The following is a 141,880-nucleotide window of genomic DNA, read 5'->3' as shown; positions in this document are numbered from 1 at the left end:
GGACCACGGGTCACGGCCTTCACAGACTTGTTTCGGTGAACTCCCACTGCCCTCGGGTAATTCCTTTATAACAGTGAGGCTGGTATTTACCCACAGTGAATCACACTGGATGGCAGATGTCATGTCTGATAAACCAGCTGCAGAGTATGTTAAGTGAGGCTGACACTTAGTGTGCTTTCCCTTTCCTCACAGAGCTGGGCACGATATATACATGATGCTTCAGACTACCTCCCAGACACTTGTCAGTCAGCTGGGTGAAGCTCACTGAGCTGCTCTCCAAAACCCTCCTTTATCCACAGAGGTGGTCTCCTTCAGGTTCATGAAGAACACTTTCTCCTCCAGACCTCTCATATACAGTGGAGGTGATAACAGACAGACAAACAGCTGGAGGAGAGGCCGTAAAGAAGCGTTTAGAACTCCAGATATTGGCATCTGAATCTGTCTTTCCAGTGTTGTGACTGAAGAGAAGTCCTCCTCGGAACCGGCAGCTGCCAGAGCTAACATGGCAAAGAGTCATGTTTTACGACATGTTGTTCCATACTGTATTATTTAGGGGTTTCTTTTGACCAGGCAGCTCTTATTTAAGTTTGTTTTGTTTCCGCGAGGAATTCCTTGTGACAGCACTTTGCAGACAAGCATTTCTTTCACGCCCGCACAGAGATAAATTGCCACCGAGAAAAACACCGCCACCATACAAAGCCTGAACTCTTGACAGCATAAACACGAGGGCAAATCTTTTTTATACACGCTCTAATTGTATGTTAGCTGCATAGCATGATAGTGGGGTATACTATCCATTTTTCAGAGGCGTGCAGCAGAAAAATAACCCAACGACAGTAAAGCCATGAACCACAAATCTAGTTCTTATCGGGACATTCCTTATAGTCTCCGATTTACTCACTTGCCTTATAATTTTTACTTTCTACTTCTAGAATCCAATATTACTTCAATAACTATTCATCTTTCCTCTCTTCTATTACAAATATGCATCAACCCAACAGTGTTTTCAGAAACAAGTGCTTCAACAGAATTACAAGTAATTTGTGCTGAGTGGGAAGGGCTTTTGGGATGTGCTGCAAAAGTCCTGGGTATCTGAATTGTTCTTTTGTCCTCAAGCCAGACTGGGCAGGGTCAGAGGTCACCTACCAGCCTGCTCCCACAGTACCCCTGCTGTCTGCCTGGATATGTGCCATCTAAATGCTGTCATGCTTGGACAATGGTCCAACTTTCTGCTGATTGACTCACGACAGCTTCATCATGTTGACCAATGATGCAATGGTCTTGATCTTTGGGCATTAACGCTGTTACTATTTGGTCTTTTAATAATGCCAGAATAAATTTGTTAAAAACTCAGCTTTGCCCTGAGAACAGACACCTTCATTTTTGGGAAATATGAAATCCAAAGTAAAGAAAAGGGCCTAGATGAAAACCCTGCTTTCAGTAACACGTCATTTCTCAGCTCTGTTTTTAGGCTACAGTGAGTCCAGGTGTATAAACTGTAAAAGGGAGAACAGAGACTGACAGAGAATACTCCTGGGGAAAAAAAGAAAACTGAAATGGAAGGGCATTGCTCTTTTCCCAAACGCTCCCATTCAAAAGCGAGGTCTATATATTCCAGTTGATATTACACTGACGACATGGGGACTGCTCTCCACAGAGTGCAACTTCAGCTGTACAGCTGACGGTAAGATTTATCACCACTTCTATCCTGCCATTCAAAAGAAACTGCTCAAAAGCACCTGGACTGACTTTTCACAGCGAGATCCGTCTTTGGCGAACACAGACTCAACCGCAGGCCGAGTTCTCCAGCTGAGCTTTTTCCAGGTGTAAGAATGTACCTTCTTAAAGTCCATTCATAACAATGTAAATCAAACGTTTACGTCCCTCGGAGCATTGCACATGCCCATGTATGGTGGAGTGTGTCAGGGAAGTGTGATTGAAAGGTTAAGTCCCATTCTAAACAGTGCAGTTGCAGGGGGTACAACTTGTATCGTCACACCACACACACAAACACATGGTCATGGCGGTCTTGGTGTCTCTATGAAAACATCTGGGAGTAATCTGTCGTGCTAAAGGAGGCCCCCCTTTGAACAGGTGCGTGTCTGCATCCATGGCCCTATGGCCCTTTGACGTGACCCTTGAACTCTTGCTATGGTTGGGGAACTCTTTGAACCCAGTGGCTCCATTGGACACAGACGGTTCTGTCTGAACAACCAAGGTCATGTAACCTTAGACTGGTGGTGGCGGTCATCTGGGGGTGTATTCGCTGCTCCCTAATTACAGCCTCAAACAAACATGTGCTCTGATTTTTGATCAGGTAATGATAGGCCGTGGCCATGGAGCTACGAGGATTAGCTGATGTCCTGACGTGCAGAAACAAACAAAACAGAGTTGTAATTATGCATTTATCAGGCAGTGCCAGCAAAAGGCAAGCTAACCTTTGAAACCAGGATAACAAAAAAAACAATTCTGTCCTCTTTCAAAAGATTTTTATCACAAACCAGATGAAGTGGATTCTCTAAAAATAGACCACCAATTTTGCTCACAGATGCTGTGCTCCAGCTCGACCATAATGGGTGCAACCGCCCCAGCTAAAGCCACACTTTACTCCGAGCTCCGCTGCTGAAAATATATATATCAAACTTAATCCCTCTGTTTCTCTTTCTTGGTACATGAAATGCTTGGAATGATGACCTCGCTGGGTGTTGAACTGAACTGCACCGAAACTGTCTTATGAGCTCTCCAGAGATGACAGAATAATAACAAACGCTTCCTGTTTATCTCAACAGTGGGTCAGAACAGTCTGTCCAGAGCCGCTGCTCATTCCAAAGCAAAAAAATCCAGTAGTTATCAAGATCTTAACGTTGTAAGGAGCATGCTCCAATTCTGACAGCAACAGGGACATACTGCTAATTTAAGCAACACCGAGGTAACAGTCGACCTTTGACCCGACAGCCTCGCTAAGCACACATGCCTCGTGTCCCGTCCAACCACACAGCGAGTTTGTTTGTGTGTCCAGCTGCCTCTTATTTGGTGGGAAGATACAGACATGCTGCTACACTGATTTACCATCACTCCAAGTTAAGTAGCTCTTTGCCACATCCTGTTCCCCAGCTGAGAGGGGGGGCTCCCTAAAAGTTATACTACAGTAGACAGTTCCATGGACCATGTCGCTGTCCGCTGGGTCAACATGCTCCCTCAGTGGCTTGAGAGGAACTGAAGGGTCCTTGAGATGCTGATAAGCAACACTCCGCTCTGTCTGAAGGAAGCTGTAAGAACATATGTAGACACACTTTGTGAGGGGAGATTACGCCCAATAATTGATAGGAACCCGATCTTATTTTTTACATTCATTCTTTCTCATCTATCTCAGAGTGCACAAAGAGATATCACATCTGTAGAACAACCTGTCCTTCACATCTGCTCCTGCTCTGCACTGTTTAACTGTCTAAACCGTATGTAGATAAAACATTAGAAGAACAACTAGTACTATTAGATACTTGGATACTGGATACTACTATTAGATGGACGACATGACTGCTCCACAAAAGTGAAGCCAAGGCGTATAGGTTATAAACCCTGCCTCCTCCATGTTAGTGGATGAGATATGGCCCAAACCAAAAAGTCAAAGAACACACAAAATAGTTTTCTCTCAAATATAGTTTCGGTCAATTTAGGTAGTTCTAATCATCTGTGCAAAAATGATTACTCCTTACTTAAATACACCTTTACTTTTACCTCCAAATGAATAAGCTAATATTTTTGCAAGGATATTGTCATTATGACCGATAGTTAATAGGCAAACTATGAAAATTAACATGAGCTGTAATAAACTTTTTATTAACATGTAATTTGCAGTGGGACTTCAACATGCTGTGAGGTTTGTGTTTATGCGTCAGTGAGTGAGTGAGTGAACGATGTGACTGTGGGAGCACACATGTATCATCATCACCCGTGTCTGCTCTAAGTGACAGTGTGAATACATATAGCTCCATGCTGCGTGGAGGCGTGCGGGGCCGGCAGAGGTGGAGGGGAGCACTGTTGAGGGCGGCCATTGTGCGCTGATTACCCACAAGAGGGGTAAATGATGGTGTTGATTAAATCCAGCTGAGCCCAGGGCAGGCTCCTGGAGCGGCAGGCACACGTGCCGCTGAAATGCATCTGGCCTCTCAATGTCACACGCTGACAGGCCGCTCCTGCATACTTCATTCTCTCAGCATTTTCTGCTGATAAACACACACCTATAAAGCTTGTGGAGCCAGGCTCACAAACACGTCTCTCCTCAGTGAGGTTATGCTAATGCTCATTCACTAAAAATCTTACCTCTCCTAACACATACTCGCTACACTACATACTTTCCACTGACTAATATTATTCCTGTAAACCAGAGGCCGATCCTTTTGTCTCTTGACAAAGTAAAGCTGCTTTCAGACAGACCAGTAGCTCAGCGTGTGATTAAAATCCTTTCAGTGAGAGATGCAATACCTTGCCCAGTGTTGTGGCATCTGATAATCCTTTCATCAAATTAATCTTGGACTGGACTTTATGGATCATGAATCAACACTTTCATGCGTGTCGCACCAGTACGTTACACAAGGCATCCACCTTTGCTGTGTTACTGTTCTTCTGTGGTTGTATGGGAACAAAAGCAGTCTGGTCGAGGTCATGTAAGGATTGTGAATAAACTTGAGCATGAAGACATTAAGAACTTTTTCTGTATCAAACCAGACCACAGCCTTTCCCAAACATTAACCACGTGCTGTGAGAGCCTAAACATGAACATTAAAAACTTAAATACTGCGGCAGCAACTACATGTGGATAATGTATTGGAAGATTGGATATTTTGGCAGAAAGTAAGTACTCTGTGAACGTTTCACTGATGCAGTTGGCATCAACAAATTTGCGACTTGCCAAATGCATAAATATGTGCTGTTGGGAATTAGGACGGGACGCCTCCTTACACTTTTCCTTCAGACGTGGTCAGATCACACTTTACGCAACATACCCTAGTCTAAAAGGCCCTTAAGGAGTAACAACACGTCTTCGGTTTTAGCTCTCCGTTAATCTGGTCCTCACAACTACAACACAAACACACACATATTTGTATTGGATCAGGAGTACTCGTAGTACAACCTCTGCTGACCTCCGTGAGCACTGTATCCTCAGGGACGTTTTAACTGCATTCATGTGTAGCATCCAGCATCGTCCAAGCCAATCCTATAGACATCATGTAGTCACTATATACTGTTTTCATTTAAATGCAGTGCAGATGTTTCCTTACCCTTGCTTAAAAAATGCAGAGTGGTGCAGAAAGACGAGTGCAGGTTAAGGGCGAAGAAACGCTGTCACACTATGAGCAGCTGTCGTGTTTGTAAATCCTAAACAGGATGAAAACCTGCCCGGAAAAAAAAAGAAGATTGAAAGCCTTGACCTCCGTAGTACAAATCTGGCTTAATCACATCTGCTCTGGCGACGCACATCAACACACATTGTTTCGATTACATGCTATTTAAGTTAAATGGTCAGGTTGGGCCTCTAAATTGTTGTCCCATTGCACGCTGCAACAAAAATGTGGGTCAGCAAATTTGTTTCCCCTCTGTTGCTTTTCCTCTCCCTGCATCTTAATTTCCTTCGTAGAACAATGAGTCTGACATTTTTTCTTTTTACCTCCCGAGACCGAAAGAGCTGTAGTGAGAGCTGGCATTATTATGACCACAATGGTCACTGTGGTGCACGCAGTCAGTTAACGCACCCGCCCTCCAAGATGTATGGTGTTGATATGAAGTCTGGAACTCACTGACCTCGCTTCGTAACCCCCATGTCTTTGCCTTTTATACATCGCTCAAAGCAGCCGTTTCAATAGCCATAAGCATTGATTGGAAGGAAGGAGGGAGCGGATCGATGAAGAACAGGAAAAAGGGCTCAAAAGCAACTCAATGGTCTTCTGCCGTCAGCAGCCTCTCCTTTGAGTGGCACTGTTCTTCAGGGGAGACAAACCGGCTTACTCAGCCTCGGCCTGGCATTCTACTTTCATCTGAGGCAACTGTGAAGAAAAGGGAAGCAAAGCTGGAGAGGTGTCTGCAACTGTTCATCCAAACACCGCAGCTAAAAATACACTACAGTAGGAGCTCTGACAGTTGATACGCCATTACTTTTGAAGATTTTAAGTAGAAGTGAAATCTAATGAGAAAAAGGAGGGCGAAGATAAGTCTGGGAAATGTACCGCACATTGCTGACCAGTGGCCAAAAGCACGAGACAGATTTATGACCGGCATCTGTTTTAATACTTTTTCAACTGTGCTCCAAGTGAGTTTGCGATGTACGTGTGACTTCAAATCTATGCAAGACACAAATGAATCACAGCGGGGGTTCCTTTGCTTCCTCCGTTGTTTCCCGGGCCGGGCCTCTGATCAGAACAGCGATTTTCCTCTTCCTCAGGATCCTGGATGGAATGTCAGGAAGGCAAGGTAATGACGGGTAGGGTGTGTGTGTGTGTTCATTTTCATTCATGTGTTCTATACACGAGTGTATCCATTCATACTGAGGTTCAAAAGTCTGACACCAGCGTGAAACCACTGTCAGACTTGAGGAGGTGGAGGACGTGTGTTCATGTAACAATTAATTATTGTCATGGAACAATGTAAGATGTCTGATTCCTGCAGATGATTCAGCCAATGTTGAGAAAATTCCTTGAAATTCATTGGATCTCAGTGTTTCCGTAGCATTACTGCTCCATATTTCTGATTTTACTTCTTTCCTCTTTCCATTTTTCGAATCAACACTTGTGTGGGCTGATCACAGACCTCAACGGTTGTGTTTATCCCTGGTGGAAAAGGTGGAAAAATGGACCGGTAGAAAAATACGGGTCCCTCTTGCTTATGTGGTTCCTGCGCCCTACTGAGGAACTGCGCTCCCGCAGTTCCTCAGTGCTAGTCCTAGTGCATTCTTTATCTCTCAGTAGTAGTAGGGTGAGGGATAAAGAATGCACTAGATTTTCTTGCCTCGCGGCACAGCTCTCCCCGATCATCGCCCGGTTTATGTACTGCAGCCTTTCGCCAAGGTAACCTGGCAGCGAAACGGGCGCAGTGCAAGAGTAGTGGAGATCCAAGAGAGAGAGAGAGAGAGAGAGAGAGGGAGAGACAGAGAGAGGAGCTGAAGCAGTTTTAGGAACACACCTGGTGTAGTTTTTGAAAAAGCGATTTTTAAATGGAAAATGATTCATTCAAGACACTCTGAAATATATTAACCTCATGTTTTCATCTTTGTATTTGGAGCTGCATCATTATTTCCCTGTGTTTGCTCTCAATCATGGTGATACTGTGTTGCTTAAGTCCAAGCCTTGTCCTTTAATTGACCTAACAGGAGTCTTATGGAAAATCTCATTTAATTCTCATTGACTAATTGGATTTGAGTCATTATTCCCCCAATATTTCACCGAAGCCTTCAAGTTGATATAAACAAATTAACTTCTGTCACTTCCTCTGCCTCCTGAAATTCCAGAACCAATATAAAAAAAACAAATAATTAAATCACATCCACACTGTCCATAATAAAGCTGATCTCATGCGAGTGTAATAGCCCGGATCACTCAAGCAGTTAATTGTGCATTTCAGGGATTTTGTGTGTGGGGGTGGGTGGATGGTGAAGTGTGCATCAGTTGATATAGCAGCATTAATGTCTGCACCGAGGATCCAGTCTCTGTCTAATACCTCTAATCCACCCCCTGCTGCTTGTGTAGATTTGGTCAAGAGCATGGTTACACTCTGCCACTGTGTTGTTGTTCCCCTTCCCCTGATGATCGGTCTCCTGCATGGCACAGCTAATTCCTCTGGCTGCTGGACAATGGGACAGTAGGGGGTAGAGAAAGAGGGGGTTGAACTGTGATGATGGAGGTAGACGGGACATTAAGAAGCCATTTCTGAGATGGATCACTGCCTGAGGGCTCCGATACGGCATGAAAAGGGGCTTTTGAAGACAATGAGGATGTAGTTCCCTGCATTCAGCGTGTGCCTGAAAGAGTCAGATGATTTGGTGCACAGGTCAATGGCCTTTAGTTTCTCTCTCCATCACTCCATTGCTGACAGGCTGAGGACCCACCAGCACACGTGCAAACGGATATTGTGCAGAGATTCTTGTTTCTGTATTCCTGGCATTTCCTCTTGAGAACTGTCTTAAAAAGGAAAATACACCCTTAACTTTTTACTGATCAACAATAATGTAAATTCAGGTCACAGAAACCGGTGCAACAAGCACATTAGTTTATCTCTCAATTATCTAAACCGTTTATCCTTAGAGGGTAGCTGGAGTATATTCCAGCTGACATCAGGCAAGAGGCGGGATACACCTGGTCGGGGCCAAAATACAGAAACAAAACCATTCACGCTCACACTTATGGTCAATTAACCTAACCCCAAGGAAGCTGGAGTTCCCAGAGAAAATTCTATTGGGAGAACATGCAAACAGGGAAAGACCCCTGCCAAACTGGGATTTGAACCAGAAACCTTAATTTGAGGAGACATTGCTGACCACTTCAGCACCAAACAAACCCCAGCACATTGGTGCTACATCTATCTCAATGAGTAATTAGTCAAAAGCACAATTGGAGTCGAGTTAGTGATTATATGGTGTTTAAAATCAACAGAAAGATGAGGCCTTGCTTGATTTTTCCAAACAATGCAATCTCACATTTTGCACAAGCAAGTCTTCTCTAACACACAAACATAAGTAATCCTCATAAACACAATGCAGACTTACACAGACACTATCTAAAAATAACCTGCTCTCCATGGTTGCTAGGAAATGCTTAGGTCATCTGAGTTTCTCCTGCTGGCTTCTGTGATTTTTTTTACCCCCACACTTCCTGAATGCTGATGGCAGATAGTCTTCTGGTTTATACAAGCTGAAGGAGAAGGAAAACAGCACAGTGCTCCAAGAGGCTACCGTACGATGCGAAGGAGGATGAAAGGAGGAGGAGGATCAGAAGCCGGGCTGTATTTTGGTAACCAGGGGAACAGCACAAAGGGAGTCACCTGATGTCCACATGTGATATACGCCACGAGGGAGTTATGGAGCGCATGTCGGAGGAGGATGACGACTATTTTAGCAGGCTTCCTCCCCACCCCCTCTCCAAAGGAAAGCTTGACTGTACACGAGTACCTGTGTTTCACATCAGTATTGATCGTGGCGTGCACACAGGAAAACACCAAAGAGCAGGTCAAGAGGGAAAGTTGGGGCTACCGTTGAAGTTGAATGTAAGAATAACAGACGTAGAGAGGAGAAGGGGGGGGGGGGGGGTTCGGGCTTGCTTATGATGGAGAGCATTAACAGAGGCTAAATCTGGAAAAGAGGACACAGTTTATAATGTAGCACAAATAAACGCCTCGCCTTTCAACAGTCCATTTGAAGTTCACTGCCAGTGCAAACCTGCGCAAGATCAATCTGCCTCTCCGGTGGGATAAAAGCAAAAGGCCCCATTTCAACAACCCTCTCCAGGGACAGACCCCTATTCATGGGACCACTGAATGCTTTGGTTGTTGCCAACATGCGGTCTTTCACTCTGTTTAAAAGGGAGTTTTTGAAAAGAAGTTGCAAGGGATGAAGGAATTATGGCTCGACTCTACTGTACGGATGGCGTTCGTCTGTTTAGCACCTTGATAGCAAAGAGACAAAACTGTTCGTCATCATTCCTGGATCCTAAACTGCAGCTCACTCATCCATCTCAGAGCTCTAACAGAATGAGATGGCCGTTAGCTCAGAAGATGTATTAGAGCCCTGCAGAGTACAGTTAAAGTGCCTGTCACAGCTTTCTGATCTACTTATGAGCTCCATAAAGTCATGACATGATTGCAAAGAAATGCAAGAGAAGCTACAGATGCCAAACTTTGTAATCCCAATGTCTGGTCAAGAGTTATGATGGTGTTTATCTTACAGAATGTTTTACTGTTTAGTAAGGGCCATTGGTTTTAAACAAAGCACGATCACTAGGGAGGTTTTGTACGACCCTGTGTGTTTTAAAACATTTTTTATTCTTCAGGCCAAACAATTTATGGTCGAATGTTTTCCAAACTCTGCAGGTGAGGATAGAATAACTTTATGATGGATTACTGGTGAAAAAAAGGTGAATCATATTTAAGAATATTCAGGTAAATAGACAAATTGCCATTTTGACTATCAATTTACACTAAATGGTAAATACCGACAAGTGAAAATGTATTTTCTGAAATGTTTGCAAATTTATTGAAAGTCAAACACGGAAGTTTATAGAATAGAATAGATATACTTTGGCACACCTGCGATTCCTCTCTGGTAAAGTCTCTGCAAGCTTTGCACACCTGGAGTCTAGCACTTTATTCCATTTCTTCCTGGCAGATCGACTTAAATGCGATCAGATTGGATGGGAAGAGTTTGTGAACTGCTCTGACCTTTGAGTCACTGTCATACTGTCTCAGGTTGCATGCAAGCTGGAACAGGTTTTATTCAAGGACCTCACTGTATTTGAGTACACTCATCCTTCCCTCAATTTTGATCAGACTCTGATGAGAAGCTTCCTAAAAATAGTTCAGTTTTTGTCATCCGACCAGAAGATCCTTCTTCTCTTCATGATCTCAAGATTCCTTTAAATGCCATTTGGAAACCACCAAGCAACCCGTCATATGCCTTTCACTCAAAGTGGCAATCTACCATAAAGGCCTGATTGATGCAGTGCTGCTCAGATTGTCGTCCTTTTGGCAAGTTCTCCCATTTCTGCAGAGGACTGTTGGAACAGACAGTGAGACAGAAGGACCTGGTTGTTCCAAACTTCTCCCATGACAAAATGATTGAGGCCACTGTGCTCTAGAGAAAATTTAAAGATTTAGAAATGGTTTTATACCTTTACCCTGATCTTTGCCTCGCAAATATGTTTCTCACAGAGGTTCACCTTTTCAAAGGACATCCATTAAATTAAATTTTTTACACATGGACTGCAATGACAAGAGCTAAGAGGAACGCAACAGCAAATCAGAGATTATCAATTTTTATTTCAATTAAGTTTACAGCATAATACTGTGCGCCAAAATAGTAAACCACACACATTTGTCTTACCACTCAAATGAATTACAGTTGCTTGGTGCTGGGAGGCTTAGTTATCGGAAAGCCTGTCATACTGTATATTTAGTACAGGATTACAAAAAGAACAGTCATAAAACAAAGTGGATCACATACTGAACTGTTGACTGTGCTGTGGGAATGACACAAAACCTGTATTTCAGGGGAATCCCATGAAACAAATGTGAAACAGTATCTGCTGGTATCCAAACCTGGAAATGGTGACAAGTCAATGCAGTAGCAACTAAATGCATTAAAAGGGAAAACTGGAAACCACCCCCTAATATACAAAGCCACAAGCTTATTTTAATGAAGTAATTTCCTCTGCCGAATGACACAGTACTGAACCAGAACAAGTCTCATTAGCAGAACAATAAACTTTACGTATGTATGTTCAATATCCAGCTTTGGCATTGAACATTTTTCTGCAGTAGCTAAAGTAAACACACACCCCATTTCAAAATACTGTGTCGCATCAAGATCTCAATCTCATCCCGTCTGAGGTGACTTCATCGGTGTACAGAAAACCCTGAGGATCTCCCTCCTCTGAAAAGATCAACTGCATTATTGAGACTATTAAAGAAGGGACACAAATGGCGTAGACAAGTGGTTTTGGGAGTCAAAGACACGGCAGAGAAATCCTGCTACCACTAGGGGTTGCTGGCATGAGAGGTGGGCCCAGTGCAGTGGTGGGGATCAGCCTCCATGAGCCTGGAGGACCCCCAGGGAAAAGCCATTCCAGAGAGCGGGGGACTCTCACGGACAGTCGAGAAACTTTCCCACAATTAAAACACACAAACAGAGTCACACAGGGCAGCGAAAGGGACCCCTGTCCACCACGGAGAGAGAGGGAGGGAGGGAAAGAGGAGGAAGATCTGATAGTTACAATAACACAGCCAAAGAAGTAAATGTTGCCATATCTCTAGTGAGGAGGCCCCTTATGGTGAATGCACTCTATTGACAAACACTGCTCCTTAAAGTGGTGCTGGTTGGGGCTCAACATTCTTCCATATTTACCCTGTAAATAACCCATAGCAAATTGTTAAGAACCCAGGAGGCTGTTGTAGAGCTCCACCAAATCATTTGACCAGACCAACATAGTTCAATGGTAAATTACCACATTAAGGTAATCTATTTTCAGCACAATCCACCACTACAAATACCATCTGCTAGGCGTTAAACAGGGTGTCAGGCAGCTGAGGACATCTGGACTGTTAGCGTAGAAGAGGTTAGCATAATTTACTGAGGACTTGATCCTTTTGGAGACAAAAAATTCAAGATAAAGACTTAAAAGTAAAAAAAACAAGATATTTGTCGTCACTTTGGCAATGGGGACAAATTCGACTCAGTTTGCAATCAAGAGAGGTTTTCTGGTTAAAGAGAAGATGGGGGAAATTTGTCAAAACAAAGCCCCATGACTCCAGACATAGCTATAGAAAACCACTAGCTGCCCAACCCAACATGTCAAGATAATTCAATCTAAAGCATAATGACGAGCTCTCTGTAAACAAAATCTATTTCCTGGAGGGTCAGTGGGGCAGTTGATTATGGTCGCAGGTCAAAGGTCACCGTTCACCACAGTTAACGATATGTGGAGTCTAATCTTAACAAAAACATAGGTCTGATACAGAGCTACAACTATAAGGCTGCTCTCAGTGAGCCGACGTGAGAATACAGCAGGAAAATAAACATTGCTTTCCGCAGCATCATTTCTAAATAAATCTCTGCCCCACCATAAGTGAAAGGCAAATTCTGGACCAGATTTTCCACACAGTTTCATGTTTGAAAATGGCTTTGCATTTTACACAGCTACTTTTCACAATTCATTGTTGGAGTTTTGGCAATTCAGAGCACAGAATAACCCAAAATGTAATATACTTGGACCCTCAAATCTTTAACACACCCGGTTGATCCAAAAGCAGAATCCCGCACAGGGATCTGATGGCTTCCCGTTTGGATTGTGCCGTGTCTGCAGTCAAGTGTTCAGTCACATATTTTGCTGTCTTAAACCCGAGCCAAAATTGCTCAGTATTTTGCTGTGTGATTGATGTCCCTCCACTGGAAATCTAAAGGTTACATCTTGAGAAAATGTGGCATGCGAGCCTCATTTTGAGTGGGTCGGCAAAAGTCTTCAAACTTCCTTTTATAGAAGTAACCCCCTCTAAGCTGGATATCATAGCCATTATAAATAAGAAGCTGGAATGCAGAAGGGGAAAAAAATAAACATCCGAGCTGCTCCTTTATCTGCACCCAGCTGTGCAGTTCAGGGGCCAATCCTTGGAGATGATGTCATGCTGGCATTGCTTTACTGTTAAAATAGTTTTCCTATAATTTCTGTAATTCATTCAGTGAATGACAAGCAGACTCTAGTAAATACAGCTTTTGAATAAAGGTCACATAACCTTCAAAGCATTAAATGCAATGAATGCCAACTGTCCCGTGGTGAGAGTGTCAGTGAATCCATAGCAAACTCAACTGGCCCACTGTGACTACAGGCATATCCAGGGAATGATCTACCTACATAGACGTGTCTAGCTGGTAATTTGAGGTTCAGTCACAGTGGTCAGTCATGTCCCCTGGAATGGTGTAGACAGGCCACAAGGTCCAAACAGAACATCTAAGAAATTGACAGACATTTTCAAGGGTGCTTAAATGACTAGACCTCAAGGTTTATTTATGGTTTGAGCGAGGACTGATGGAGGAACATCTCCAGGTTCAGCTTTCCAACATTAAGTCAGACGCAAAGTGAATCTGAGATGCGGAGGTGAGGGGGAAACCTGCAGCCGAGAGAACACAGGGGACTGACGCACTGGAGATTTGATAAACGATTCCATATGCGCTCTACATCCCAAGTAAAAGAGCCGCTTTGTGCTCAGCGAGGTAGCACACTCCCAAATCCGAAGTGCACCCCCTCTTTCCCTTTCCCTTCCATCTATTAACAAAAACCTATTTGGCCTTTTCTCGGTAGCTCAGGGTAATACTGGCCAAGTGTAGGGGGCAAGAGTAAGGGGTTTGGATGCCAGAGTCCCAACCCTCCATCCTGCAGCCTATTTTGACAGGAGCTAATTGCCTGTGACTTCATGGAAACGTGGGCCTGAAACAACCATTGCATTGAGTTAGATGTCTGGAGGTTAGAGGAGGGATGAGGGTAAAAGGGACAAGATTGGGGGAAAAGCAGGGTGATGTAGGGGGGAGCGAGCTCTCAGGAGGTGAAGACACATTGTGATACTCTCTACCTCCATTAACCCCACCTGTGCAACAATCTCTTGCAGTGATGGGGAAATAATTCCTCAAGACATTAAAGAGGTTATCATGCATCTGCTCCCGGCGTGTTTCTCCCTGATATGACTGAAGAACCTGTCAACCAGTCATCATACACACACTCAATGCAAACACCACCAGCTTCCCTAATACAGTAGAATGAGGACAACTCATGGTGAAATTACTTCCTAATTCATACCAGTGGTGGAAACACGCAAGCCTAATCAGGAAGACACTGAGCTACTGTTTCCAAAAACACTACAATGGCATGGAGCCATTGTCAAAGCCCACTAGACAATGATATATTGTACAGAACTAAACTTGAGGTGTCTTTTCTGTGATTAAGTATCTGAGGTCGATGAGATGTTAATTTACCGAATGACTGTGTGTTTTTTTTAAACAGTGCGTGTGTGTTGAGAGGAAATTCGATAACAGGGACATATTGAAAAGGAAAAAGAAGGAGGGATGGTGGATGAATGCAAAGTGTACTGTACAATCGCAACACTAACATAGCGTGCTACCACTAGGGGTCGTTCGTCCCATGAAATGTTATGCTTCTATCCATCTGTCCAGAGGTCGACCCAGGCCAAGCAACAGTTGATATTTTACTCAAAGTATACATCCGTAATTGCTTCCGCAGCAGTCGACTTACAAATCAATGCTGAGTCTGAACGTGTCCTGTGTAAACACAAATGGAACTCCAACGCTGCTGCTCTGCGAACGTGTTGCCCACACCACACATCCTATGGCCCCAGCGTACGATGCTAGAGCTATGTGAAGCGGCAGAAAAAAAATCTAAACCTTGCAGATATTCAGATTACTAGGATGAGGTGCCAGCACATCTACACTCAGATGATATCACTGACTTCTTCACACCTGGGTAAAGCCCATGCTGATCTGATGCAAATAGATTCCAGCAAACCTGGGCATTCCTGCAATGCTGCACTTCCTCTCCAACTCAGGTTCTTCACAGCAGACAACAACCTCGCGTCTATATCGAAGAAACCAAGCAGAACCTTCTGCAACCACTCATCGGCAAGTCCTGCTCAATGAACACCGGTAGACAGGACGTGTTCTACAGAAGTTGACTTCAGGCCACTGTATGTAGTTAGAAACATGTCATTATAAATATTTTTTTACATTCGGACAAAATAGAATAAATGTTGGAGGTATTTTGACTAAACGTGAAATAAGCATGGCTAAATCTGTTTTTAACCACATTCCCATAAATCAACCATATCATACTCTCCAGGAATGTTACAGAGGAGAAAATGCGGTGCAGTATTAAGATCTTTGTGTTTTTTCCCAACTTTAGCGTCCAAACTTTAAAACCTTTCCATTCTTCTAGAAAAAGCCAGTTATTCAAATATATAAATCAAGTTTAAGTTGTTTCACAGTGACTCTTTTCGGGCATTGGATGACCCCCTAACTATCCTTGCAGTTTTAAGGGTGCTTCTGTGCACATGTACAGTTTATGGTTCCAGAGAACGACAGGCAGCAGTAAACACACTGTTTATGTTCCATTTTAAACCTTTCTTTTCTGAGATATGGCTCTGCATATGCACGCGGCATAAGTGGAATTCATGGCTCAAAAATACAGTTGCCTCCTTCTGCAAAAACAAATATGCACTACACACTGGTTTCACTTCTTTTGACATACTGTACTCATAAATGAAAGTGCTATTAAAGTGCTGCGTGACCACTTGTGACTGAGGACGGGGATGCAAGGAGGAGGAGGGGGACTTTTAACAGATGCAACACTGCGTCTGGTATAGGATTATACCCTCACACAGCTAATTACTCCCAGACGCCTTCGCTCTGTGCCAGAAGCCCTGCACAGATACAGTAAGTCAGCACGCTGCCTGCCTATCCACCGCACGAAGGGAAGAGTGGGCTGCAGCGGAGACAGGCAGGAGGCGGTGTGCCTGTGCTGTGGCCACTGTGCGTGTCAGTGATGACTTTAGAGAAGAAGGAAGAAGAAACAGAAGAGCCAGCGGCTGGCAAACTAAGCACATATATTAGGTGAGACTGGGACAAAGCCATTGACTTGGAACGTTATTAGGTGAACTGCAAGGGTGCAAGTGCTGCACACTGTGGCATCAAGACGATGTGATGATTACTTGGCTATGGTTTTAAAAGTCACATTTGGACCACATACGATGTAAATCTGAGTCCAAAGAGCCTCTGGCAAATCATGCACAGAATCTGTGTCTTGGTTGCAGATATGCATTAACATTAAAGGCTGTAAAAAAGAAAAAACTGAGCAACACGTCGTCCCTGCAGCATAAACATGCCTCCGGCCTGCCTCAGTTCCTGCACAGTACTGCCCACAGCATTCTCACCTTGTGGCCCCAGCAGACAGAGGCCTCCGCCAACCAAAACATCTGAACTTGCTGGAAGTCAGTAAACCTCTACCTCGGTGACTGGTCAAGAACAATGGCTCCCGTCTTTCCCCCTGCTGGCAACTGCTCTTAAACCTTTGACTGGGCACAGACCAAAACCATATGGCCACTCAGCTACCTGGTCTCACACACGCAGCCACCCTGAGCTGAGCAGGGTTTCCAGTCATCCTTCCGCCCATGGGCACACAACCAGCGGTTCTTCACCTTCCGCCAAGTCAGCAGGGCCACGGCCAGGAGCCGAACACCTCAACCCAGTGGTCTTGTTGCTCTTGGATACCAGACTTATTTTTTTTATCCCCCCTCCCCTCTGAAAACACACAGGTAGCTGGACAAGGATTATGCACTATAGTCAAAACAGGGGGCCTAAAAATACTCCAGCCAAATTGCTGGAGCAGCTGCTCTGGTCAGACTTGAGAGTCAACAGACAAATAACACTGTTTTATATTTATGATTTTACTTGCTAGAAGCTGAGTCTGTGAAAGAGCTTAAAGCGTATTAAAAGCTCAGTGGAATGCAGCTCTGCTTAGAGACATACAGCTGACTCTAGTGGGGGGGGGCAGCATGTAAAGTATGTGCATTACACATTGTTAAAAATTCCCCCAGCGGCCTTACATGGACAAATCCTGCAAGCCACTTACTCCCAATGGATTAGCATGATTAAAGTGTAATTTCTATTCCATTCCAATCCTTTCACCCATAATCGTCGCTTTTATTTTTTCTTATTTCTCTGAACCGCGGCCAAATAGCCCGGGATCACTGTGGCACTACTTGATGCTCCAAAGCAGCACAGTCTTGATCCAGTAGGAGGAATGTAGCAGATGCAGAGTCCTCCTTTGGGCAAAGCTGTGTGGGTGAGGAGGAGGGGATGATTTTGTGCTTAGCATGGTGCTGTGCTTGTAAAGCCTCAACAACTGGCCAAGAGGACCCAATACCGCATCCCTGCCAGATGTTGAGCTAAATAGCTCTTGATGCCTTCCCAGCAGCCTGGGTTTTAAGAGCCATGGATGCCCTGAAGACTACAAGCATTTACCTCAATTCTCCTGATTAGAAATGCGGAATATCGTGTTTTATGTGGAACAGAACAATCTGGGAAACTGAAGTGAGAGCTCAGCCTTCACCAGGCAGCACTGTCCACATTTTTCTCTGGTGTTTAGACAGCCGAGTTGTGAAGAGACGTGCTCTCCTGTTACACAGAGAAAAGACTTTGACACGTTGATGACTGGATGTAAAGCACAACATAAAAATTTGTTTCCAGCTAGATTTAGCACAAGAGAATAGGAATATCTGCCCACTGCAAGAAGTATCAACCATCATGAGTAGTTTATTATCATATTGTGCTAATACGGTAAAAGTCTGTATTTGTAAAGCGCTTTTCTAGTCTTCATGACCATTTCAAGCACTTAACAGCACAGCTTTTGCCATTCAATCAATCACACAGGGCATCAATGTGCAGCACTTTCTCTATCACACACAGCCGTCAGGGGCACTTTGGGGTTTTGCCAAGGGACATTTCAGCAAGTGAAATTGGACTGAGAACACACCAACTTAATGGATTCTGGACGACCCAATCTAACTCCTGAGCCACAGCTGCCCAAGCCTTATAAACTAAACACATGTATCTTTTATTTTATTTTCAATATTGTGTAAACATGAACATATACACAAAGGGATCATACAATTTCACATATCCAATTCCTCCTGATTCTGCAATAAATCTATTGTTTTAACTTCAACTAAAAAAACATGGAAACAGGATAAACTACTTAAACAGCACTGAAAAAAACTTGGACTTGATTTGAAAAATACTTAAATTGTGAGACTACAGAGCTTTTTTTTCCTTCTCTCGTTTTTTGCAGCGTGCGTGAAGCAGCCACTGAAGACAGGGATGCGGAGGTTACGCAGCGCCCTCTTTGGACAACTGCAGGAACTACTGTCTTTTCCTTCAGCCCGACACCGAGGTCAAATGCATTGCGCACCATGTGAAGGCTGAACACGGTCCGTCAACATCCGATAAATACTCAAGGAAATTACCAAAACCTAGAGTTCTCTTCAAGCGTCGAATCCACAGAACAGATGGAGGCACACAGACATGCGCAAAGCCACGTTTAAATCACGTCATATGGATCAAATGACTGTGAATAAAAACGTCATATTAGATCATAATGAGTCCCTGGTCATTTCCTCCTTTGATGTGAACACGTTCGGAGCATAGTCAGGCTTCATCTCAGGTGCTCGCTGTTAATTGGCTGGTTGAGAGTTAAAAAAAACCAAAGCAACCACACTCATTAAAGGTTCGTCCTAAGATGTGTTATTTTTAAAGTGACCATCATCAAAGGCAGCCGACACCAACCGCCCTTAAATTAATTTCGGTGACAGTTGTATTTTGTCTGTTCAGTGATATAACATCCAGTCGGTGTCTCCCTCCGCATCCACGGCTGCCGACGGAGAAACCAGGTAAGCACCATCACACGCCACCGCTCGCTCCTGATCGGATCTGCTGCGGACACACACACAGTGCACTCACCTCCCGGCTTCGTCACAGAGAAACAGCTCGGCGCGCTGGGGGGGACGGCGGCGGTGATAACAGTAATAATCCCTTGTCGCTGTCACCGGGCGAGCGTTGACGGAGTCGCTGGATAAACAGAGCCGATGGCCCTCGGTGGCTGCGCGAGGCTGTTCATTCAGCTGAGTGATGGTGGAGAGAGGAGGAACTGAAAAGTCGGTCACAACAGCAGCACCACGCCTCCCCTCTTAAAGCTGCCGCACTCGCTCACTGTGAGTGTGTCTGCGAGTGAGTAGGCGTGTGTCAGTGTTAGTGTGTGTGTCTGTGCGTGTGTGTGTGTGCGTGCGTGTTTGTGTTTGTGTGTGTGTGTGTCTGCCTTGTGAAGACTATTTATCTATCTATCTATCCATCCAGCTATCTATCTATCTATCTATCTATCTGTCCATCCATCTATTTGTCCATCCATCCAACATCCATCTATCTATCTATCTATCTATCTATCTATCTATCTATCTATCTATCTATCTATCTATCTATCAATCTCTCGATCTATCTGTCCATCCATCCAACTATCTATATATCTATCTATCTATCTATTAGTTGGATAGTTGGAAAGATAGATAGTTGGAGAGATGGAAAGATAGATAGATGGAAAGATGGAAAGATAGAAACATAGATAGATAGTTGGAAAGATAGATAGTTGGAAAGATAGATGAAAAGATAGTTGGAAAGATGGAAAGAGAGATAGATAGAAAGATAGTTGGAAAGATAGATATCTATCTATCGATCGATCGATCGATCTATCGATCGATCTATCTGTCCATCCGTCTATCTATCTATCTATATATCTATATATCTGTCAATCCATCTATCTGTCAATCTATCTATCTATCTATCTATCTATCTATCTATCTATCTATCTATCTATCTATCTGTCCATCCATCTATCTGTCCATCCACCCAACTATCTGTCTATGTATCTATCTCTCAATCTATCTATCTATCTCTCAATCAATCAATCTATCTATCTATCTATCTATCTATCTATCTATCTATCTATCTATCTTTCCATCTTTCCAACTATCTATCTTTCCATCTTTCCATCTATCTATCTTTCCAACTATCTATCTTTCTATCTATCTATCTTTCCATCTTTCCAACTATCTATCTTTCCATCTTTCCAACTATCTTTCCATCTATCTATCTTTCCATCTTTCCAACTATCTTTCCATTTATCTTTCTTTCCATCTATCTATCTTTCCAACTATCTTTCCATCTATCTTTCCAACTATCTTTCCAACTATCTTTCCAACTGTCTATCTTTCCAACTATCTTTCTATCTATCTATCTTTCCAACTATCTATCTTTCCAACTGTCTTTCTATCTATCTATCTTTCTATCTATCTATCTTTCCATCTTTACAACTATCTATCTTTCCATCTTTACAACTCTCTTTCCATCAATCTATCTTTCCATCTTTCCATCTATCTATCTTTCCATCTATCTATCTTTCCATCTATCTATCTTTCCAACTATCTTTCCAACTATCTTTGCAACTATCTTTCCAACTCTCTTTCCAACTGTCTATCTTTCCAACTATCTTTCTATCTATCTATCTTTCCAACTATCTATCTTTCCAACTGTCTTTCTATCTATCTTTCTATCTATCCATCTTTACAACTATCTATCTTTCCATCTTTACAACTCTCTTTCCATCAATCTATCTTTCCATCTTTCCAACTATCTTTCCAGCTATCTATCTTTCCAGCTATCTATCTTTCCAACTATCTTTGCATCTATCTTTCCAACTATCTTTCCAACTATCTCTCTTTCCAACTATCTATCTTTCCAACTATCTTTCTATCTATCTATCTTTCCATCTATCTATCTTTCCATCTTTCCAACTATCTTTCCAACTATCTTTCCAACTATCTTTCCAACTATCTATCTTTCCAACTAACTATCTTTACAACTTTCTTTCCAACTATCTTTCTATCTATCTATCTTTCCAACTATCTTTCTATCTTTCTATCTTTCCAACTATCTTTCTATCTTTCTATCTTTTTATCTATCTATCTTTTTATCTATCTATCTTTCCATCTTTTCAACTATCTATCTTTCTATCTATCTCTCTTTCCAACTATCTATCTTTCCAACTATCTTTCTATCTTTCTATCTTTCCATCTTTTCAACTATCTATCTTTCCATCTATCTATCTTTCCATTTTTCCAACTATCTTTCCATCTATCTATCTTTCTATCTTTCCAACTATCTTTCCAACTATCTTACCAACTATCTATCATTCCAACTATCTTTGCATCTATCTTTCCAACTATCTTTCCAACTATCTCTCTTTCCAACTATCTATCTTTCCAACTATCTTTCTATCTATCTATCTTTCCATCTATCTATCTTTCCATCTTTCCAACTATCTTTCCAACTATCTTTCCAACTATCTATCTTTCCAACTAACTATCTTTACAACTATCTTTCCAACTCTCTTTCTATCTATCTATCTTTCCAACTATCTTTCTATCTTTCTATCTTTCCAACTCTCTTTCTATCTTTGTATCTCTTTATCTATCTATCTTTCCATCTTTTCAACTATCTATCTTTCCAACCATCTATCTTTACTTTTTTCCAATTATCTTTCCATATATCTATCTTTCTATCTTTCCAACTATCTTTCCAACTATCTTACCAACTATCTTTCCAACTATCTTTCTAACTATCTATCTTTCCAACTATCTATCATTCCAACTATCTTTGCATCTATCTTTCCAACTATCTTTCCAACTTTCTCTCTTTCCAACTATCTATCTTTCCAACTATCTTTCTATCTTTCTATCTTTCCATCTTTTCAACTATCTATCTTTCCATCTATCTATCTTTCCATTTTTCCAACTATCTTTCCATCTATCTATCTTTCTATCTTTCCAACTATCTTTCCAACTATCTTACCAACTATCTATCATTCCAACTATCTTTGCATCTATCTTTCCAACTATCTTTCCAACTATCTCTCTTTCCAACTATCTATCTTTCCAACTATCTTTCTATCTATCTATCTTTCCATCTATCTATCTTTCCATCTTTCCAACTATCTTTCCAACTATCTTTCCAACTATCTATCTTTCCAACTAACTATCTTTACAACTATCTTTCCAACTCTCTTTCTATCTATCTATCTTTCCAACTATCTTTCTATCTTTCTATCTTTCCAACTCTCTTTCTATCTTTGTATCTCTTTATCTATCTATCTTTCCATCTTTTCAACTATCTATCTTTCCAACCATCTATCTTTACTTTTTTCCAATTATCTTTCCATATATCTATCTTTCTATCTTTCCAACTATCTTTCCAACTATCTTACCAACTATCTTTCCAACTATCTTTCTAACTATCTATCTTTCCAACTATCTATCATTCCAACTATCTTTGCATCTATCTTTCCAACTATCTTTCCAACTTTCTCTCTTTCCAACTATCTATCTTTCCAACTATCTTTCTATCTTTCTATCTTTCCATCTATCTATCTTTCCATCTTTCCAACTATCTTTCCAACTATCTTTCCAACTATCTTTCCAACTATCTTTCCAACTATCTATCTTTCCAACTAACTATCTTTACAACTATCTTTACAACTATCTTTCTATCTATCTATCTTTCCAACTATCTTTCTATCTTTCTATCTTTCCAACTATCTTTCTATCTTTCTATCTCTTTATCTATCTATCTTTCCATCTTTTCAACTATCTATCTTTCCATCCATCTATCTTTCCATTTTTCCAATTATCTTTCCATATATCTATCTTTCCATCTTTCCAACTATCTTTCCAACTATCTTTCCAACTATCTTACCAACTATCTTTCCAACTATCTTTCCAACTATCTATCTTTCCATCTTTCCAACTATCTTTCCAACTATCTTTCCAACTATCTTTCCAACTTTCTATCTTTCCAACTATCTTTCCTAGTATCTATCTTTCCATCTATCTATCTTTCCATCTTTCAAACTATCTTTCCAACTGTCTTTCCAACTATCTTTCTATCTATTTTTCTTTCCAACTATCGATCTTTCCAACTATCTTTCTATCTTTCTATCTTTCCATCTTTCCAGCTATCTATCTTTCCAACTATTTTTCCAACTATCTTTCCAACTATCTTTCCAACTATCTATCTTTCCAACTATCTTTCTATCTATCTATCTTTACAACTATCTATCTTTACAACTATCGTTCTATCTTTCTATCATTTTATCTATCTATCTTTCCATCTTTTCAACTATCTATCTTTCCATCTATCTATCTTTCCATTTTTCCAACTATCTTTCCATCTATCTATCTTTCCAACTATCTTTCCAACTATCTTACCAACTATCTTTCCAACTATCTTTCTAACTATGTATCACTCCATGTTTCCAAATATCTTTCCAACTATCTTTCCAACTATTTTTCCAACTATCTTTCCAACTATCTTTCTAACTATCTATCACTCCATGTTTCCAACTATCTTTCCAACTATCTTTCCAACTATTTTTCCAACTATCTTCTCAACTATCTTTCCAACTATCTTTCCAACTATCTTTCTAGCTATCTTACCAACTATCTTTCCAACTATCTATCTTTCCAACTATCTTTGCAACTATCTTTCCAACTATCTATCTTTCCAACTATCTTTCTATCTATCTATCTTTCTATCTATCTATCTTTCCAACTATCTTTCCAACTATTTTTCCAACTATCTTTCCAACTATCTTTCCAACTGTCTTTCCAACTATCTTTCTATCTATCTATCTTTCCAACTATCTTTCTTTCCAACTATCTTTCCATCTTTCTATCTTTTTATCTATATATCTTTTCATTTTTTCAACTATTTATCTTTCCATCTTTCCAACTATCTTTCCATCAATCTATCATTCCATTTTTCCAACTATCTTTCCAACTATTTTTCCAACTATCTTTCCAACTATCTTTCCAACTATCTTTCCAACTATCTTTCCAACTATCTATCTTTCCAACTATCTTTGCAACTGTCTTTCCAACTATCTATCTTTCCAACTATCTATCTTTCCAACTATCTTTGCAACTATCTTTCCAACTATTTATCTTTCCAACTATCTTTCCAACTATCTTTGCAACTATCTTTACAACTATCTTTCCAACTATCTCTCTTTACAACTATCTCTCTTTCCAACTATCTATCTTTACAACTATCTTTCTCTCTATCTATCTTTCCAACTATCTATCTTTCCAACTATCTTTCTATCAATCTATCTTTCCAACTTTCTTTCCAACTATTTTTCCAACTATCTTTCCAACTGTCTATCTTTCCAACTATCTTTCTATCTATCTATCTTTCCAACTATCTATCTTTCCAACTATCTTTCTATCTCTCTATCTTTCCAACTATCTTTCCAACTATATTTCCAACTATCTTTCCAACTATTTTTCCAACTATCTTTCCAACTATCTATCTTTCCAACTATCTTTCTCTCTATCTATCTTTCCAACTATCTATCTTTCCAACTATCTTTCTATCTTTCTATCTTTCCATCTTTCCAGCTATCTATCTTTCCAACTATCTTTCCAACTATCTCTCTTTCCAACTATCTATCTTTCCAACTATCTTTCTATCTATCTATCTTTCCAACTATCTTTCTATCTATCTATCTTTCCAACTGTCTTTCCAACTATCTTTCCAACTATCTCTCTTTCCAACTATCTCTCTTTCCAACTTTCTATCTTTCCAACTATCTTTCTCTCTATCTATCTTTCCAACTATCTATCTTTCCAACTATCTTTCTATCTATCTATCTTTCCAACTGTCTTTCCAACTATCTATCTTTCCAACTATCTTTCCAGTCATCTATCTTTCCAACTATCTTTCTATCTATCTTTCTTTCCAACTATCTATCTTTCCAACTCTCTTTCTATCTATCTTTGTTTCCAACTATCTTTCCAACTATCTTTCCAACTGTCTTTCCAACTATCTTTCCAACTATCTTTCCAACTATCTTTTCAACTATCTTTCTATCTATCTATCTTTCCAAGTATCTTTTTAACTATCTATCTTTCCAATTATCTTTCTATCTATCTTTCTATCTATCTTTCCAACTATCTATCTATCTATCTCTCTTTCCAACTATCTTTCTAACTGTCTTTCCAACTATCTTTTTATCTATGTTTCTTTCCAACTATCTATCTTTCCAACTATCTTTCTATCTTTCTATCTTTCTATCTTCCTATCTTCCTATCTTTCTATCTTTCTATCTTTCTATCTTTCCATCTTTCCAGCTATCTATCTTTCCAACTATCTTTCCAACTATCTCTCTTTCCAACTATCTATCTTTCCAACTATCTTTCTATCTATCTCTCTTTCCATCTATCTATCTTTCCATCTTTCCAACTATCTTTCCAACTATCTTTCCAACTAAATATCTTTCCAACTGTCTTTACATCTCTCTTTCTCTCTATCTATCTTTCCAACTATCTATCTTTCCAACTATCTTTCTATCCATCTATCTTTCCATCTATCTATCTTTCCATGTTTCCAACTATCTTTCCAACTATCTTTCCAACTATCTTTCCAACTATCTATCTTTACAACTATCTATCTTTACAACTTTCTATCTTTACAACTATTTTTACAACTATCTCTCTTTCCAACTATCTCTCTTTCCAACTATCTATCTTTCCAACTATCTTTCTCTCTATCTATCTTTCCAACTATCTATCTTTCCAACTCTCTTTCTATCTATCTATCTTTCCAACTTTGTTTCCAGCTATTTTTCCAACTATCTTTCCAACTGTCTATCTTTCCAACTATCTTTCTATCTATCTATCTTTCCAACTATCTATCTTTCCAACTATCTTTCCAACTATTTTTCCAACTATCTTTCCAACTATCTTTCCAACTGTCTTTCCAACTATCTTTCTATCTATCTATCTTTCCAACTATCTTTCTTTCCAACTATCTTTCCATCTTTCTATCTTTTTATCTATATATCTTTTCATTTTTTCAACTATTTATCTTTCCATCTTTCCAACTATCTTTCCATCAATCTATCATTCCATGTTTCCAACTATCTTTCCAACTATCTTTCCAACTATCTTTCCAACTATCTTTCCAACTATCTTTCCAACTATCTTTCCAACTATCTTTCCAACTATCTTTCCAACTATCTATCTTTCCAACTATCTATCTTTCCAACTATCTATCTTTCCAACTATCTTTGCAACTATCTTTCCAACTATCTATCTTTCCAACTATCTTTGCAACTATCTTTCCAACTATTTATCTTTCCAACTATCTTTCCAACTATCTTTGCAACTATCTTTCCAACTATCTTTCCAACTATCTCTCTTTACAACTATCTCTCTTTCCAACTATCTATCTTTACAACTATCTTTCTCTCTATCTATCTTTCCAACTATCTATCTTTCCAACTATCTTTCTATCAATCTATCTTTCCAACTTTCTTTCCAACTATTTTTCCAACTATCTTTCCAACTGTCTATCTTTCCAACTATCTTTCTATCTATCTATCTTTCCAACTATCTATCTTTCCAACTATCTTTCTATCTCTCTATCTTTCCAACTATCTTTCCAACTATATTTCCAACTATCTTTCCAACTATTTTTCCAACTATCTTTCCAACTATCTATCTTTCCAACTATCTTTCTCTCTATCTATCTTTCCAACTATCTATCTTTCCAACTATCTTTCTATCTTTCCATCTTTCCAGCTATCTATCTTTCCAACTATCTTTCCAACTATCTCTCTTTCCAACTATCTCTCTTTCCAACTATCTATCTTTCCAACTATCTTTCTATCTATCTATCTTTCCAACTATCTTTCTATCTATCTATCTTTCCAACTGTCTTTCCAACTATCTTTCCAACTATCTCTCTTTCCAACTATCTCTCTTTCCAACTTTCTATCTTTCCAACTATCTTTCTCTCTATCTATCTTTCCAACTATCTATCTTTCCAACTATCTTTCTATCTATCTATCTTTCCAACTGTCTTTCCAACTATCTATCTTTCCAACTATCTTTCCAGTCATCTATCTTTCCAACTATCTTTCTATCTATCTTTCTTTCCAACTATCTATCTTTCCAACTCTCTTTCTATCTATCTTTGTTTCCAACTATCTTTCCAACTATCTTTCCAACTGTCTTTCCAACTATCTTTCCAACTATCTTTCCAACTATCTTTTCAACTATCTTTCTATCTATCTGTCTTTCCAAGTATCTTTTTAACTATCTATCTTTCCAATTATCTTTCTATCTATCTTTCTATCTATCTTTCCAACTATCTATCTATCTATCTCTCTTTCCAACTATCTTTCTAACTGTCTTTCCAACTATCTTTTTATCTATGTTTCTTTCCAACTATCTATCTTTCCAACTATCTTTCTATCTTTCTATCTTCCTATCTTTCTATCTTTCTATCTTTCTATCTTTCCATCTTTCCAGCTATCTATCTTTCCAACTATCTTTCCAACTATCTCTCTTTCCAACTATCTATCTTTCCAACTATCTTTCTATCTATCTCTCTTTCCATCTATCTATCTTTCCATCTTTCCAACTATCTTTCCAACTATCTTTCCAACTAAATATCTTTCCAACTGTCTTTACATCTCTCTTTCTCTCTATCTATCTTTCCAACTATCTATCTTTCCAACTATCTTTCTATCCATCTATCTTTCCAACTATCTATCTTTCCATGTTTCCAACTATCTTTCCAACTATCTTTCCAACTATCTATCTTTACAACTATCTATCTTTACAACTTTCTATCTTTACAACTATCTTTACAACTATCTCTCTTTCCAACTATCTATCTTTCCAACTATCTTTCTCTCTATCTATCTTTCCAACTATCTATCTTTCCAACTCTCTTTCTATCTATCTATCTTTCCAACTTTGTTTCCAGCTATTTTTCCAACTATCTTTCCAACTGTCTATCTTTCCAACTATCTTTCTATCTATCTATCTTTCCAACTATCTATCTTTCCAACTATCTTTCCAACTATCTATCTTTCCAACTATCTATCTTTACAACTTTCTATCTTTACAACTATCTTTACAACTATCTCTCTTTCCAACTATCTCTCTTTCCAACTATCTTTCTCTCTATCTATCTTTCCAACTATCTATCTTTCCAACTATCTTTCTATCTATCTATCTTTCCAACTTTGTTTCCAGCTATTTTTCCAACTATCTTTCCAACTGTCTATCTTTCCAACTATCTTTCTATCTATCTATCTTTCCAACTATCTATCTTTCCAACTATCTATCTTTCCAACTATCTTTGCAACTATCTTTCCAACTATCTTTGCAACTATCTTTCCAACTATCTCTCTTTCCAACTATCTATCTTTCCAACTATCTTTCTATCCATCTATCTTTCCATCCATCTATCTTTCCATCTTTCAAACTATCTTTCCAACTGTCTTTCCAACTATCTTTCTATCTATTTTAATTTCCAACTATCTATCTTTCCAACTATCTTTCTATCTTTCCATCTTTCCAGCTATCTTTCTTTCCAACTATTTTTCCAACTATCTTTCCAACTATCTTTCCAACTATCTATCTTTCCAACTATCTTTCTATCTATCTATTTTTCCAACTGTCTTTCCAACTGTCTATCTTTCCAACTATCTTTCTATCTATCTATCTTTCCAACTATCTATCTTTCCAACTATCTTTCTATCTCTCTATCTTTCCAACTATCTTTCCAACTATCTTTCCAACTATCTTTCCAACTATTTTTCCAACTATCTTTCCAACTATCTATCTTTCCAACTATCTTTCTCTCTATCTATCTTTCCAACTATCTATCTTTCCATCTATCTATCTTTCCATCTATCTATCTTTCCATCTTTCCAACTATCTTTCCAACTATCTATCTTTACAACGTTCTATCTTTCCAACTATCTTTCCAACTATCTCTCTTTCCAACTATCTCTCTTTCCAACTTTCTATCTTTCAAACTATTTTTCTCTCTATCTATCTTTCCAACTATCTTTCTATCTTTCTATCTTTCCATCTTTCCAGCTATCTATCTTTCCAACTATCTTTCCAACTATCTCTCTTTCCAACTATCTCTCTTTCCAACTATCTATCTTTCCAACTATCTTTCTATCTATCTATCTTTCCAACTGTCTTTCCAACTATCTATCTTTCCAACTATCTTTCCAACCGTCTATCTTTCCAACTATCTTTCTATCTATCTATCTTTCCAACTATCTTTCTATCTATCTATCTTTCCAACTATCTTTCCAACTATTTTTCCAACTATCTTTCTTTCCAACTATCTATCTTTACAACTTTCTATCTTTACAACTATCTTTCCAACTATCTCTCTTTCCAACTATCTCTCTTTCCAACTATCTATCTTTACAACTTTCTATCTTTACAACTATCTTTCCAACTATCTCTCTTTCCAACTATCTCTCTTTCCAACTATCTATCTATCTATCTATCTTTCCAACTATCTTTCTATCTCTCTATCTTTCCAACTATCTTTCCAACTATATATATATATATATATATAGATAGTTGGAGAGATGGAAAGATCTATCTATCTTTCTATCTATCTTTCCAACTATCTATCTATCTATCTCTCTTTCCAACTATCTTTCTAACTGTCTTTCCAACTATCTTTTTATCTATGTTTCTTTCCAACTATCTATCTTTCCAACTATCTTTCTATCTTTCTATCTTTCTATCTTCCTATCTTCCTATCTTTCTATCTTTCTATCTTTCTATCTTTCCATCTTTCCAGCTATCTATCTTTCCAACTATCTTTCCAACTATCTCTCTTTCCAACTATCTATCTTTCCAACTATCTTTCTATCTATCTCTCTTTCCATCTATCTATCTTTCCATCTTTCCAACTATCTTTCCAACTATCTTTCCAACTAAATATCTTTCCAACTGTCTTTACATCTCTCTTTCTCTCTATCTATCTTTCCAACTATCTATCTTTCCAACTATCTTTCTATCCATCTATCTTTCCATCTATCTATCTTTCCATGTTTCCAACTATCTTTCCAACTATCTTTCCAACTATCTTTCCAACTATCTATCTTTACAACTATCTATCTTTACAACTTTCTATCTTTACAACTATCTTTACAACTATCTCTCTTTCCAACTATCTCTCTTTCCAACTATCTATCTTTCCAACTATCTTTCTCTCTATCTATCTTTCCAACTATCTATCTTTCCAACTCTCTTTCTATCTATCTATCTTTCCAACTTTGTTTCCAGCTATTTTTCCAACTATCTTTCCAACTGTCTATCTTTCCAACTATCTTTCTATCTATCTATCTTTCCAACTATCTATCTTTCCAACTATCTTTCCAACTATTTTTCCAACTATCTTTCCAACTATCTTTCCAACTGTCTTTCCAACTATCTTTCTATCTATCTATCTTTCCAACTATCTTTCTTTCCAACTATCTTTCCATCTTTCTATCTTTTTATCTATATATCTTTTCATTTTTTCAACTATTTATCTTTCCATCTTTCCAACTATCTTTCCATCAATCTATCATTCCATGTTTCCAACTATCTTTCCAACTATCTTTCCAACTATCTTTCCAACTATCTTTCCAACTATCTTTCCAACTATCTTTCCAACTATCTTTCCAACTATCTTTCCAACTATCTATCTTTCCAACTATCTATCTTTCCAACTATCTATCTTTCCAACTATCTTTGCAACTATCTTTCCAACTATCTATCTTTCCAACTATCTTTGCAACTATCTTTCCAACTATTTATCTTTCCAACTATCTTTCCAACTATCTTTGCAACTATCTTTCCAACTATCTTTCCAACTATCTCTCTTTACAACTATCTCTCTTTCCAACTATCTATCTTTACAACTATCTTTCTCTCTATCTATCTTTCCAACTATCTATCTTTCCAACTATCTTTCTATCAATCTATCTTTCCAACTTTCTTTCCAACTATTTTTCCAACTATCTTTCCAACTGTCTATCTTTCCAACTATCTTTCTATCTATCTATCTTTCCAACTATCTATCTTTCCAACTATCTTTCTATCTCTCTATCTTTCCAACTATCTTTCCAACTATATTTCCAACTATCTTTCCAACTATTTTTCCAACTATCTTTCCAACTATCTATCTTTCCAACTATCTTTCTCTCTATCTATCTTTCCAACTATCTATCTTTCCAACTATCTTTCTATCTTTCCATCTTTCCAGCTATCTATCTTTCCAACTATCTTTCCAACTATCTCTCTTTCCAACTATCTCTCTTTCCAACTATCTATCTTTCCAACTATCTTTCTATCTATCTATCTTTCCAACTATCTTTCTATCTATCTATCTTTCCAACTGTCTTTCCAACTATCTTTCCAACTATCTCTCTTTCCAACTATCTCTCTTTCCAACTTTCTATCTTTCCAACTATCTTTCTCTCTATCTATCTTTCCAACTATCTATCTTTCCAACTATCTTTCTATCTATCTATCTTTCCAACTGTCTTTCCAACTATCTATCTTTCCAACTATCTTTCCAGTCATCTATCTTTCCAACTATCTTTCTATCTATCTTTCTTTCCAACTATCTATCTTTCCAACTCTCTTTCTATCTATCTTTGTTTCCAACTATCTTTCCAACTATCTTTCCAACTGTCTTTCCAACTATCTTTCCAACTATCTTTCCAACTATCTTTTCAACTATCTTTCTATCTATCTGTCTTTCCAAGTATCTTTTTAACTATCTATCTTTCCAATTATCTTTCTATCTATCTTTCTATCTATCTTTCCAACTATCTATCTATCTATCTCTCTTTCCAACTATCTTTCTAACTGTCTTTCCAACTATCTTTTTATCTATGTTTCTTTCCAACTATCTATCTTTCCAACTATCTTTCTATCTTTCTATCTTCCTATCTTTCTATCTTTCTATCTTTCTATCTTTCCATCTTTCCAGCTATCTATCTTTCCAACTATCTTTCCAACTATCTCTCTTTCCAACTATCTATCTTTCCAACTATCTTTCTATCTATCTCTCTTTCCATCTATCTATCTTTCCATCTTTCCAACTATCTTTCCAACTATCTTTCCAACTAAATATCTTTCCAACTGTCTTTACATCTCTCTTTCTCTCTATCTATCTTTCCAACTATCTATCTTTCCAACTATCTTTCTATCCATCTATCTTTCCAACTATCTATCTTTCCATGTTTCCAACTATCTTTCCAACTATCTTTCCAACTATCTATCTTTACAACTATCTATCTTTACAACTTTCTATCTTTACAACTATCTTTACAACTATCTCTCTTTCCAACTATCTATCTTTCCAACTATCTTTCTCTCTATCTATCTTTCCAACTATCTATCTTTCCAACTCTCTTTCTATCTATCTATCTTTCCAACTTTGTTTCCAGCTATTTTTCCAACTATCTTTCCAACTGTCTATCTTTCCAACTATCTTTCTATCTATCTATCTTTCCAACTATCTATCTTTCCAACTATCTTTCCAACTATCTTTCCAACTATCTATCTTTCCAACTATCTATCTTTACAACTTTCTATCTTTACAACTATCTTTACAACTATCTCTCTTTCCAACTATCTCTCTTTCCAACTATCTTTCTCTCTATCTATCTTTCCAACTATCTATCTTTCCAACTATCTTTCTATCTATCTATCTTTCCAACTTTGTTTCCAGCTATTTTTCCAACTATCTTTCCAACTGTCTATCTTTCCAACTATCTTTCTATCTATCTATCTTTCCAACTATCTATCTTTCCAACTATCTATCTTTCCAACTATCTTTGCAACTATCTTTCCAACTATCTTTGCAACTATCTTTCCAACTATCTCTCTTTCCAACTATCTATCTTTCCAACTATCTTTCTATCCATCTATCTTTCCATCCATCTATCTTTCCATCTTTCAAACTATCTTTCCAACTGTCTTTCCAACTATCTTTCTATCTATTTTAATTTCCAACTATCTATCTTTCCAACTATCTTTCTATCTTTCCATCTTTCCAGCTATCTTTCTTTCCAACTATTTTTCCAACTATCTTTCCAACTATCTTTCCAACTATCTATCTTTCCAACTATCTTTCTATCTATCTATTTTTCCAACTGTCTTTCCAACTGTCTATCTTTCCAACTATCTTTCTATCTATCTATCTTTCCAACTATCTATCTTTCCAACTATCTTTCTATCTCTCTATCTTTCCAACTATCTTTCCAACTATCTTTCCAACTATCTTTCCAACTATTTTTCCAACTATCTTTCCAACTATCTATCTTTCCAACTATCTTTCTCTCTATCTATCTTTCCAACTATCTATCTTTCCATCTATCTATCTTTCCATCTATCTATCTTTCCATCTTTCCAACTATCTTTCCAACTATCTATCTTTACAACGTTCTATCTTTCCAACTATCTTTCCAACTATCTCTCTTTCCAACTATCTCTCTTTCCAACTTTCTATCTTTCAAACTATTTTTCTCTCTATCTATCTTTCCAACTATCTTTCTATCTTTCTATCTTTCCATCTTTCCAGCTATCTATCTTTCCAACTATCTTTCCAACTATCTCTCTTTCCAACTATCTCTCTTTCCAACTATCTATCTTTCCAACTATCTTTCTATCTATCTATCTTTCCAACTGTCTTTCCAACTATCTATCTTTCCAACTATCTTTCCAACCGTCTATCTTTCCAACTATCTTTCTATCTATCTATCTTTCCAACTATCTTTCTATCTATCTATCTTTCCAACTATCTTTCCAACTATTTTTCCAACTATCTTTCTTTCCAACTATCTATCTTTACAACTTTCTATCTTTACAACTATCTTTCCAACTATCTCTCTTTCCAACTATCTCTCTTTCCAACTATCTATCTTTACAACTTTCTATCTTTACAACTATCTTTCCAACTATCTCTCTTTCCAACTATCTCTCTTTCCAACTATCTATCTATCTATCTATCTTTCCAACTATCTTTCTTTCCAACTATCTATCTTTCCAACTATCTTTCTATCAATCTATCTTTCCAACTTTCTTTCCAACTATTTTTCCAACTATCTTTCCAACTGTCTATCTTTCCAACTATCTTTCTATCTATCTATCTTTCCAACTATCTATCTTTCCAACTATCTTTCTATCTCTCTATCTTTCCAACTATCTTTCCAACTATATTTCCAACTATCTTTCCAACTATTTTTCCAGCTATCTTTCCAACTATCTATCTTTCCAACTATCTTTCTCTCTATCTATCTTTCCAACTATCTATCTTTCCAACTATCTTTCTATCTTTCCATCTTTCCAGCTATCTATCTTTCCAACTATCTTTCCAACTATCTCTCTTTCCAACTATCTCTCTTTCCAACTATCTATCTTTCCAACTATCTTTCTATCTATGTTTCTTTCCAACTATCTATCTTTCCAACTATCTTTCTATCTTTCTATCTTTCTATCTTCCTATCTTTCTATCTTTCTATCTTTCTATCTTTCCATCTTTCCAGCTATCTATCTTTCCAACTATCTTTCCAACTATCTCTCTTTCCAACTATCTTTCTATCTATCTCTCTTTCCATCTATCTATCTTTCCATCTTTCCAACTATCTTTCCAACTATCTTTCCAACTAAATATCTTTCCAACTGTCTTTACATCTCTCTTTCTCTCTATCTATCTTTCCAACTATCTATCTTTCCAACTATCTTTCTATCCATCTATCTTTCCATCTATCTATCTTTCCATGTTTCCAACTATCTTTCCAACTATCTTTCCAACTATCTTTCCAACTATCTATCTTTACAACTATCTATCTTTACAACTTTCTATCTTTACAACTATCTTTACAACTATCTCTCTTTCCAACTATCTCTCTTTCCAACTATCTATCTTTCCAACTATCTTTCTCTCTATCTATCTTTCCAACTATCTATCTTTCCAACTCTCTTTCTATCTATCTATCTTTCCAACTTTGTTTCCAGCTATTTGTCCAACTATCTTTCCAACTGTCTATCTTTCCAACTATCTTTCTATCTATCTATCTTTCCAACTATCTATCTTTCCAACTATCTTTCCAACTATTTTTCCAACTATCTTTCCAACTATCTTTCCAACTGTCTTTCCAACTATCTTTCTATCTATCTATCTTTCCAACTATCTTTCTTTCCAACTCTTTCTATCTTTTTATCTATATATCTTTTCATTTTTTCAACTATTTATCTTTCCATCTTTCCAACTATCTTTCCATCAATCTATCATTCCATGTTTCCAACTATCTTTCCAACTATCTTTCCAACTATCTTTCCAACTAACTTTCCAACTATCTTTCCAACTATCTATCTTTCCAACTATCTATCTTTCCAACTATCTTTGCAACTATCTTTCCAACTATCTATCTTTCCAACTATCTTTGCAACTATCTTTCCAACTATTTATCTTTCCAACTATCTTTCCAACTATCTTTGCAACTATCTTTACAACTATCTTTCCAACTATCTCTCTTTCCAACTATCTCTCTTTCCAACTATCTATCTTTACAACTATCTTTCTCTCTATCTATCTTTCCAACTATCTATCTTTCCAACTATCTTTCTATCAATCTATCTTTCCAACTTTCTTTCCAACTATTTTTCCAACTATCTTTCCAACTGTCTATCTTTCCAACTATCTTTCTATCTCTCTATCTTTCCAACTATCTTTCTATCTCTCTATCTTTCCAACTATCTTTCCAACTATATTTCCAACTATCTTTCCAACTATTTTTCCAACTATCTTTCCAACTATCTATCTTTCCAACTATCTTTCTCTCTATCTATCTTTCCAACTATCTATCTTTCCAACTATCTTTCTATCTTTCTATCTTTCCATCTTTCCAGCTATCTATCTTTCCAACTATCTTTCCAACTATCTCTCTTTCCAACTATCTCTCTTTCCAACTATCTATCTTTCCAACTATCTTTCTATCTATCTATCTTTCCAACTATCTTTCTATCTATCTATCTTTCCAACTGTCTTTCCAACTATCTTTCCAACTATCTCTCTTTCCAACTATCTCTCTTTCCAACTTTCTATCTTTCCAACTATCTTTCTCTCTATCTATCTTTCCAACTATCTATCTTTCCAACTATCTTTCTATCTATCTATCTTTCCAACTGTCTTTCCAACTATCTATCTTTCCAACTATCTTTCCAGTCATCTATCTTTCCAACTATCTTTCTATCTATCTTTCTTTCCAACTATCTATCTTTCCAACTCTCTTTCTATCTATCTTTGTTTCCAACTATCTTTCCAACTATCTTTCCAACTGTCTTTCCAACTATCTTTCCAACTATCTTTCCAACTATCTTTTCAACTATCTTTCTATCTATCTATCTTTCCAAGTATCTTTTTAACTATCTATCTTTCCAATTATCTTTCTATCTATCTTTCCAACTATCTATCTATCTATCTCTCTTTCCAACTATCTTTCTAACTGTCTTTCCAACTATCTTTTTATCTATGTTTCTTTCCAACTATCTATCTTTCCAACTATCTTTCTATCTTTCTATCTTCCTATCTTTCTATCTTTCTATCTTTCTATCTTTCCATCTTTCCAGCTATCTATCTTTCCAACTATCTTTCCAACTATCTCTCTTTCCAACTATCTATCTTTCCAACTATCTTTCTATCTATCTCTCTTTCCATCTATCTATCTTTCCATCTTTCCAACTATCTTTCCAACTATCTTTCCAACTAAATATCTTTCCAACTGTCTTTACATCTCTCTTTCTCTCTATCTATCTTTCCAACTATCTATCTTTCCAACTATCTTTCTATCCATCTATCTTTCCATCTATCTATCTTTCCATGTTTCCAACTATCTTTCCAACTATCTTTCCAACTATCTTTCCAACTATCTATCTTTACAACTATCTATCTTTACAACTTTCTATCTTTACAACTATCTTTACAACTATCTCTCTTTCCAACTATCTCTCTTTCCAACTATCTATCTTTCCAACTATCTTTCTCTCTATCTATCTTTCCAACTATCTATCTTTCCAACTCTCTTTCTATCTATCTATCTTTCCAACTTTGTTTCCAGCTATTTTTCCAACTATCTTTCCAACTGTCTATCTTTCCAACTATCTTTCTATCTATCTATCTTTCCAACTATCTATCTTTCCAACTATCTTTCCACCTATCTTTCCAACTATCTATCTTTCCAACTATCTATCTTTACAACTTTCTATCTTTACAACTATCTTTCCAACTATCTCTCTTTACAACTATCTCTCTTTCCAACTATCTTTCTCTCTATCTATCTTTCCAACTATCTATCTTTCCAACTATCTTTCTATCTATCTATCTTTCCAACTTTGTTTCCAGCTATTTTTCCAACTATCTTTCCAACTGTCTATCTTTCCAACTATCTTTCTATCTATCTATCTTTCCAACTATCTATCTTTCCAACTATCTATCTTTCCAACTATCTTTGCAACTATCTTTCCAACTATCTTTGCAACTATCTTTCCAACTATCTCTCTTTCCAACTATCTATCTTTCCAACTATCTTTCTATCCATCTATCTTTCCATCCATCTATCTTTCCATCTTTCAAACTATCTTTCCAACTGTCTTTCCAACTATCTTTCTATCTATTTTAATTTCCAACTATCTATCTTTCCAACTATCTTTCTATCTTTCCATCTTTCCAGCTATCTATCTTTCCAACTATTTTTCCAACTATCTTTCCAACTATCTTTCCAACTATCTATCTTTCCAACTATCTATCTTTCCAACTATCTTTCTATCTATCTATCTTTCCAACTTTGTTTCCAGCTATTTTTCCAACTATCTTTCCAACTGTCTATCTTTCCAACTATCTTTCTATCTATCTATCTTTCCAACTATCTATCTTTCCAACTATCTATCTTTCCAACTATCTTTGCAACTATCTTTCCAACTATCTTTGCAACTATCTTTCCAACTATCTCTCTTTCCAACTATCTATCTTTCCAACTATCTTTCTATCCATCTATCTTTCCATCCATCTATCTTTCCATCTTTCAAACTATCTTTCCAACTGTCTTTCCAACTATCTTTCTATCTATTTTAATTTCCAACTATCTATCTTTCCAACTATCTTTCTATCTTTCCATCTTTCCAGCTATCTATCTTTCCAACTATTTTTCCAACTATCTTTCCAACTATCTTTCCAACTATCTATCTTTCCAACTATCTTTCTATCTATCTATTTTTCCAACTGTCTTTCCAACTGTCTATCTTTCCAACTATCTTTCTATCTATCTATCTTTCCAACTATCTATCTTTACAACTATCTATCTTTACAACTTTCTATCTTTACAACTATCTTTACAACTATCTCTCTTTCCAACTATCTCTCTTTCCAACTATCTATCTTTCCAACTATCTTTCTCTCTATCTATCTTTCCAACTATCTATCTTTCCAACTCTCTTTCTATCTATCTATCTTTCCAACTTTGTTTCCAGCTATTTTTCCAACTATCTTTCCAACTGTCTATCTTTCCAACTATCTTTCTATCTATCTATCTTTCCAACTATCTATCTTTCCAACTATCTTTCCACCTATCTTTCCAACTATCTATCTTTCCAACTATCTATCTTTACAACTTTCTATCTTTACAACTATCTTTCCAACTATCTCTCTTTACAACTATCTCTCTTTCCAACTATCTTTCTCTCTATCTATCTTTCCAACTATCTATCTTTCCAACTATCTTTCTATCTATCTATCTTTCCAACTTTGTTTCCAGCTATTTTTCCAACTATCTTTCCAACTGTCTATCTTTCCAACTATCTTTCTATCTATCTATCTTTCCAACTATCTATCTTTCCAACTATCTATCTTTCCAACTATCTTTGCAACTATCTTTCCAACTATCTTTGCAACTATCTTTCCAACTATCTCTCTTTCCAACTATCTATCTTTCCAACTATCTTTCTATCCATCTATCTTTCCATCCATCTATCTTTCCATCTTTCAAACTATCTTTCCAACTGTCTTTCCAACTATCTTTCTATCTATTTTAATTTCCAACTATCTATCTTTCCAACTATCTTTCTATCTTTCCATCTTTCCAGCTATCTATCTTTCCAACTATTTTTCCAACTATCTTTCCAACTATCTTTCCAACTATCTATCTTTCCAACTATCTATCTTTCCAACTATCTTTCTATCTATCTATCTTTCCAACTTTGTTTCCAGCTATTTTTCCAACTATCTTTCCAACTGTCTATCTTTCCAACTATCTTTCTATCTATCTATCTTTCCAACTATCTATCTTTCCAACTATCTATCTTTCCAACTATCTTTGCAACTATCTTTCCAACTATCTTTGCAACTATCTTTCCAACTATCTCTCTTTCCAACTATCTATCTTTCCAACTATCTTTCTATCCATCTATCTTTCCATCCATCTATCTTTCCATCTTTCAAACTATCTTTCCAACTGTCTTTCCAACTATCTTTCTATCTATTTTAATTTCCAACTATCTATCTTTCCAACTATCTTTCTATCTTTCCATCTTTCCAGCTATCTATCTTTCCAACTATTTTTCCAACTATCTTTCCAACTATCTTTCCAACTATCTATCTTTCCAACTATCTTTCTATCTATCTATTTTTCCAACTGTCTTTCCAACTGTCTATCTTTCCAACTATCTTTCTATCTATCTATCTTTCCAACTATCTATCTTTCCAACTATCTTTCTATCTCTCTATCTTTCCAACTATCTTTCCAACTATCTTTCCAACTATCTTTCCAACTATTTTTCCAACTATCTTTCCAACTATCTCTCTTTCCAACTGTCTCTCTTTCCAACTATCTTTCCAACTATCTATCTTTCCAACTATCTTTCCAGTCATCTATCTTTCCAACTATCTTTCTATCTATCTTTCTTTCCAACTATCTATCTTTCCAACTCTCTTTCCAACTCTCTTTCTATCTATCTTTGTTTCCAACTATCTTTCCAACTGTCTTTCCAACTATCTTTCCAACTATCTTTTCAACTATCTTTCTATCTATCTATCTTTCCAACTATCTTTCCATCTATCTCTCTTTCCAACTGTCTCTCTTTCCAACTATCTTTCCAACTATCTATCTTTCCAACTATCTTTCCAGTCATCTATCTTTCCAACTATCTTTCTATCTATCTTTCTTTCCAACTATCTATCTTTCCAACTCTCTTTCCAACTCTCTTTCTATCTATCTTTGTTTCCAACTATCTTTCCAACTGTCTTTCCAACTATCTTTCCAACTATCTTTTCAACTATCTTTCTATCTATCTATCTTTCCAACTATCTTTCTATCTATCTATCTTTCCAAGTATCTTTTTAACTATCTATCTTTCCAAATATCTATCTTTCCAACTATCTTTCCAACTATCTATCTTTACAACGTTCTATCTTTCCAACTATCTTTCCAACTATCTCTCTTTCCAACTATCTCTCTTTCCAACTTTCTATCTTTCCAACTATCTTTCTCTCTATCTATCTTTCCAACTATCTATCTTTCCAACTATCTTTCTATCTTTCTGTCTTTCTATCTTTCCATCTTTCCAGCTATCTATCTTTCCAACTATCTTTCCAACTATCTCTCTTTCCAACTATCTCTCTTTCCAACTATCTATCTTTCCAACTATCTTTCTATCTATGTATCTTTCCAACTGTCTTTCCAACTATCTATCTTTCGAACTATCTTTCCAACTGTCTATCTTTCCAACTATCTTTCTATCTATCTATCTTTCCAACTATCGATCTTTCCAACTATCTTTCTATCTATCTATCTTTCTAACTTTCTTTCCAACTATCTTTCTATCTTTCTATCTTTCTATCTTTCCATCTTTCCAGCTATCTATCTTTCCAACTATCTTTCCATCTATCTCTCTTTCCAACTATCTCTCTTTCCAACTATCTTTCCAACTATCTATCTTTCCAACTATCTTTCCAGTCATCTATCTTTCCAACTATCTTTCTATCTATCTTTCTTTCCAACTATCTATCTTTCCAACTCTCTTTCTATCTATCTTTGTTTCCAACTATCTTTCCAACTATCTTTCCAACTGTCTTTCCAACTATCTTTCCAACTATCTTTTCAACTATCTTTCTATCTATCTATCTTTCCAACTATCTTTCTATCTATCTATCTTTCCAAGTATCTTTTTAACTATCTATCTTTCCAAATATCTATCTTTCCAATTATCTTTCTATCTATCTTTCTATCTATCTTTCCAACTATCTATCTATCTATCTCTCTTTCCAACTATCTATCTATCTATCTATCTATCTATCTCTCTTTCCAACTATCTATCTATCTATCTATCTATCTATCTTTCCAACTATCTACATGTGGCATCTATTGCACTTCTGTCCGTCCTGGGAGAGGGATCCCTCACATGTGGCTCTCTCTGAGGTTTCTACGTATTTTTACCCTGTTAAAAGGGTTTTTAGTAGTTTTTCCTTACTCTTGCTGAGGGGTAAGGACAGAGGATGTCACACTCTGTTAAAGCCTATGAGAAGAATTGTTATTTGTGAATATGGGCTATACAAATTTGATTGATTGATTGATTATCTGTCTATCTATCTATCTATCTATCTATCTATCTATCTATCTATCTATAAAAGCTCAAATAATGGCCACAAATCCTTCTACTGAGGCGTGCACTCAGGGGTGTGTCCTCTCACCCAGTGGGTTGATGGGTAATGTTAGAGGCTTTAGCTATATATACTTCCCGTATGGGGAACATGTGCTGTTCTGAATAAACCACAGTAAACAGTACCTGCGTCTCTGCCTTTCCTTGTCTTGCCACATTGGTGACCCTGTTTTTTGGACATGTTCGAGGTAGAGGAGGATAGTGTCCCTTCCTCATCGGGGGAAGACGTATTTTCTTCCCCGGCGCCCGTGGACCGTGTCTCCACAACGACCATGGCGCCGCAGCTTCCGCGACCGACCAGCTCCGCGGAGCACGTTAAACTGCCGGAGTTTTGGCAGAACGACCCCGCGCCGTGGTTTCTGCACGTCGAGGCTCTTTTCCATCTGCGAGGAGTAACAGCAGACGACTCCAGGTATTTTTTGGTGGTCGCGGCTTTGGACCAGCAATCCACCCGGCGCGTGATGCAGCTCCTGCGAGCCCCGCCGCTGCGCGGAAAGTACGCCGCCCTCAAGCACGCCGCCCTCAAGCAGCTTCTCCTCCGGCGCTACAGCTTGTCAGCCGCGGAGAGAGCGGACAAGCTACTGTCGTTTCCCGGTTTGGGCGATGGTTCGGCAGTGGACCTGATGGACGAGATGCTGTCGTTGCTGGGCTCCGAGGAGGATGGTTTCCTTTTCCCGCACATCTTTCTGCGCCAGCTCCCGCGGCAGGTGCGCGCAGCCCTCGCCAACTCTTCTTGTTTGGCGGCCGGTGACTTCCGTGGATTGGCTGAGTAGGCGGACCGGATCCTGCTGACTTCGAGGAACGTCTCCGTGCAGAGTGTGGCCGTGGAGTCCTTGCAGCCGACGTTGGAGGACGAGGTTCCGGCATTGACGGCTGCAGTTTCCACCCGCAGACAGCGCGGCCAGCTGTGTTTCTTCCATCAGCGCTTCGGCAGCAAGGCGCGCCGCTGCGTTCCTCCGTGCGCGTTCGAGGCACCGGGAAACGGAAGAGCCGGCGCTCGGTAGCAGCCGTGGGCGCTGGCGAGCAAGAGGAGCTGCTGTTCGTTCATGACTCCATATCAGGTAATCAGTTCCTGGTGGACTCCGGCTCGCAGAAGAGCCTTCTCCCTCCTGCAGCTACGGACCTCTCGGCCTGTGGCAGTGGTCCGCGTCTGACAGCGGCTAACGGTTCGGCTATAGAGACGTTTGGTACAAAGTCTGTGACTGTGTGTTTCAATGGACGCAAATTTCTGTGTGACTTTGTTGTAGCTTCCATTACGGTTCCTATTATCGGAGCAGATTTTCTGTGCACTAATGGGTTGTTAGTGGATGGAGCTAATCGCAGGCTCATTGATGCTGTGTCTTTTTCGTCTTTTCCGTGTCAGACAGGGGGACCCGGGCCGTTAACACACGCTAATTTCGCGGCGTCAAAGGATGTCTTCCAGCGCTTACTGGCGGAATTTCCTTCGCTGACAACGCCTGCATTTTCTGCCGCGGTTACTAAACACGGCGTGGAACATTTCATTCCCACTGCGGGTACGCCCGTTTTCGCACGTTCGCGTCGACTCGACACCGTGAAGTTAGCCACCGCGAAGGAGGAGTTTGCTACCATGGAGCGTTTGGGGATCGTTAGGCGGTCCAACAGCCCGTGGGCTTCGCCGCTCCACATGGTGCCCAAGGCGGACGGGTCTTGGCGGCCGTGCGGTGACTTCCGCCGTTTAAATAACATCACGGCCCATGACCGTTATCCCATTCCGCATGTTCAGGATTTTTCGATTCGTTTGGCGGGCATGACAATTTTTTCTAAAATCGATTTGGTGCGAGGTTATCATCAGGTGCCTGTGCGGGCAGAGGACGTGCCCAAGACTGCAGTCATTACACCGTTTGGGCTTTTCGAGTTCCTGCGAATGCCGTTCGGCCTTAAAGGCGCAGCGCAGACGTTTCAGCGCTTGATGGACTCGGTGTTACGTGACCTCGCGTTTGTTTTCGTCTATTTGGACGACATCTTGGTGGCCAGCCCGTCGGTTGATGAGCATTTGTCGCACCTTAGGCAGGTTTTCCAGCGCCTTGATGGACATGGTCTCATTGTCAACACAGCCAAGTGCCAGTTTGGGCTGTCTGTCATAGACTTTTTGGGCCATCGCATTTCGTCGCAGGGTGCGGTTCCTTTGCCCTCGAAGGTGCATGCAGTTGCGGATTTTCCCCGTCCAGTCTCGGTCAGGTCGCTACAGGAGTTTTTGGGCATGGTAAACTTTTACAATCGTTTCTTGCCTCGTGCGGCCCAACTCCTGCAACCATTGTATGGTGCTTTGAAGCTTAAGAAAGCCAAGGACCAGGTTGACTGGACCCCTGTGAGGATCCAGGCTTTTGAGGGGGCTAAGGCTGCCCTGGCTAACGCGGCGCTTCTGGCGCACCCCGCGTCTCGGGCGCCCATCGCCCTCACGACCGATGCTTCGGATGTGGCTGTCGGTGCAGTTCTTGAACAGCGTGTTGCGGGTGCGTGGCAGCCCCTTGCATTTTTTAGCCGCGGTTTGCGAGACAGTGAGCGAAAATACAGCGTGTTTGACCGGGAACTGTTAGCGTTGTACCTGGCTACGCGTCATTTCCGTTTCCTGCTGGAAGGCCGCCCTTTTACAGCCTATGTTGACCACAAACCATTGACGTTTGCTATGGCGAAGGTGACAGAGCCATGGTCTGCTCGCCAGCAGCGCCATCTAGCGGCGATTTCCGAATTCACAACGGACATCCAACATGTGGCGGGTAAAGCGAACCCGGTGGCAGACTGCCTGTCGCAGGTGCTGGTGTGCCCTGTGCATCTTGGGGTTGATTTTTCAGCAATGGCTGCCGATCAACCTGGGGACCCGGGTATCGTTGCACTGAGAGCTGCGAGTACCGGTCTGGAGCTGGAGGAGGCAGTGGTGCAAAATGGTGGGCCTGCCCTCCTTTGCGACGTCTCCACGGGCCGCCCTCGCCCGATGGTGCCGGTTGCTTGGCGCCGTCGGGTCTTTGATATGGTGCACTCTCTTTCTCATCCGGGTGTCCGGGCGTCGGTGAAGTTGGTGTCTTCGAAGTTTGTGTGGCCTGGCCTTCGCAAAGAGGTCAAAGAGTGGGCGGCCACATGTGTGGCGTGTCAGCGCGCAAAAGTTCACCAGCACACTAGGGCGCCCCTCGAGCCGTTTTTGATTCCGGCCAAGCGTTTTGATCATGTGCATATCGACCTGGTGGGGCCTCTTCCCCCTTCCCAGGGTTTTACACATCTCCTTACCATGGTAGATCGGACCACTAGGTGGCCAGAGGCGGTTCCTCTGTCTTCCACGACATCTGCGGACGTGGCACGCGCTTTTCTTTCAGCTTGGGTCTCACGTTTTGGTGCACTGTCTGATATCACCTCTGACAGAGGCCCGCAGTTCATTTCGGATCTCTGGTCGGCGCTAGCAAAGTCTCTGGGCACACAGGTTCACCGTACCACTGCCTACCACCCCCAGGCTAACGGCTTGTGTGAACGTTTTCACCGGTCGCTTAAGGCGTCATTGCGGGCTGCGCTCTCAGACGCGAACTGGTTGGATCGGTTGCCGTGGGTGATGCTCGGGTTGCGCTCGGCTCCTAAGGCTGACCTGGATGCCTCGCCTGCAGAGTTGGTGCTCGGTCAGCCGCTCCGCGTCCCAGGGGAGTTTCTGCCTCAGAGCTCGGCCCCCTTTCCGTTTCCTGTTGCGCGTCCTGCGTCACAGGCCGCTTGTGCACCGGTGCCCGTGCATCATTTTTCTCCTCGGTCTTTCGTGCCAACGGATCTCGCGACCACTCGGTTTGTTTTCGTGCGTCACGATGCTCACCGGTTTCCCCTCCGGCCCCCGTATGACGGCCCGTTTAGAGTGTTAGAGGCGGGTTCTAAAAGTTTCATTCTGGACATGGGCGGGCGAAGGGAGCGCGTTTCGTTAGACAGGCTTAAGCCAGCTCATCTGTTGGCTGGCGAAGAGGTGCTACCGGCCCGGGTTCCCCGTCGTGGTCGCCCCCCTTCTAAGACCCCTGTGTTGTTTTCTGCAGTTGTGCCTCCTGATCCTGTGCCTGTTGTAAATGATGTCCCTTCTGCCTGTTCCACCCCTGCGTTTGTGGACGGGGGTCGGCGTAGCCGTTATGGTCGCCTCGTTAAACCCCCTGAGAGGTACTGACTTTTGTCCCATTTTTTTTTTCTCCCTCTGGGTGTTCGGGGGGGGGCTGTGTGGCGTGCACTCAGGGGTGTGTCCTCTCACCCAGTGGGTTGATGGGTAATGTTAGAGGCTTTAGCTATATATACTTCCCGTATGGGGAACATGTGCTGTTCTGAATAAACCACAGTAAACAGTACCTGCGTCTCTGCCTTTCCTTGTCTTGCCACACTACAGCCATAAATATATTTAGTGTATTTAGTGTTTACTTTTAGTTTTAGTTTAATTTAGTTTTTAAAAGGTTAAATGAACTGCCAGTTTCATGTTTGTCTCTGAAATAGGGTCCAATAAAGTTTTCTCAAACATAAAGTGAAGGTCTGGAAGGCCCAGCTGCTTAGCATTTAATCCTCTGAAATATGAAGAAACAGTATTACTGGCTGTGTTTTGATTTCTCCGCAGCCCATAATCCTTCATTAATTGCGAATTCTGGGCATCCACTTTGACCTGGGCTCAAACATGGACATCAATACTAATCACATGTGTTTGAGAGTTAAACAAGCCCTCCTGTGATGTGTAGGGCATGAGTGTGCGAGATAATTCCTCAGCTAGAAATTGCTTTGCCGAAGGTCAGTAAACAGGACGTTGAGTGTTGAAGGAGAGAATTTGATGGCCTGAACTGAACCCGTCCCAATCCGTTACTCGAACCGAGAAGGTGCAGAATCATTCTCACCTAGGAAACTTCTGCTGTCAATGGAATGGGGCCACAGATTGTAAGACAGATGTCTGCCCGTTAAACGTGTTAAAGTCACAAAATAATAATGTTTAGAGCATGGCACGCCACCAAGGCATAAACGCAGCAATGTTTCCTGTCAACAGAAGAAAATTATGACTTCATAATTTACTTTAACAACAAGCAACAACAACCTAAACTGGCAACAGAAGCCATTCAAGCACACTTCCCTTCACTACACAGCCTGTGAAAACAGTTTATAACATCTGTGGCTCTGGAGGGTCCAGAATTCTTGGAGCTTGTTTCATAAATAATGGTAGAAAACGGCCTGAGAGGTCATCACTCTTTTTTTACATCTTTTATTATGAAACATCATAGACTTTTTGTTAATATAGTCATTAAAGTTTTAATTGAATAAAAATGTGTGAGCACTGATTTTAGATGTTAATAAGAGCCTGTAGCGATGTTTCATTTATGGGGTGACAAAATAAAAGCAGACACATTGCTGCTGTACCAGCATGGTTTGACATTCCTTAAATTCCTTTAACCTGTTGGTCCGACAGCATTTCCACAGTTTTTAAACTGACACGTTTAACACTGTCATACAGAACAGTGTGGTGAGGATTCCATTGACCTGCAAGTCATCATGGATAATCTGAAACCGATTGTATTGTGACTGAATTGTCATTTCAGGATTCTTCATTGAGTAGATTGTGTGTGTGTGTTTGTGTGTGTGTGTGTGCGCGCGTCTAGCAATACCTAAAGACACTTTGCATAGTGTAAAAAACAGGAAGCAAATAAAAGTTAATAGCTAAAATATAAAATACAAAGCATGGTCACACATTAAGATATAAGCTACACATCATAAGCACACATTAAAAGCAATTCAGACAGAGTTGAGATGTTGGGAGTGATGGCGGCTCGCCCTGTCAAAGCCGGGATGATATTATCCAGTGGAAGCCAGTGATTCAGCCCATGGGAGAAAACCAAGATGCAGGCCTCTATTAATCTTCACAATTTGGCAAAACTGACGGGAGGTCAAATCTATAATCCACAGCAGATACTATATCATAGGGGAGGTAGATATATGTCAGATAATGATCCTCAGTCAGTAACTTTAACCTGAGACTTTTAGCCTGACCACCAAAACACACGGTCAGCTTACAGACAAACGCACACAAACACACACACACACGCACACAAAGTTGGATCTCTATGACTCCAATTTACAACAATTTCTTGGACATTTGCTCTAGCCTTAACAATAGTTACTACTTAATTAATCTAAAACTAACCTACACCTCAACCTAATCTAACCCTAACCCTAACCCAAATAAAGTGACTGTGTAAACAGATTTCAGTCCTCACAACATGAGTATTACCTGGATCACTTATCTTAACCCTTCTGTTGTTGGGGGACAAATAGACATATTGGCTGGGGTCCAAAATCCTACAGTAACATCACATATCTAGCACACCATGTCATAGTGAACAGTGTTTGATGCTACCACAAAGCATTTTTCCAGTGAAACCAGTGAGTGCGGATGTCTATCCATGGCTCAGAGTTAGTTGCTCCGGTTCTTCAGAGACTATTTGGAATTTATTTTAATTCTTGGATTTTGAGATCTTGTAAAGGGAAAGGCTTCTGGGACATGCTGCTCTCGTGTCCAGGCAGACAAATCAAGCACACCTTAAACCATTTAAATAAATTGACACCATATAGCTGCCTTTATATCCAGGCTCAAGTCCGGGCCAACAGTAACAGATCCGGTTACAGGAGGGCTCTCGCAGCCTCACACAGGAGCCGGGTTGTTGGTAGACAGGCTTGATTTGACGGAGCTGTGGATGTGAAAAGGTCCAGTCAACACCTCAGGATCTCAGGGGTGTCTGGGAGAAAAGAAGTGGTGCTAACTGAATTCACACATGTCCACTTAGTGTGCACATACACACGGAGCAGATGCACATGGAACAGTGAAGTGTAGGGATTTGGGATCAGAATATCTCAGGCTGGTTTCAATCCAAACTGTTCTTTTTTCTTTTTTTACATTAACTGTCGAGTCCCTAAACCTAATTAAAGTGCAATATTCGAAAGGTGGAGTAGACTTTTCTAAACATGGGACCACTTATTTTGTAAACTACAGGGTCACGATCTAAGATTTCACATAAAAGCTTATCTCCGCCAAAAGATTTATGTTTTTATGAATGCAGTAGGTGTCAGATTATAATCCATAAAATGTTGGTGCAGATCCAGGACTTCTTTTTACGTCCTTTAATATTGCGAGATAAGGCATGTTGCTATAGTTTGGATTTTTCTGAGAATTATTCATTGATTGTGACCCAAAAAATAGGCATAGGACTGATATTTATGAAAACTTTGTGCACATCCAGATAAATTAGGTCATAAGGTGACTCTTAAGCCTTGGCAGAGGAATGTACTTCCCTGAGTGCCATTTTACTTTAATATCAAAGTTGCAACATAGTACAGATAGTATCTGTACTATCAGTAGCTCTGATGAAACCTTATCTGATTCACACTATGGGTTGCAGCTACAGGACTCCTTGTCAGATCTACCTCCTGGGATGACAAATATGTCAGTGCCCTTGACCGAGGAACGAAGCCACTTACCTCAAATAGCCTGAATAACGAGCCGGCTGAATAAATGACTGAAACGTTTAATGCAAATGGTGAAAATTACTCCTGTAAGTGTGTCCAGTCAGCCATGTGAGTGATGATGGAAAACACAAGGGAGCTGCAGCGAGGGGGGGGGGATGACTTCATGCAATCCAAATGACAAATATGTGTCTGGAGCAGGATTCCGTCGAATGTGTTTATCACAGTTGTTTGACAAAGAGGTCTGCGTAGGATTTAACACAAAGACTAATAGCATGAAGATATGCAGTAGATCACTTCAGAACAAAGGATGAATTGTGTTATGATGTTGGCCAACAGATATAAGAGCCAGTCACAACCTTCATTTACTGTAATTATTGGACTGTGTCCTTCCTGAATGCTCATCAGTTCAGATTAGTTTGTGTTGTTTTCAAAAACAAAAAGCAATTCAAGTCGCTCCGGCCGAAAAAGTTTTTTACATGTTGCATCTTAAACTGCAACAAACATCAAAGTGTATATAACATTGAGAAAAAAACACATTATTTAAAGAATGTCTACTAATTTCTTAAAAATCCTAAAACAAACAGACAATCAACAAAGAACCAATAACAAAACCTGTAGTTCACTTTTACCCTTGAATTTTTGAGTTTTCACGTTTACAGATGCTTGTCTGTTTAGTTCTTGTGGCTCCCATGTGGTATTGCTGTGGCTGAGACTACATGTGTAGATGCAACCCCTCGAATCCAAAGTAGTTTGTCCACATCCACATTAAAGATCACCACTTATTGGTGGCTTTTTAATGACACCAATTTAGGCAGGGGAAAGTGAAAGAGTCCCAGCCCCTCCCTTATAATTACCAATGCAGATGCAAGTAAATGTACGCAACCCTAACTGAGTAGCTGCTCAGTGGCCCACCGATCAGACTGGGGTTGTACCAGGCACCAGGCAGGAGTGAATGGCTGCAGCTGTTTCAATTGAGCAAGGTGTCCCAGCAGATTATTGATTGGTTCTAGCTGTAACTTCCCTGGATGAATAAGGGACTCAATATATTCTACATAATGTAGAAAAATACTGAAAGAGAATTTAAAGGGGACATATTATGCCCATTTTACCACAGTTGATATGGTTCCTTGGGGTCTTAATGAAATGTCTGTAACATATTTTGGTCAAAATACCACAAGGATCATTTAAAACAGCACCTTTTTACCCTGTCTAAAACAGCCCTCCTCAGATTGACCTGTTTTGAGTGCCCAGCCCCCCCTCACCCCCTTTATGCGGCCACTTAAATGTCTGACGGGTAGCAGCAGCTACCAAGGCCATGTAGCGAGACTCCTTACATGGGCATGGTGTGACTATGACGTTTATTTCGGTCGTAATCCCATTGGACGCACTCTAGCATAACGTTTCTGACATAGAAGAACCACAACAAATCGCGGGAGTTGTTTTTTCCAGAGTTTTTGGGACGGTAGACATGCCAGATACCCAGATTAATGTGTAGAAGCACTACAAAAGTGGAATTTTCCTAATATGTCCCCTTTAACACACAAGTTAAGTGTTGATGTGTTACCTGAACTGCTCCCCCATAAAGTTTCTGATGTCTAATGTGGAAGAGCAGGGGTAGGTTGTTTGATTTCTTATCAGATGATCCAATGTTCATTTGCATTTTCTTCCTTTAATGCATTGAAATTCACATTCCCTCCTTTCAAGCTGAAATGTATGATAGTGGCTGTGGTTTTACATGATTCAGAAGTTTATATATGACTGATATTGATTTTGTAATAATGGCAGCATCCCTATCCACTGTGGTCTTATATGGAGTTGGTTTAAATAAACACACAATCAACAGATGAATCATATAATCAATTATAGTACACTATAACTTATCCGGAAAGAGTTGTATTACATAGAATATATATAGAAAATATGCAGAAGAACAACCTCAAACACTGAATATTCGGGAATTCACTGTGATACCAACGTGGAGCTAGCTTCCTGTTCCTCCTAACCTGACCTGTTCTGAGCAGTTGACCTGGTTGTACTGTTGAACACAACACAAACACCCTCTGTTGTCCACTAAACTGCATGCTCTGCTTCTTTTTGTGTGCTTTCCACTGACACACACACACACACCCATACACATAGTGAAGTGTCTGTCTGTAACTCAGATGGAGGCTGAAACACTGAAGGAGAAAGCGCAGCTCAGTTATACCCATTAAAAAAGAAAAACTTGCACGTTAGCGTTCACATTGAAAGGATGCAAAGTCATTTGAATGTGGTCGTCCTCGCCCTCTGGCCCCTTCCTCACTGCCCTCTATGCATTCTGATGACTATGGTACAAAATCTGACGATCAATGAGACAACACTCTGTTCTATTCTGTTCTATTTCTGTCACACGTGGTGTTACGTTCCCTTTCATTTCCTGCTCCCATCTCTTTACATTTGTCTTTGTGGCACAGCAGTGGATCTATTTACGGTCCAATAGACTGTGTGTGTGTGTGTGTGGGTGTGTGTGCATAAGCTTGTGTGTGTGCACTTGTCTGTGTGTATGAGCAAAGCCATTATGTGTTGGCAGACATATTGATTCCTAACAGCTAGCGTAAAGAAATGGGATTTGAATAGGCCCTCTGGGTGACTGAAAATATACAACATAACAAACACAGATTTGCATAGCTATCCTTATTAGGACTTAACATTGACCTCCACTCATTGTGGACAGCTTAACCAAAACCTTATCCCTAACCTTAACCATGACCAATTAATGACTAACACAAACCTCAACCAACCACTATTTACATCTTACCCCTAACCTTAACCAGCCGCTCAGAAATGACCTTTTGCTTCCTTAGGACCAGGCTTTGGTGGCTGGAGGTGAACTGCTCCTCACGAGGTCAGTGTAGATGCTGGAAAAGGTCCTGAAGAAATAAAACAATGGGTACACTGATCTCACTGGCATGGCCTACTAGACTGTGACACATTGCAAGTAATCAATACACAAACCCATTGTTGCCACAGGAATATCTGTCGCTGTTCCTATTTGCCCAACTGACTCTAAATGACACAGTGAGACATGATGTCTGCTGGAGTCACAAACCATTGTGTAACCAAGTGGTCAATAATGCATTGCAATAATATTTCCACCAAAACACATTATCTGCATGGTAAAGCATTCATGACCACTTTGTGGGTTTTCGCCGCATGCATCCAATCTGACTTTCCAGCACTTTCCTTTTTTTCTAAACTGGATTGGCCTTGTCTGGTGTGACACATCATGGGGTTGGCCAGGGGTAACAGTGACATAACACGGCTTATTGTGTGAGGAATGGCATGCGATGGCGGTAGGGCCGATGCGCGGCCGTGAATAGGACTTCAAAGAGAGTCGAGTTCAGCACCGCAAGGTATTTCATTGTAACTCTACCACACTGAGGAGGGGAGGAATTTGGATGCTAGAATCCTCTGTAGCAGCAGGAATCCGGCGGACCTGCAGGGACTCTCTCGCCGAATTCCCCCTCAGCTCATTACAGTTGGCCGGAAAGCGTCCCCGCAATTCTTACATAACACTGTATGTGTGCTGAACCATCACCTGCACTTGGCCGGTGTTTGGAAGTGGGGAATTGGACAGAAAGTTTCTGGCTGTGGCTGGTCCTTGCTTGGATTTACTGTCGAAATTCAGCCAATAGTTCCAATGCATTACAGTTCTGTTAGCGGATACATTTGTCATTCCAGCTACAGATATTCCTCTCGTGATCTTTTAACCCTGTCTCTCGTTTCATATCCTTTAATTTTTCTCCATTTCTGCACTCTCCATCTTTTTTTTCCTGCTACTTACAGAAGTTGACGAGGAAATTCCACTCCTCTGTAACTTTACATCTTTGTTAAACACACACACACTGTCCCTGTTTCTTCCCTGTCCTCTCCATGCTCTTGCCTTCTCCTATCAGCTCGACAGTTGAGAAGTGAATCTGTGGGCGCTCTGGAAACCCAAGTTTTTTCTATTTATACAGTGCAGTTACGGGCGGTTAGCTCTGCCTTGGAGGGAGGGAGGGCCTAATCCACCTTCTTTTCCCACCGTCGAGCACCACCAGGCCAGCACCGACCGACCAACCGACCGCCCTGCCCACTGTCCAAACTCCCGACCACATGCAGCTGGGCTGGAGTGATGGAGCGGATGGAATGAATGGGCAAGGAGGGAGGAGAGGGCAGGGAGAGTCACCGGACAAGCATGCACTGTTTGAAATGATGAAAAGCTGTAGGACAAACAACAAAACCTGGCGTGTACCTGGGGGTGAATCACAGCCTTTTCCATGAAATTAAGTTGAGAAACATCCTGTCAGAGAGATATTTCTAGAAATATGTACACAAATGTTGGACCAGTTGAGAAAATAACGAGTGTTCAGTCGCTATTTACACAGATGGCTCCAGAAGGATTCCAAGGCTCTAGGGTAAGAGACGAGAGAGATGTTTTTGGGCCCCAATCAATGAAAGCTCTTGACACAAAGTCCGTTATTACAAACAAGGGCTAGAAATAAAGGGAATGCATCAGAAATGCCAGGAAATACAATTTATTATACATGCCAGGATTAGTTTAAAAACTGCTGCAATGAGTATTTATCAAGCTTTTATCAGGAGGCCATCAATAATGCTGCATTCACACCAAGGTCTGGCCACAGGATTTCGAGAACTTTGACCCCCAAAAACCTTGCCAAGCCATGTCAGAGATTAGCTTTGCCACAGGAAACAATTGTATGAATGTGCCTTCATTCGCCTTTAACGTGAGTCAACATGACTTCGCGTCTTCTACTCCATCATGATGCATCATTAGCATTACCCGGTCCGAGTGACACAAATTTTGCGTCTATTCATGTCTTTGCATTGAACAAAATCTCGTTTACTCACTTTAAAGGCACAGTGACACATCAGTGGTGAATCTTTGCCTCAAATCCACTTCCAATCGAGCAATTGAGACATTTTCTTCCTGTTGTGAAGTTAATCTGCAGCGTGGCTTTGTTTGGAGTTCAACTCTGACCCACGGCATTCTCCTGCTTTCAAATATGCGTGACAGTGCCCTGTGTGTGATAACAAAATATTATGAATGGGAGCAAATGCTTGTGAGGGAAGAACAGACTGGCTCATCTATTGCAAGCCAAAAATACTGAACAGAATACAATGTTAAAACCTCCTCTAATTGAATTTTGGTCATATTGAGACATTTAAATATTCATATTCCAATAATATATTTCTTCAAGAGTTGGTTTTTGCACTTTATACTTTGAATAACCAAAGTAGGACGGATAAATTGTTTGGCAGATGCATTTTCATGATATGCGATGTTCTCAAATATTAAATAAACCTGTCTCTCCCTACTCTGGATTGCATTTATACATACAGATTGCCTCATGGAAAAAGTACACAATATTCTGCCTGCAGAGAAACTGAATTCAGCAAAACATTCCTAAACAAATCAATCAGAAGCACATACTCCTCTGTGTTATATTTGCTCGGCTGTTCCTCATTCTGACAGAGAAACAAACATGCTGGAGGAACTATAAAAAAACGAAATGTCATCCTGTCCGTGACTTGTTGCTCATCCCCAAATTCACCCCAACACTATTGCTGGTCTTTGAGTCTTAGAGATCTGTATACAGTATTTCAGGAATGCAGACTGAAGCCTGATATGCTTGGGCCTAGCAAGCATAACAGAGGGCAAAAGCCTCAGAGAATAACACATAACCAAAGTCCTAAAGAATTCCCTTGGACAAAGCTACTGACCAGAAAACTGTGCAGCGGAGGGGAAGACAGGGGAGCTGCTGGAAGCCCAGACTGAAATAGCATGGACTCTGCTGCTGGTGACACAATTAGTTTGACACTCAGCACTCTCCTTTGTGCTACTCCTGACCATAGACTGAAATATACATATAGAAAACATCCTCATAATGAAAGAGATGTGAAAGATTCTGGACTGTGTATTATTATTTTTAGCATAACTCACTCACACAGTCTCTTTATGGGATGTCTCTATGTAGTAGGATGATTTAAAAGTAGACTTGCCTATAATTTTGTAGATTAAAGCTGCACTGGTCAATATTTTTGTATAGACAATGAATGAAATGACCATGTACCATGTGAAGAGGACACATACAGTGACAGTGTGATCACCTGACATTGCTGTACGTTGTGTATTGTTTTGGTTTGGTGGCTTTCCTGCTTTGGTCCTCTCCCACCACACTCATTTACGTCATTACTCCACAAAAGGTAACACAACCTCGGCTTCTATTACAATTTGTCTCTATTAGCAGGATCATACAAAAATAAAAGCAGATTCAAAAGATTCAGGATTTCTTCTTTTTTTCACCACTTTCTGCAACATTGTGTGTTTGGATATTATTTGTGAAATTCTCTAGAGATACTGCGTAGATCTTAAAAATAAAGAATCAGGCATATTTAAGGGACGGATTTCTATGAGTTTGGACAATTTGGGTGCAGCTTGATTCAATTTAAGGGGACTGTTGGGCCTTGGCGGGGGTAGGTAGTGCGCTTAGTGCCATAAAAGTTTCCAGCTGCAGCAGGCAGCTGTTTCCAGTGTGCCCACTTTGCAGTGCCAGCCCTTCAACAGACAGCAAATAGACCAAGTTAGTAACTAGCTGGTGAGTATAGCTGGCTGCAGAAGAGATAGACCTTTCCCTCAGGAGTAAGTTGAGACCAAATCAGAGCTAAAAGAAGAGTGAGACAGTGAGACTGAATATATCAGACTCCAGACACCCAACCACAAATAAATACTGATGTTACTCAGGCCCTGAATATAACTGTAGTAATTATTACCTATTTGATTTTGTTTCACATTAAGAACTCTGAATGTGGCCTTATGCGTAGATCTTTTAGATGCCATCTCTGTGTTTGTTAGTTTTCCACATAATAAACATGATCACCATCTTATCAGTGTATGTAAACATGTTTGCTCTGCTTTCATGTATGTGTGATGATATTCAGCGACCTACCGTTAAAGCAAGGCACCACAGCAGCTGCAGCTTGTCTCTAATTGTCGCTTTGGTTTAAGGAGCATCTTGGCTTGTTACCGCCAACCCACAAACACACGCACAAACGCACACGGTCACAGGAAAACACATCATCCTATGGAATCTATCTTCCCCCAAACACTAACCCACTGAGTAGCAGCTACTTAAGTGAAGCATCATCTTCCCTCTAGTCTGTAATAAGGGCCTGGCAGAGTCAAAACCACTCTGTTTGAAACGAATGCCAAGATGCCATCGTACGGGAATGATTAGCCAGGAGCTGTGGAGGGCACAGTGTTCACAGCCCCAGTGCATGAGCTGGGGGTGTGCTCTCACAAATAATGCTCACATACACAGTCCATACCCATGCATACAAATAAATGATGGCACACAGAGGTGCAGGAAAGCACATATACCCCCACACACTGTGTTCTACATTTGCCAGGCTTTCTTTTGCAATGGTAAATACTGTTGATGCCTCATCCATCTCTCTACATGCATCTGATAGGGCCGGACTTCATTACAAGGACTCTGTCGCTAGACACAACTTTAAATCATCATAATATTCTTACATCATTATGTCATTTTTTTAATGTGCTGTAGTTCAGGTTTTTCAAGGTGAGAAGTTACATGTTGGAGATTATCTTATTAAAGGAAATGCAGCTAGTCACCCTGGTCAGGAGCAGTGGTCCGCGTTGAGGAGGTGCATATTTATTTATTTTTTCAATGCATAAGCTACATTATAATTTCTTAAGCATTATCTGGAATAACTTCTCCCTCTGTCTACTTTTCCGTTTTGCTTCTTCACTACATGACACACTTTGGGACATTGCACCACGTTTGATTCTGTTCTAATAAGACATGCATTGAAGTGGGTTCAGGTCCTTCTTGCAACCATTCAAACTAATTACAACCACCAGCCAAAAAGGTTCGCAAGGGAGAAGGCTGCACCCACCCGCATCCATGCTGAACTCCTCTGACACAGAGCACACCTTTTTGATTAACTGCCAGGCCGGCGCTTAGAGACAAAGGTGTCAAAGGCTGGCAAAGACTACCGAAAAAACAGGTTTCTTTGCTTTGCCGCTGGAGCACTATTTGTGTTTGCCTTTTTGACTCTACACGTTTTGAAATGTGCTTAGTTGCAGCAAAATTATCTGTATCAAAACAGCAGGACTTTACTGTACCTCACTGCTTTCAGAGTTGATGAAGCATGTGTTTGTGTGTGTGTGTGTGTGAGTGTGCGCCTGCATGCACATGTCAGCAAGTGTCATCATCAACCGCGGCAAATGACAATTCCACTGTGACACTTTTTTTCATTTATACCTAATCTTGTGAACCCATCCAAGATGAAGGAGGACAATGGTGACAGAATTATGTGGAAATCATTGACAGGAGCCCGAGGAACCACTTTTAAAAGCATCACTTTGCAAAAAAGGAGGAATGCGATGAGGTTCGCATGCATGCACACCGTTGAAAAAAGAGCTAAAGGAGTGTTTGTGACTTCACTGTTGAGAGTTTAAATGTCTTGCATGCAGATCTCAAGTCCATTTCCATGTGTCGGACTCCTGCAGTACAGTCGCCTGCTTCCTTCGGGTTGAAACCACAGCTATGTCAGTTAGAGCTAAAGACAACACATGGACCAAAACAGTGCTATCAAAAAAGAAAAAGAGTTAACAGCTCCCAAACAAGCCCATGCAGTCAAGCCGTTGGTTTATGTTTACTGAAAATACTTTTCTGTCAAGGAAACTGTTTCACCTGCACCGTATAACTGTTTTGTTTGAAAGAAGACGTGGCTGCTTCCCTAATAGATCAGCATGTGAAAGATCGCCACATGCAGCAGTCGTCAGAAAGCATGTGTTTCCACCACACAGATTAATGGTTGTTATTGCCTTCAAGGGAAAAAGTTTCCTCCGCATTTCCATTGTAAAGTTTGAGAGGGGGAAACAGAAGTAGCAAACAGGATTTCAGTTTCAATGACTGTTATGTGTCATATACCATGAAATGAAATAACAAAAGAAAGAAAGATTACATTTGGATAATGTCCCTGCCTTTGAGAGAAGAAATGGATGTGATATCATGAACATAGGTTTCTGTTACTGTAAACCCACGTGAAATATTCCATTTGCCATACTGTTGCCAGCTCCAGAGTCCTCGATAGAGTGCGTGTGTTTATACTGTTAGATATAGACAACCTAACAAACCACAGAACTATATAAACCCAGTATATAATGACAGCATTTCTAGTTGCTATGCACTTTCCGGCATTTAGAAATAAACCCATAACAGAATCTAAATATCATAAACAGAAAAGAGGAGGAGATATTGGACAAATGTCAGGTCATGAGAGGCTAATGTGTGTGTGAACTAGGAAATACAACTGAAAAGCATTTCCTCATTCTAAATATGTGGCTCAGAAAGATGTTGGTTTCTGTACAACCTTTGCTCTTGGCTTCCAAGTGCTGCCAGTTGCAGCTTGATAAGTCACAGGCAACATGACCGAACAGCTTTAACTGCTCTTCTTCTATTGTCTGGACTAATTGAGTCAAATGACCTACAGTGTATTTGTCTTAACATGCAACATATAACAACTGGTGCTCAAGGTGATGCACAAAACTGCTTTTCTTTTTTGTTTTGCAACAAAGCTGGGCTGAATTCTGTTGAGACAGCTTATAGTTTCTATCATTTTAATGCCCACGAGCTGCGACCCTCCAATATGGCTGCTGGAGAGCAGGTTACACCACCTGAAACCTACGTAAAAGAAGAAAAAAAAGCTTCCTCTTTGAAGTTCTCTAAATCCTGCAGGGGTTCTGCAGCTTACGCTCAGCCATGCGTGCCTGGGAGTGTACCTGCCTGACGGCGGCTTGAACCCAATGATTGGTAGCTCGTTGCACAGCGCCAACGCCAACTTGTCAGCGGCGATCGTCTGACAGGATGTGTTTCCTTCTCACAGAGCCCCTGCACATTGTGTAACACTAAAATCCCAAACACACACACATGCACACGCACACAAACACACACAGTCTAACTTGACGGAATGTTCGGTTGCATGTTACACCATTTGGATACCATTTGAAACACATGCTTTCCAAACCCTCACACGATCCCTTCATGAATACTCGTGCTCTGTGTGAGTGGACTATCTGTTGAGGCTCTCCTAATATTATTATGCATGGTATTTTACAAGTTGTGAAAATGTTTGCTGGGTAAACAAGGACTAGTGGGTATCAGGGGGAGTATTTAGTGTTTTGTGTGGGGTAAAACATTTTTTTTGTCAACGTAAGAACATTGCTGTTTTGCTTGGCTAGATTTCTCGTTGCATTTTAATGTTGAGAACCTCAGTTCTCCTTTTTTTTAGCTTTTTTTTCATGCAGAACATCCACGGTACTGTATAATGCCACTCAGTCTTCAATTCAAACCTAACCACCCTCTTGAGGCAGCACGCATAATCATGTACACCACACAGATACGTGCAACTCCAAACAAGTAACCAGTATTTTCTGTGGCATCAAGGAATGCACTGGAACAAACATGATACATTCTCCTGAAGGCCACCATGAAACCAGTTGGTCTTCTTGCTTCTCCGTCTGAGCTGCTTTGGGGATGTAGGCCTCCTGGTATAGGCTATATTTTAAGGGGGGGGGGGGGCATCAAGGGTTCAGTGGAAATACCAGAAACAGCGTGACACTCATACGCTGAAATTGGAGATGGGGTCAAAGCCACCAGCCCCCACATCACCCTGACCCTCTCAAACACAAACACATATGGATCTGCGTAAATCAGCTGATAGTGAATTTGTGTTCCTCATGGATTGGGGTAATGTCTTGTGATCGATCACTTCCAGAGATCTTTATATAGTACGGTGCAGATTTAAAGTGGTATAAATAAAACTGCAACCACCACAGCAGCAAAGATTGCCTAAAAACTACAGATGCAACAGGTGCAATATGATGCCTGTTTGCACTGTGTGCTTGTATGAGAGCTTGTGGTTGAATGCAAAGTGGCATGTGCCCTGAGGATTCTTCCACTGAGTATATATTTACCCCGTCTTTGCCCCACATCACAAGCAAAACACACACCGAGAAGAAAAATGCAGGTCTGGTTTGGACTCTATCATTTCTCATTTTAACACACTGTGGCTTCTCTGATCCTTCATTTCTAAAACATAGAATTTAGAACATTGGCTTAAATCTTGGTTATACTCTTTGCTACTTTTGGTCATATTTTGTTTAAAATTCAACATTTATATCAAGATCTTAGAATGGTCGGCAATGCACCTTGCCATTGGCTGCCACCCGCCAATAAAGAAGAAGAAGAAGAAGAAGAGCTATAGATGATTTGGACATGCCATTTTTTTTTTTTTTTATATTGCCAGATCTGGCAGTTGGTTGCACCTATTTGCATTGTGAGTACGTGCCATGGGTCTACTGTGCAGGGAGTGTTCTACAGCACTGAGAATAACCCTCTGTCAATATGTGAGTCACTGAACCTGCTGTGGTCTTTTGTCTTTAATTTACAAATCACCTGCGGAGACGAGAAGAATGAAAACATCGGGAGAAAATCCCTGTTTTATTCTTGTGCCTGACAATGTGTTTAATGTTATTATAATCCCTGCTTCACACACACACACACACACACACACACACACACACACACACACACACACACACACACACACACACACACACTGTCATCTGTTGCTTCTCCTATTATCTCATCCTATCGGGCATTTTGTGGGAAGCTGAAGTTATTCGACACCGAGGAATCATCTTCACAGCCGTAGACGATCTTCGACAGGAGCCGTCGCCTAGCAACCAGCTACAACAAACTGCAAGGAACTCAGCACCGAAAGCGATGCTAACGTTAGCTTAGCGGCTAACTCAGGATGTGAGGAAGCAACCAGGCTGAAAACAGTTTTCCTAATTTGAGCGGAAAATGGTGAAACAGACGATACAGATATTCGGTCGCATTAAACCCACAAAGAGAACGACAGCGGTGAGTTCGCAGCTGAAATGCAACTTTGGAACACAACTCTGATTCTATTGACATCAATGCTAGTGTTGCTAGGATGTGCCGCAAATGTTAGCGTCACACAAACGAGGCCTTGTTGGTCACAAAGCCCTCAAGGTCCCCTCGCGTCAATTAACACCAACCTACTGCATTCAGCCACCAGGTGGCGATCGAGATGATTTGGCGTCACTTTTGGCCAGCAGTCATGTCGTCCATCTTTGTATAAAGTTTACTATTAGAACCTTTTCAAGTAAGCGCTTTTTGTTGACAAAAAGTGTGATACCATCCGTTAAATTATTACAGCGTGTAACTGTACTAAAGACATTAAGGTGAGACTGGCTGAGCTGGTGTTAAATTCCCTGTCCTGGAGTGTCAGTCAAACAGTGACAATCCAACCTACTAGTAGTTATTTCTCTAATAACATACTCACAAGCCGACTCTTTTTTTACTTGCTATCAGATATGAGATTTCCTCATATGTCCCAAAGAAAATTTCCCAAACAGAAACAAGACTGGCAAAGTACGTTCCTCTCACTGAAGCTCTGTTTAATGTCTGAGCACAGCAGCTGATGGAAGCAATAATTAAATTACTTTGAGTCTTTCAGTTGCACTTTAGCTTCGGCCGACAGAGTACAGCAAAAATGCAAATGAGCTACCACCTCGTCCTCCGGGCTTTTTGAAGTTGACTCTTTTTTTTTGGGCTGTTTGATGTTTGATGTGAAGAAAGCAGTGAAGAGGTGGTGAGAAATCGATACTGCAGGTAGGCCGACAATGAAAAACAATCTGATCATTTAGGTCTCATTTTATCTTTTATCGCTCTTACCCTGGGGCTTGTAATTGCATCAATGTCCATTGAAAACGTCTGTCAGAACATACTGCTAAGCCCCGAGCAGGGGGTGTTTAATTTGAACCACATCCACCTTACCTTAAATGTCCTTTCCTGCTATAGGGAAATCTATATTGGTTTACAGTTTCAACTGTCTACCCTAAGGCTTTGGGTTTGGCTTTGGTAAGCGGAGGTTAATTTGCAGAGCTGGTCTACATTGTTCAGTGACCATTTTGGGAGTTTCAGTTATTTTTCTTGCCACAAGATTTATGATCATAAAAATATACAAACTTCTTATTTAACATTTTGGAGCCTGCAATACACATACCAGAAGTGACCAAGTCATATTTAAAACCTGACATGTATCGTCCCTGTGTTTAATTCGGACTGTGTCTATGGTACCACATACATATCAACACACAAATCATAGATTATGTAGTAGACTAGTCTTTAAATACAGCACTGTGGATGGATGCTTGTTGCCGTTTCTGTTGTCCTGTTTTATTGACCGGCATTCTTCCACTGTGGTTTTGACTGTACTGTTGTCTCTGGCTCCCTCAGGTGTACTCTGTGGACAATGAAGAGAAGACAGGTGCCTCTCTGGAGTTCACAGTGCCAAGAGACTTAGCTGATGGCTTTGTTAACAACAAGAGGGAGTGCTACAAGTTCAGGTAGAGACTGAGACTGAGGGTACAATTTTTACATTTGATTCATTTCCCGAATCATTTGTTCTATCTAAATTAAACCGTTGGGGTCTTTGAAGTCCACCATACTGATTTACATTGTTTTTTATATCTGGCTATACTTAGTAGCGATTGAAGTGCAAACTGTTATATCTGCTTTTCTACATACCTTAGAGGGATCTCTATATCCTCTTTTATGTTATAAAAACAGCAATTAATGGCATTTGATTTCACTCATGGTTAAGTTTTAGTCCACAGGAGTAATGTAAATGTGGATAAAGAACAAATACAGATAAAGCAAGGTATGTCATCCACCAGAATTTGAGGGTTGCATAAAAACTTTTTCCCATGAATAATTCATCCAGCAGTTCTGTCAGTGCAGAGCCAGAACATCTGTTTAACGCTGTTGGTGAAAGCTGCAGCCTTATATACACTCTTGGCAGGGCCCATGCCACGCTTCCAAGCCCTAAATTCACAGTTAGGGAGTCAGACGGCAGCGGACACAGAGAGCCTTTGAAAACCACAGAGTCTTGTTATAGCCGGTGGAGGTTCCCTTGTGCCCTTATAGAAATAAAATTTCCACTTTTAACAATCTCCATGGGCGGATTTCTCTTGCATCTCTCTCATCTTTTTCTGTGGGATAAAAGCACGTCGGGGTTGAGACTGCTTTAGAAAACAGAATGACTAAACTCCTCCTTATTCACTTGGGAAATGAAGTTGACTCTTTTTGTGCCTATTCAGTACGGCTGCGGGTAACTGTGGAGAGCCTCGGACGTTTGCGATAAACCAGCAACACATATTTTGACTATATGTTATATGGTAGTAAATGAGTTAAAATATGTATGCTCCTCCTTGTTGTGTTCTGTCAAAGGTGTAATGTTGATCCTGTCTTTGTTCCTTTCTCTTTTGTCCAGATACCAAAAAGTGTTTGATCAAGCAGTCAAACAAGAAGAGATATTTCAAAACATTGCCAAACCAGTTGCAGACAGGTAAGATCTTTATGACAGTGTACTATTCAAGCTGAAAGATGTAGACACATGATTGTTTGAATGCCAAGTAACATATAATGAACCCTTTGTCAACCCTTACAACGTCAACACATTATCCTGCTTATAAATTAGAAATGATCACTGACCTCTTGTGCCCAGCAGTGCTCATCTTTCCATGTTGTGGTCGGGCCACACAGGCTTTACCCAGCCCTGTTGACAGGAAGTCAGTAAAGCTCAGCTTTCTTTAAGATGGAAATGGAGGGTGTCAGTGATTTTTGGCATGTTTTACATACTTAAACCACTAAGTGGACTGAACTGGCAGGCAAGATGGCACGCTGTGCCATTGTGAGTGTGAGAACATTTACCAGCCACAACACAGAGCTGTACAAGATGCTGTAGCTGCTTACTCATTTTGAGCTGTTCAATTAGTCATGCACAAGGATTCATTAGATGAACCTACAGAAACATCAGGCCATCAGATCAACTGTGTGAAGTAATTTGTTAATACCACTGAATTTATTGAAAATGAGTCGAACACAAGGGTCTCAATTAAGTTTAGAATCTTAAATATGTCCATAAATGGATTCAACCAATATATTGGACTGATTTGATTTGCAGGTAAACTAAGCACATTTTCTTACTTATTATCTATGGTCACTATAGCCAATTGATCAAGTTATTTGATGGTTAATTGAATAAAGCAGACATTTCCATGTCATCCATTTCTAGCAGATGTGTATCGATAACTCTCACTTCTGTTAAATCAAAATGTTTTTACTATGGACCCCTTACTGTAATATGTTTTGCATTTACATTTCATGCTTTTCATAATTGTGCCTCAGTGATGAAATTCAATTCAATGATGCTTCACCCCTGAAACTTGGAAACACAACATTTAATAAACAGAAGTAAACTCTTAATGTCTCTTACATATCTTCCCACCCTGCCTGAACATCTAGTCTAAATCAGGACTGACATCCAAAAGAGAAAACAGCAAACAGAGCAGGATTTACTGGGAACTTCATATGTTGATTGAGTCACGTAACCCAGGTTCTTCCTCTCGCTGCCTCCATGCTTTCCCTATGTCTCAGGTTCACCCCACCATCTTCACAGCATTCCACTCCAGGCTTCTTAGTCACACTGCGGCCTATTTTTGGAGCCTCACAAGTGCCTTGCGTTATCAGTGTTGTTAGGAGACATATAAACAACATGGTGAGACGTCTGGAATTGACCTGACTCACCCGGGCTCTCACAGGTTCACTGACTTAGGTATTCGGTTCCCCTCCCCAGACAACAGTTCCCCCCTTTGTTGTGACAGATGGTAAACATCAGGTTAAAAAGTTTCAGTCACAACCAGGTTATATCTTAGCATATCAATTTGAGCTCGGCGTCTTTTAGTCTTTGATATGACCATAATGTCTGCAGCCTTAAGGACACTAGTCCCATAGAGCCATGGCCCGTCTGTTGTCCCTATCAGACATTTCTTACTGAAACCTCAGGTTTTCAGCTCTGCTCGATCCCTGTTTAGTCACTGAAGTTTTAAGTTTTTTAATTCAAATCTATTTTATCCGCATAGAGCCAATTAACAACATACAGCGTCAGACTGCTTGATAAGGTCAATATTATAGGGAGAAATACAACAATTTCCACATTGAGTGAGTAATTGGTGACCGAGGATAAATCTCATGCCTTGTTGCAGAAATCCTGAACAGAATTAAATGTGGACTGACACAATGTTTTTCCTCAAGCCCCTGTACTCGAGAAACATTTATTCAGGTTTAGTCAAGAGTGACTCTGGATCGCAGCAGTCACCGCACCAAGACTCCGCTTCATGCACACAGGCGCCCTATCTTCTCAACTACCAATAACTGTCAGGTTGTTGTTTTGGTTGGGAATCAGTCATACTTTACGCACAGTTTAGCCAAAAGCTCTAACTCGTTTACTTACGCACTAGTCTCTGTCTCTGCTGTGGTGTAACCCAAACCAGTCATTCCTACCCCAAAACAGTAGTTCAAAAACAAACCAGCATTAATGTCGCCAGGAGACTAAGAGCCAATGTAATGATGTCGGCCTGGCAAAGCAACCCCTCTATCTTCAGTGTAATTCCATTTCACAAGGCTGTGAAACCTGCAGCCCAAATTCAAAGAAGAAACTGGGTCTGTCTAGTTTTATCTGTAGCAGTGTTACCTCCGAAAGATTGGACCCACTGCTCTCATACAGAGACCAATGATCCTCTGGATGACAAGTTGCCAATCTCCAGGAAAAATTGAGGTGTAAACAGGATAAAGCACTTGGGAACACCCAAGCCTCGGTGGAAAGGCCCAGCCCGCATCATTAGCACACATTTTAAACCGAACACTGAGCCTGTGTCCTTTCCCCCCCTGCTGCCAATCAGTACCATGACTCATGCTACATTAACTGGTCAGCCAATGGCAAGCTAACTGACCACTGTTCTCATGAGTGGATGTAGTGCTTTGAAAAAACGGACAAGTCGATTTTTCCTCTCACCGTTCTCATGCAGGGTGTGGAGCACACAGGAAGGCAAACCCACACACCACTCAAATACTGGGTCGGCAGCTCCGTTAGAATAAATAAGAGGCTTAAATTTGTTTATAATTCATCTTAAAAAATATAGTGTTGAGATATCCTTTTCCTGGCAGTTGGCAGCTCAGTTTTATTATGACCTTTTATCCAAGCTTGGGTGTCAGAGAACCTACTCCAGCCCTGTGGAGAGTTTGGCTGTGAGACCATTTTTAATATTTCTCCCTGGTTTGTTTCCAACGCTACACAACAGAGGGGCTTTTTCTATGCCAATTTAATCTTCCTCTTGGGAATACTGTCATTTTAGATTTAAGTTCAAACGTAGCGAGATACCATTGGTTTCCATTGACTGATGCACGTGCAGAAAGGCAGCCCACTGCCAAACCAAGCTTTAGCGGGCCCCCGTCCACTTGAGCGGGTTTGGGCTCCTTCCTTCACTCCGAGACATTTCTTCCTCCCTGGCAGATCGTCTGTCGCCATAGCAGCTCTCCGCTCTCTGCCATCTATTCCTGTGGATTTGAAGTGTCAGATTCAATTCACTCAGACCCTCGCAGGGATACACTTGACACTCATGAGCACTGTGGCAAATTATATTACAGTGATGTCATTGGAGGCACATGATACAAACAAGCAACGGTTTTATTTACAGACAGATGCATTTTTGTCTCAGCAAGTCATAACATATTGATGCTGTATTTCAACAAGTCACAACATATTGATGCTGTATTTTAGCCTGGGCTTTTCTTTGAAGTCTTGATAGTGATTTTTATCTATAAGCCCACTGTTGTCTGGATCCATATGTTGACTCTTCTTTTTAAATACCAGTGGTGATACACTGTTCGGTTCCAGGTACTTCAAATGTCATACTTGTGAAAAGTTCTTATTCTGTGGTCTACTCTATCAATGGTCAACTGGGCAGAAGGAACCGATTGGACGTAGGAGAAAATAGTCATTTTGAACAAAGTATAGAAATAAGGAATATATCTATAGATAATTGAATCTGGTTTATATAAAATATGACAAATAAATAATATACAATATCTATTCTTGGTGTGGTTTGTATTCTTAAGAACATAATGTTTTCATTGTTCATGAACTGATCTGAGTGTGTGTGTGTGTGTGTGTGTGTGTGTGTGTGTGTGTGTGTGTGTGTGTGTGTGTGTGTGTGTGTGTGTGTGTGTGTGTGTGTGTGTGTGTGTGTGTGTGTGCGTGCGTGCGTGTGTGTGTGTATGTTTGTTGGTCTACAGTGTATTAGCTGGTTATAATGGCACCATATTTGCCTACGGGCAGACGGGCAGTGGGAAGACCTTCACCATCACAGGAGGTGCCGAGCGTTACAGCGATCGAGGCATTATTCCACGCACCCTATCCTACCTGTACCAATGCTTCTGCCAGGTCAGTACCTGCAGCAACATGATTAGACTGTTGTTTCGAAAATTTATGTTTCAGTTTAACTGTTTAACAGTGACCACATGCAGTTAATCAAGCAAACTGTACATTAGTATCCGTCTGGATTCTTTCTACCATAATTTATTTTCCTTTTAAACATTTTCTTATGCCTAATCTGATCCGTATGTGCATGTATTTGCTCCACAGGACAGCAGCATGGTTTATACCGTACACATCTCCTACCTGGAGATCTACAACGACACAGGATATGACCTTCTGGACTCCAGACAGGAGGCCTCTCGACTGGAAGACCTACCGTCAGTGTTCTTCCTCTTCGCTTTTTTGCTACAGACGCTTCAGGAATGCTGTCAGCTCAGAAAATGTCGATAGTCTTACAGTGCAGTGTATATTTCACTACTGATAATTTCATGCACGGGTGCGTGTGTTATTTTAAAGTTGAGAAGACCAATCACCACTGGGTCCATTATTCTCCCAAACACTTGTGGGTTTAGTTGAGCCTTTTTCCCCCGCAACCATTTGTCAGCCTGGCCCAGAGTCACTGTGTGGTGAAATGTGGAGACTCTCGTATTTACCACCCCACTATGAACTGCCAACTGACATAATGGGACTGTGGGACAGCAATGGATGTGGTCAACCTGGTGGCAGACTAGGCCATTGGAGTGGAGGGCAAGAGGGTCATGTGGAGAAATAGCTTATATTCATAGCCGCTCACCGCTGCAGCTGCTCTGAGGGAAATTCAATTTTATATCCATCTACCTCTTATTTCACTGATTTCATGCCATTCTTTCTGATTCTCTCTTTGCTTTCCCCATGTCTATGCCACTTTCTCTGTCTGTCGGTTCATTCTGTGTCATCCTGCTATATTTCCCGCTTCTTCTTTGTTTTTATCAATCTATCTTTGCAACTACAAATTGCATCTATCCAGTGGTTTGTCATTCCATTATCTTGATGTCATTCATATTTTACCTGTTGTCATACTCCTTGCTTTTTCATCTCAAAGTGGTCTTTAGACTTCAACTACATCATTTTTGGTGTTTGCTGTTTCTTGGACCAGTTCCATTTAAGTTTTCTCTCTCTTCTTACAGAAAATCCAGCTCAAGGTTTAGATGCCCACAAATCACAGTCTGCTGCAAATAGACAGTGCCCTTCGTTAACCATGCTGTGGCCACACTTGCTGATTCAAGGAGAAGCTGAGGCAGTTACAAAGTTTCTCTCTTTCACTGCCTTCAGAATCAATCACTTCTTTTTGATATTCTTGCATTCATTTTTTCCCCCTGGTTCACTTGTTGTCTCCGTCTGTGCTTTATTACCATTATGCGTTCACCACTCCACCCTCTGTGTGTTCAAAAGTCTGTTTTGTAAATACATTTAAATGGATCTGTATAATTTCTTTTACATTTGTATAAAAATACAACAATTAGATCCTATTTAGGGTTGATGGGGCTGGTTGGGAAAATAACCCTCCTAGGACACAGTCTTTAATCACACTGAGACTAATACTGCTTTATCAAACGACCTCAATTACCTACACATGTTGACACAATTATCGACATGTGTTCCCGAGTCATTCAGCCCTCTCTGACATCTCCATCCAGTAGCCAAACTGTCACAGCCCTGGTGGTATGATAGAAGTGATGTGGTAAGATCACAGGAGTCTATTCATAGCCAACTCCTCCAGCACACTGTGTTTCATGGGGCCTGTTGCGGCTTCAACTCAATCACCTGTTTGCTTTTAAAAGCAAGCCCTGTCTGTTATCACGTTATGAACCCCCGGACAGATAAAGCGCGTGTCAGCCCGGGTCGCAGCCCACGCCGACTTGCAGATGTGGTTTGTTTGGATTCAGAGCCGAGCGAGGCCAAATCAATTTGAGAAAAAATAGATGACATAACAGACATAATTAGTAATAGTCTTGTAATTGCCTCAGTGTTGGATTATTTGGGTTTTGACTGAATTTGTCCTGATTTGTCATATTTTTGTTTTCATAATTTGAAGTTAATTTATTATGCTGGAATTTCCTGTAGTAAAGTTTTGGTTTTTTTTTCTTACTTTTTCCAGAAGGGTAATGATTATGGAGGATTCAGACCAGAATGTTCATCTTAGGAACCTGTCGCTGCAGCAGTCATCCAATGAGGAGGAGGCTCTGAATCTACTTTTCCTGGGAGACACCAATCGCATGATTGCAGAAGTAAGAATTTCTTCTCTACAGAGCAGAAATGTTTAATATGACCTCAACTTTTAAGTCGCGCTACATCAATGCTTCGGTGGTTTTAGTCAGGACTCTAAACAGCAACCACTCCCCAGGGTAAATGGCATAAAGGTTATTTTTTGGCCATGAATGGAATTGGACATTCTAAAAGCTACCTTAGGACCCTTCTAAAATATTATTTTGGTCCCCTGTGGTCCCTTTTACCATGTGTTTTCTTGTAAAACCAAGCATTCTCTCTGTAATTTCTGTTTATGTTGGCTTTTTTCTACTCTCAGACACACAGGCTCCCCATGCTGATGAGACATGCGGTGGGCCAGCTTTTGCTTTGCAACCTGAGGTTTGGAGCAAAAGGCCTGAGCTCACCTTGTTTACTCGTGTTGCCGGATTGTATGTAAATAGCAGACAGTAAAAGTGAACGGGGATAATCAGGTTTCAGTCCGAGATTCGCTTTTTCACTTCTGACAAGTCGGTTTCTGTTGTGGCTGCAGGATTCTTCCATTAAACAAAATAAGGGCAAAAGAAGTGGTTGTGGGATGTAAGATGGAATTTGGAGATGGTTTAAGTAGCTAGTAGCGTGTCACTGTACTTGTAGTGCATAAAAACGTGCATCACAAGTAATTCACATATTCCACCAAACACGGGCCATCATCAAAACAACATTGCATTTGTTTTGTTTTTCCTTGAGGATACACTCTAACACCAGAGTCCACTGTTGTAAAATCCAGAGAGAAATGTTTTAGTAGAAACACATTCCTGGATCTTACATTTGTTTATCATGGCGTTGCAATGCTCAGCAGGGAGCCCCCAGCGTAGTCCACCCACTCAGAGACTTGGGTGAACTCAAAAAAAGTAGATTTCCCTTGCGCGTGAAGCAAACAAAGAACCACGGTGAATAATTTAGCACTGCCAGAATCCTCCCAGAAGTCCCTGCTCCTCGTGGACCTTCGATAAATTTAAAGTAGTACTTTCTTTGTTCTCCTGCTCAAAGCCATGTGGACAAAATATGACACATCCATTCACACCACACTCTGCAGACCATGAGCTCACTCACTCTGAGACCTGGCAATCCCCTCTGCACTTTTATTGGACAGGAAATAAAATGCACCTTCTCAACTCTTCACCCTTCCTTTAGCCTCCCATGGGAAAAAGTTCCCCTCATCTGGTTTAATGTCTGCATCCTTGTTTCTTCTCTTCACATCTGCGGGTGAACAGCCTGGACCTCTCCCCTTCCTTCTACATCCTAAAAGCCTCTTGGCAGAAAATTCACTCCCAAAATCTTTTGAATCAGTAAACCTCTAATGGTTTCGGTAGCACAAATTGCCCCTTTTATGCTGCATCACTTTAACACTGTGTGTGGTTAGCATTGTGTCGATGTAAAACACATGAGAGTGAAGGAAGTGACTCCATTGAGGTTGTTTTGTTCTGTTGTTTTTCCACAACTAAGGAATATGTTAATGCTCCTTTGTGGATAAGGTTTCCTCTGTGGACATGCACACAGTATGTATACCTTTTAAATATGCTCACTGTATTTTATCTGCTCTTGTCTATTTGTGCTGACAGTTATTCAAGGACTCCCCAAAAGATCCTTATCATTGTGGTGATATCAAAATGATAAGGTATATCTCTGAAACTACAGGGTCGAATAATCTCAGTATATATAAAAGCTGTGGCCCAGTCTTGAGAAATGCATGAGTAAATAGGACACAATGACACATAAGAGCCAATCCAGACCTTCACTCCTTATCTATGCGCATGTGTATTTTAATGTTATCTATGGGTGCTGGTTTGCATTCCCACCGATTTCTGCCACCAAGGAGGTTATTCTTTCACCCCTGTCCATTTCTTGGTTGTTTTGTATGTTTGTTTGTTATCACGATTGTGCCAAATCTGCTGAATGCATTACCATGAAACTACCTTGGAAGGATGTGGTATCGGTCAGGAAAGAACCCATTACATTTTGGTGCAGATCTCTATCAGGGTTTTTTCTTTTGAACTTAGTGAGATAGGGCCTATTTTTTCCCAGGGAAAAGAGTGTCATTGTAATATGTGACTTTATTTTCTTGGTGCATGTATTTACACCAAGCAATATACTAGTATATCTTTTCCTGACAGTACATAGTGTATACAATTTCTCAAATACCACTTGACTTTGACTTGGGTCATAGGGTCATATTACTGCTACAGTTTACAGTTCATTTTCTAAATGTTTTTTCGGAAGATAAACACAAATATTTGCATAAATAGATTCTGAATCTCGTACAACCTGGATTTCTTAATGTTTAAACACACTTAAGCAGATTAATGTTAAAGATGTCAAAATATTTACAAAGGTTTTCTCATGGTGTTTGGTGTGACTTGGTGTTAAAAGGATAGAATCTTCCCTAAACTTGATCCTGTTGGCAGTCTTGTTAGGTATGTGATCCTTTACTGTCTAAGGGGGGCTGCTTCAGATTACGTTAAGCTACCCTGTGGAGCCCACATGGAGGAAAGAGATGACAGCGGTGGGTTAAGATAGTGAAAGATCTGTCAAGAGCTGTCATGACCCTTACAGGCAGGTGTTGGCACATGTATGCCAACAAGAAGTCAGGGTCAGAGCACCTTTGTAGAATGAATGACCAGGAATGTCTATGATGATGATGTTTTCATGCAGAGAGGAAAAGTGGGACATGTCCAGATCTGATCAGTTCCGAATCCACAAAAGGGGAAAGAATCTCGCCAAAACCTATATATATAGTATATACAGTTGCAATCAGAAATATTTAACCCCCTCACCTCAATAAACATTATAGTGATGTGGATGACAGATACTGACAATAAATGACAAAAAACCCTCATCAAACAACAAAAGATATTTAGTGATGCGTATTTTAGTTATTTTGATAACAGAAGCTGACTTAACTTTGAAGTTCAAATGAAAAATGTAACTCTTTCAACACATGTGCATGTGCAGTATTATTCAACCCCCCAGCTTCAGTACTTTGTGGCGCATCCTCTAGCTTTTATAACTTCTAAAAAATGTCTTTGGTAAGTGCGGACAAGCTTCTTACACCTCTCGATTGGAATCTTTGCCCACTTTTCAAGTGCAAAAGCCTCTAGATCAGTGATGTTTGATGGCTTCCATGCTGCAACTGCCTTCTTTAAATCCCACCAAAGATTTTCAATCAAATTTGAATCTGGTGACTGTGAATGCCACTCCAGTACGTTCCAGGATCTTTTTCTCAACCAAGCTTTGATGGACTTGGAGGTTTTGCTTTGGATCATTGTCTTGCTGGAAAGTCCAATGATCACCAAGGTTTAATTCAACAGAAGGCATCACATTCCTCTTTAAAAAGGCCTGGTATTTCTGTGAATCCATGATGCCATGTACACAATAAAGATTGCTAGTTCCTGCCGCAGCAAAACAGCCCAACATCATCTTTGACCAACCTCCATGCTGGACTGTGGGGATGGTATTCTTCTGGTCCTAACCCTGGCCTTTCACACACCAGACATACCGCTGGTCCATACGTCCAAACAGTTCCAGTTTGGTTTCATCAGTCCATAGAACTGTCACCCAAAACTCAGTAGTCTTATCCAAATTCCGCCTGGCATATTCCAGTCGACTTTTGATGTTCCTTGTGGTCAAGAGCTGAGTGTGTCTTGAAGCCGGCCATGAAGTTCTTTTTATTTCAGTGCACGTCTTATAGTTGCCACTGAAGCACTTGTACCAGCCTTCATCAGGTCATCCTGTAGGTGTCTTGCAGTCACACAGGGGTTTATCTGAGTTGTTCTGACTAAGTTGCTGAGGGTCCTTGATGAAATGTTGGTCTTTCTTCCACGGCCAGGCAGGTTTGAAGCTGCTCCATCAGTTTTAAACTTCCTTATAATGTTCCCAATTGTGTCTCTTGGAATATCATTTTTTTGGGAACTCTTCTTCTACCCAAGGCCTTTCAGGTGTGATGAAATAATCTCCTCTCTCAGCTTTTGTGGAAGCTCCTTTGTCTTTCCCATGATTGCAACTCACCTGGAATACCTTCATGGGTGGGGTTCATATATGCATCACAGCTGAAGCAAATGAAGGATCAGTATAGAGTTCCCAAAGGCTTAATAATGTTTCAACTCAACTTTAGGACAAAAGAACTGTCAGACAGCTTTAAAAACAACAATATTATATAGGGGTTGAATAATTGTGACATGGCTATCTTAACAAAATATACTGCTACACACAAATACTACATCATGCATTTTCCGTGTTGATTTTCTTTATCACTCAACTCATAAAGAAGTCGTCCGAAGCAGAATCTTGCTCAAAGAGCAAGATTCTGTCAACTTTAATTGATAAATCCTTAAAATCTTTGGGGGGTTGAATATTTCTGATTGCAACTGTATATATACATGTAATTTATCATCTTGATAAGAGTTATTTATAACCAGTTTTGTGCACGTCTATGGCACAAGCAAGAAAACAGAAAGAAGTCCACGATCAGCGCTTTTTCACTGAGTGTCATTTCCTCTGTTTATTCTCTCAGTGAGGACCAAATGAGTAAACAATCCATCCTCCTCTAGCTAATAACGATTGTTTGTGCAGAATGACTCATGCTCTAATTCTGTCTCTTCCTGGTCTCAAACCTGACTTCTGCTGTTTCAGTGACTATGTCAAAATCAACCTCAGCTTTCAGCCGCCACCATGTGTTTACTGCTCATCAGTTACACATGGTGCCGCTTTGATCTTCAAACCAGCACGAAAATAAAAGATTAAGAGGAAACATGTTTTTGGTTGTTTGATTATGGGGACACCACAGCTGGATAATAAAATTCCTGTTTCCTATTTTTGGGTATCATAATTTCAGGGGATTTCAGACGACTCTAACACAAACCTTATTGCCTCCCAACAATTCTGCAGTATTGCCCTGTTCTGCTGACTGTTCCCTCACTCCTCTATTCTACTTCTGTCGTCCCCAGACTCCCATGAACCAGGCATCGACCCGTTCCCACTGTATTTTCACTGTGCACGTGTGCAGACGGGAGCCGGGCTCCGACACCGTGCGCCGCTCCAAGCTCCACCTGGTGGACCTGGCCGGATCAGATAGAGTCAGCAAGACTGGCCTGAATGGGCAGCAGCTCACTGAGGCCAAGTACATCAACCTCTCCCTTCATTACTTGGAGCAGGTACTATACTTCTGAAACATGATTACAAGACTGAAATACATTTTTGGCATTGAATATGTTTTATTTGATCGCCTGAATGTTTCTCTACATAATATGACAGTTATTTTGATGCATACCCTGCTGATATAGGCTTCCTTATATTGTCAACTCACATGTTAATCATAATTCACTTTAAGTTAGATATTTGACATTGATAAAAGGTAATCTTGCAAATACTGTATGAACAGCAATGATGCTATTAGAAAGCGTAAATGCATCGTCTTCTTTTCAATTCTTTCACACCATCTTTGTCTTAATTTACATGGCATTGCTCTTCTAATTCCTCTCTTCCTCAGGTGATCATTGCTTTGTCAGAGAAGAATCGCTCCCATATTCCCTATAGAAACTCCATTTTGACATCTGTGCTTAGGGACAGCCTTGGGGGCAACTGCATGACCACCATGATCGCCACTCTGGCAGTCGACAGGAGGAACCTTGATGTAAGTGAGAATACCAAAAATGACATGTTCTGATACATTTTTCTTTTAGATTGACAAAGGTTGAGAAGAAATAGTGTTATCAGTATGTTGGCCTTGCTAGATTCGTCTGTCAGGAGTGAGGGTACTTTTTCAAAACCTCATCTGAATTTTGTGGCTATTTAAACCAAGAATTTTAATGATATTCATCAAGACATGAAACATTGTTTTGTTGTATATATTTTTCTAGAAGTTGATGAAAAATTTAGATTCCCTGAGGAAAATGTATAATTTTTTTTTTTTTTAAATCTCTTTTCTTAGGAGTCCATCTCTACATGCCGCTTTGCTCAGCGCGTGGCTGTCATTAAGAATGAGGCGATATTAAATGAAGAACTGGATCCTGCCTTGGTGAGACAGCCAGACACGGCTACAAATACCAATGCTGAGCCAGTCGTACCACAAGAGCATGACTTAATGTGCTGTTTCATTAGAGCCAGACCCTCCTCATAGCTTCCAGACCTTAAATTGATCAGCGAGTCAATAGCAGTGAGAATCCAGCTTCTAAATGTAACTAAGTATAACCCACCATGTGCTCAAGTGTCCTCTTTAGGTTTCAGATTCCTAGTTAGTTTTTCCAGTGTCAGACAATCTGCGACAAGCAGTTTTCAACCTTGTGAAATGTGGACCTCTGTCCGTCTTGAGCTACTTAGATTGCTCACAGGTTTTCTCTGCGTTCTCTTTCTTGTTTACATCGGTCCAAATCTATTATGGCTTATTTTTATTGTTTCCATATCTACCTCTTTATTACATATAATATCATAAATCTCATGTCTTAGCAGTTAAGCCACATTATCCCTTAACAATAACCTCCCTCCACCACTTTCTGCCTTTAGTTCTTGTCAAATCCTCTAAGGAGTTTATCTCATATTGAAAGACTACACACTTTAATAATGATAGGAAATAAACTCCATCACCTTCCTCTATTGAAGCATGCCAGAAAGCAGACCTCGTGGTTGTTTGAACAGCCCCTTGGGGAGAGATACAGTAATAAGCCATCACAGCTTTACATCCGCTTCCTCCCCTCACACCCAGATCTGCCTCAGGATCAACTGCTACTGTATTACTGCTACTAAGACTTGGCTGGCCACTTGCAAACCCCACAGAGGTATTTTTAAGAGAGTCTGCGGCCGGCCCAGTAATTGTGACAGTGTCTGGTAGCTCCAACTTGGGTCCGGCACAGTTACAGCTTCAGAAAAACCCAAACTCCGTGGGCAAACTTCTTGTCTCTGTTTATGGCTTTTGAGTGTGTTTCTCATTTTGTTCATTGCTCCTGTCTCTCTGTCTCTACTTCTATATCTCGCCCTGGTTTTGCTCAAAAAAAGCAAAGCCAGCAGTGCAGTCGACAGATTTGAATGAGGTCATTTTTGTTGGCTTGGAGTGACACTTAGACTCCTACTTTTGGCCCTAGCTATCCAAAGGCACACTCTCTATTAAACACGCCGACTGTGGTAATTGATTTGAAATCTGGAATTGGGTTTTCACAATCTTGCAGTGAGTGTTTGCTACATCATTCGGACCACACACTGCCTTAATGGTCCAATGCTGTAGCCTACAGGCTACAAATGGCAATTCTTCAAACCTGATGGGAAAGCGGCCAGACCGGACGAAACGTTTAACAAGACTCTCGTGGAAAGAATGAGGTGTTGAAAGTGACCTGGGATCATAAGGAATTCAGCTACAGTGACCAAACCATTTATGGTTCTGTCTCCTAGCTCCTCTGAGAGCGCTGAGGTCAATCTTAATCCTCCCTTTGAGAGCAGGCTGCAGTTGTCATAGGAGAACTGTCGACAGATACTGTATCTTCCACCTTACTTTCAGCACCTTGCTATTGCATTTATTTTAAGTTTATCAACTTGAGGATTGTGTGCAGGATTTTGCTTTGATTTGAGTTTAATTATTGTCAAAGTCTCTGTAATCTTTAAGGCATCAGACAAGTTGATTTTAAGATCTTATGCAGTTAAGTGGAGGGTAATAGAAGGTTGTGCGACCCTACTGAGCTTGGGGCCTTTCCAAATTAAAAGATACACACGTAAAATTGTGCTTGAGAAGGCAACTCTGATTAGTGATTAGTGAAAACCAGTGAGTCTAACAGAGGCCTACTCAAAGCCCACCATCTAAGTGTTTTTTAAGGAGACCCATTGTGCTTTTTCAATTCCCCCTTCCCTCTAGTATTTTATTTCGATTTTTAGACGATCTGCCAAGTTAAACTACATTTGCTTACTGCTCGCCTAGTGGCTAGTCTTGCATGCCCCCTAACAACGGCAGGTAAATTATTAATAAGTTTCCTGATCATTAGAAAATGTAAACCTTTTCAATTAAAAAACCAAACTAAATTACGAACCTGAGCCTGATATGTCTCCTTTAAGACAGAAGGGAGTAAGTCTTGCAGTGTAGTGCAATGCTCCGTGCATTGAACACAGCCCATGTGTTAAGGTGTAGAGGGAAATGATGCCTTAAAAATAAGACTAAAGGTTCCATGAGAGCAGCATGTTTGGCATTCAACATAATATGTACCATATGATTATGCGGTACAATCTGTGGTTAGTGCCGTGTATACAGTTTATTGTAGATTGTTTCTTGCATTGAGCGGATGCTATGTTTTCAAGAAAAAGAGGGATGACCTGAAGGTAGGACTGTTTCTACAAGTTAGGTCAACGTTTAAGAGTTGATGATGTCATATCTTTATGTGAACGTTTACATACCAAACATGCAGTGTTGGTTTTCCATCACTATAACAATCTGCATGTTGCATTGTTGCACTGACATGGCTTTCCATATAGGACATGCTGACATCATCAGTCACATGTCCTTAGTCAGTTTTTATTCAGAGTGTCGGGAGACTGTTGCGGTGCTGTGGTACCAGTCTGGGCTTGGCGCTCTGAAATAGACTGCACCATTCTGCTGACCAACAACTAGTGGTCAGCTTGGGAGGATGCAGCTGGGTGACTTACATCAGACCGTGGCTTCCAGAAAAGAGATACAGGGAGCGGCTCTGGTGACGGATGGTCAGCTATGATACTCAATGTTGAAAAATATGATACAGGGCGGATTAAGGGTGAAATTTTGTTAAGTTAAGTGGCGCCCACCCAAAACCGCACTGTAGCTCTGTTTCTTCTCAAGAGCATCTCGAGTTGACAATGTCTGACTGGTTTTGTCTTTCCATTTGTCTGCTAGAAGTGGCGGCGCTTTCCTCAGTTAGATCACTCGGTCTCAACGTTGACTTTGATTTGGTTTCACTGGCCTTTGGCTCCTTAGCAACTTTGTGTCAGAAGTGTCACTGTGTGTCTCTAGCATGCAGATGCCATTTTCTTTTGTATCTGCTCTTTCCTACTGGGACAGTTCCAGTCTATCAGTCTGCTTTAGTATTTCGCAGTGTGGTCAAATTGAGAGGTGATAGTTAAGTTGGATTTATCCTGAAGGAAGAAGTGGGTCATGTGAGAAAAAGAACAATTGCCACTTGTTTCTTTCTGGTGGAGTGTGTTTTTTTTTGTGGTTTGATTTCATTTTATTACAACTGGTCTGGCATCTTCTCAGTAACTAAACCAACCATTGATTTTGGTGTAGGCCTGTTTTTCCCTGACATTAACATATCATTGTACATTTCTCTTTATATTTATTGTTCCCTTCTTGGAGAAAAGGAAAGTGTTCCAAGAAGATTTGGATTTGGCAAATACACAGTTAACATCTCGAACAACAACCTGCAGTGAAATCAAGCTATAGCGTTTAATTATGATAATCAGTCATAACAAATCCCCACACTGCTATGGCACATTTAACCTCTTAAGATAAGCTTATATAATTAAATGTCAAACAAGGCCATAGCTGGTCAAATATTCTGTACAGTGACAATGGCTGTCTCAGACCTACGTGTTTCACTGGTGCAGACTGTACTACACACACATTATTCAGTGAAATGATACTTTAGCCTGTTATTATCATGATTATGATTTTTGACTTTGATAGACATCTTGCTGTTGCTACAGTGACTTACTGCAAATATAGCTATCTTAGTACTAAAAAGGAGCGTCTGGACTTGTTGGGATATTTTCATTTTTGTATAAATATATACAGTAACCAGATCCGGAGAGCGGTTACCAAGAGCACCCAGCCTGTTGGCTCAGTGTGCAGGGCTGCAACCAAACACGTGTGGACAGACAGCAGCGAAGGTTATAAGTGCTCTTTTTTTTCCCGCCACTGTAGCTAATGCTATTTTATATTTTGTTTCCTGCATTTTCTCAATGGAGCATCCAGTCTGGATCCACTTAGATGTGTCTTCAAGATGCATCTGCAAGATAAGCCACAACATTTTTCTTAGAGGGATTCTCTCATCAGTTGGCAGTAGCCAAATAGTGTCCGTCTGCACGTGCTTGTGTCTGAGTGTCTGTCGGGCACTGTTCAAATATGTGCATATTTACATGATGTGTGTGTACAAAGAGTTGAAGCTCTAATCCTGTGTTGTGTGTTTATTTCAGCTGATAGCACGTCTGAAACGGGAGATCGAGTCTCTGAAGGAGGAGCTGGCCATGGTGACAGGACAGCAGAGAGATGGCCAGCTAACTGTGGAGGAGATTCAGAAGTATGTGCCTTCTTCTTCCTTGATTCCTGATGCCTTCAGTGCAGTCAGCCTCTGACCATCACATGGACATTATGGTATATGATGCTAAAGATAAGACAAAGAGGAATAAGGAGGAGGCAAAACACTTTTCTCATAATGTTCTAGAGCAAAATATTTCAAACTCTTTGAGAGGAGTCTCAGAAAATTCCAGTGTTGAAATATAACATTGGTACAAAAGGAGATCAAGTAAAAGAATGTGTTTTGTTTGAGATGGTTCAGATACAGCAGTTTAGGAAAATAGACAGAACCTTAAAAATACCTCAAAACGGTGAAATGTATTTGATGTAAAGCTCGCTCAACTGAGTGTCTATGAGATCAAACTAAATCATGATAACATAAGCAGCATGTAAGGTATAAATTCCTAATCACATGTCTTCAATCTGTGTGGCTTCGCTTTTCCTGAGATATGTGTATTATTTTAGTATTTTTCAGTTTTGCATATGTTTTGCAACGTTGTGTTAAAAATGCCCACCCACTCATGGTGAATCCTCTGGAGGATCTCCAGAGGATCTCCTGAGCCTCTTGAACCTTTCACTAAGACATTTGCGCTCTCACATCTAGTTCCACCAGATAATATCAGGAGAGTGTATTTCATGTCTGAATTCTATAGGTTTTGTGAAATTATCAAAAGAAGGAAAGTGTACTAAGTTGGTGGAGGGTGTGCCTTTTCCAAGCTTTGTTTGAGAGGAGGCCCCAAGGTTCAGACTCAAAGAAGCCCTGCTTGAGAGGAACTCACAGCCACAGGAACATGTATATTTGTATAGTACGTACGTGTGTATATTTGAGTATAGTAATGTCACCTCAGGTCAGTGCAGATGTGTAAAGTGCTGCGTCGGCCTTTTCAGCGTAAGGACTTTTAAATGAACCTCAGACCCAGGAACGGAGCAGTCGTTTGTGGACTCCCCTTTGTATTATTCAAAACCCAGAGTTTCTTATTGAGCACATATATTATGTGATTTATGTTGTATTTGGCTGTTACTTTAAGCGCCTCCATAACTTCTGCTGTTGGCTATGCGTCGATGCTGTGCTGAAGCCTCCTTCACTGAGGCTTAACCAGATCTAATGGAGTTTCCCGGGGCTCATCTTCAGCCAGCTTTATTTGTCAAGCAGGGCCAGAGTTCAGGCCAGAGCTGGTTCCACTGAGGACTTGGCACATCCAGGCATGATGTATTTACAACGCCTCAGTCCGCCTTTTTTATTATTTCCTCTCTACCCACGTGATTATCCTCGATCTCCCCCCTGTTTGTGGTCACACTCCCGGAGGGAACCTTTAATGATGTCTATTGTGACCACATTCACTGGACATGCTGATTTTTTTGTTGCTGTTTCCTCTCCATGTTATGTCTTGACTCATCCCCAGTGAGTGATTGCCCATGTCCTGGCTTATTTTATTGTCTCAGGTCCAAGCACATATACAGCATGTCCTCTAGCATATAGATTTTTTTCTTTACTGGAGATTACCCTGCTGCCTTCAGTGCTGGATCATTATGTTAGCATACAAGCTGAGGTCAATTAAAGTTGAAAATATTAGTTTTATAGGTTTGCTACATAACATATTGTATTGCTGAAAAACTACGTGGAATTATTATTTTTATTTTTTTTCCTAGAAGATATTTTACATGACATTGTACAGCATTCTCTACATTCAAACCTGTTTCAGGGGCTTGAAACAAGATGCCATGTTTGTATTTTGCCCCTTGTCATGTAAACCTAACGTGTTTCTACGACGAACACGTAACAGCGGAAAATATAAACCGCACGCTGTCGTGCGTGCATTGGATCCATTTGGATGGTTGCCTCCTGGTCTTTTCCAGTGGCTGGTTCCAGATTGTGAAGAACCAATGTTTGGACTATCATCTAGTTATAGTTTATCAACTGGCCGGCCGTGTGGAGCTGGAACACATGTTTTTGTAAATAGTTTTCTCTGACCAGACCCACATTTTAAACATTAGAAGCACCTCTCAAATATAGATCTTAGTGAGTGAGTGCCTGTTTAGCCTGATTTAAGTGTGATGGAAAAGGATTGTCACGTAGAATTTGTAATTAATTTAAGGTTTGATGTGTTATTACACAGTCTGTGTGTGTGTGTGTGTGTGTGTGTGTGTCTGTATATATCTGTGTGTTTAGGTTGGAGGAGCTTGCTAAGGCCTTTCTGGGTGACCCTGAACCAGACGTGCCTCTGTTACTGGGACCAGACATGAGGAAAATCCAATACTGTTTCTCCCTTCTGAAGGTAACATTCACTCCACTGATTTCATGAAACAGGTTTCGTGTGCAGGTCCCCACTGGATAACTCTTTGCGTGTCTATGCTCTCTGTCTGTCCATCCATTATCCATACCGCATATTCTAAGGTGCTGGGGGGGGGGGGGGGGGGGGGGGGGGGGGGGGTCTTGCTGAGCCGGGTTGAGAAGATGGGAACAACTTGGACAGGGTCAACATACAGAGACAGACGTTCAGTGTCACTTTCTCTTATTCTCTCTATCTAGAAGATCTTTTCTTATATCAGGTCTTACTTCACCTCTTCATAACAAGCTCAACTATGCTAGTATCACAGCGGAGTTCACTACAGGTTGCTGTGCTAGCTTATTAAAAAATACTTAGTTCTGTTGGTTAGGTCATAGGGTTCCAAAGGGGCGGAAAGTTTCCGGTAAATTTCCGGAAACTTTCCGGAAACTTCCCATGGGAATATTGAGCTCGGGAATTTTGGGAATTTTGAAAAAAAATAATACGGAAATTAAGCGCTGATCAATAAAAACATCATTCAAAACTCTATTTTAAAGATGTATGGGATGCAGCACACGCTGCACGTTGAACTTCAACCCTCCACTGTGCATTCTTCCATCACATGCACAGATAATTCCCAGCATCCTGAACACTACAGCAGGGCTATTGAGGCCTGCTGTAGTGTGCAGGACTAGTCAGGTAAGTTTCGATGATATTACTGGGGGAAATATATTAACATGCTGATTGAGGATTGTTCATCTGTTCATCTAGCCTATTTCTATTCATTTATCCATCAATTGTAAAATATTTTTAAGACGATTCCAAATGCCAACTATTTATATCTCTGGCATTGCTTTGGTGTTTTTTTACAAGATTATTTCTTATCTTACTCTACAGAACAATGCCATTATGCACTATCTCATGTGTGGAGACATTTCACCCTCGCCATATAGTCAAGTGCCCAAAGTCTCCTCAGGGCTCAAATCAGCCTTTGACAAAACAAAATGTTCATATTTATGTCTGTATATGACAAGGTAAATACAGTTTACATTTACAGTATAAATTACCCACACAATTTGTTAATTCCCGTTAATTCCCATGGAAAGTTTCCAACTTTGAATATTCACGGAATTTTTCAACCCTATTATTTCATAATTGCTCTTACTGTAAAGAGGCATCACAAGAAGTCAGCTCAGCAGTGACCAGCTGACCAATCCCTTCTTCTAAACAGCTCCCCCTACTGTGCTTTCCGGAGAGATACTTCCCTTTTGAATGAACTTATATTTCCTATTTTAATGTGCTTACATCCTATTATATCCAGTTGCTGTCTTGTCAGATTGCATGGATGGTAATGTATTTGTATTACTTTAATTCACAGAAGAAGCTGATGATCGTATCCTCAGGCCTAAGCTTAAAATGACTGTACATCATATGTGTGATGTTATTCATTACCAGTCAGTGAAAACATACTTTTGTCCAGACAAAATCTCAGAGATATGTGTTACTCTGTAGCTTGGCTTGAAAATGACATATTTTAAGATCCACTGATTCCCAGCTTTGTCCAGTGCTGTTGATTTTCCCACGGCCTGACTTGAGTCTAGACCCTTGTTGTTTTGCACTTATGTGTCATCTAATTAGATGCAAGGTGTAATGTTGACAGTAATTGTTGATGCAGGTATTTTAAACAGATCTCCTCAACAGTTTGCACGACAGTGTAAAAAGTTAAGTCTACCTGTGTCGGAGTAAACAAACTGTTTATTGACTTTGGACCGAGGAATCGAACAGTGGACAGAGTGTATTTTTTTCATTTTATTGATGAGTTAATATTGTTTTATAAATAGAAAAATATAAGTTAATCCAACATATATAATGCTGGAAGTAAACTGATGTTTTCATCCATTATGAATTGGTGAGTGGATAGACATACATAGATTCATGTATCTTTGTTATGAACAAAGGGTTTAGACACATTTTTTGTGTATGTCTGATTAAGAATTTGTAATAATTTGGCAATGATACTCTAGTAATCAGTGTTGTGTTATTTTTTTTATCGTTTTGTTGCTGATTAAGGTCATTGTGTTTGTGTTTCGTCCAGGTGTATTTAATAGTGTTGGTGTTTTGCATGTTGTCATCAGAATGTTGGTTGAAAAAAAGGTTTCATAAAAGTTTTTGTTTATTTGACAAAGTCTGATTGGTTATAGATTTTATTCAGTATTTCTCGTGCAGAAGCCAACGACCCACTGCTGCTAAATGAGCGTAGGGAAAACACTGAAGCGCTCCCACTGCTCCTAGGCTACGGTTCGGTTGAAGTTTGAGCCGCCACCAGAAGCAGTTCCAGATCCCACTAGAAAGCCTGTTTATCTCTCCTTCAGTTTGTTATGATCTCCTGTTCAGTTTACATTCCTCTGAGCATCACCCCAATCACACTCCACTGATTCTTTAGGAATTTGGATCTGGTTTAAATTTGATTTCCCTCTTCTTTGTTCTCAGTGCTGGTTTGTCCTTCCACGCTCAGTCCTCTGCTGGTCCCTTTTTTCAAGCTGATGTTCAAATACCAGAGTGCATGCCGGCAGTTGTATCTTTTCCTTTCTGTGACCTTATATGTGTAGGGTGACCTCCGTCATTTTAGCACTGTGTGTACAAAACGTTGTCACGCTGCAGTGATGACATGAAGCGGAAAATGTATCTTCAAACCTGGAAAACGTCAGACCAAAACTCCAGCGTCAGAGTGCCTCCATATATGCCCATTAAAACTTCTGAGACCATCCTCTCTGCTAAGCGGTATCGTTCTTCTCCGTGGTATCTGCTCCACGTGGAAAAAAGAACACTTTAAGATGTTTCCCACCTGTGTGTAAAGATGGAAAATCACTGAGTTATAATGCAGACAGGGAAAAGAGGGGGATTTATTGAATGTTAATGGAATATCACAGACTTTTGCAGAGCATTACTTTTCAGGGTGGTACCATGTTGCTTTTTCCATCTTCTGCACATACTTGAGATTTGATGGTTGTTTGGATGTTTTTCCCTAGAGCAAATCCACCTGTAGTTCAAAGCAGGCTGTTCTTTTCCTGTAAAAGTTATTGAGCAAAGATCTTTGGTAATATTAAGTCCATCATTTGACTAAATGTGAATTTAGCCAAATTTAATTCTGTAAAATATTACAATCTGGTCACACGTACAAGAATGTGAAGCGACCATCAGTTGAACTTCATGCAAGGACAAGCTGCAATTTGCTTTACCACAGGAAGCAAATGTTTTATTTGTCCTTCCACATGAACAGATTGGAAGTGAACCAGGAGGCAAAGGTTCGCCTCTGATACATTTGCGTTTGCGATTAGCCAAGAGTGAACGTTTCTTTGATATTTTTCGCACAGGAAATGATTCTGGACAAGCAGCTTGGCGGGAACAAGCGCAGTGATGGGAAAGCGTCGCCAGCAGCAACAGTGAGTGAAGAAGTAATTCAAGACAACCACCCTATCAGTTCCACACAGGTGACCAAATTGAAGGAGATGCTGACTCAGCGTGATAATGAAATCAGTATCCTTTGACATCAGGCAAACAACTTCATCAACTTTGATGACATAGCACAGCTGAAAGTGCTTAGTTTTATTAGGTTTAATCTGCTGGTCAGATTAGACATTTTGTGAGATAATTAGCATGAAAATCTCTTTCTGCATGCTTATACTGATATAATGGGTAATATAGTTAGTCAGAATGACTACAAGACTGATTACCACAAAATGTGGTGAAAGGAGGCAATATAATTTGTTGGGGTGGAATCCATATCAGGGTGTGGATCCAGGATTTGTTTGAACCTTCTTTAACATTGGAATGACAGGAATATAGTTTTCACCAATTTCCCCAAAGAATCAGATCTATTAGTTTAAGAATTTGGTTGGCAGAGGTTTCCTCTCTTTAAACAATTGTTGGACCAACTTTGATTGGTAACACGCAAAACTTTACATAAACAACTTTAATAACGAATAAGTTATATTAACACATTTGCAAATTTACATTTGGAAAATATTGTGTCTCAGCAATTGAAGTATTTTTCAGAATTGTTTATACATTTTTATAGTTTAGCAATTTATAGCTTTTTTTGTCATGAATTGAACAAATGTGAAAAGGTACATTTTAAGAAGCAACAGACGCAATGTGTCCTAGTGGAGGCACAGCTCAGCCGACAACCTTCCCAGATGAAGGTTGGAGTTAGCAGGGACGAGGAATGCAGTGTGCATTGGATTGAAATGCCACATTAGGGACAAAATTTAGAAAAATCTACAAAAATAAATGGATGGGGGTATGGTTCACCTCAAATTTGAGTCTGCACTCACATTTTAAACACACTTACTGCTGAGAAAGGTATTCATTCTAAAGCGCCTGTGTTATTGCATGGTTGGATTACAGCACTTTACACACATGCATTTGAAAGTGCAAGTAATCTTGCATTCAAAGCAAACATGACATTTTGCTTTAATGTGCAAGGTCTTCGTCTAATGACGGCAGTAAATCATAGTTACTATTAATCATAATTATGTTTGTTGCATTTGCATATTATATTTCTAATGCCTTTATGGGATCAGCCCATCTAGCTGTGGTCTGTCATTAGATCAGGGCATATTAGTTGGTAAATTGAGACGTCTGGTTGATTATTTAGCCACAAAAACCTCAGCTCTTCAAAATAAATTGAATATTATCCTGCTCTTTGTAGATATTTCCTCTCAGAATGTCATACATTGGTTCTCATGATGTAAATATAATTGTGAAAATTGCTGTAGTGCGTGTTTAAAAGCACATATTTCAGCTCGTAATGCAAACACTCCGGTCACCGCATCGCTTTTATGTTCTTTCACTGTGAAGCTTGTATATAAGGTTGCAGTAGCCTAAACTGGTGGTGGAGGTGGTCTGTCTATAGCATGTAACACTATAGTGTGGGTTGACCCCCCCCCCCCCCCTCTCAGGGCTGACATCATTTCCACACAGATCCCTGACAACTGCATCACATCATTTCTGACTGAAGTTTTGTATCTGCAAGTTAAATCACATCTACTCCTCTCTGCTAAAACCTTTACTGGGAGCCTTGCTTATGTTCGGCGATGCCAGACTGACGCTGGGTCCTCGCTGGGTTAATTATGGGAGAGTCCCCCGTTAAACAAAAGGGAGTATCTCAACCCCCTGTCCCTGTGTGTTCCCATTAATGGCTGACTCCTCACGGGAGTGGGGCAGCTGGTAACACTTAGTGGAGTCTGCTGGGGTGATGGCACATCCACACGCAGGATGTTAGAGCAACACGGAGAACTAACGAGCTCTACTGACTTCAAGGAATAACATTGCATATGCATTAGTAACCCTCAGTAAAAACGATTTGCCCAAATTATAACGTCTTAATGAATACATTTCAATTTGAGTAGCTTGGACTTAGCTTTGCGGTCGTGACATAAAGAGGCTCGACTGTACTAAGCTGTTCATTTATTTAATTTAACGACTGGAGTAGAACATAAATGTAAATATTGTCTTATGGCAGTGATGGAAGAAGGACATAAAAATTCACTTTTCAGGTAGAAAAATATGAATGGTCATATTCACAACTAGCTAATTATTCAGTTTTATGTCCTCTTGGCCTGCACGGGCTGTTGAAAGTATTCAAGAACGGTTTGGCAAATACCAAGTCACAATTGCAGAGTTGATTTGGTGCACAAGGTAACTCACAGTGTGAGTACTACACTGGCAAAGAGTTTTCTGGGTTCTCCTAATGACTTAAACCATTGTTCATTGTGGGTTTTTCATAGAGAAATAAATGCTTTCAAAAAAATCTACTCAGTTATAATTATACCATAAAACATATTTCTTAACAATGCCACAGTTTCCTCTACAGAAAAAAAATAATATTTCCTTCAGGAATAATATGTTAAGTATGTTTCATATCTTCTGTCCTCTTTCTAACCTCACAATTTTAAAAGATTCATGTATTCATCTCTTGGTCTGATGAAACACGAATTCAATAAACTTGATATGTAATCATCATCACTGGACCAATGATAGTAATCATGAATATGCAGCTCTGTCACCCATCGAATCACTTGAATCAGCTTTGGAGCTCATCCAGATTGTGAGCCATGGATCCATGGAGAAGTCTGTACAATTTAATGTTGGCAAACAACAGTGCAGGCAATACTTAAGGTCTGCTGCCTGCTGCAATTAGTGTTTACATGTATGCAAATGAGTGATGATTGAATGAAACTGCCCAAATTGTTTTTTTTGCAGATGGAAATTGTTGTTTTTAATAACAATCAAATACTTATTTAAATTGTGTGAAGTGTTTTGAGTTTTGATTGAAAATACTGATTATTACTTCTGCGGTAAACCTACTTGTGCTCTGTTGATACATGGTGACATTAGCATTGGCATTTGTTACTTTCTTCTGCCAAAGAAGTTATGAATTTTGTCTGCAGCAGTGCACAAAAGCTACTGGACAGATTGCCATGAATCTTGGTGGAGGGATGTGGTATGGGACAGGGAAAAACCCATTTAATGTTGATGTGGATTCGGATCCGGAGTCAGATCAAGGGATTTCTTTCAACATTGTGAGATAGGGCATTTGGCAACATTTTCTCTGATTGATTATGTGCCAACCTTGAAAAGTTCTGACACATTTAAGGGATTAATATCAATGAGTGTGTGAAATTTGGTGCAGCTTGATTGAATTTAAGGGGATCGTTGGGGCTTGGCAGTGGTATATGCGCTACTGAATGCCAAAGTGGTCTTTACAACTGGCTCTAGTCTTGTGTTTTCAGATCTCTGTGCATTGTCCAAGTAACTGCCTTGGAGTTGTATGTGTATTTCATTCAAATAAGTGTGGGGATATTTTCTTGGAAACAATATAGAGAGCTCAAATTCAGTTGATTTGTTAATGCCTTCTGTCGTCTGTCCTTGTAAAATATTAGGTGTTTTTGTAATCACCTCTGTAAAGCCCACTGCTGATGCTGGCCAGAGATCACTGATTACAGCCCTCATGGCCTTGTCGGTTAAACGTGGACATGTTGATAAGCCCAGCGTTATGAAGTGCTGGAGATGAGGACAGCCCGATACTGCACGTACGACTCAGTGTTGTTTTCAGAGGCAATGGGGGTGGTGGGGTGTATGGCGGGTGTAGAAAGTGCACGGCTGCCACACCGCAGGCAGGGTCTTGCATTGATAGCTACGTCTTGGCTTGGTTAACAAAAACTCCCTTCGGGGAAGGATTGTGGTTTTTGTTGAATGTAAGTAAACATTTGGTGAAGAAGGAGCATGAGCCCATAGAGCTGAGGTCAAGTTGATGGGTCCATTTCTAACTTGTGAGGTCAGAATTCCACCAGAGGGCTTTGAGCATAAATATATGTTATTGTGCATTGTCATATGTATATATATATATATATTATATTATATTATATTATATGTTATATTATATTATATTATATTATATATATATATATATATATATATATATATATATATATATATATATAATGTTTTTGCCAGAAATGACAAATGATGATAATTAGTTTGGTGACAGGCTTGTGGTTTTGGAGATTTCTTGTTTTGAACCAAAATGTTCGAAAAATGGTAAAAACAGCACTTAGTGATCAGCCAAGATCCTTAATCCTGAGAGTTCAGGCAGAGATGTAGCGATAAATAGAGGCTAAAATCCCTCTTTCGAGATACTGATTCAGACACTAAAATTTGGAGAAGTAGGATCACCAAAATCAATACACATAAATGTCTCCTCCTTGTCAGACTATAACTCTCACTGAATAATATGTCTTGGCATATTCTGGTGACCCTACAATCAACACTGGTGAAGTTATTAATTACTATTTATAAAATAAATCCTCAAAACTTTTGCTTATAGTAGCTTCACTCCAATCAATCAATCAATCAATCAGCCAATTAGACTTTATTTACACAGCACTTTACATACAAATTAAGTGTAACATTAAGTGTTTCACATAAAAACATCCTCAAGCCCAGCCACCCATGGATATCTGCATGTGGCAGTAGACCATGCCACGGGTCTCTCACCACAGCAGCCAGAGACAAAAAGGTTTCAGCATCTTTATACATATAGAACAAAACTCTTAAATTCTAACTTAAAGTGCCAGCTTTTTCAGCTGGCCCCTGGCTTTGCAGTTCAGCTGAATATCTTGAGTGTCTCATGTGCTTCTCCGTGTGTCGCTCCTATCCCGTGTGTCTCTTTGGCAGCTCCACGGCTGCCTTTTTAATCCAGGGAGAGTTGGTTGGCCAACTAGTCTCATTTGTGCCAATCCCCTGTGCCTGGTTCAGCTGGAGGTGCTCACTGAGCCACCTCCACACTGCACAGCTCCTGAAGACCCCCCCTTTTGTTTTTAAGACTGTATTTCTCCTCTTATGCTGAATTTGTAATCTAACATCTTAAATTGAGGACAATGAGCCATTTGTGGCACCACTACGTTGGACATTGTATTGATGTCTGTTTTATTGGACAGTTTTACAGAGAGTGACGAGACAGATGAGAAGGGGAGATTGAATGCACATGAGTTGGACGACGACAGTAGAGAACGTGGCATGTGAAGCAGTCTACAGATCTAATATGCATCCCGAACAAAATAGGCACAGTGTACAGATCTAGGGTTGTGTTCAGCATGAATGAAGATATCAGATTCCAGAAATGACAATAATGGAAAAACCTTTGCGACAACAGTCTGAAGTAATAACTTGTATAAAACAATGACATAGGACCTGGCCTCTGTAGGTTATTTGGAACTGTGTAGGTTTTAGATTTTGGCAGCGTTATGACGACTGCATAGTTGGTTTGTAATCGGAGTCTCTGGTTCCTTCATGTTATTGTTTCCACTGACATCTTCTTTGTACTGCCTAACAGGAATATAAATTAACTTCTCCAGCTCCTCCAAATCGACATGCATTCATCATCCAAAATAATGACATTCTGACTCTGACTTTTTTCTTTAAGCAAATTATCTGCTGACCAACTAGTTTCTCTTTGGCTATAGCTCAAATGTCTGTGAATCTCATGATAGATCCATGCTCGATGAGCAGACGAATGTGTTGAGTCTAAATTATGGGTTATGATGAGGCCATTAAACACACATCCATCCGTAGTGGAAAAACAGCTGGCAGAAGCCGAATGAATATTGTATGAGGATTGTACACACTGTATATGACGATCAAAACTTAAGGTTACTTTTTCAAAGGCCTGCTTCTTATAGGAATAACTTCAACTAAGCGTTTGGTCACGCTTTTCTTTGTACAGTTTTTTCATCAAATTCTATTTCTTACAGTTCTATTTCCCCCTTTTAGTAGTTCTGGTAGCTAGTCAAATCAGGAGAGGCTTTCATTGAAGAGTTAAAAAACTTTATTGCCATGCACAATAAGAGATGAGTGATGTGATATGTGGTGCAGAGATCCTTTATGGTGTCATATAGGTTATATGGGGTTATGACCGCGAGTTGCGGTAATGCACCTTGACGTTGGTTGCCACCTGCACATTAACCGAAGAAGAAGATAAAGACTAGACATTGGTGCTAGTTGATGGGATGTACAAAATGTTGAGGATCTAATGAAATGTGTGGGATTAGTTTGGCTCAATATGGAGGCTGGAGGTGAGTGAAGAGGACGTTTTACAGCAAAGACCGGATTGGCTGATTGAGAGTATGGCAAAATTGGATTAATGTAAACATCCAATAGTCAGCTTATTACATGAGGTGGAGAGAGTGAAGGAGAATGGAGAAATTAACTTATTGAATTTACGGTAATCTTCAACACCAGAAGACAAAAACCTTTGCCAGCAATGACTTATCCTGTCTATCAGTGTTGGCAGCAGCAGTGTGTTCTGTTATCCAGTAAGTCACTCTACAAGTGGTGTGCTGAGGAATAGCAACCATGAGTCTTTTCGGTAATCAAATTTGAAAGCGCTGAACGAAACTGTGCTCTCTCTTTTGTGTTATTGCCCAAAAAATATGTAAGAGAGTCCAGCTGAAAGCAGTTTGAACAGGAGGCAGTTGATCAAACAGAATATTACTGTGTGGAGCTGGAAGCAAAGTGTATGTGGAGCGGAGGAAACGATTATAGTAAATTGTCCTAATGCATGGAGAAGTGAGACGTGTCATGGCAATAAAAGTGTGAACAGTATTTGAGCAGTAGTTCTTGTCAGGCTTCTCCTGTAGCCACTCAGTTACTCTCTGTCAGACACGAATGAGCGCCAGACTCAAGAATACAACCTCATGGGTGGGAGAAGATTTCTTGGAATCTTGGGCCGGTGTCTGCAGCCGCCCTGGCTCCTCCTCTTTCCACTGATCCATCACAGACCATGTCATCTCCGTGAGCCTGTAAGGTCAAACGCTGTGTAAGCACCCCACTATTATTAACAGCCCTCAATGAAACCTGTTGTTTGTAGGAAATTGCTATGGAAGCCAATGAATTTTCTTACTTTCTTTTGTGCTACCTCATCTTATTGAGAAAATTGCCCTACGGTATTAATGCTTGGTGTTATTTAATTGTACATCCTGATTATTGACATGTGCAGATGAACGACAAGTACAACCCTTAACTGATGGCCTACAGGTATCCTGGTTAAGATGTTGAAGAAGGAGAAGAAAAAGGCCCAGGATGCTGCTGCTCAGCTTGCTTACATCACCAGTGGCCAGGCCCTGGCTTACCAGAGTGCCTCGAGCGTGACAACAAGGCCATTGTCGAGTGAAGGCAGCACAGACTCCATTTCCACCAGCCATGGAGGACGAGCAGTGCAGTACATGAAGAGAGGTACTATACAAAGATTTATCTTTTTGTGTGCTTTTTTTAATTTAAATGATTTAATGCAATTTCTTAAAGGCTCCAGATGGTGCAGTGAGGATGTGGTTGATCACTCAAAACAATACAAAATGTTGGAGCATGACATATTTCGGATATGTGGTACTGCCATTTGTATTGTTGTGTCTCTCTCTAGGATGTTAACAGATGTTGTTTTTAGAGTATTTGCCCACGCAATGAGGATACTGCATTAAAGGGATAGTTCACCCAAAAATGAAACTTCAAGCTCCGGAATTCATATATGACTCGAAAACTACTTTCACCTTGTTTTCCGCCTACATGTCCGTTGATATATTACCATAAGGTGCATTCACAGACCTTAAGACGCACCAACGTCCGCTAGCATAGCCTCTTCCGGTAGAGGACGGTAGAGATTTGCATCAGTGCTTGTGTCTTGTATGGGTAAACGTTCAACCTGTTTTCTAAAAGAAACTTGTCTTGGAGTCTTGGCCTGGATATCTGCTGTCTACGCCAGAAACCCCAAAATGCAGTCCTATTAAATATAACCTATTTCGTCGTCGAATAACACAGGTCCCTCTTTTATTGGACCGGGTGGTGGCTAACACATGGCCCATAGAACTGAAACAATCTGAATGGTGGTATTCTATCTTATTTCATATTTTTTTCTGCTACTTCTCTTCATGATTGCATTTAGAAGTTTGGCGACTCAGTGGTTGTTTTTTTTATCTCACAGCAGAAATATGCCGGCTGTGAACATTATCGATGGCCTCTCTGTATGGAGTTAGCATCTCCTCTCTGTGTCAGGTTTTAGGTACAGGCTTATACTCCATTGCACTGTGGCTTCTCACTGCTACTAAAAAGTAAGGCTATTCAGACTAGGTCAAATACATTGCATGGGGAATAATAAAGTACTAATAACAATAATAATTGTCATGTCTCTATTAAACGTGACAGTCCGTCACTCTGAGCTGAAAGAGTTTGTGATAAATGAGGTGCTAGGAGTACAGTGAGTGATCTCTCTTGATTGGAAATGTGGGCAGTTCATTGTGGTCCTGCTGATTTTCCGCGTGCCTGTTGAGGTCGCCTGTGGGGTTATGACAAATCCTTGATTTCTGGATTTGACTAAGTGGTGAACATTCTGACGTCCCAGAGCTCTCTGGCTTATTTCTAAACAATGTCATCAGTGGGATTGCATGTGTTTAGGAGGTTTCTTTGGAGGTCATTCAAGTGGCCCAGTATAGTCATGTCAGCCAAGCACATCAGACAGTAAAGTAAATTAAACCTGTTGGTTGTTGCTGATGAAAAGCTGATGAGTTTAAAACCTATAATGCTCAGTGGAACGTGAAGTAGGGACCAGGGCCAAAGAAGGTTGCAGTGTAAACAAAGAAGACACCATTCGTCTCTGGAATATCTAACTCTGATTTACAATGTTTACGAAAATGTTGGTCTCACGTAGGCAGCATCTCCATACGAAACAAAACGTCTACTATCAGATACATCAACAGTGGACACTTATTTCTACAGTCACATTGACTTGACTGCAGCTTTCGGACAGAAGGAGCTCTGTCGGGTTTCAAGGCTTTTTGCACTTATGATTTGCTGTGTTGTTTTTCTTGAAATTCTAGTTGATATCATGGGCTGCTTCACATTGTGATCCTATTAATGGTTACGAATCTACACCTTCTTTGTGATATAAGGTACTCCTAAAAGGGGTTTAAGATTTCTTACTCACTGATCATTGCAGACTAGTTGCAGTTGGTCAAGTCATCTTGTTGTTTTGCAACAGCAGGTTTTAGTTAATGAGTCACTGAACTGAAGGGGAAACGAAGACCCAGAGATTGTTGAGTAAGTAGCAGAGACATGACGCTGGACTTTGTTTTGGATGCTCTGTCCAATCCAGTTCTTTTGTGTAGCTGAGTTTGAGGGTGTATACCTGCCCCTATAGTCACAGGCTCTGGGTACGTCCAGGTCTTGCAGGACTCCTGTTCCTGAATGTGGCGTTTGGTGAAAGTCAAGCCAATCAAGCTTTAAGATATCCCCTTTAGCCAGCAGCCGTGTTTATTTGGCTTTTCCTGTTTAGTTTTGGTTAAGTGGAGCCTAAAGTGTGATGATAAACCTGAGCCCTCATAACAAGCTCACTCATTGCCAGCGGGCACAGCAGTACGAGCCAGCTATTCATCAGACTGAAGCTGCACTCCTGTCTGCGCTAACCACAGCTCCCTCATCCTCCTCGACATTTTTGCGCAATGTTGCCCAGTGTGGTAATAAGGCCAGCGAAGCGGTAATTGCAAACAGGGTCTCTGAAAGAAGATTCTGTTCAAAAAACAAACACATGTTTGAACCCAGTCCAGACAGAATTAGTAAGCGGATCAGTCACTCATCGTAGGGGACAATAAGGAGCAATGTGATAGATGGCTATTAAGCTGTGGTTTCTAAAATAAATGATAAATGATGCACCATGTGAATTAGTCGCTCAGAGTTATATGTGATATAATATGATGACCCAGATAAAGAATCATTTGGTTTCTCTAATTTCATGGAGTTAACGTCTGCTTGGTTGACCTGTGGTTGTGAGACAACTGCTGCTTCTTGACCACATTCACCGAAAGCGCAGACAGTGATGAGATTAATTTGATAAATCTGCTTCTGTGTTTTTTTTACGGTAGTTGTACACATATATAGTCAGTAACAGTGCACTCCGAAGTATGATATTAAAAGATGGTTTACCTTGGTATGCTTTACTCTACTGCACATTTAGTGAAATGATGACAATGAGCATCTGTTGGCCCTCACAACCAGAAACATTAATGTCCTAATCTATTAATCTATGGAGGTTGAATTTCTCCAATTTTCTAAATGCATTCCAAGCATTGAAATATTAGATGTACTATTATATCACATAATGTTATAATATATAACATCCACACCCAATTATTACAAAATTGAAATACAGAAACATAGAAAATATTAAATTAAGGTTGTATATTAGTATAAGAGAGATAATTGGACATGTATTCATCTCCACACCTTAATTTATGAACTGCTAACAACATGGACAGTGTTTCCCAGTGAAGAGCGACAGCACATATGATATCGTCTTATAAATCTCAGTACTGCACTTTGAGTTTCTGGAATCATCACTTAGCCATTAGTTTGAGTTACGGAGACGCCACATCAAAAGGAAGATGTGAGCAGTGCATATGCACTACCTTAGCATGCAGTCCATTTAATCTGCACTAACTCCATTTGACCATCTGTGTCCTCACAACCAACTGTCTGGACTCCAGCTGCCCCTCGGGCGCTGATTGGACAGTGGCCAGCTAAATAGTCTATACCCAGCTGACTGCATGCAGAAACCTACTGACCAAAATAGTTTGAGGAGTTTTTTTTGTTCTTTTCGTTTCCATTTCCCTGCCAATGTCACATTCCAGTCCACATAAAGTTTGGATCAATACCAGAGCATATGGAGTAATGTAGCAGGTAGAACTTACAACAATTGCATATCACCTCCAAATCAGATTTTATTTGTTGCCTATGGGACCTGGAACAGTGGAGATGATGAGCTTTCCAGTTGCATCATCAAACATCCTTCAGTTATCTTTTCTTTCACTATACCGCTGGGTATCATCACATGTGATGTAATAGTTAGGGCCCGAGCACCGAAATCGGTGAGAGGACCTATTGAAATTGAAATGATTCTTATTATTATTATTTCGCGGAGCGCAATGAATTGGCTTTTTGAGGCCTTTAACATGCTCAAAAAGTTGTAAAAGTTTGCAGTTGGTTAGAAAGTCGTGAAAATTTACGTATTCTGGGGTATTTGGAAATGGGCGTGGCAAAATGGCTCAACAGCGCCACCAATGGAGCTTCCCCTCATTTACGGAGAAGCACCTCATTTAGCATTCACTGATCCTCACGATTTTGAAGACAGTTGTGTATCAGAGCATTATGAAAAACGCAACAGGAAGCCAGCAATTTAGGATTTAGTGGCCATTTTGGGAATATTCCATGTTTTTTTCTATGATACACTTGTAGCAGAGCTTTCATCAGATCAACTTACAATTTAGACGAGTGTCCTCACAACAAAATGGAGATCTAAAGTTATCAAAGAAACAACTTTTTGACAGACCGTCTGACTGTGGCGTGGCATCAAAGTGTGACAAAACGCCATCAAAACACGAGCTTCTATATCTCAGACATATTTGGTAAAATGGACTCCAAACTACACATGTAAGACAAGAGTCGCGACCTGAAGACAACAACACAAACATCTTGACTTAAAATGACAGCGCCCCCTGGTGGCAGCAGGAAATGTCTTGTTTTTGGCACATGTTCTATTTTTATGTACTTCTCGGAGAGCTTTCATCAGATCAACAAAAAATGTAGATGAGTGTCATCACAACAATATGGAGATAAAAAGTTATCAAAGAAACCACTTTCTGAAACACCGTCTGACCGTGGCGTGGCGGCAAAGTGTGATGAACGCCATGAAAACACAAGCTTCTATATCTTAGACATATTTGGTCCCATCGACTCCAAACTAGACATGTAAGACAAGAGTTGCGACCTGATGACATCTACAAAGACACCATGACTTAAAATCATAGCGCCACCTGCTGGCTACAGGAAGTGAAGCGTTTATTCTTGCTGCAGAGCTTAAAACGCACGCAAGGCAGAGACGTGCGCTTGGTCATCGATCGCTCTCTCTTCCCCGACCGCAACAGACTTGAAATTGCCTGTGCTCGGGCCCGTTAGTGCTACAACGTAGCCCTAGTTTTCATTACCTTTGTCAATATAGGATCACATATTTCATCTCTGGTGTATGTTGGGCTTAACGTGCAACTAACCAACCAGAGTGCTATCTCCCAGTCCTTTTTAGAAGCCTGTAAGGCGGTGGATTTGTTAGGTAGGAGGAAAGAACACTTCTCTGCAAAGGAAACATTTCCCGTCATAATAATGTGCTCTTAAAAAAAGTGAAATACTGCACCTTCACCTTCAGACTAGGTTGTTGTTGGTGAAAAGATTTGCTGTTCACTGTCTCCAGACACCAGTGCATCAAACAATGCATCTGACCACAATTTACTTCACGAGCAACCAGCCTAAGATCGCTCAGAAGGATGCAAGAGCATTTGCCATTTAAACAATGTGTGCACTGGCCAGAAATATGGACAAACTATCAAAAACACTTCTGTCACACTTTGGCGGCGTTTTGTACCTCCTTCCACCAGAGCAGGAGTAAGACGGTGTCCATTACATCCATGTGTGAGCAGGGAGAATCAAAGAGAAATTTGTAAAGGGAGATGTTGAGGATCATGTTTAAAAACAAATCTTTGCAGTAGTTTCAAGTTGTGCAGCAGAGATGATTCATCTCAGTCTATACTAGGAAACAGGCTCATAATATAATAGTCTTTTTTTCTCCAGTAGCTTCTGTTTAAGACGAAATACTAAACTGTAATGTTTGAAATAGTGCCAATCCACCAGTTTTAGACATAGTGACTCATTGACCCCACAGTGAGTGAATCACTCCAATCTGCTCCCATTTGCTTTGACTGTGGTAATTCCTCAACTTTCTGTCTTTTTCGCAGTTCAGCGTTGTCATTAAGATGTCTGCGTTGGGGCTGCGTGTGAAGGTGACTGTTACACAGGCAAATTCTTTAAATATGACACTGACAAACTCCAAGCAATTATGACTGGACTTTGTTGCTGGGTCGTAAGTTCTTGAGAAAAATGTGAGATAATCAGCTTCACTAATTTCCACATTGCTTTGGAGTCATGAACCGAGGTGGTGTTAACAGAGGAGGACATCACTCATGAACCAGACTATACAATAATTAGATTAGGTGCATTTGCCAAAAATGTTGGTGCTGTATATTATTGTCCAGTTTGTTCTGGGAAATGTGCTCTCCCCCTCCCAAACTCCCAGATCCTGGTGTCCCCTGTGAGATGTTACATGTCTGCTCTGGAATGTTTCTCCACTTTTCTCATACTTCATGAGAAATTTCTGCCTCTTTCTCAATCAGCTGTTAACCAGCAGGGAAATCTCTATGCCCTCGAGGAACCAACAGATTTTCAGAACCTATCGAGCTGCTCCAGAGATCAGAGGGGGTCAGCGGACACACTATACGAGCCTCTGACTTTAACAATGTGAAATTCTGAAGCACACCTGGTGTCAGGGATTCTTTTCAGTTGATACTGGGGTTTGCGAGAAGCCATTACAATCAATTACATATTGAATTTCCCATAAAAACTCTGAATGTGCAAATCGTTGTAGGATCACAAAACTGACACAGTTGTTTTGTGCTCTGCACAGTATTACATATGATATGTTTCACATCTGGAGTGGTGATTTTCTGTGACCCACTAGAAGACTCAGAGCCAAACAATATATATGTATTGAATCATTTCTCTCAGTCTCTCTAATTTAAAATAAATGCAGTACAAGTATATTTTCCTCATGCTCTATGGATATGTTTAAATGTAGGTTTAATCTGAGCATCCTGCTGTTGCCAACAGCCTCTATGGTTACAGTGAGGGTAATCGCTGTCCCCTGAAGATTAACTGTAAATGTAATGATGATGACCTTTCCATGGAAACCAGTCATGTTCGCTGAATGGCAGATAGACTCTTTCCACATACGTCTTTTTGTACTGGGCTTTTAGCTTCACCAACAACTTGAACTGTGGACATGAGGGAGTTTTTCTTCTCATTCTGATGACCACTGTCTCTGTTGAAACTGTCTGCTACAGGATTTTGATTTCCTAATAGTGGATTTTCTACTATGTGCAATGTAAATTGCAAACAGACGTCTCCGAGCCTGAGATGCCTCTGTGGGCTGTTCAGACACCAATTTATCGTCTGTTTTCACAGCTACAGATGCTGTGTTCTTTCTCTACGACTGTTTTGTCAGTGTAAGAAGACGGCTAATGAATCGACAAGGTGTTCCCGTTGTAATTCAGGCAGAAGGAGACTTGAGACTTACAGGGGCAGTTAGATCTTAACATAAATCCTGCTCGCATGTAAGGAGACGCTGATGATTCTAGCAGGCCCTCCTCACATTTCTGTCATTGTACCAGAAGCCCGAGACAATAGGGACATCTCAGAAAGTCAAATACTACTGCCCCCCCATCTCCCTGTAGGAGGCCACATATGCAGTTACCTTGAAGTATTGCTCTTTTTCTATCAAGCTAACGATTGAACCTTCTTCTGTCAACAGCTGAAGTAAGACATTCTTCTTCTCCTAATAAATTGATGGAACACTGTGGTCATACATCACTTTGCCGGTATTTGATTTCTAAAATTTGTTGAAGCAGCAATAATATTGACAGCATATTCCTCCCCTGTGAAACCTCTGTGGTCTGCATGGAAAGAAGAATTAGGAAACCTGGCTTCAGGTCTATGATCTCATTACCCCACAAATTATTTTAGTACAACATAATATGATGTCATATCACTCTCAGATATTTCCGGAATGTTGCTCTTTACATGAGCCGAATGGAGCGAATTTCCCCCAAGAAACCCTCAGACTGATTTGTTGAGGTTTGCTCTTGCAACATATGCCGGCGAGATGCTGGTTTCAATCAGGACTTTCCAAAAATAAAGAAAAAAACATTCCTGGCTGTCCATCAATTGATCTCACATGAGTTACCATCCCATGTGTCTTTGGAAATCTTCGACACTCATTTTTAACAAGGATGGGATTCATTGTAAGTCTTTGTGAAGCTTCGGGTTTTCAGGGAATCTTACAAAACAATGCTGGTTACTATTTCATTATACGATTAGGTAAGACACAATCCAGTGGAGTCTTGCTTACGGGAAAAATGTTAAGGGTGTTAAAAAAAGTGTTACTGGACATTGAATTTGAGAGAGAGAGAGAGAGAGAGAGAGAGAGAGAGAGAGAGAGAGAGAGAGAGAGAGAGAGAGAGAGAGAGAGAGAGAGAGAGAGAGAGAGAGAGAGAGAGAGAGAGAGAGAGAGAGAGAGAGAGAGAGAGAGAGAGAGAGAGAGAGAGAGAGAGAGAGAGAGAGAGAGAGAGAGAGAGAGAGAGACTTCACTATCTCATTAGGATTTAATTGACCTGATGGGACATATAATGCAGTATAAAGAAAATATTGTCAGCTGACAACTTCAGAGCTTGATGACTGTTCTGACTCTTTAAAGCTTTTGTTAATACTCAACCCTCATGGGTTTCTAGAAGAAACTGATTGAGAATCTTAAAATGAAGCATGCATAATGCCTAGAAAGCAGGTGAAGGCTATAAGAAGATCTTAAAGCTTTCCCAAGTTTAAATTTTACCCTGTCGTGGTCATGTCCTTAAGAAAAGGCAGTTAAGGTGAACTGTGGAAGATGACGAAAACATTTTGCCAAAAAAGAAAGGGGAAAAAAATCCTGTATGACTCTAAAGAACCTGCAGGTTGAAAAGAAACAGGAGCGGTGGCACTTAATTCCACTGTACAGTTCTTCTTACTTGCAACCTCATCACAAAAGTCAATGTCTGAAGTCTGCAAAGAAACATCTGGAGAAGCCAGAGTTGTTTTGGAAGCGAGTGCTGTGAACAAATGCTAAAATTGATCTCTTTGGCCACAATCAGAAAAGCTGTGTTTGTTGTTTTCTACAACAGGACAATGATCTAAAGCAGCCCTCACAACGCATCAGCAACTATTTCAAGAAACACAAGCTGAAGCTTTTTGGTTCGACCCTTACATCTAGTAAATATCTGCGATTAGATCCCGAACATGCTGTGTGAGAAGAACGGTCTTCAAATATCTCAGGACATGTAGAGAAAATAGCTATCAGCTACAAGGGGGCTCAATCTTTTTATTTAGAAGATGTCTAATCCCTGTCAACTCTGCTGTTTGTATTAAAGAAAAGAAAATAAATAAAATAATCTGTTTAGTTGCACTTATATGGCACTTACACGTAGTTTGGCTTTTTTGAAGCATATTGAACTTAATTGATTCTTGTTGTTCTGGGTTTGCATGCACTTATCGTTAGTCTCTTTGGATAAGCATCAGCTAAATGAAATGTAATGTTATTGAACTTTAAAATATGATTACAGCAGTGGATTTAAATAACTTATGAAGTCAACGTAATGGTTTAATTGTTCGCGAAATGTTTTCATTTTCTACCAAAAATATGTTCAAAAGTCACGTTCAAAAACATGTAACCTTTGAATGTTTTCGTTTCTTTGAAACAGATTTATAGAGCTTTCTAATGAGAATATAAAGATTCCTATTAGATAATATCCCCAGCCTGTTAAAAAAAAGACAGGATGTCTCCAAAATGATGCACTTACATGTGGCATGTTGCCAAAGTTAGGTAGGGGGCTTCCACTATGTAATGCTGACCTGTTCAGAGTTGCTGTTTATATTTGTGTTATGTTCGCTCTATGGCAGCCTAATAGTGGTTCAGTTTTGTAATTAGGAATGGGTGGGAGGTCATCTAAATCAGTGGGGCACTAGATCACATCTGGCTGCCAGCCGTGGAGTATCAGCATTTGGGAACAGCTCAGATCTGTTCAAACCTGCATGAGGACCAGATGCTGTTTCCCATTGATAGTGGTTTTATTTCAGAGGGATGATAACGATGCAGTCTTGTTGGGATGGTAGAATTGTTTTAGCTCATTTTAGGATTGACCCAAATGGTTTGAACAGTAGCCTCTGATTATTAGTCTATCAACTATTCAAGCAATTTTATTTAAAAAACATTACTTTATCTTTATTTAAAAAAAATAACCAGTAACTGTTCTCTATTTAGGAAATTCAAAATCTTTGTTGGTTAAATTGCATCCAACATCTGTCCGAACTGTACCCATTTATTGTATTTAAGTGGTATCTGGTTCTTTGAAAAGTTTGTGAAATGCAAAAACAAGAATAATTACTCAGTACTGGATTTGTTTCTCTGTCAGGTCCACAGCTGTCGATGGGCAAGCAAGAAGCCTTTGAGACTTTTATAAGAGACCACGATGACTATCTGACCATTGACGACAACAAGAGCCTGCTCAAACAGAGGTGAGAGACCAGGACACATAGATATTAATTCACATCTTCATATTTTGCAAAACTAAGATAGTTTTGTTCTGCAATGAACATTGTTTGTGTAGCGTCAGGCTGTAAGCCATACATTTGTTTTTATATCTCACTAATTATAATACGCTCATACATTTCAGAGGAACATTTGAGTAGCCAATCAAATACCCTGTGTATTTGGGTAGGGGGAGAGCGGGGTAATGTGAGAATTTTTTTACATTTGCTCCCCTCTAGGCGAGCTAAAATGATATATCAGTAAAATGTACACATTTCCAATCAATTCAGGATGTTTCCTAGCAATGGAAATGATCAGAAGTTCTTCAGGACAAAGGGCAGTCAAAAAGTAGTCTTGTGTCTCACTTTACCCCAGCTTAGGGGTAAAGTGAGACAGACCAGAGAAATCAAGGGGGTAAAGTGATCCACTTACTTTTTCCACTTTAAAACTACCTTAACAACACATGTTGTAATATTTCAAATCCTGACAGCTAGATTGACAACCACACATTCCAAAACTAATATCAGACTAGTAACAGAATCATGGGGATTGGTCAATTTAGCATATTTATGATTATTATGATTCATGTGATCTCTTGCACACCCTAGCTTACCTGCACATTGTTTCTCTGTCCGATTGGCAGGGACAGGGATATTGTTTTTCTCTGCGTATTCAAATGCCAGTTCACGGCACTTAACTGGAGCAAGGCCATGGAACTGGTCAGCTAGTTGTTTCAAGTGTTTGGCAAGCTCCTCCTCCATCTCATCTGTGAATATTCTCTTTACCTAAGCTACTGCACCCCAGGCTACTGATTTTACTTCCCCTTTCTCTTCTCTCTTTATGAATCTTTTGAGGGTTGTCTTGTCAATATTTCTATCCCTTCCAGCTTTTCTTAAGGACTTCTTTCCTTGCATGACCTCAGCGGCTGCACTCTCCATCTCTTCGAGGGGTGTTTGGACCCAGGTTGTCTTCCTGATGTAGTTTCTTGGCAAGATGGCTTTTCTACAATGTTTATGACATTAAAAATAAAACATATGTAATGTAATATAACACTAAAATATGTTTAAGACTAAACTTAACTTGTGTTTCATGTCTCACTTTACCCCACAGCATTTGTCTCACGTTACCCCACAGCCAACATTTTAGAAAAAACAATATCTCTTAGCAATTCAGGCTAATCTTCAGCTAGCATCAATCACATGGTTTTATATGTTGGAAGTTCATCAACATGTATGATTTCATTTTTTTTACCTGAATCAATTTGTTTTTTCACACAACAGTTGATTAAGTTCAAAGCAAGAAAATTTACTTTTACATGCAAAACAATTTTTGGTGAAAAAACATACTTACCACAGAACCAGCACCAACTTCTCCTTCATGGCAAGGGGGCGATGAGAGGGGCTTGAAAACATTATGGTCACATGACCACAAATGTATTCCGTTGCCTAGATAAAGGGGGTGTCTCACATTACCCGATGTCGCACATTACCCCGCTCTCCCATACAAGCCAATAAGGGGATTTTTTCCATGACAAACCTTTGGAATATATAATTTTAGGAACTATGAAGATTATAAAAGTAGAGTCTATTTGCCATTATAGTAATGATATATTATACATAAACACATAGATTTGTTCTATAACTTACAAAATAAAAAAGGGCTGTGCAGGATTTTTGTTATGTTACCAGATACATTTTTCTACTTTATTTTATCTTTGTTGCTACCATTGCCCAATAACACCTACGGTCTTTTGAACAGGTCAGCTGAGGGCAGAAGACTCGGGGAGAAACTGAATGAAGCAAGAAACCGAATCAGTAAGTTGTCTTCCAAAAAACACATCACGTATAGCAGCTGTGAACACATATAAATTCTGCGTATCCCTGTCATTATCAACATGATCATCCTAATAGCAGAACAGGATTGTGGCACAAGCCCGATGGTGGATGCTGATATCGTTTATTAACGTTTTTTTTTCCGGGTCCCAAATGACACCGGCCTACGTACCTGCCTGGAAAACGTTAACGAATGTCGGATGTTCAGTTTCCCAGGAGTGTAGAAATGTTGTTCAGCACATTCCTGAACTTTTTCAGGACAGAGAGGCACTCTGATTTCCACCCACCTAGTCCTCCAACCTGCACTTTTTTACTGGCGTGTCTCAGGCTGTTTTATAGCGACTCCCTCAGCACACCCCTGTGTTCTTCTGGGTAATGTTCTTGACAGGTACCCTGACTAAGCCAAAATGAGGCCTGGTATAAGCCTGAGCTTCAGACAATGAGATTACAGCTTTGGAAAAATGGTTTTTGAATTGCTTAGTTTATTATTTCGGTTTAAAAGATCCTACTAAATGCCTCATCATAGTTGAAAATGGAAGTACTTTATTCAAGTGCGATAATCTTTTTCTTCCACAGAGATACTTAAAGACAGGCAGGTTTCAAGTTTAAAAATGTGTTTTTAGAGCTCGATCTAGATGCATTTACAATTGCAAAGGACATTTATGAATTTCCCTGGACTATATGTGTTTGTGGCTCATTACACACACCACTGAAAAGTTCACCTCACACCAGTGCCTGACATCAAAGCTGCCTCAGGTCACGCCTGGTGGTTTGGTAACAATTGCCTGTAACCCTCATACATACCAACATGCATTTATCACCCGTTCAGGATTCAGAGTGTGATGTGCTGACAGAGCCATAAATCCGACATGTCATGCGACACGTGAATATCCGTCCTGACAGCATGTTTAATATTAACTCTTAGAATGTGTTCTGCAGACATCAGCCCTATATGTGGGTTTAGTGGAACAAGATCATTAATTCATCATCGTTTTTCGAGGAGATTCAGAAAACCAAATTCCTCCGCCTATAAGAATTTGGAAAAATCCCCCAAAAACATCTTGATTCTGTCAAATATTATTACATTGTTAGGTGCATGGATCCGCATTCTTCCGAGATGAGAGACAGTGTTTTTAGTGGAAGGTGGTTGCCTCTTCTGGCTGGAAAGCCGTACCATAATATTTAGCTCAGTATGTTTCCTTGCCATCTTGGAAGCCATGCTTGGAAATTTTACACTGCGTTCGTCTTATGCTTATTGTAGAACATGGAAACAGTTAGCATATTATATAGACACAAAGCGTTGTGCTGCTTTTTCTGATGGATGTATGCAGCGTGAGGGTCACTATGAGAGAAAGGCGAGGCAGTAGCCCACGGAGACATCAGTGTATAAACATTTCCCTGGTTTACAGTCTTGTTTTTGGCCACAGCGCATGGCTTTGGAATCCAATCCCACTGGAGGAGCATATGTTCCAAGCCCTTAGGTCCAGAAATTGCAAGCAAATATATTTATTCAGAGGGATCAGCGATGCACATCTTCTGGAGCATGAAAGGTGTAGAGCAGCTGGAAATGAGCAGCATTTCTTGATTTCTCTGCCAGATGCACAGCGATTTACGCAGTGCAGCCCGAGATGGAGCATCTGGTATCTGCTTTGGGAACACTTTCATCTGCTCAACTTTGCTGAATTGACCCAGGGATAGTGAAATAGATTGCAAAAAAAAACGTCTGGTGCCTGGAATATTTGTTGTTGCCTCGAAAATAGTTCCATAATACCCGAGAAGAGATATCACAGTAACTTCATTTCTGTGTTGAATCTGGGATCTGTAACCAACAGCCACTAGATTTGACATGACTCTTTCAATGATTTACTTTGAGTGCTAATGGTATCAGCTGTTCATCAGAGGGGCTTATGTAATATAATAGATTAATAGGCCCAGACAACGATGTCTTTGAACACATCTGTCCAATAAAAACACACAATGCTGAGTCCAACACTCTGTTTCAAATTAACAACCTTTTATAAGTCTCCTTTCATAGATTTTCATGTGCACCTTTCATAGTCGTACCTTCCTGAATGCTTTTATTGTTGTCCCGGATTTTCACATTAGTTCCCACACTTAACAAAGCATTAATTCGTCATATTCACTGGAATCGACACCCACTCCGATACTGAGAAGCTGGATAGCATGCATGATGCTTGGATCTGGAGCTCACTGTGGTATTTGTGCGGCATATCACATTTAACCCCCGGCCCACAAAAATGACCAAATATTTATTGAGGCTTGTAGCTTGAAACCGGTCCTTAAAGACGACGGCATGTCTCCTGACGATGTGGGGTGAAACCCTGCGTGGTTTGGAAGAGGTTGTGGTGTCAAGCCCGCAGTCTTGTCCTGGTGCATTGACGTGTAGTGAAGTATTGAAGCAAGCCCACCGCACACCACCATTGCTTGACACGTATGCAAATTTATCTTAACGGAATTGTTCTTGTCAGTGAAGAACGGAGAAGCTGTTGAAGTCCGATTTGGCTACAACCGGCTGTCGTGACCAAACGATCTGTTGTCTGAACTCTTCAGTCATCACTTCGGTTTGTTATTTTGTCATAGTGTGTCCAACAGCAACAAACATTGTATGCTCAATCACTCACATTTTAGATTACTAGATTCAAATTGTGCAGAGCAGAGTGCGTGTGATTTATAAATGTCACACTACATTACCTTGTATGCATAAAAAGGTAATTATGCTGTCCAGCTACTATCTTTATCAGCCTTACACCTCGTATGTGTAATGTTAAAAGTGCAATGGAAGTTCAGTGTCGAATTTGGTACAATTTGGATGTTAAGCTTTTCCCAAAGAATCAATGCGGTCACACGCACCTTAAACCCCAGCCTGTCCACTCCCCTCTTGCTTCTCCCTCACTGCGAGCTAACCACTCAACAAAATCACGTCTCTTTGCTGTCCTGGCTCCTAAATGGTGGAACGAGCTCCCCATTGACATCAGGACACCAGAAATTCGACACATCTTCTGACACATTTTAAAGACGGGTCTCTTCCAATCATACCTTGGTTAAGAAGAGGATGTTTAATAACCATCGTCAACTCTGGTGTTCATATGAAAACAAATATGTAGCACTTATACATTGCACTTACATGTAGCACCTGTAGTTTGGCTTTGTTGAGGCTAATTGTCAGTACTTACTTATCGACTTACTTATAATGTTATTATAAGAAGTGTCAAAACATTTGTGTTTGATTTTTAAACTTTGGTTGCACTAAATACAATATGGTGGGCAAACCACAGTCTAGATAATCTATTGGAAACACTGTAAGTTTAATACTAATAATCTTTGAGTAAACAGGCCACCAGCGGTCCGAAGCCATGGTGGCTCGTACCCATCAGTGACCTGCATCATGACAGCGTGTTCACAACAATGGGCGCCTTCATGACATCAGCATTTACAACTAATTGGCCGATTCAAGGTTCTGGGTACCAGTGTTGTGCCACTTCACACTTTAAAAGGACTAGTTCATATTCATACAGATGAAAATGAACTAGTTCATGTTCCTAGTTAATTTTTTTAGAACTTTGAACTTCACAGTTTGAAGTTCACGGTTCCAAAAATGTAACTTGTTAACGTTCATTTGTTCTGTTTTCTTATTGGGATGGTTATGATTTAGATGAAGACAAACTTAACATCATGCACAACACTGCTGGGTGCTGAGTTGACCTTCACCCACCTCTGAATACACAGGTGAACAGCTCTTTCTGCAGCTGCAGCGGTTGCTTCATGGCTCTGTGGACTGACTCCCGCAGGCGCTCTTTACTTGCTGTGGCTCAATTACTTCGGGTCACTTTTAAGAGTTTCAGAAAGAAAGCTGCAACCAGCACCACAGGCCAAACATGCAGGTTTAGAACAGGCACTGCACTAATATTCATACTGTTCAAGTGCTTTGCCTACAGGCTGTGACTGACGTGAGCCACATGGGTAACACTGGCCACATGTGTAAATGATCCTTAATCCTATGAACAACAGAGACTTTACATCGGCTGGTGACTGTACATCGTATGTGAGGATTGTTTCTGTTGGAGAAGACTTGGCCTGCCCACCTGACCACGATGTGAAGCCACAGGGCGTCTCAGTTCATTTACATTTCCAGCTTCCCAACCAACTGACTTTGTCTGAAAACACATGGCTTTGTGAGGGATTTCCAAACCCTGGTTCATATCCCATCGAATTAGGAAAAACGCTGCCGTCGTGGGCCCAATATGTCACTGTGTGTCATTTATTACGTTTCAGATCATCCATTCACGTCTCCACTGTCGTCTCCGACCTCAAATAATAGCCTACTTTTAAAGAAGAATGTTTGAAAAAAAAAACGAGCTGGCCTGTTGCATGGGCAAATTGCAAACTGTCTGAGAGTTGATGTCAAACTCAACCTGAGGTCTTTTATAATATTTCAGCAGGAAAGATGTTTGTCTTATTCACTTTCAGTGTCTTCATCTTCTCTGACAAAGCAAAAGCTGTAATCCCACTGTTTTATGGCCCCATGTGAGGTGTTGTATGAAAAGGATTCTCCAAACACCACATTCTCTGCAAAGTGATTCTTCATCTGGCTTTCTCATTTTCGGACCTCAGCTTTTAGATTGGCGACAGGATCGTATTACGGTTGTAATGTGAACTCACCACAGAAGACGCTGTCATTTAATGTCACTTATAGCCTCATAATTATCCTGGTCATTCACTTAACTCATCATTTGACTGCAATCATTTTCTTTGATCTGAATGAGAGATTATCTCCCTTTGTTATGCTGTATACTTAATGTGTCCTGAATGTTCTTATTAGTTTGATCATCTGGTGTAGATAGAAAGGCCACAAAAGTATTATACAACATGTTGTAATCCATTCACTTTACAGTTGTCCTTTGTCAATGAAGCAGAAGCTCAATATCTTGATTTTCCATCATGGAAATTCAGATAATGACTTTCTTTAGGCAAAGAGAGACAGATAAAAACTGGATATCAAACGCAAATGACTTGTATATGTTAATCCAGAGTTACAGCCACAAGAGAGGCCTCCATCAGGCTGCTTCCTGGCTCACTGGAGTTCATTCTGAGGACTATGCAGCTGTGTATCTCAGCAGTATGACATTTTATATCAAGACCTTTTTATATACGGCCTATGGTCAAGACAGTATTTTGCAAAAAATTGCTTATTTATAACATCACCCAACAAGGATGATTAAAACTGTTCAGCTGTTACACATAGCTCTTGTTGTTTCCTGTAGGAACATTTCTCAGAGCTGTGAACAATGAATCAACCAATCCATTATATTCTCTAATATTAGCTTATTGCAATATGTCTGTGGTAGTATATATTGTATACCAGCCAAAAGGTTACGCTAGGTATTCTATACACATAGTGTGTAGCACTGACAAGTTAATTTTTACACAAAATGTTCAGCAAAAAATGTATTTAGGTCACAGTAAAAAAAAAAGAAATAGATAGAAATATCTATATCAGTCTCAATAATTCAGTCAAATGACACTTTGGAATTTGCTTTAATGCACTTTACTGGAGAAAGTCTATTATCTTAATTCGTTTTCATTGTACAAAGTAAAACATATTTGTATTTTAAATGTATATTTCTTGTGCAAAATGAAATATAAAGACATTTTATTTATTTTTGTCATCCCTCTCTTTTTCAGATGAGTTGAAGAAGCAGTTAGGAAGGCGGCGGAAGCAGAGGGCAGCTTGTGGTAAGATTAAGCTGACAATGAGTATTCACACAGCAAAGCAGCAGAATGATATCCAGCTCCATCTACACACACCAACTGCCAAACACTGAGCAATTAAATGCAACATCTCCACATTTAGAGTGGCTGCGAGTCCACGTTTCATCTCTACCCCATTCAGACAATCCGCTCCACATCATCGACATCAAATGAAATGATGAATGCTGTCACAAGTGGAAACTCTATATCATCTTTTGATACTGACGTCACTTTAGAATGGCTCCGTAAACACTGTGAACACGTTGTGGTCGCTCTTAAGTCTTGTGAAGCAGCGCCCACTTCAAAGTCTTTGCAGTAGGCCTTGGTGACTGAAATTTCAGTGACCAAAAACTGGGCGGCACAACTTTAAGACTCCTTCATATACTCTTTCCTGACTGTTTTGATCAGTGACATAAATGCTTTCATGAGGAAATCTGGTTGTAAAACAAACAAACATCTTCCTCTATTTCAGGCTCCAAAAGGCTTTTCTTGTTATTTTGAGTCCCGCATCAGAGAACACATCACAGCAGACTGGCTTCTATTATCCAGAGCCAATATTCAAAACACTGTCATTGTTCTCACATCTGCACAACACAGGCCTGCAGCTTCTGGACATGATGCCTTGTTTTTTGTTTTTATCTGCAGTATGTCCACATTTTGATCTGTGTTAAGAACCCATGCTCTCTGCTTGTCCAACACTAACGTAGGTGTAATGGGGAATTACCCAGAGGCTGTGGAGGAGGTGGACTCAGTGGAAGAAAACCTGTGCAAACAGATTGAGCAAGAAAAAAAGGCGTAAGTGAAGTTGAAGTGCATTTTAATGTATAACCATATGTTTTCATGGTTTCATCCAAGACTCTGCTTTTATGTTGAGACACAGCCGAGGATGCGTAATGTGAACAAAAGATGAATTTGGTGCTGGTAATATCTCCTGTCAGGTACAAGAGTATCATTGGCCGTCTGAAGGCACTGAGGACAGAGATTGAGCACCTGCAGCTGTTGCTGGAGAGGGCAAAGGTCAAGCTGCAGAAGGACTTTCATAAGTGGTGGAGCCAGGAGGCTTCCAGCGTGCAGGTGACTGGCTTTATCTTCCTCTGTCTATCATGTAACAACACCACATAAAGCATCTGTGATATTGACATAATGGCCATGCGAGCATGTCCAAAATATGTTTCTGACATTATACAGGATGCCTTGTCTTCTCATTCTAGGTATGTTTTCTAAATATTGGCCCCCATGGACATGTTTGCGTGTGTAAGTTACCGTGAGGGAGCTTTTTCCTATCAAGGGCCATTTACCTTTTTATTACGTATGTCCTTCATGGGACAGAATTATTGAACATATGTCTCACTCTAACACACTGTTGAGGCGTCTGATGTCGTAATGATGGTGCCGTTACTATAACCTGGTTTTCCAGATATGGCTCAGTCAGGCTTGAGTCCTGACTTTCCTTAAGAACATGATACAGTGCCTTGCATAAGTATTCACCCCCTTTGGACTTTTCTACATTTTGTCATGGTATAACCACAGATTAAAATTTATTTCATCGTGAGTTTATGTAATGGACCAACACAAAATAGTGCATCATTTGGAAGTGGGGGGAAATATTACATGGATTTCACAATTATTTACAAATAAAAATCTGAAAAGTGTTGAGTGCATATGTATTCACCCCCTTTACTGTGAAACCCCTAACAAAGATCTGGTGCGACCAATTGCATTCACAAGTCACATTTGCAAGTCACATAATTAGTAAATAGGGTCCACCTGTCTGCAATTTAATCTCAGTATAAATACACCTGTTCTGTGACGGACTCAGAGTTTGTTGGAGATCATTACTGAACAAACAGCATCATGAAGACCAAGGAGCTCACCAAACAGGTCAGGGATAAAGTTGTGGAGAAATATGAAGCAGGGTTAGGTTATAAAAAAATATCCAGAGCTTTGAACATCTCTCTGAGCACCATAAAATCCATCATAAGAAAATGGAAAGAATATGGCACAACCGCAAACCTACCAAGAAGAGGCCGTCCACCCAAACTGAAGAGTCGGACAAGGAGAAAATGAATCAGAGAAGCAACCAGGAGGCCCATGGTTACTCTGGAGGAGTTGCAGAGATCCACAGCTGAGGTGGGAGAATCTGTCCACAGGACAACTATTAGTCTTCTACTCCACAAATCTGGCCTTTATGGAAGAGTGGCAAGAAGAAAGCCATTGTTGAAAGGGATCCATAAAAATCCTGTTTGGAGTTTGCCAGAAGCCATGTGGGAGACACAGCAAACATGTGGAAGAAGGTGCTCTGGTCAGATGAGACCAAAATTGAACTTTTTGGCCTCAATGCAAAACGCTATGTGTGGCGAAAACCCAACACTGCCCATCACCCTGAGCACACCATCCCAACAGTGAAACATGGTGGTGGTAGCATCATGCTGTGGGGATGCTTCTCTTCAGCAGGTACAGGGAAACTGGTCAGAATAGAGGGAAAGATGGATGGAGCCAAATACAGGGAAATCCTTGAAGAAAATCTGATGCAGTCTGCAAAAGACTTGAGACTGGGGCGGAGGTTCATCTTCCAGCAGGACAATGACCCTAAACATACAGCCAGAGCTACAAAGGAATGGTTTGGATTAAAGAATGTTAATGTCTTAAAATGGCCCAGTCAAAGCCCAGACCTCAATCCAATAGAGAATCTATGGCAAGACTTGAAGATTGCGGTTCACAGACGGTCTCCATCCAATCTGACTGAGCTTCATCTTTTTTGCCAAGAAGAATGGACAAACCTTTCCATCTCTAGATGTGCAAAGCTGGTAGAGACATACCCCAAAAGACTTGCAGCTGTAATTGCAGCGAAAGGGGGTTCTACCAAGTATTGACACAGGGGGGTGAATACTTATGCACCCAACAGATGTCATCTTTTTTGTTCTCATTATTGTTTGTGTCACAATAAAATTTATTTTGCACCTCCAAAGTACTATGCATGTTTTGTTGATCAAACGGGAAAAAGTTTATTTAAGTCTATTTGAATTCCAGTTAGTAACAGTACATAATGGGAAAAAGTCCAAGGGGGGTGAATACTTATGCAAGGCACTGTATATACATAGCAGGTCAGTTATACAATACACTCAATACCCTCAGAGGCACAAACTGGAAGTGTGATGGAGCAACCTTACACTCATAGATAAAAAGGACAGTATATTAATTTACATATGGAATAACTTTTAATGTTAATTTGTCAACAAAAAAACTTTACTTGAATGCCATGGGGGACAAAGGTTGAAAATCAATCATTGCCAGAAAAGCTTTGTAATGGGAGAAAATGTCCGATTTAAGTGAATATCTGATTCTGGCTCAGTGTCTAAATGCTGTAGTGCCAGGTGACTTCCAATTTAAAAGAATAACCCCCCTTGCTAGAAGTGTAGCCAGGGCCTCTGCACCGTTCTTAGGTCCATACAAAGGCATATTTACGGCCAATAATGCCACACATGAAGAAGGTAGAATATTTGAGTGATTTATTTCAGAGAAGCATTTGAATCCTGATCCAGAACTATCAAAATTGGTGAGGTTCAGTCTTAGATCGATTACAGGTACGGTCACAATTGGGTGCAATATGACTTATCTTTACGCTGGTCCAGTGAACCCAATGTATTTACTGTATATACAGTTTATACAACTTGTCTCTTACGTTATAGCTTGTCAGGCACATCAGCTGTTTCCACATCAAACCACCTAACAAATATGTTCCGTTTGTTTTGTTTGCTTCTCATGTCCTGAGTCTTCTTACCAAATGTCTGAAGGAGTTTTGAGGACTCATCATCATATTCAGGTGTCAAACATGATTTCACTTTGTTTGGTACACAGCAAACAAAGTAAAATTATGCATGACCTCGCTCACCACAAAACTTACCTGAGTGCCATTGTCTATGTCAGAATGTGGTCTCTGTGAAAGCTGCTCGTTGGCCAACACGCTTCCCTGAAGAGCGTTAACGTTATCCAAGTGCCTTTGTCCTTGAAACTCATCCAGTCTAACTGCATGTTTACAGCTGGAATGACGCTCGAGATTTCACTTCTTTTATAACTTTGAGCGTCTCTCAGCAAATGAGGAACACTGGTTTTCTTTTGCTGCAACAGAAAGAAGATTTTTCCATTTCTCTTGGGAAGTGTGACATTTCGCCTTTACTTTTCTTGGCAGTCACCACGATGTTTGTTGAACAGCTTGAAAGCTGCACCGAAGGATCTGTTTTTCTTTTTTTTGTTTCATCAGAGAAAAAAAGAGTTGCTGCAGAATGATTTGGTGTTTATGAATTAGTTCATGAATTGTCACGTCGGCGCAGAGAGACCAGAGGTTCCCCACCTTGGATGGAAGGTGATATACATGTGTCTGCAGCATCAGAGCTTTTATGGCACCAGTGTGACTCATGTATCCTCCGTTCAACATCACGCTGAATGGGTCCAGGTGGGAGGATAAGTAGGAGGCAAATACACAGGAACAAAGATTTCCATGTGACCCAAACAAGAGCCTGGAGATCAGCTCAGAGGCAACACAGCAACTGCATCAATACACGGTCTCGGCAGACAGAGTCTTAACAAAACCAACATGTTGTTGAGGTTTCACAGCAAAACAGTGGGGGAATAATAAGTGAGTCAGAGTTTATTTCAGTCCTAAATAACACTTTGTGTTTGTTATCAAATACTTAGGAGACTTCTACAGAATGGTGAAAGACAATGTTCTCATCTCCCCTCATCTCTCAGGGAGATGAGATGAGACAATGTTGTAAAACAAATTGGGGAGGAAGAGATGGGTATATCAAATTCACAAATTATGAACAGCTCTGTCTGAAAAAGTCGAAGGGCTCTGATTCACCCTCACACACTCACCCTGGGCTTAATGGCTGTTGTGCACATTTCAGGAAAACCAACCACAAAGACGTTGTTAAGCATCAACATCTGACCAACAGACACTGCTGGCCTCTTCTCTGCGGGTTTGATCTTATGAATTGAGAACAATATCTCACTCGCATCTGAGGCACGGCCTGGGAATTTATAACTGAGTGACAAAGAGGAAGTCTGACAGACACCTCTTACATGTGCACTTTGGATCCTCCAAGCAGGAAGCAGGCCTGTTTTCCTTGCCAGTACATACGCAACAGGTTTGAGTATTTATTGTTCTGTTTTTGGCAAACAGCACATGTGCAATGAATTAAAGTTTGAGAAAGAGGTATGATGAAGCTGGAAGACGCGAAACACACAAGGTTATCTCTTCCCGTTAGCAGTTGCACACGGCCTCATTGTGTTTCACTGTCAATGAAGATTTTAATTTTTTTTTTTTTTTTTTACAATTGTGACCAGGAATCAGATTCCGGGTCTGCAGCCAGATGTCATCGCACTGAGTCCCCAGGAGGAACCTTGCAGCCATCTTCACCCTGCACTCCTGGCTTCGGGTGAGGCTCTGTGATTGACTGTGTTGTGTCCATCCCTCCATCGCTGCAGCAGATGTAAACGCACACCTATTAAACTGGGCACTTCATTTTAGGAGTAGTCAAAATGGATCATAAATAATTCATTTAGAGCCTCTGCTGTGCCGAGCCAACTGGTAACATGCAACAGCAAGAAACACCTTCCCCTCAATGACTCATTCCTGGTGAATTCATTACTGTTATTTTTACCCTTTCACCATCTGTGCTTGATGCCACTTGATTAATGGCCAACACCCTGCAGCTCCTCAGGGTCTGTTTCCATGGAACAGTTATTTTGCTTCACCAGCCCTGATGATATTAATTAACTCTCTAATTTAGCCTTCAGCATTTAGCATTTAGTTATCTCATGTCTACCCCAAACCTGCTGTGACAAATGGCTTCAATGACATATTCACAGAGAAAGAGCAGAATATTTGTCCAGGTTGTGAGCAAACTTCAATATTTAGATACTTTAATGTTGGTTATAATCAGTTTTTGTAGGTGGTTTTGGGATGTGATGAGAAACACCCCTAAACGTTAAAGTGGAATAGTCACTACAGCTGCAGTGTCCAAGAACATCATCATCTCAGAAGAAGTTTATGTTTATTCTTGACAAAAACCTTAATGAACTTGACTTAATCGTTTTCATTGTTACCTCAGCCAAGGAGGAAATGTTTTTGTCTGTGTATGTTTCTTTCTTTCTTAGCGTCATTAAGAGAAAAGTACTGAAAAAATGTCCATAAACTATTGTTGGAGCGGCGGGGCATGAGTCAAGGAAGAACCCATTAAACCCAGCACAAGGGGCGGATACATGACTTGTTCCACTTATTGTGAGATGGGGCATGTTTCAACATTTTCATTGATTTATGAGACAGTGATTCGTGGACCCTAATGAAATATCAATATTAATGTGTGTATATAATTTGGTGCAGATCTAGTGAATTTAATTATGGTTTCACAAAGGGGACTGATGGACTTTTCCCCCCTTGCTTATCTGAGTTTAGATGAATTAGTTTACTTTGTTGATTATAAGGAATCATTGTTATGTTTTGCTGAGAACTACTGAAACATTAATAGATTATTACCGGCCATATTTTCCCTTGTGGTTTTCTGCCATGTATTCATGCTGTGAATGGTATGAGTTAGAAACAGGTATTAAGCGGTGATATTAAAGTCTTAAATTTAACTTTGTGAACTCCCATACATAAACTGTTTGATTGCTCCCTCATGGTTTCACAAGTACAGTTTTTGATGATTCGAAAAAAAACAATGAGAGCGTAACTCTGAGACACCTACTGCAGACCCACATATGGGTTTTATGTGGACATTATGCTGTCCTGCGCCTATAAATCAAGAAACAGGTCCTTGGGATTGTGCCATAACAGTCTACATAAACTGCTTTCTGACTCAAACAGTGCACCTGTTCTGAGCAGTACTGTGAGAGACTACCCAGTGGGCCGAGACCAAAATCCAGACAGTTCAACCAAATCTACTTCTTCTGTTCAAGATCACAGGTCGGCCCAGCCTCACTTTGTCTTCTTTTTGTTTCCCAAGGGATACTTGTCCTGTTTAATTCGAACAATTGTTTTTTTTATTACAGAAGCTTCCGCCCTATAAGTAAACCTCCATTAAAAGCTGTCCCCGCCTGGCATGATACATCCGGACGGGACAGAAGTGTGACGGAATCTACTCCTTCATCTGAGTGGAGGTACACGTGATGTAGACTCACTGGAAATTAATGAGTGGCTTTAAAAACTAACATTTTATCCATGACATTATGTTCACTACAGTCTTTCTCCATCCATCTTACAACGCATTCAACATCATGAGGAAAATAATTTCACAGAAATCTGCTCAAATGAGATGAGGCCTCTGCGACCTATGACCTTTATCGTTTCTTATTCTCACAATATGGTTAAGCAGGACATGGATTAAATCAAATAGAATCTCTTTGTATGTTTTTCAATTGTTTGCCAAAAAGCAAACAATTCAGAAGCCTATCTATATGTTTGCATTAGTTGTTAAATCCTTACATACGGCCTGGACCTGTAGCTTTTACATCCAAGCTGTGTTTTCTCCCCACTTATGAATGTGGCCATACATTTGTATTCCTTTGTGAAGTAATGTCTCCAAACTCTATTAGCAACTCAAAGGCGTAGAGTCTCAGTCGAGTGCTGCTGCTCAAACCCCCTTTTTACAAGCGCTGTTAAACGTCCAGTGAGTTACATATGTGTGCTTTTGTTCATCTCCTCGGTATTCAAGCAGCACAGAGATACTGTTGTTTCATACAGAGGCTCTGTACATTTGATACAACGGCCCCTTGTTAAGGTTTTACAATTTTAACTTTAAGCTCATTGAACTAGAACAGTTAAAACATTTTACTGGACTCTTTGTCAAAATGTTTCCCCCAACATAGACAGACACAAAATAACCTCCTTTTTTTGCTGTGAATGTGAGTATTTAACAGTAATTATTTTAATTGATGCAGATAATATTGCACATTGAATATATCTACATTTCAGGGCCCTTTCTTCCACCGAGCTCACATCATCTTCATCATCATCATCCTCTATTCCGCTGACTGGAGATGAGCAGACTGATGCTGACATCCTGGCCTTTGTCAGAGCCAGACAAAACCTGTTCAAAAGAGCAGGTACACACAAATACACACAAACACAAACACATACACACATACACCCACACAAAGCAGGAAAGAATACACATTTTGACCGTTTTCTTTTTTGCAATCAACACTGCCCTCTAGTGGTATGCTGCATTGCACCATGTCATCAAACAACAAGGTTTATATTCGCTGAAATGTCTTGTTTTGAGCCTCTGAGACTTGCTTTGAATTAATATTTGATATGTTTTACACTATAATTTACCTGCAAAATATAAAACTTGATAAGTAGAAATGGATTTCAGTTTCACATTTGCTTTTTACTGTCCCAAGTAGAGTCTTTTATACATGTATTTATAGCTCAGTGTTTTTCACATGAAGAGCTCTCATGAAACACTCTCTCACACACTCTTTTTTCCTCCTCTGATCCGTGTGTAGCTGCTTTCTTTGGCACTTACGTAAAGTGGACTTAGTGATCGTGTGGTTTGCCACTAGATATCCAGAAAGACTGAGAGAGAAGTCAGCAGAGACATCGGGCAGAAAAACAATCAGGCTGAGGATTTGCATTTGCCCACTAAGATCTTTCTTTTGCTTTTCTTCCTTCCTTTCCCTCGAAGCAAGGAGAACTCATTTTGTGCCAGTTTCTGTCTGGCATCACTGAACTGGACTCTGTTTTGACAGGACAGCCCCTCTCCTTGGTTGTTTGGTAACCCCTGTGTGGTGCTATTCCTCCTATCTAAACAGCCTTTAGGTCACCAGTGCATGTTGGGAAGTGTAGGGAGCCTGGCACAAAGAAACACAACACACGTTCAGAGTGCAGGTTGTTATTGTAGTTCATTCTGGACGTTCTTACTCTGAAAATGAAAATTTCTTTGAATTTTTTAGATGAAGAAAAGTATACCCATTTGTCATATTTAACTTTTTTAAACGTAAATACCAGATTATCAATCAGTCTTGTGTTTTCGTTTCTCTCAGGCTTCCCCCAGCAGTGATATGAGGCCCTGAACTTATCGTCATTTGTCGGCTTGTGCAACCATCACATCTGTCAGGTGATAAAATGATACTGGAAATGTGTGCGATACACTTCCTTTAGTATCGGTGGACAGTGAAGGCTCGAACACACACCACACATCCTGCCTCATCCTCACACACACACCCGTTGACCACCTCCCGACGATGATGCCGTTGGTGTAATGGACAGCGACATAAATCACAGCCTGCGTCGCCCATTTGAGCTGAACAAATGTTGTCTCAAGATATCAGAGGACGGAGCAGACAATAGGAAACCATCTGGCTCCAGTATGTGTTTAAGGATGTAATGAATCACAACGTTCCAAATGGTCGACATGAAGAATATTTCTGTCTGGTTTTATTTCATATGATTAGTCACACTTTTTGTATAAATATATATAGTTGTATTTAATACATGTACAGTAGTTTAAATGTTTGTTCTGATTTTAATGTAAAAGAAAATTGAAGTTTTTCCTAAATTTGAAAATAAACAAATGAAGCTGCTTAATGACAAAGAACCAAAAGAATTGTGAGATGATATCATGTGTTTTACTTGTGTTTACATAATTGCTCTCTCTATTGAGTATCAGCTGATTGGTCCATCATGTGTGACCAATCTGTGCTCATCAAGAAGCTGTTGCCAAGCGACTTGAACTTTTTTTGCTTTAGATTTTAATGATACATTTCTCTCATAGATCTTTTCTCTACAGATACGCTCTTGCAAATGAAAGTAGTTGTATGCTAGTGGATTTTTCTATGGAAGTCTACAGAAAAAGGATTCAAGGTAACTACCTCCTCCAGTTATTCCTTACCTACTTCAGGCTTTAAGGGTATTAGGACGATTAAGTAAAATTATATTAGATTAAACTTGCAGGTATTTTAAATGAACAAGCAAAAACTGTGATCGTGGAATGTTTTCACTAAACTAATCACTCATCCAGGGAGAGAGGGAGGTGGAGCTTATCCCAGCATGCACTGGGCAGACGCAGGGAAACACCCGAGAGAGGACTGTTCAGGTCTAGCTCAAGATACCATATTTGAAATTCAAATTGAGTTTCGAGCATTTCTTTGCATTTAGTATAGATTATTGAGCAATGAACTGAATGATGGTTTAGTGATTCTCACACAATTTAGTTTTTTTTTTATTTGATATTTTTGTGTATTGTGTAAATAATATCAGTGAAACTAATTGACACTAAGTCATCACTTGACAACATGGATAATCATTTCCTTTCATCAGACACTAGATTTAAGATGCATTTATACGTCCCAAACACATGCACAGTCATGCAAAGGCATACTCATGCAGGAAGGGAAATTTAATCTCTGCTTTTGACCCATCTTGTGCAGTACACACAGAGCAGTGAGCAGCCATGTACAGCACTCGGGGAGCAGATGTTGGGGGAGTAAGGTGCCTTGCTCAGGGGCACTAGACAGGGTAGGAAGACTCCTGGATTTTTGGACGGATCAATCCAGGTTCGTCTTTTGTTGTCTCTCCGTGGAGTCGAACCAGAGACCTTCTCTGCCCATAGTCCAAGTTTCTGCCACTAGACCACCGCCTCTCCAAAAGATGAGTTTTATCCCAGTTTTCTGTGACTGAATGATTATTTTACATCTAAATCTGCCCATCTAGTCCTCCTGCCATCCATCACCACACCCCCACCCCGACAGAAGGGACCTGTAAATGCAGGAGCAACCTGTTTGCATGACTTTGAGTTGATTTGTTTGACAGATGCCAAGCAGCTGCACAATTTGCATTCAGCCGGAGTTGCCTTGTAGAAAGTGTCTTCTCCAGAGAAGTTGTAATATGTTGTTTCTCAGACTCACACTTTTTTCTGCCTCATTGAGCTGAGGGGGTAGATTGGTCGTCCCCTCACTCAATTCTCAGCCTTCTCCATGTGCAAGCCAAAGTGTAATTTAATTTCTGTCAGTGACTTTCCTTACAAGCCTAAACCAAGTGGCTTAACACAGAGAGCCAGCATCCTCAGAGAGATCAATATAATATCATAAAAACAACAATGTGAACACAATGTTTTCTGCTTCCTGATTTGGTTCACTCTCTAAAAACCCAGTGAAGTGTTCCAGGAGCAGGATACGTCTCTTGGGAGTTGGTAGAAGACAAAACGCAGCTTGAAGAGGGTAAATGTTGGACTCACTTTTCAGCAGGTGCTCAGGAACAAAGCTCTATAGGAACAGTCATGTTGCTTTTGTAACTGTTGAGTGTGTAGATACGTGTATGAGAGAGAGTTCATCCATTCATTATGTTTGAGGGTCACTTCACCGTATGTTAATAAAGTCAGTGATGTCAGTGGTGGCAAAGCACATTTAAAGTAAATTTTTTTTGTATATGTACTTTTCTTAAATACTTTCCAGGTACTTTTACCTCACTACATATATTTGCAAAAATCTTTACTTTCTACTGCAATACATTTTTTACAAAGCAACTGCTTTACATGTTTTATTTTTTTTTCTAATAATCAATAACAAGATTTTGTTATCCAATCAGAGTGGGCAGGTAACATTAGACTCCGCCTTCGAAACAGCAGAAAGGGATTAATTAATTAAAAGACTATTTATATCAATTAAAGGATAGTATCGAATATTATAATACAATTCTATTAAATAATTATTAGTATATTGTATTTTGTAATTCTATTATACTGAATTTGATTCAGTAGCATCATCTGCAGCATTTGTATTAATATTGAAACAGTCTGTATTATTCTTGTATTAAACAAAATATAGATTTACTTTTAATACTTTAGGAGTATATAAAACCAAATACTTTTACTCAAGTAGAAAAGTGAATGTGGTACTTTTATTTGAGTACATTTCCATTTATTTGTACTTTTACTTGGGTAAAATGAGTACTTCCTCCATCACTTGTTCTTGCAGATAAAACCTTCAAATGTCCTTGTAGAATAATTCTTGACGATACATATTACATATCACAGTATTTAGTGTGTAACCCCTAATATGGTTTCTCCTTTCAGACCGTTGCTAGCACGCTATCTTGAAGCCTTAGAATCCATTAGTTTTTTATCCTGAGGCTTTGGCAGCTCTTTAGTTTATGGCACACGATCAAGTAGTGCTCTCCACACCTCTCCATAATGTCCTCTCCTTCCTCTCCACCTGACCATAAATATGCTCGGCTCCTCGCTGTGGTGTAAAAACGTCCGATGAGCGTTCGAGCAGACGTCCTTTTGGTGAAAGAGATTGAGTTTTTCACTTTAAAGTGTTCGTACTTGATTGAACGAATCGTATCCCCTCTCGACATGATCTCAGACTGGGGCACCAGTCATTATTCAATTACCTAATTATTATTTATGTGGACGGCAGTGCATCAGGAACCTTATCATTTGTGGCTGACCTACGTTTTCCTCAAGTTTCAAGATTCAGCAGAAGCGTTCGCTCAACCAACAGCGGTGCAGGTAAAACATTAACTTTTGTTCTGCTGACAAGATGCTGCCACCGCTTCCTTATTAGTGCAAACAGTTGAAAGTGTGTGTTTGTGTGTGTCCAGATGTCGCACTAATGGTGGAGAGGAGCTTGATCGTTACCCAAGCAACCCGTAAATCAATGGCTGGCATCTATGGCGCTCTGGCCAATCAGAGTCGGAGCAATCTGGGGAGATTTTTAACCTACCAAGTTGGAGCCGTCACCCCAACATACCGCTTTACCCAACATCCACCTTTTTCCTGATGCTGCTGTGATTTCAACGACACATTTCAAATTTTGGTCTAATTTGGGACATTTTCGTGTTTCTTTGGTTTGGAAAAGAATGGCTCGGTATCCAGTGCTCTCTCTTCTCTGAGTGTGAACGTCAGCAGCCTCTGGTGCTGGTGGGGCTTTGGGAGGTTGATGGCGAGGTTCCAGTTGGCCCGCGTCAAAGTGAGCTGGACGGGGCTTTTGGCCCTGGCCCACCTCACCTACCTGCTGGTCGGGGCCACCATCTTCCAGATTCTGGAGCGAGAGGCTGAGAGCAACAACCGCAACCACTTCCAGCTGGAGAAGCTGCACTTCTTGGCCAATTACACGTGTCTGGACGGACCGGCCCTGGAGAAGTTTGTTCAGGTTTAACACCAGTTTCCTCATCCATGTTTGATAATACCGGTTTTTATCAGTGATGGTTTGCAAAAGGCCCCTCATGTTACATGTGTACATATACACATAGGATTTAAATCACTGAGTAAACTGATTGAAATAGCTCATCAATACTGAGAATTTGAAAGATCAATTTTATGATATAGCAATAAAAGATATGACCGTAGTCTGGCCTAATAGATCAATAATACGTTTGTGATGATACATTTACTTCCTTTATTATGTGTATCAATATAAAGTTAGTTTGACCTACAATATTTGTGTGGGGATATGTGTGTTTTTGTGATTGTGAGTGTGTGTGTGTGGTCCAGGTATTACTAATGTTGTGGGGATGCAAATGTTTTTATTATGGGGTGTTGTCTTCCTTATGAAAAAAAGGTCCCATAATGTAAATCATTACATTGTGTCCAGGAAATCAATGCAAGTTAATATAATGTGTAGTCTGTGTGTGCGTGCGTGTGTGTATGTGTGTGTGTTCGTGTGTGTATGCGTATGCAGGTGATTTTGGATGCCTGGGAAAAAGGAGTGAATCCTTCCGGCAACTCTACAAACCCCAGTAACTGGGATTTCAGCAGCTCCTTCTTTTTTGCAGGCACCGTAGTCACAACTATAGGTGAGCATGTTTACATATATTATTAATATTGCATGTTGGATTCTGGTTGTTGCTGCTTAACGCATCATCATCATCATGATCCACATCATCATCATCATCATCATCATCATCATCATCTGCATCATCATCATGTACTTCACAGGCTATGGTAACCTCTCCCCCAGCACCGTGTCCGGTCAGGTGTTCTGCGTGTTTTACGCGCTCTGTGGCATTCCGCTGAATCTGGCCTTCCTCAAGCAGATGGGGAAGTGTCTCACCATCCACCTGGGTCGACTGAAGAGGGCGATGGTCTCAGTTGTTCCACACAAGGTAATGATGGGGGTCCACTGACATCGCTGCAGCAAACACTATGGAGGAGACATTTTTTATTTTTATAAGAAAAAAACTATTTTTTCTGGGGGGATTTGGGGATGGCAGTTTCAATTATAGAGCACATTTCATACACAGAGGTAGATTCAAGGTAATGTACAATAACAACACACAGATCAACTTAAAATAAAAACATTCAAAATCTGAAAGCACAGTTTAAAATATTTTCAAGGCAAAAATAAAAAATGTTTAAAAGAGCAGAATGAAAGAGATTAAAAGATATTATGAATAAAAAAATGATAAATCTGTATATAACCATAAATTGAAGGCGAAAATTAATACAAACAAAGTAGATATAACTGTGTAAAATAATAAAATACAATAAGTTACAATGATGGTACTTAATAAAGATTCAAACCTGATTTTAAAAACTGCAAAAACGTCAACAGGCATCACTCTCTTCATCAGTGATGCCTGTTGACATCCATGTTTTGCCCCATTCTTCTCATTAGCTTCATGCTCTTGTTTTAGTTTTGGTCCATTTCTGTTGTGTTGTTTGTTTTCTTTTTTTGTCATTGCTACAACCTTTCTGGTTTGGGCTTTCATTAGGGCATACTTAGTTTTGTCTCACTTGTAAAAAGCTGCGTTCTACAAGTTAATAAAAACTGTTAAATTGTCATGTACAATTTGTAACACCTGTGAATGTGACCGACTGTAACACTTGTCCCCCCCCCCCCCCCCCCTCAGCAAACAGTGGAGGCTCTAGCAGTGAGTTTCTTCTTCATCAGTGGCAGCCTGCTGTTTCTGGTCATCCCTCCCCTGCTCTTCAGTTATGTGGAAGGCTGGACGTTCGGCGAAGGTTTCTATTTCACCTTCATTACACTCAGCACCATCGGTTTTGGAGATTATGTGGTGGGTGAGTGGAGCGAGCAAACACACTAATGCTGCGGAAGGATCCCAGAGGTCACTGCTGTTACATGAATATACTGTTTTTTTTCTTCCTTTTAGCTTTGACACAATCAGTATTCTGTAGTTCAACACATCAGATGTCCGGTGGACTCTGTAATCCATGTGTTTTACAGAACTTGACATGTCTTCTCTCGCAGGGACTGACCCGGGTAAGGAGTACATCTCTCTCTACCGGAGCCTCGCAGGTATATGGATCATTTTTGCGTTGGCGTGGCTCGCTCTCATCCTCAACATGGGATCCAGAGTGATGGAGCATGTGGTCGTCCTGACTCACCCGGGCTTTAACAAACAACAGGAGGAGGAGGAGGACGCGTCGTCCTGCAAACTAGAGGACACGTCAAAGATCTAACTATGGACTTCACAGTAGACTGTAATATTCACTAGGTAGAACATATTTTGTATGATTGTGTTTACTGTACATATTGTGATAAGAAAACAGGTGGCGCATCATCTAATATATTAGCAAAACTGTTGTACATTTGTGTTTCCATATTGATTCCTTCCTATATATACTTTGCTTCATGGTTCACCTGACAATGATTGTTTTGATGTATTACCTGATGCATTAGGCTCATAAATACATGACATGTTTTTGTTTGACAGTTCTACCTCAGTTACACCAGAGTCAGTACAGAAGATCAGGACCTGAATTTATTTCTGGAGATGAAACTTAAAGACATTTCATCACAATGTGGCCAGAGACATGTTCATTCACCTACACTGAACTGATACTATGAAAGAAATATAACGTATCTCATTCTGCAAATACAGGATTTTTATTTCTTCTAAATGTGAAGACTGTTTTCGATAGCAATTAACTTGTGAAATTAAAATAAACTGGATATATTTATGATGCATAAATAAAGGGAGATTTATAACAGAGAAGCGACTGAAGTGACATTGTGCAGTTCTTGGATAATAAACATCAGGGAAAACATTAAGTACAATAAGGGTTAGTAAACACAGTGATTAGAAACAAGTGTCATGAAGAATAACATTAGTGATGACCACTGATATTCTGTGTGTGTTCACCTCTATTTTTACACGGCAATTGTCAAGATTATGAGCCGTCATCAGAGACCTCTGTGTTTTAGTTAGGATAAAACGTAAGTCATGAGAAACTTGACAAATATTATTTGTATTCATAAATTGAATAAAAGTGAAGGATTCTTACATTTATCTTTCTGAAAATGTACTAATGAAGTACTTTAACAAGTGCAGACGCAGGGTAAAAGTCATTCAAGAAAATCTATGAATATTCCTCCTGTTTTTTACATTCTTTTACATACCATTACATTAGAAATTTACATAACATTTACATTTTAAAATTATAAATAACTGCTGAACTTTACCATGTTGTTCTTTTTCACGTGTGTTTAGTGTATTATATCCAACTCTATTTTTAGATTAATATCATCTGACACCGTGCAAGTGTGCACACATGTTTTGTGTGTGTGTGTGTGTGCTGACGGTAAACTCCAGTGCATTGAGCACAGTGTTATCTTAAACAAACTCATTCATCACTAGAGAGCACGCTTGACTGATCTCTGAACAGCAGCCAACAAGGAAGGACATCTTTTTGTATGTTTAACAAAACTGACCTAAACAAGAATGAAACACAAGTGTGACTGAAAGTGAAATGATATCTCAGTACAGACTATAATGAGGAAACTCTTTGGTTTGTGGACTCGAGAGTTGTTGTGTTTTTCAAGATCGTTCAGTGGCTATTAAATCCACATACAAATGACTGAATCTGGGTTATAGAGATGAGGCTCCTGTCCTGAACTCAAATGATGCTTCATTTTGTACAGAAACTCAAGAAAACTGACTTCCCCCTTAGTCCTTACCTCTGCTGGCGTCTCTCCCTCTGCTTCTTTTCCCACCAGATTTGCATGCCAGGCCTCTGCACTGGTTAAAACAGTAGCGTAGGTGGAGTTTAATTTGCCTGCAATGCACTGAAAGACAAGAAGCCGAGCAGGTAAAAGACAGAGCCCTCTCTGAGACACTGAGTTCCAGTCTGGTGTTCAGAGTTCTACGTGGGAGCCATGATGAGACTAACGGAAGTGTGTTTGTCCCGCTGCCCCTCCATCCTCTTGCTCGGGCTGCTGTACGTGACCTACGTGCTGATCGGAGGGGTGGTTTTCTGGAAGTTGGAGGGAGGCCTCGGGCAGAAGGACTTGGGGCTTCTACTGCAGAGCAAAGAGAGGCTGCTCGTGACGTACACCTGTCTGAACCAGGAAGGCCTGGAGGCCGTGGCTCAGGTGAGGCCCATTGGAGGAAGCAGTTCCATGATCGATTAACACAGGCAACTGAGTCACAGATTTCACCGCGTTACACCTTTCTTATGCCACGGACAATCAAATATGCAAATGAGAGGGAAGCGTTTCACAGTAGCACTTAAAACCTAATGGATTTACTGAGACACTCTTTTTAAAGCATTGTGAAGAAACAAAATATCCAAATCAAATGTAACAAACAAATCAGAGCTGCCTCTTCATTTCACATCTTTTGAAGTGCTTTACATTTATTGCGAGACTGTTTGTCTGTATGTTTTATTCTTAATTCATCCAACGAGGCAGCGAATCAGGAGATTGGTGTCCATCTAGTGGGTCACACTGAGAAAAACAAAAGAGTGTTGTTTGAAAGCTTGTGTTTATGTAGCATCTTCATCCATGCAAATATCAGCCTCCTCATCCTTCCACGGATGCTTTCTGCTTTGCGTATGTGTCTTGTCCTGCAGTCGTCTCCTTGGAAACCGCTGAGTTGTTTTAAAAGCTCCAAAATGATTCTCCTGTTTGCTTCTTGTACCAAGTGATTGGCACAAGAAGTTGCATTTGTGTGCGTCATGTGTGAACCTTTAATGGCCTGAAGGTCTCCAAACAAAACTTGAAAACAAGGATGACAAAGGGACATAACTGAGAGTCTGACCCAGGTCTATGGAAACTGACATTGTTTCATTTAAGTTGGAGCTCTACTTTCGCCCAGTTTGTAATTGTTTTTTGCTTTTCAGGTTGTTCATGATGCATCGAAGGTGGGCCTGAGTCTGAGAGGCAACTACACCACAGACGGCTTCTGGAAATTCACCAGCTCAGCTGTGTTCGCTGCAACTGTGGTCACAACCATAGGTGAGGAGACGGCAGAGTTTTATTCATGTTTCCTGACAGATTTCCAACAGGACTGGTCATGTAACACAAACACTGGGTTTGAAAATATCCGGCTTTAACAAAAAACTGTTTTACTCTTATGCTGAAATAACTTAAACAGGATTTTTATATGGTTTAAAACCAATTATAGATTCCAATTACATTAGATATAGTTTCCTCTCAGCATGACTAAGCCCCTGAGTTGACCTAAGATGGGACATTAGGAAAGGGATGTGAGACAAGATGAGAAATATTGTAGGTACCAAATTTAGACAAATTTAATTTGGTCCCAAAAATGAATTTGTACAAAGATGATAAAATCCTTCAAAAGGTATTACGTATAAATAAATACATTTTATCTAAAAAAAAATTACCTATTTATACCTGTTCCTATTTATACCTGTTCCTGATTAGTACAAAATAAAGGCAATATCATTTTAAAGCTCAGTTGCTGTTTTATTCAATACTTGCCATCTGTTTAATAAGTCTTAATGGTTTAGTGTGTAAGATTTGGTGTCATCTAGTGGTGAAGGTTCATGTTGCAGCTGAATACCCCCTCACCTCAAGAGAACCTGTGATAGTCTTCAGTTGTCATAAAAACTCAAAAGATGTTTAGTTTGTCCAGTTTGGGCTTCTGTAAAAACATGGCGGCTTCCTTACAGAGGACCTGTTCCTTATGTAAATATAAATTATTTAAATATAAGAGGGGCCCTTTCTAGGGTTAGGAAAACAACAATTTGTACAATTTAGATAAAACACACTAGTGAAAACATCAGTAGGATTGTTTTATATTGAATTTCTGCCAAAAGATCCCATTCACCTAAATCTTACACACTGGACTTTTAACAGGGCTGTACTCTATGATGTGCGTATCCACCCTCCTCTTCAGTGGTCCCCTCTTCCTCTGCTTCAACCTCAGGGACACGAGACACTAACAGATTACAGTTTGGCAGGTTATGGGAACATGAGTCCCAGCTCTACGGCCGGACAGATCTTCTGTGTGTTCTTTGCACTGTTTGGAATCCCGCTCAACATGGTGGTGCTTAACAGGGTGGGCAAGTACATGCTGGTTATAGAGAGGAACATTTCTGACTTCCTGGAGAGGAAGACAAGGCGAAGGGTGAGGACATTTTTTATCATCTCATCTCATATCTGATTTAATGGAGGCCCTGAGAGGCCAGTGATTTTTTTTGTTTTAACTCTGGATTATTAGTGTTGGTTGCTGTAATACTCATTTCAGCCACTAGAGGGTGAACTGCAAAAAAATCCTCTTTACCAGATATAATAAATGAAAAAACAACTGAAAAACAATACATTTGTTAAGTAAAGAATAGATAATTTGGAGCCCTTCTTCTGGGTGGAAATACCATTCATCCACAGAAACCTGCTCATAATGTGGATTCTTTATACAAAGAACTTATGGTAGAAAGCGTTCAGTAAATTAAATTCATAGCCAAAATAAATAATTATACTATTTTCACTATAATTATTATTATTGTCAAAGCACTTTTAACACCCTTCTAAGAAGTTTGACGCGAAACCTAGAGAAAGTCAGTTGCACGTCATATGTTTGTGGCCAAAAGGAGTATTACAACAACAAACACTTAAAACATAACTTTTTGATAATGTGAAACTTAAGGTTTCACATTATCATGGATTAATATGAATAATAATAATTAAAACTTGAAGAGTTTGGAAAGAGAAACTGCAGTTTCCCTGCTGAAGCCTCCAAAATTAAGGCTTAGGAGCAATCTAGAAACATTTGTCTTAATGACTGTCTTCACTGCTCCCTTCAACCACTCACTGCAGACGTGCACCCGCTTCTTCGTCCACCTGGTGTCCTTCTTGTCTGGAGCAGCTCTCTTCTTCATCATGCCCATGCTCGTGTTCCAACAGTACGAGGGCTGGACCTACGCCCAGGCCATCTACTACTGCTTCATCACCCTCAGCACCATCGGCTTTGGAGACTTCGTGGCAGGTAGGAACAAAACACCTATCTGAACTGAGTGTTAAGACCATATGCCAATGCAGCTGTAATAAATGATGCTCTCTCTCTCTCACAGACAGTAATCCAGACAAAGCATTTCCGGAATGGTACAGCGTCCTGATGGCCTCGTGGATCTTCTTCGGCCTGGCCTGGCTCGCCCTGCTCATCAACCACTCCAGCGACATCCTGGAGCGCCTCAACAACCACTTCAAGCAGCGGTGGGGTGGGCAGCGGCCGGAGGAAGAGTCCGGCAGCGCAGAGCCTGAAACCCCGGAAACTCAGGTGGAGGAGGAAGACGAGATCCAGAAGCCTCCAATACCTCAGTAATCAAGGGTGAAACAAATGCTGACTCATTTTTGTTGAGTCATGCAGTTTAATCTCGTAGCACTTCCCAAAGTGACTCTTGGTAATCCAACTGTTTTTTAGTTTTTTTGAATCCTTGAGATTAGTGCCATGTCTGTGGGTCAGTGATATGTGTCAGTCCGTCTGTTGCTCTTTGACCTCTCAGTGAGTTGCTGCCCATCATGGACCGCAAAGCCATGTAGCAACTTAGTGGTATTTAGCAGCCGATATCTGAGCGATAGAAGTGGATGTTAATACCAGACATTTGACATCCAAATCACAGGCAATTACAAATACATGTAAATAGTGTGAATTGTTTTTCATGTTAGAGGGGGTCTTTTGTGTTTCTACTCTACATGATCACTGTATGTTCTCGTACACGCTTGGAAGGGGAGACGTACGTAAGGGGTTTTAGGTTTTCAAGTAAAAGTTTTCAAGTTTTAAGAGAAAGGGGGTTTTAAGGTGATTGCAATATGCCACTTTACCGCTAGGTGCCACTCAATTCAGAAGAGTTGGTCCTTTTAGTGGTGTTTCAACACCTAGCTGTTAACAATTAATATTGTAAAATTACGAAGTACATCTGTGAATCAGATAAACTTTTACTCAAACTGAAAAACATTCAAGCAGACCAGAGTAAGCCATGTAATTAGATTACTGTTTTTATATTTGACTTATTATTTTTAGGTACCAACTATTAAAGCACTTGTTATTTTGTTCATCTTTTTTGTTTTTTTATTTGTCTCTTATCATTTTAGTTCAACATAACTGATTCATTTGTGCTGAAAGTAGCTTTATGTCCACTAGATGGTGCAATAGCATCAGCACTGACAAAAATAACATTTCAAACTAGTCACAAAGCAGCAGGCTCACGGTGCATTACACAGTGATGTAATCATAGAAACACATCCTCAAAGGAAATATACTTTATACATATAATATTATATCAACTTTATTTGTATATTTTCTTTTAATGCAATTTCTTGAACTTTTGAGCTCATTGAAATGTTTTCAGTCATTCTTTCCTTGTGTATTTGTATGACCTTTTTTACTACTTTGACAATGACCAACACTAGAATCACACACATGCTGCACATCGAAGTCCTCGGGGCTGCGAACATCTCCTGAGGATCATATATCAGAGAGAAAGTCGGACGAGGCCGTGGAGGAGTGAATGACAAAGACAGACGGCGAGCAGCAGGGACAAGAGAATGGAAAAATGAGAAAGTGCTGGAACGATTGATGGATAGCTGAACAAAAAAAAAAATGGGGGGGTGGGGGTTTGAGGGAAAGTGCAAAATTCCTGAGAGCAGTAAAAAGTTGTCTTGCTCCATGGATTATAGCAGCATGCAAACTGTAGCATGGTGTTATGGGGAGCTCACATCACATTTATAAATAACTTGACTCAGCTTTTATTTATCACTATTCCTTTTAATAATAAAACAAATGACAAGAAGACAAAAAAGTCGCTGCGTCTTTTAAGCACAGAGGCAAAGCTAACGACAAGGAGCATGATGGATTATGTTCATTTTCAGTAATAAAGGTTTAAAAAAGACAATTTTGACTTATCCACCCTGCCACGTGGAATAAATACACCTTTGTGATCCAGAGTGCTACAGTTTATACATGAATTATTTTACTTTCTTACTTACTTACTGTCGCTTGTGAGAAAGAGGACTGGTGGTGCAGGCTCATCTCACGACATCTGATGTAAAATAATCGGTTAATATCATCAAATCAAATCATGCTTTTGGTGGAAGGTCTTGTGTCCTTATTAAGAGGTGCAACCTCCACCTGGACCCTGCTGTAGTCCACAGTCTGGATAATAGGAAGGTGTAAAGAGTGGGAGAGATGGGAGTTTGACCATAATACAACAAATACCTGTTTGGCCACGGTTCAATGAGGACTCAGTATGTGTCAGGGGACTGGTGCCTCTCACCAGCTCCTGTCTGAACATATAGCAGTTTAAGCTGGAAGCTGGTATGCTGTCCACATGTGGAACAAAGCTCCAGGACAGATGAATGGACACTTTCAGTGACCGTGACAAGGCAGGAAATGTGCGACACCCATACAGGTAAGAATGAGTGAGGGTGATAATGTGTGGGTGCATGAGAACGTGTGCAGCCCCTCCCCTTTAGATGCAGCCTCTTTTCATCGTTAAGCAATAGGTGTAAATATTTTCCCAATTGTGACCATGTGGATTAAAAAGGTTAAATGCACGGTTTTAAAGGAATAAAATGAAAGCCCACAACTGCTTCCTGTGTGAAGATAAAATGGAGAAATGGCGTCGTAAACAGAGAAGAAGTCCCATTCCCTCCGTGTGTGTGTGTGTGTTGTGACCTGAGCTGTCCTTTGTGATTTGTGTCCTTTGTGCACGTGCATGTTAGTGCATGTGAGTTCCTCCCATAGGCCCTCCCCATGTTCACACGTGACATGACCCCAGCTCGGATGTAAACAGGACTCGCGGGTGGACATAAGGATGCTCTGAAATAGGGGGGAACAATCATGATTGACTGCTGATAGTGACACTGGCTCCAGTTGACGTGGCCAACCCAAGATGGCGGCACCTGTATCCAGGACATGGAGTGGTTCTAAAATTAAGATGCTTCCTCCATCTTTAACTACAGTCGATGGGCCCGTTGAGAGAGTGCTCCATGTGCTGAGGGACAGTCCTGTAAAAAAGCTTCAAAAACCTTAGAGCATATCACAGCTTTTCTTTTTTCATTATTTAGAAACTGTGTATTTGTTTTAATATCATCCCGACGACATCACCTGCAGTGTATCTTCTCACAGGCACATGAAATATGTGCTTGTCCGCAGATTGAATTTTAACAAAAATAAAAAGTACCATTTCCTCCTGTCATATACAATATAAGTTAAATACAGATAAATACGCTTCCAAACAACTTCAGTTTGGTTTTATATTAGAATCCAATTTCTCTCCTTTCATATCTAAATCTGCCACTTTTAAGTGTGGAATTATAACGAGTGCATTCCTCTTTTTTTTCTAGTCTTGCAATTGATTTCATTGTCCATTAATATCATTATTTATAACTATGAATCAAATAATCATTTAGTGCAGGGTTCTTCAACGTTTTTCAGGCCAAGGACCCCCAAACTGGGCAAGAGATGGAGCAGGGACCCCCTACTATATATATGTATATATACAGTATAAAATTGTGTTTTATATTAAACTGGGCCTAGTGCCTTGTGTAAACATAGCTACCCTTGAAAATTAGAAGAAAAAAAAATATTTAAAAATTAAAAAAATTGTCTAATCAACCAAAGACTTCGCGACCCCCCTGCAGTACCTCCGCGGACCCCCTAGGGGTCGCGGACCCCCTGTTGAAGACCTCTGATTTAGTGTATAAAAGGTTTAAGAATGTAAAAGGTCAGCTCATCCCTTGCTGATCAACATGTTGCTGTGTTAAGCTTGTGTAACAAAGCACCTGCTCTACACACTGTAAACTGTATGTTAACTATTTGAAATATGTAGGCGTGTCTGTCTAGGCCATATATATATACATAAGCATCTCTTTGAAGTGCTGAGTGTGTGTAATACCGATGTATACAGGCACACGAGCAGGAGACAGTATAGGCATGTACGGGCGTACAACCTATTTACATAGTGTCTGACCTTACAGAGGCCAAATATAAGAAAGAATGATGAATAATTGAGTGATTGTTTATAAATAAATAAAAAGATACGTAACATCTGAGATGGAGAATACATTTTTTTCACACATATGACAGCTAAACCTCTGTGCAAACTTCACAAATGATTTCAAATGTAATGTCCCTATCATCACTGTAGTGATTGAAGGCAGCGTATTTACTCATGCATCACCTCCATTGCTCCCTCCAGAGATCGAATGAGTTAACATTATAATCCCCACTGGTGACACAAAGGCCCCACGTTGCTATAAACTAAAACTACATGGGATTAACACTAAACCTTGTTTGTTCGTGTAAGAACATCTGGTTCTCTAATCTAATCCGCACCAAAATAAGCTGCTCCTCAGATTCTCAGGATTTATTCAACATGTATATTATTTAAAGATTGTAAATATCCTAATGATAAATATGATAGCTCCTCAATAGTGGATTGCCACCCGCTGGCTGGTAACAGTTTAGCCAATGCACTCTGCTTCCTCCATGTTAGTGGAGGGGACACGAACCAAGCTAAAAAGTATAATGTCAAATTCACAGCTCATATTCCTGATGAATTTGGTTTGAATTAGTTATTTGATGCCATGAGAACTGGATTATACTTCATGATTCCCAACTGAGACAAAATCGCTTTTGGTCGAGCGCATGTATCGAGGGTTGTACCGCGGCTCCTTCCCCCCGATCACTGCTGCACAGACTATTGCCGCTAATGCACAAGATGGCAGTTTTCGTATCCAGGATAGTGCGGCTTCACTTCTGAATATGGATGAAGTGGAGACTGGTCGTCCATGTTTACTTACGGACTATGGTTTGGATTCACACTGGCAGAAAGCTACAGCTACAGTAGCTCTGACAGTTGTAAATGGAAAAACATGTCACACTGCAGCCTTCATGTCTCTGGGGCTCAGTTTCAGCAGCTGGTGCACATCAACAGTTAACCAACGTACGACAAAGCGCTATCAAAGTCAATACAGTTAACGACGACATATTTCCAAACCCCTGCTGCAACGTGAACTGCTGGTTGTGAGGTGAAAATCCCCTCAAAGCTCGCTGGCTACCTGCAGTCAGACCTGTTCAGTTTGACCCACATTAGCATCTTGTTATCAGCAGCCAGTTTCACCACAACATCTGTGGACGTCAATCATTGACAGGAGGAAACATCTGCCCTCTTCGAGCTGATAAAAGAGAAACTGAGCCAGACTGAGAGTCGGAGTTAGAGCTAAACTGCAATGAGGAATATTACTGTTGTAAAAGGAGTAATGCTTTAGTGATAAGTCTAAAGTTGCAGGAGATAAAAACGCGACTGAGATGGTTTTATTGGGGTCATTATTAGAGGAGTGTCCAGGTACAGATAACCCCAGTTTCTAAATTTGTGATAAAACGTATGAGGAGGTGACTTTATGGCACCTATCTCTGTTCTCCTTCAGTTTTTGTTTTTCACATTTGGCATTTGTCAACTGATATGTTTGCCTTATGCGTGTCCCTTTCCCTCCCACTCATTGGACCAGAACTCCCTGTTCTGGGCCAATGGGAGAACAACATGCACATCCTGCCTCCAAACTTCTGTCTGCATTATTTTCTCCTCCTCGCTCGGCTCTGTCTCTTGGTTTGACGCAGGCCTTCGGGTTTGTCTCTCCTCACGCGAATCCCGGCATTTACTGTAATCAGACGAGCGCAGAGATAGGCTTGTGCTGAGTTGACAACAGTAAGCAAGTGCCGCCACGAACTAGAACACAAAGACACAGCCGGAGAGGTGAGCATGGGAGCAGATAAGGCAGGCGACCAAACAGAACAGATGGATTTTAATGGGCCGAACCAGGGGGATAAATAAACTGAAGTCCAATATTTCTTTTGCTTTTCCTGAAGCCGACCATCATCCATCAGGGGACGAAAAAGTGTACTTACAGTCACAGAGAAGCTGGATGTGTCTCTTCCTGCATGCTTTTGTTTGGGGGGGGGGGGGGGGGGGGGGGATCTCTGACGAACGAGCATCACCACCCCTCTGCTTATTTGTGTTTCTGTCTCCAACCTTACGTCACTGTGCCGGCAAACAAATCTATTCGAAACTTCCCGTCATGAACACAAGACGCAAGGTCACACTCGACCTGTTTTGGCTAATACCAGAGCAGAGTAGACTCATGATAGTCCAAGGCCTTGGTGACCTGCACCAAACACTGCAAAAGTTCCCCTCTCCACTAAGTACTAGTATTAACATGTCTAAACATGTCTGCATGTATAAGTGATGAGTTCAAAGGCACGCGGCGCACACGCACACGCACATGTCCACTCTCAGCTGTTTACACCAACATACACGGTGTTTAATACTGACAGGAAACTTTCTGACACCATAATGTATCACACTTGGACCATATGAAGACATTTAGACCACAGGAGGACACTTGAACCCCAGGAGGACACAGATTTCCATTGGATTTACCCACTGACTCTCTGATGGTAATTACAATATTAGGCAGGTATTTGGTCATAAACAACAGTATTGGACTAAAGCTGAGAAATGAATTGCGTATTGTAGATCAAAAATAAACTAACAATTTTGCTCATCAATCAGTCATTTAAGACATTATCTGGTTCCAACGTCTCAGTTTGAGGGATTTTTCTACTTTTCTCTGTTTTTTACATCATCTTTGTGTTTTGGACAATTTTTCATGGACCCAAAATGATCTCACAGCGTATCGAGATATTGCGTTAGCATGAGCTGGACAGATAGACGGACGACCCCATAACATTATACTTCAGAGTGGGTGACAGCTTTAGCTGGAAGCATTTTAAAAATTGGTATAAGTAGTTGAGTTTAATTGGATAATTAAAAATGTTCACCTGATCATGGTGTTAGATGAAAAGTCACTTACAGTTCATCCTAAGGGGGAAATTAATGTGTGGACTAAGTTTCACAGCAATCCATCCCCTTGTCAACCCCATGGGGACACAGGAGGAAATATCTAATGATTGTGATTAGGTTGTGATTAGGTTACATTTCCTGGACACTATAAATATATGTAACAATACATAAAATTGCTGCTGAGCTACTGTATTTCAGTCAGGATCAATCCAAAGGACAACAGACAAGACACAAATGGTCTTTTAAGACCAGAGACATTTTCTTCAAGTTTATGCACAACATCACCGTATCATTACTGGAAAGAAAGAAATCGGTTTTATTGTGGGTATTATTGCTCTGTGTCAATCAATTTCCCCTCAGCATCAGAGGCATGCCGCAGCAGATACTGTATCAGACAGATAGAAATATGTTCTCGCTCTGACAGAACACAACAGTTACATGTTTTCGCCCCATACAGGGGACTATAAGTCGCAGATTACGGGACATAAAAGTCGACCTTGGCTTGACCTACTGGGACTGTGAACCATTAATTTCAACATTTCTCTGTGTTAATTGGACTGAAACAGTGGTCTGTTTACACACTCCCTGTTAACCCTGACAACTACAAGGATTCTGTGTCACTTAATGGGCCTTGCACTGTGGACACAAAAATGACTTTTGTCTAAACCTGTTAGTTTAGTGTGTCTGTCCTGGTGCTGTGTTTGACTCACTATAGAGTGCTGTGTAGATTAGAGTGTAACGATAAAGTGAAGCACCATCCATGGTACCACAACAATAAGCAAACAAAATTATGGAGCTAAATGGTAAATGGACTGTATTTAAATAGCATTTCTCCAGTCTTATCGACCACTCAAAGCACTTTCCAGTACAAGTCACATTCCCCAAATCACACACACATTTATACAGCGGTACACAGTTGGCATACCCATCCATCCATCTATAGTCTTTTGCTTATTTGGGCTCGGGTCATGGAGTAAGCCGGCCAAGTAGGGTATCCCTGACTTCCCCCGTCACGCTTTCCAGCTCTTCCTGGGGATCCCAAGGGTTCCCAGGCCAGATGGGATACGTAGTCCCTCCAGGGAGTTCTGGGTCTACCTTGGGCCGACTGGTTGGGCAGGCTTGGGAAACCTCCAACGGAAAGGTGCCCAGGAGGGTCCTCTTTCCTGTTAAAAATACAAATTAATGTCCAGCACCCTCCTATCATGCTATTGTCTCTGTTGTCAAACATGTGTAGTATAACTGAGCCAAAATTCCTATTATTGTTAAAAATTAACCAGGGTGAAAAACGCAGTAAAGCCACCAGGACTCTTAATAAAAATAAAAAATTGGACCCTTAATACACTCCTGACCTTGTGGTAGTGTGAGCTCTTCTTGCACCATGCACTTTACAGTTACTGTACATCCATTCATTCATTATCTATACTGCTTATCCTGTACAAGTCGCAGAGGAGCCAGTCCCAGCTGATATTGGGTGAGAGGTGAGGTACACCGTGGACAGGTCACCAGTTTATTGCAGGGCGAACATGTAGAGACTAACAACCATTGACATTTACATTCCCATTCACAATTTAAGACAATTCAGGGCCTAACTCCAATCTGCATGTCTTTGGACTGTGGGAGGAATCTGCAGTGTCCAGAGAAAACCCACACAGGCGGGGGGAGAACTTGCACTCCTCACAGAAAGACGCTGGCTGACATCAGGATTCGAGCCAAGGAACCTTGCTGTGAGGCAACAGTGCCAACCACTGCATCACCGTGCCGCTCTAGTCACTTCACAGCAGCTGATAAATCCTCACATAGTTGTAAACAGCAAAGCAGATTCTGAGGTATTTCCCCACCCTGATTTCCAGAAACATGAAAACCCAATTTAATTGATGAAAAGGTTTTATTAGTTAGAATCTATCGCTTTATTAGTTAAAACCTATCGTTTTAACGCTCGCAAACTCTTTTACTGGGCCTGCTTGTAAATGTAAAAGGAAACTGAATCAACTGGAGAGCAGCTAATTGTGTGCAGAAGACAAAGTGTTTCTGTGTCCCGATCAGACACAATACTGTTACTGTAAGATCAAAACAACTCAAACGACAGATCATTTGTCTCCTCTCACCCTCACTGAACTCATGAGACATACTGTATTTCTTTCATTCACTAAACACGGCTTAACAAAACAGCATTATTTGAAAAAAAAACGAATCTGCCCATCAAAGGATGACGTTAGTGATCGAAACACTCAGAAGATAGAAAGATGTGCTGTATGCTTACAGGGTGTGTTCCTCAGGCTGCACATGTTTACGCCTATTACAGAGTAAAGGGCAAAGATCTGTACAAATAACTATACTGAAAAACAGAAACTGTTCTTCATCCTGTTAACATGTGACTGTTGTCATATGAGACATTTAACAGATCACCCACTTACGGTTACGGTCAACTTTGAACGAAAGCTTTGTATGTCGCTTTTTATGACCTGTGAAAATGTACGGAAACAAGTAATTTTTCTCATAGCACCAAAGATGTGCGAGCACTTCATAATCAGAGAGGTTTATGATAGAGAATATGAATTGGATGGAGAGTTATTCTTGATATAAATGTGGGAACACAGAGATAACGGGTTGAGATAATGTTGTGAAATATGTTTTGATTACACAAGCATGTTGCAGGACAGAAACACTGCTCTTTGTTTTCGGCACCATATGATCTGTTGAGGTCACTGATGAACCTCCAGCCCACGGCGTGACCTCACTCATCCCACAGCGCCTCCTCTCTGGCTTCTATCGTCTCCTGCAGCTCACACATGAGGAGAGAGCATCGACCGAAACGCCCTGCTCACTGATTCAGCCTTTTGTGGAGAAGGCTTGAAATGAATCTGTTAACCCAGTTTGAGAATAGCTAGTGAAACTGGCAAAGACTTGTCAGAGGAAAACTGTATCTAATAATAATAATAATAATAATAATAATAATAACAATAATAATAGTATTCACAATCATGATCGTAATCATAATAATAATAATATAATAATCACAATCATGATCGTAATCATAATCATAACCATAACCATAACCATAATAATAATAATGAATCCAAGTGGTTCAATATTCCTGTTTGAAAAGTGTATTCAATTGCATCATATTTTCCTTATCCACTTTTCCTCAAGAGTGCATTTATGATTTTTTTCCCCTTCCCATTCCATTTCATTTCCATTGTCGAAGGGACTTCACACAGTCATCTGTTGTGTTGTGTTAGATAATCACAGCTCTTGTCCTGTGACTAAGCAAAATTCAAAAACATAATGGAGTCAATTTAGAGACATGGGACCATTGACGTGCGGATTACGCTTCCTCCGAATTCAGCATACTCCTTTCTTCCCTGATATTAGTGAGGGAGACAAGGATCTATACAACCTAATAGGCAATCCAGTAATATGATTTGGTATGCTGATGTATTTATATCTTTTCTACATATACAATCTATGCCTTGCATTTTCTCTCATTCTCATGTCCCTCTGTTATCAAACCAACTCTCCCCTTGTGTAAGTGGGGTTTCTCCAGGTTCTCCAACTTCCTCCGCAAATCCAAAAACAGATTGGGGTTATGTTCATTGCAGAGCATAAATTGGGAATGGTTGTTTGTCTATGGTTGTTGACCCTTTGGTTTGCTGACAACCTCTCTTTTGACATTTCAAAAGTGTTGACAAATCTCACATGTTGCATGCAAAAGTTTCAAAACTATATATTGGGTCAAGCTCAAAAAGCACTCCAGATCTGAAACGTCCCATAATGCAACTCTGTGTCTCTCTAGC

At 40.3% G+C, this 141,880-nt stretch overlaps 3 protein-coding genes and 1 long non-coding RNA gene across 4 annotated transcripts in view; 3 read left to right on the top strand and 1 right to left on the bottom strand.

Annotated features, from left to right (window-relative positions):
• The first annotated feature begins 61,355 nt into the window (after nucleotides 1–61,355).
• On the top strand, nucleotides 61,356–119,915 carry kif6 (kinesin family member 6). The gene is made up of 23 exons (XM_053434683.1): nucleotides 61,356–61,415; nucleotides 62,817–62,926; nucleotides 63,853–63,927; nucleotides 67,716–67,863; nucleotides 68,065–68,174; nucleotides 69,935–70,064; nucleotides 75,027–75,233; nucleotides 75,569–75,712; nucleotides 76,010–76,096; nucleotides 80,221–80,324; nucleotides 82,491–82,596; nucleotides 85,962–86,124; nucleotides 93,184–93,381; nucleotides 103,293–103,395; nucleotides 105,167–105,222; nucleotides 110,944–110,994; nucleotides 111,717–111,804; nucleotides 111,948–112,083; nucleotides 116,356–116,447; nucleotides 117,878–117,976; nucleotides 118,063–118,170; nucleotides 118,985–119,115; nucleotides 119,827–119,915. Exons 1-23 carry the CDS (start codon nucleotides 61,356–61,358, stop codon nucleotides 119,913–119,915), a joined length of 2,595 nt encoding a protein of 864 aa, XP_053290658.1.
• Nucleotides 119,916–123,954: 4,039 nt separating this feature from the next.
• LOC128451211 (potassium channel subfamily K member 16-like) lies at nucleotides 123,955–126,437 on the top strand. The gene is made up of 5 exons (XM_053435011.1): nucleotides 123,955–124,167; nucleotides 124,696–124,810; nucleotides 124,953–125,119; nucleotides 125,867–126,035; nucleotides 126,226–126,437. The coding sequence occupies exons 1-5, from the start codon at nucleotides 123,955–123,957 to the stop codon at nucleotides 126,435–126,437; spliced, it is 876 nt and encodes a 291-aa protein (XP_053290986.1).
• Nucleotides 126,438–128,136: 1,699 nt separating this feature from the next.
• kcnk17 (potassium channel, subfamily K, member 17) lies at nucleotides 128,137–131,545 on the top strand. The gene is made up of 5 exons (XM_053435010.1): nucleotides 128,137–128,349; nucleotides 129,099–129,213; nucleotides 130,185–130,351; nucleotides 131,041–131,209; nucleotides 131,295–131,545. The coding sequence occupies exons 1-5, from the start codon at nucleotides 128,137–128,139 to the stop codon at nucleotides 131,543–131,545; spliced, it is 915 nt and encodes a 304-aa protein (XP_053290985.1).
• A 7,656-nt stretch (nucleotides 131,546–139,201) lies between these two features.
• LOC128450874 (uncharacterized) overlaps nucleotides 139,202–141,880 on the bottom strand; it is a 12,666-nt gene continuing 9,987 nt past the window's right edge. The window contains exon 4 of the long non-coding RNA XR_008340043.1: nucleotides 139,202–139,249. This is a non-coding gene — a long non-coding RNA (uncharacterized LOC128450874). The remainder of the gene's footprint in view (nucleotides 139,250–141,880) is intronic.

Source organism: Pleuronectes platessa, chromosome 11 (genome assembly GCF_947347685.1).
Source record: "Pleuronectes platessa chromosome 11, fPlePla1.1, whole genome shotgun sequence".
Taxonomy (NCBI): Eukaryota; Metazoa; Chordata; class Actinopteri; order Pleuronectiformes; family Pleuronectidae; genus Pleuronectes; species Pleuronectes platessa.
The sequence above is the reverse complement of the archived record's forward strand: the minus strand, read 5'-3'. Positions and strand labels throughout refer to the sequence as shown.

Excerpts from the sequence above, each read along its gene's own strand:
- LOC128451211 (XM_053435011.1), top strand. The coding sequence starts at position 123,955 with ATGGCGAGGTTCCAGTTGGCCCGCGTCAAAGTGAGCTGGACGGGGCTT. Across the intron at positions 124,168-124,695 it reads CCCTGGAGAAGTTTGTTCAG|GTGATTTTGGATGCCTGGGA; the intron begins GTTTAACACCAG and ends ATGCGTATGCAG. Across the intron at positions 124,811-124,952 it reads CACCGTAGTCACAACTATAG|GCTATGGTAACCTCTCCCCC; the intron begins GTGAGCATGTTT and ends TGTACTTCACAG.
- kcnk17 (XM_053435010.1), top strand. The coding sequence starts at position 128,137 with ATGAGACTAACGGAAGTGTGTTTGTCCCGCTGCCCCTCCATCCTCTTG. Across the intron at positions 128,350-129,098 it reads GCCTGGAGGCCGTGGCTCAG|GTTGTTCATGATGCATCGAA; the intron begins GTGAGGCCCATT and ends TTTGCTTTTCAG. Across the intron at positions 130,352-131,040 it reads AGAGGAAGACAAGGCGAAGG|ACGTGCACCCGCTTCTTCGT; the intron begins GTGAGGACATTT and ends CACTCACTGCAG.
- kif6 (XM_053434683.1), top strand. The coding sequence starts at position 61,356 with ATGGTGAAACAGACGATACAGATATTCGGTCGCATTAAACCCACAAAG. Across the intron at positions 117,977-118,062 it reads TCTTCTGTTCAAGATCACAG|AAGCTTCCGCCCTATAAGTA; the intron begins GTCGGCCCAGCC and ends TTTTTATTACAG. Across the intron at positions 118,171-118,984 it reads ACTCCTTCATCTGAGTGGAG|GGCCCTTTCTTCCACCGAGC; the intron begins GTACACGTGATG and ends TCTACATTTCAG.